Source organism: Ceratotherium simum, chromosome 28 (genome assembly GCF_057802395.1).
Source record: "Ceratotherium simum simum isolate JZ-2026a chromosome 28, ASM5780239v1, whole genome shotgun sequence".
NCBI lineage: Eukaryota > Metazoa > Chordata > Mammalia > Perissodactyla > Rhinocerotidae > Ceratotherium > Ceratotherium simum.
The window spans coordinates 22384489-22528667 of record NC_141927.1 but is presented as its reverse complement, the minus strand read 5'-3'; the positions used below and the strand labels follow the sequence as shown (position 1 = coordinate 22528667).

The window sequence follows — 144179 nt, the reverse complement described above, 5'->3', positions numbered from 1 at the left end:
TTCTTAAAAATGCAGGTTTTTTCCCAGAAATATCTCTTTTTTATTATAAAGTAAATTGACAATAAATGTATTGTGTGTTTCCATTCTTGTATAAAATAGAACTTGATTATTATATTTTAATGAGGGCTGTGGTTTCAATGTGTGAACAAAGTAATTGCTCAGAAACCCTTTTGCAGTCTTATTCAAATCAGATTAAATATCTGAATACTATACCAGAAAAATAAGAGGACAATTTTCAACCATTCTTAGTCATTGAATAAATAGAAAGGAAAACGAAATTGCTCATATCACACCTTATAATTATGTCTTTCCTGCTGAGGTATCCCAAAAGGTGCAATTAAAAGATAACTATACAGAAAATAACGGCTTAATTTAATATTGAAATAGAAATACAATGATTTTGAGCATTCAGAAAGTGGATTTGTTTCTTGGTTTTCCCTCATAGTCATCTGCCCAGTAGATAAACTCTTCTTTGAACTAAATTAGCATTAATGAGAGTCACCCTTTAGATGGAATTACATAGTCTCTGGCTGAACCCAAGATTCAGAGAACTTCAAACTTTATGTCTGAGAAATAAGAGGACTCTTACTTTATTCTTTTTTTTTTTTTAGAATGTATGCTTTCTACCTCTAGAAGTATAAAGATGAGACCAAAATAGTAAAATGCATTTAGTTATGCTTGGTATATTAGTTTTCTGTTGCTGCTCTAACAAATTACCACAAATTTAGCGACTTGAAACAACATACCTCTATTGTGTTACAGTTCTTTACATCAGAAGTTTGAAATGGATCTTACTGGGTTAAAACTGAACTGTTGACAGGGCTGCATTTCTTCTGGAGTTTCTAGGAAAGAATCCATTTTCTTCTCTATTCCAACTTCCAGAGGCTTCCTGCATCCCTTGGCTCATATTCCCTTCCTATATCTTCAAAGTGGGCAGCTTTAGATTGAGTCCTTTCCACGTGGCATGTTTCTCAACTTGATGTTTGCTTTTTAATCTTATTTGTGGTATTTTCAATGCACAGATATTTTTATACCAGCATAGTCACATATAGTGACTTTAAAAAATATATTCATTGTTCATATGCCTACAAATTAGTTTGTAATTCCATAAATATTTTCCACTATTTCTTCCAATTTTAAAGGCTATTTTTAAGTTTTAACTAAAATAGATTTTGGTACATTTGTATATATTATAAGGTAATTTAAATAAATTTTTTTCAAATTATTTTATTGATTGATTTATTGAACAATTCAATCCACCCACATTAATTTGTAATTCTTGACTTATCATATACGTATCAAAGTATAAATGCTAGATAATTTTTTTCAAAGTCATGAAGGTAAAATCTGTTGTTACTTGGGAAAATTAATTATACACAATTAAACGTCTTAAGGAAGTGGAAATTCGTCAAATTTTATCAATTTTAGTTAGTAGTCAGAAAAAGAAACAAGAAAGAATTAATAAAATTAATTTCTGCATTCTAATGTTAATTTCGTCTATTTAAATATTTTGAAAAATCAGCATTTTTTAAAATCATTTTAGCAGAAGACCAGTGTACTGTGAAAAAAACCAAGGTCTTTACTCAAGTAACTTCAGAAATGTTGATTTAGTTCATCAAGATTATTTACTATAATTGATATCAGGATCTTTAATATGCTCATATTTTGTGAATCTCCAAGAAAATAAAATGAGGTGATATTTCCTGAATTTGGCTATGAATCCTTCCTCAAAAGTAGCCTTACATCACGACTGAATCACGCTTTGTGAATAATGATACATAACATTCATTATTTATTATTTTGATCAACGATAAGAAAATGTGAAACAGTTTTCAATTATTTGTGCTTTATTTCTTGTCATAATATGAAGCATATATTTCCTAAATTTCTGATATACTGAAAAATTGGAAGAAATTGAGGGCCATCTACAAGGCTGTTGATATAAGAATATGTTGATATCTAGATTGCCTGGTTTCTAATTTCCTCTTAGGTCTGTCATCGTGTTAAGTAAATCACATTGTTTTTTACATGGTCAACTATAGTTTTTTTATTGTGTCTCTCACATTGCCTAACACAGTTCCTCATATGTAATTTGTACACAATAAGTAAAGAAATACATGATGTATCATTGTTGCCAGACATATAGTAGGAATCTAGAAATCACTAACCCTGTTACTTACATGCTATTCCTTTTTTTTTTTTTTTTTGGTGAGGAAGATTAGCCCTGAGCTAACATCCATTGACAATCCTCCTCTTTTTGCTGAGGAAGATTGGCCCTGGGCTAACATCCATGCCCATCCTCCTCTACTTTGTATGTGGGACGCCTGCTACATCATGGCTTGATAAGTGGTGCATAGGTCCGCACCCAGTGTGAACCTGTGAACCACAGCCGCCAAAGTGGAGCACACGATCTTAACCACTATGTCACCAGGCCAGCCTCTTATGTCATCCTATTTTAATTCATTCACTTCTCAAATTTTTATTTACATTATTCCAAACACGATACTAGACTAGCCATTGTGGGGATTAATTCTCTGCATAGTTTCCTCTCAACCTAGTAGGAGAGAGTACAGTTGTATAGAACATACTAACATTATCTGGAACCAGCTATGTTTTGCTGTCATTTCCCTTCATTTTCTAGGTTTAGTGAAAATTCTCAGCCTACTGTGGAATCATTCACTACCAAATATTTTTAGGATTAAACAGCACTTGTCTCTCATCCAATAGATTCTAGGTACTCCATGGGCATTGCTCCCCCTCTGCTGCTCCCTCCAGGTAATGTGGGTCTTTGGGGCATCTCTGCCATTTCACTGGATTTGTAGCACTCTCTAGGTGCAGAGCTGTTATGAAGCTCCATCGCTTCTTCCACTGGGCATTCCACACCCCCTAGGCACCACTGTCTGTGCCCAAGGAACATTGCTGCTGATTCCTGGATGTCTGCCAGGTGCCACCACAGATACACTATGGCTCTCAAGACATCAAAGTTCTAAAACATAATCAGGGAAGAGGCCACTTTTCTCTTTGTGTAACACACTGTGATTAGGATACCAAAACATATCATTTGTTTGTGTTCTAACTTCTTATAGAGCTTTAGTAAAACATTGTCCAGTTTTAGCTTACGACTTTCCCACCACCCCTTTCTCCTAAGCATGCTAGGCACAGACTTCTCCAATGACAAATTCAAGCGAAAGACATCAAAGAATTCTCACCACTTCCCTACAAAATAAAGCTTCATTATGTCTAATACCCTTTTCTCTTAGGAGAGATATTCTCCTTGGAGGCTATCTAGTCTGAACTTTAAGGAGTTGTTGGGCTTAATGGACTCAGTCATTCCCTGGACATATCCACATATACTAAGTGGCACTCTCAGACACAACTTAGCCTCTAACTGGCAATTCCTTCTGTTGATCACAAAAATAATAATAGTGTGAACAGTATCAAAAGGGGCAGGCATATCAAGTCTGAAGTCAGTTTAGAGGAGGGAAAGATTGAATATGTTTGGGGGACTCAGTCAAGGATTCTTGGAAATGTTTTCATTTTGGCTGATCTAGAAGTCTGATTAAGATAATTCAAGGATAGAATATATGCTTTCCAAGGTTGACCCAAATACTGTAATAAATATCAGAGACAAGAAATAATGGTGCGTGTATAGGAAAAAGCAGGTAGCGCTATTTGCCTAGAGAATTGAGATATGTCAGAGATAATGACAGTAATTTGGAAAAGGTAAGTAGTGGCCACAATACAAAGGAGATTTAAGAGGGATTTAACTTTTCTTCAAATGAAGTGTCTCTTCTTGTTAGTCTTTCTTAAAAAAGAGAAAGTTATTACAGTGTGTAACTTTTCTTTGCTATACTTTTAGTTCTGTCTTGATGAGAAAAGCAGATAAAGTAAATATTTAGAGTAATGTTTGCTACCTCCTGATCACTTCCAAATTGGGCCAAATATTTTCTTTTGTTAGTAATAAATCTAAAATACAGACACATGTTTACACCTTGTATTATAGTAAGAAGCAAAGTGTGAATAATTTAGATGTGACCTTTCGTGTTGATTACTTTTTCTCATTGAAATGTTAAGTGTTCCTCACAGGGTGATTGTGAAAATTGAAGGTGATAATACAAAATCACGTCACTTAGTTTGAGCTTTATAGAGAGTAAGTTACCTAGTCCTATCAACAACCATTATTATTTCCATTTTTCAGGTGAGAAAACTGAGGAGCAAAGAGGTTATAATAATTTATTAGCCCCAGGTTTACTTAGCCAGTAAGTGGAGGAAGGTTGTGAGTCTAGGAAACAAGATTTCAGAGTCCAAACTCCTCATCATGGCATTATGCTGCCCCTCAATGAGGGCCAGAGCCCCTGATACATAATAGAAACTCACTAAGGACTCTCAGTTTCCTTAATTGCCCTCTCTTTCTTTTCTTTTGCTTTGCTTTCTTTTCTTTCCTCTACTTTAAGTATTAATTTGGATGGCATTTTGGCTTAACAGGGAGGAGTAGAGAAAAGTTTACTTAAAAAAAGGACTGTTTTCCATTCTTATTCTTTTTAATGAAAAACATTCTCCTCTTTTTATGTCACACAAACAGCTTTAATGTTAAAATACAATCATCTATGCCAAATATTAATCAATATACGTATTTTGCAGAAAGAATTAATAATGACAACTGTTAGGTGTATGACTGAAGTTGGGGATCATTCCCTCTCTACACAGGCTTCCCAAGAGAACTAAGTACAGGAAGAAGCATAGTGACACTGCTGGGGCAAAAAGCAGCCACTAAATTGTTAGCTGGGCTGGTGCCTAACACCTCATCCTGGAAGTGAACACGACATCTTCTGTCCATAAGCCTAAATCCTGATCCTATGAATTTACTTCCTGCTACCTGGCTGCATAATCCAAAGTGATAACCAGTCTGCTTTGGGTGTGTGTACAAGGAAAAGATGCATGACGGGAGGATTAGCTGGCTTACTGATTTCACCTGGAGGCGACAGGAAGCTGGAGCGAGAGGTACACACGCAGGTGTGTGTTTCAGGCTGCCCGTGACTCTGTGCGTTAATAAATATGGGCCAATCAACGCCTTGGAATATGATGAAGGAATGGAAAAAGTGATAGCAGGAAGGAACAGAGAGCATCTCCCCCTACAAAAAGGTCAACGCTTTAAGACAGCTTAAAAGAAAATTCAAGCTCAATTGACAGGAAGGAACTATACTGGCACGGATCATGTTTAAACTCTATGTGAAAAATTTGCAAATAAATTTACTCTTTAGACTTCTGAAAGAAAAATCCCCCAATTATGAGACAGTATTCACTGGAATCATCATATAAACATCACAGCAGATGGGGTTAATGGATAATGAGCTTATGTGGAGTCACTTAAAAAGTAAACATTACATTGGACTTTATGGTAAAGACTTTTTACTTATATTCACTTATCTTACATCTTAAATTTTTTACATGCAATATATTAAAGATATAAATAATGACACACACACAAAGTATTAACCCAGAAAGATTATATGAGAAAAAAAATTATTCCTCACGAATAAATACTATACTTAGCTCCAAGATAAATATAACTATATAAATAAGTAACTAAACAGACTCAGCTTCATTTATATGTTCAAACAGCTCCAGACAATACAATTCATGTCTCTTCAACCACATTCACATTTTTCATATCCCTAATATATTCGGTAATTCTCTGAGTTGAGACTTGGAAATGAGCAAAGGATTTCAGAAGATACTGTCTAGGAAGCTCTCCAGCAATTATTCCATTGTATGTGATGGTGTACAGTTAATTGATTTTCTATTTGTAGGCTACTTTATAATTTTGTGGGTTAGAAAGTAATTTGTACAGAACTATTAGTAATGTAAACAATATTTGTCTATAGAAATACACATGCATTTTGTTCAGTGGAGACGCAAGGAATTTCTGCCATATAGAAAAGATAACCACAAACATCTCATTTTATTGCCCTAAGAAATATTAATCTGTTTAATATTAAATAATATTATTGCAGCATACACACACATGCACACACACAAGTATATACGTTCTTCCAATTCTCTTTGAATTAGTCTTTACATCTTACCAGTTTGCTCATTAATTCCTGAGTTAAATAAAATCTCTGACTTGTGTTTGTTTTGTATTTGCACGTAATTCATAGTTTTAACTTTTGGAAAATTATAAATCACCATGTATACACATATCAATAAATATCACATTAATTCGAATGGATGCATAATAATAATTTGCGTTACTGGGAAGCAGTTCTGAGTGGTCATAATAGTTATCGAGTTTCTTTACGACCAATGCAATAAGAACATTTTTCTCATCTCTACAAAAAAATGTGATAACTTTTTGCCAGATACATTAAAGAGGGGGGCGGCTCTCTACAGCCACAGCCTGTGTATTACACTACTATGGGGGTGCCATTTACATGGATTCTGATGGCAATGCCACCTCCAGGAGTTGTGCAATACTGCAATTCTGTTAAAAGGGAATAACATTTATTGAACACATGCTGCAGGCATTGTTTTAAATGCTCTGCATATATTAATTCATTTACTTTTCTTGTGTGATTTAGAAGAAAGTGATAATAAAGACAGCCTAGTAGTCTGATATAAATTACATAGTGAACCCAAGAAGTACAAGAAATCTAGGATGGTGGTAGAAATGCTCTCTAACGGCAAGCATTTGGACAAACAGGAGAAATATTTGTTCTTCCTAATTACTAAATAGTTTATTTCCATCATTCCAATTGTTTTCTTTTTCCTTGGTTCTTGGTGTCTTTTTTTTTAAAGACCCTACAGGGCAAAATTAACAAAAGAATTACAGAACAATAAATGGGAACTAGAAACAAAGAAGGAAGATCTGCTTCTTTAATACATGCTTTTAAATTGATTAAAGCTTCACAAGAACACAGAGGCCATCTAAAATAATTTTGACAGGTAACTGTACTGTTCATGTCAACATTAATCCCTGCTGAGTGAACATCAAGGTCAACTGTCTAGAACATTTTAAATTAATTTCAGCATTCTTGAAAGAATGAAGAGGTAGGCTTTTTTTTGCACATATTACTATGAAATTTAGGCTAAAGTGCTATATTTAACAACCTTCGAAGCTTTAGAAATAAAGTTACTTGAACATTATTTCATTAAAATAACAGAATTTCAAGATTTGAAGGAACTTAAATATTATGTTATAAATTCACCCTTATGTTTAAATATCGGCCAGATGATATTCTTCAAGTATGCCCAGACTCTGCTCATATATTTCTAGCACTAAAAACAAAACCCTCACTACTTCCTTAGGCAATGTAGGATATTTTTAAAAATATATAATTCTTATCAGCTCTTTCTTTTGTTGAGCAAAATCTATTCCCAGCTACCTCTCAACAATTGGAGGGAGAAGGTTGACTATAAGTCTAATTTGAGTGCCCGAAAGATATCATAGAGGTGGAAAAAAAAAACATCTCCAGAATTGGTAGGAGAAATGAATGCCCAGATTCAGTAATGCCAGCAAATCTCAGTTAGTACAAATAAATCAAATTTATACCTAGGCTCATCGTGTGAAATTGCAGAACATCAAAGATAATAATCTTAAAAGCAACCAGAAAGGAAATAATTTACTTTAAAATAGAGAATGAGACTGAAATCTCACTTGTTACTACAAAATGAAAGCTAGAAAACCATGCAATAATATTTTCAAAGGACTGAGGAAGTAATATCTGTCAATACAGTGTTGTTGCACAGTGAATATATTTAAAGCATGAAAGTGAAAAAAAGATGTTTGCAGATGAAAAAATTGAGAGTTTACTCCCAATATATAACTATATTGACTGGACTGTAGTCAGAAAGTAAAAAAATCATAATTATCATACTATGGATTGGGGCCATGAACATACAACACATTGATCTCCCGCTGTTGGGGTCATAGCTGACTGTCATTCCCCACTGATGCCCTCTGGATGACACTATGTTTGCTTTGAGGCTTTGCTACCCCAGCTTGGTCCCAGCAAAAGACTGAGCATGGTGGGCATCCCAGGACAGCCCATTCCTTTGACTTCGAATGGGCGGGAAGAACTCCGGATAAACCTAGCAGGAACTTTCTCAGAGCTGCACTGCAGTTTGAGACTCTTCCTATCAAATCCTTCTTCCTTCTCCTTCTCTGTAATCCTTCCTATTGTATTAATGTTGCTTTATTAGTATCTTTGTGAAAATCTTATAGTCTATACTTGGTGTGTACCAGGAGAACTACTAATTGGTAATTGCCATGAGGATAGATAGATAGTCTATGAATTGAGCAAGGAGTCTTGGAAGGGATTTCTTAAGGAATTGATATCCTGGGATATGCCTCTTTTTTTGCCATATTTCTTTAACGGGTTCAGAACTGAAATGGAGAAACGGATGGTATTAGTAGAGCCACCTTGAATCTGTAACATCCAGCCAACACTGTGCTTAGTAGATCATCAGAATTGAATTAATATATAAGTTCAAATCTGCCATTCCCATGAAGGTTGGTATTTGTATAAAATTCATTGAACAGTTTTACAAGCTCTAATACTAGAGATTTAATCCACATTAATAGGTATTTATGATTTTCAGGCAGAGGATTATTCCATTATTTTTCTTTTCACCAATCATTCACAGGAAATGGGAGGATTTTGCCATTTGCCATTTTTTGAAATTCTCATTTAGCTAAGCACCTTGGGAAAATGTTACATTCATTTCCTGAAAGTACTTTGACTTTTACAGTAAAATAAAATCTGCAATAAAATCTCTTTTCCTAATGAGGTAATATCTGCTATGAAAAAGGAAGCCATAAAGACATAATATCCTGCACTCTGGAAGAGCTTGCCACTGATAGGCCTGCTGCTGCAAGACTGCTGATCTGAGTATATGTACCCTAAAACACGCTTGTAAGTGTTAAAAAAAAAAATGCATGAAATCTTCCCTCTTTCTGTTCCAGTCTGCACATTTTCTTCAGACCCATTTTTTTTTTTGGTGAGGAAGATGGTCCCTGAGCTAAGAGCTGTGCCAATCTTCCTCTGTTTTGTATGTGGGACAGAGCCACAGCACGGCTTGATGAGCAGTGTGTAGGTCTGGGCCCAGGATCTGAACCCGCAAACCCCGGGCCGCCGCAGCGGAGTGCACGAATTTAACCACCATGCCACCACGCTGGCCCCTTCAGTCCTATTTTTTCATCACATTCTCACCAACATGGGGAGTGTTCTTAAAGCTTCTGTGGATTTGTAGACTATATCCTGCTTTGTAACACACAGCTTTCTTTGTGGGGCTCTGGCTGGTCACTCATGGCACCAGGTCAGCTTGGGTGGTGCACTCTGCCCTTCTCTCTTTCTGTGACCTTTGCATCGGATTGAGTCCTCACTCTCCTTTCTATGCTCCCTTTACATTTCATTCCCTCTTCAAATCTGTTTTTCCCGTTGAAGAGAAAAGCCTCACTTTCAAGTGGAGGTTGAGTGTTTACTACTCAGGTTGATGAGTCTCTCTTGGGAAAATGAATTTTGCTTTCCTTTCAGTTTTCTCCTCTGTTTTCAGTTCAAGACAATCCTCTGTTCACAGTCAAATAAAACATCCTGTCGTCAAATCCCAGGGCAGAATGGTGAAGGTTATTGAGACTTCCAAGGTACTAACATGATCATGTAGAGGAATTTTATAATATAATTGGAATCATTATGCAAAGATATTATTTGTAACATATGGTAAATTAATAGTTTTAAATAAAGAACACAACTTTGATGGAGTTGGGAGATTTGGAGGAGTGACCAGGGATCTCTCGCATAAATGTCTACCTTTGAGGCCATGATGACTCGCATAATCTGAGCTGACTCAGCATACTCTGTCCAGACTCACCATAGTCCGAGCAAATTTAGCATAGTCTGGGCTAATTTAGCATAGTCTGAGCTAATTTAGCATAGTCTGAGCTGACTCAGCATAGTCTATGACCAATGGCCAGTAATCAAACAAAAGCTAAAGTATATCTAGGTAGTGGCTATTTTCAATTTTTAACTAGAGATCTGGTGCTTTAAGAGTTCCACTCCAGTTATAAATCCAAGGTTCGAGAATATTCCTAATTAGAGGCATATATTCCTAGTGACTAAAAGTAAATCATATTAAGATGAAATGTGGAAAAAAATTATAAACATGGTTACATAACTCTCACTGTTTGGGAGCAATAAAGTAAGGCAGAACCTCAATAAATCATCCAAACCAGCTCCATTGCATGATCAGACAACTGAGACTGAAACAGGATAATTACCCAGGAGGCACATGTTTAGAAAGCTGTAACAGACCATGGAATAAGAACCAGGTCTCTTGCTTCTCAGGGCAGGGAATTTTATCATATACTTTTCTGATATTTTACTTTATTATGTAAAATAGGAAAAGAAATAAATTTATGTTAATGGAGCTATGTGTATCTCATTAATTCTTACAAGAATCTTGAAAAGTAGAAAATATTATTCCCATTTCATGAATTAGAGACCTAAGGTTCCAGATTAAATAAACAGACCAAGGTCACACATTTATTAAATGTTCTCACACATTCCACATCCATATGACCTAGCCCTCTCCAGAAAGGAATCAAGGTTATTTTGGGAATAGAAGCATATGGAATCTTAATTTCACCAAAATGCTTTTCTTACTTTACTGTCTTCACCCAAAAGCTGAAACTGGGCTTATTTGCAGTTTGGCCGATGAGCCAGTTGCAAAGAAACTCTTGAGAAGTAAAAGCTATTATGCAACTAAGAAAAGTATATTTTTCTTTTTCTAACTTTAAAAAATGTGAATTCATGAAAAAGTTATTCAACAACATTATTTTAATTAAATGCTTTAAGTATATTGAAAATTAATATATTTGTAGCATTCATCTTAATTTAAGTTTAAATTTTTAATTGTATTTTTCTATCATTGAATAGAATGAGAAAATTTAAAAATCACACATATTCTCACCCCTACTACATATCATTAATATACATAACAGTATATATATATGCACATACCTATATATGTGTATAATCATGTACATATAATTTTGTATCCAGATTTTTAATATTATCAGCAGCATTTTTCTTGCAGTATATGATATTCACAATTGCTATTTTAAATGTCTGCCTGTGCTATCATTACTAACATTTAGGTTTTTTATAGCCTTTTACTATTTTTAAAGTGCTATGACAATCTTTAGATAGATATATACCTTTCTCCATTTAGATTATTTCCCCAGCATGAGTGTCCTGAAGAGGGATGACTTATCCCATGTATTAACATTTTTCTCCTCTTGACTGTATTACCAAATATGTTATTATTTTCCAAAAAAAGTTTCATGCCACCACTATGTTCAGCCCCAACCAGCTTCACTGCACCTTTAACAACAATGGGGAGAGCTCTTAATTTTTTAAATTATTTTAATTATTCTTTAATTATTTTATTGAGGTCAAATTGGTTTATGACTGTGTAATTTCAGACGTAAATTATTATATATCAGTTTCTTATAGACTGCATCTTGGATTAATGAATTTGACCAAAATGTTGCCACATGGCAATCTTCGTTTACAAGTGTTGACATGCGCCCTTGTATCTGCTATCAAGTTCTATTTGTCTTCTATACATTTTTTGTTCATTTATTTCCTTTTTTCATTTATATATTGGTTTCTTACCATGTTTCTCTCTCTGTAGAGAGAGCTCTACAAAGAATATGATACATGCATTTACTCTTGTATTATCTACAAAGGTGTTTCCCAGTCTCTTTTTTTTAATATGTCAAAGTTTTAGTTGATTCTTTCCAGTGTTGTTTCTCATCCCAACCTTCAGAGATTAGATCAGCATTGAAGTTTATTTTCTGATTTTTTTTACTGTTTTGCAAAATTATTTCCTAATTCTATAAAAATATTCTTTCAAATTAAATGTTGTTTTAATTTCAAAAATCTTGCCTTCATGTTTTTTCTTTAGTTTGTAAGTCCAACAGACCAATTTGCAAAAGAATCAGTCTGTGCACACAGACCATATAGTATGTTAAGCCAGCAACGTGGTAGGATACCTCATCAAGATCTGTTTTGCTCTCTCAATATAATTTGAGTGAAGTTCATTCTTTCTGCAATGTGTTTCTTTTTTTCCCAGTAAATAAATGAACAGAAATCAAAGAACTCTTTTCATCTTTGAGGCCCAGATGGAAAATGGTTGAAGTTCAGGTTAAATGTTTCCACCAGCAGTATGCCCAGCAGATGAGATAAGTTCTAAACCAGAGCATGAAAGAGATGGTAGACAAAAAACATAGAAATTACAAAGCTTACAAAAATCAATAGCATGTTATAGTCTGTGTGAGAAGCAGCAGAAACTACTCTTAGGTGGACTATTGGAAAGCTGTGTCCAAGGACAAATTAGCCTTACTTTTAAGAGCTAAATGACTTGGAGGTGTTCATTTAACACTTCTTTATTTAGGTTAGGCCTAAGTTAGCAAAGTTGAGTGGAGAATTAAGGCTTGTCCTACCATACATCCATTATCCACTATGCCTTGTCTGAAATGTCCTTTCCTATGCTTTCAGGCAATCCATTTCTTTCCCTTGGAAAACACAGCTCAATAGGCAAGTATTTCAAGAAGCTTTCACTGTTCAAACTCATTCAACTATAGCGATTTCTTGATTTGATGACACTCTTCACGTACATCAATATGTATATGTTTTATATTTATTAGGCTATTATTATAATTATCTCTGAATATAACAGAAAGAAGATAGTTATTATTGACTAATTACATTGATAAATCAGGCCAAACAATACTTTCTCGCAAAATCCCCTGGTGCCATTTTGGGTTCAATTATTGTGATCATAATTTTAGCTCTCCTGTTTATTTTTTTTTCTACCTTTGCAACTATAGATTTTGTCTTACATAATTTGTTAAGAGAAATACCATTCACTTAAAGCTTACTAAATCTGTATTTTTATTGTAACGTTTATAGCTTGAGAGGATAATTGAAAGCAAAAATAAATCCGAATTTTGAAATTTGGAAATATTTAATGATACATAATTTGATTTTCTTTCTTCTTAGGGAAAAAACATAACCACTGAAATTACATTGCAAATAACCAAAAGAATATTTCTCTAGATATTACCACCCAGAGTTAGCCAAGGGTGAGCTGTTAACTTTTGTACTAATTTCTTTTGGAATATTTAATGCTGTTTTTTACTCAGGAGTAATATGTGATTTAAAAAAGAAACAAAAAACTGTTCCACCATTAGTGTTGTTAAACATGAAATTTATCCTTTCTCCAGATCTTACCAGGTTAACTTTAAGATTTAAGATTCCCATTCATTGAGTCTCAAAAATATTGAATGCCTACTGTACTCTATAGCAGAGGTTGGCAAACTACAGCCTGCCACTAGTGCTTGTAATTTAAATTGTATTGGAACAGAGTCACATCCATTCATTTACTTATTGTCTATGGCTATTTTTACGTTAGAACATCAGAGTTAAGTTGTTATGATAGAGACCTTATGGCCTGCAAAGCCTACAATATTTATCATCCGGCCCTATACAAAAAATGTTTACTGACCTCTGCTCTAAAGAAACGTGGAAATTGATGGTGAACAAGATACACGTAGTTCTTGCCCTTATTAAAGGCAGATATTAAACAAATAACTACAGAAATAAGTATGATTGCAATAAGAGCTATGTAGGAAACTTCAAGTATAAATTCTTATTTATGTAGATTTTCAGACTATAAATTTATGGAAAAATGAAAAATGTATGCATAATACAAAATATGTGAAAGAGTGTTTTGTAAAAGTCATGTAGGATTTTCAGACATATTAATAGATTGAAGAAAAAATAATATCATTTGCTAATTTAAAAGTTCTATCCTGGCTTATATGATAAAGGTAAGGAGAAGGGGTGGATGGCTCTCATAGATTTCCTCCTATTAATAATTATTTTATTTCTATAGTCATTTCCATAAATATTCCACATAAATATTATATGAATGACTTAAATTTCATTTTGTTTTATATCTGTATAGATATATATTCACATAATTACAGCTTTTTTTGTTGTTCAAAGAAGTTATTTATATATTCCAATTCTTTTTTACAATGTTTTCTTAAATGGCTTATAATGAAAGATAAATATAAGTAATAACGCAATAGAAATAGAAAATCAGAACCAAGGAAAATAAGGATACAAATGCCAGCCATGATGTTCAACACAATTTTAAATTTGGCTCTGAGCTTCCTCAAAATTATTACAAAAAGGGAAACTTGATTTGTTATAGAGTTCCCAATTTGGAAGAGAAAAGACAAACCAAATCCTCTGGGAAATATAAAACTTCCCTAGAATAAAATTATGTTAAAAAGTTATTTTCTCCTTGGTGAAAATTAAATAGTTTAAAACTTTAATATATAATTGATGTTCATTATCTTCCTTTAATAAAGAAAAATAAAATATTTTGTGTATAGTTGTGGCAGGACGCTTACAAAAATGTTCTTTCATATATTTCATATTATAAATACACTTCTCTTTCTCTTTGTCTGAAAACTCATATGTTAGAATTTATACTTGAAGTTTCCTATGTAGCGTTTACTGCAATCATATTTATTTCTGTGATTGCTTAATATCTGCCTCTAGTGATGGCAGTATACACACACACATGTATTACATTTTACCATATTATGTCTTCCCACATTGAAGAAAGGAGGTTTGTATCTGTCAGTGATCATAAGATAGAGGAAGATCTCTGAAGTAATGATAAACCATTCTTCAGTGGCTTTGGACAGGTGTGTAGGGTGGTGACATTTTTGTAGATCCAAAGCACAGGTCATGGACTGTCTATTCTTTCAAAGCTTAGATTCTCCAAGATGACAATGCTCAGATTCTCTAAAAAGGTGAATTCTCTGGTGACTGTAGCTTTGGAAAGATCACTTTCCATTGAATCTTTTTTTAGTCCAGAAAAGAATTGCTTCTGGGAATCTGATATGCTGTTTTATTAAAACAAGTATCACGAAATTCTGCCACTGGTTTGTGGTGAATACTTATAGAAGCTTTAGTTGTCATGCTTCAAATAAAATCTGTCAGTGAATCCATCATATTTTCTGATACTTTGCTCTGTTTAACAAAAAAAGGCTCTGGGGCAATCCTTTCAGAGAAGTGGTTTCTTAAAACTTTATAGGCATTCCCTGGTCCATACTGAGAATACTCAATTTGTAAATACTCTTTCTAACTTTACTTTTTAAATTGTCTGTTCTATCTTATAGTGAACCAGGTGCACTAATTATTTCTGCTTAAACCTAAAAGAGCACGATCAATATAGCTTTGCAGGTGAAATTTATAATTATGGGATATTTCTTTTTCATAGCATTGCTTATAGCAATTTAGAAAATTTAGAAAAAAATGTTCAGCAGTTGAATATTGGTTAAATAAATTAAGGAATATCGATATAGTGGAATGTTATGTGCTTATTAACATTAGTTTATGTAAGAATATCTAAAGACATGGTATGAAATGATGAAAAGGAAGAGAAATTTTGTAATTTATGATGTTATGTCATTTCTGTATGTGTGTGTGAAACAAGATGTATTTTTTTTTAAAAAAAAGACCAGAATTAGATTCACCACAATGTTAACAGCAACTATTGCTGGTTGGTGGGATTTTGAATAATAATTACCTCATTATGCTTTTCTGCAGATAATAAATATATATATTTTCTACGTGTAAGAGGATTATTATTTTTTAAATTTAAGGAGCAAATTGACTTTGGAAAATGCTGTTTAGAATACTTGTTGAGCGTGGTTATTACATAAGAGAATAAAACGACTCTGCTTGAGAAAATGAGAGTCATTTGTTTGCTTGGATGAGTGAGGAGTAAGGGTTTAAAAAGAATGACGTGGGGGTGCAGGAATGAATTAACATTCCCAACAGAGGGAATGAGTCAATCTTCTCAGAAGATTGCACAAGCTACAGCATGAACCTCCTTGTAAATTCCCCAAACTTGAAACAAGTTATCAAGTTGGTAAAATTCTTGGTGAGTTTATCCTTGTGTAGAAACTGGTGAAGTGGTTAAGGTTTTTGATTCTAGACTGCCATGGAGTGAAACTGAAGCAGCATATGAGGGTTCAGGAGCCAAGACTAAAGGAGACCCACAAGAACATAAGGATGAAGCAGAATTGTGGGGAGGATTAGAATCTCCCCACATTACAGAATTAGTAATTCAAGGTGCTCTGTTCTGATCTCAAGGTTGGAAGGACCTCAGCCACCACCTACACGTGTTTGAGAGTTCTTTTAGGAAATATAAACTTAAAGTACATGTCCTTGCTTTGTATCAGATGAAATCCCCCCACACCAGCCCAGCAGAAGTGCATTGTCAACACAACTTCAAAACAGTTGGATATATGGGTCTAAGGGAACAGAGAATAGCCCAGCAAGGGTCATTATGGTTCTGGGAATACTATATAAAAATGGAAGATATCAGCGCCAGCCCCGTGGCCTAGTGGTTAACTTCGGCATGCTCTGCTTCAGTGGCCCGGGTTCAGTTCCCGAGCATGGACTTACACCTTTCATCAGCGGCCATACTGTGGTGGCAACCTACATAGGAAATAGAGGAAAATTGACATGGATGTTAGCTCAGGGTGAATCTTCCTCAAGCAAAAAGCGGAAGATTGGCAATAGATGTTAGCTTAGGGTGAATCTTTCTCAGCAAAAAAAAAAAAACAAAAAAACAAAAAGAAAAGAAAGGAAGCTATCTGGTATCAGACTTACAGCTTTTGAGGCAGCTTGTTATAGATAAGGATCAGCATTATACAAGGTTATAAGAGGGACAAAATTCGTGAAATTTTCCTGTGAAGAAACAGGCAGGCAAGCATTGTACATCAAGAGATACACTACTATTTCTTTTAAAAATGAGTTTTCATTGGTGAAGAAAGGAGGTCTATGGCTGATATATGACTCCCAAATGGTTCCTGTCCTGCTTTAAAGACAAGACAGAATCCCCTGGAAAATGCATACCTATCGTGGTTCTGTTTATTCAGCATCTCTTAGGGCATTTCTCTATAAAAAGCCAGAAACATTCGCATGTAGTGCTGTGTCAAAGCTTGGAGAGAAAAATTTTGAGTTGGGAAGAATATGCTACTAAAATATTATGGGATTGTCAGGTTTCAGAGGTGGAGAAGAAAAGATGGTTGGTAGAAGGTTTTCTGGAGTCTATCCTTAAGAGTTATTATGTGGTCACAAATTTAGCAACATATCTAGCTCTTTCTGAGGAGAATGCCTGACCAGGCTCCCACTGGTATCAATGATACAGAGACTCTTAGGGACTCAGATATCTAAGTTCTAACTACACTTTCTCTTACAGGTAGGAGAAAAGATCTCTGCATGTTGTTAAATTAAACTTTTACAACAAGCCACATATAGACTCACTATTAGTGAAGTTACCTCAGGAGGCAGAAGGAAGGGAAACAACATTAACTTCTATCCAGGGAAAGACCCGGAGTAGAGTTAGGACTACAGACGTTATTCAGACTTGGGAGCTGTATGTGATGGGTACATTCAGCCTCTTGAAGTTAAATACACAACAAGCTAGACCCCAGGTAGCGGAAGTAAGGAGGTCTCTACCTTCAGTCAGACAATTCTCTAGAATGAGCCCTGTGATCTGGTCTGAGATTGTGCCCACCAATTTATCTTTCATGTGAAGAATATTGTGAGGAACAGGCTCTTTAGGAACAATGAACACACATATCCTGGCACCCAGCAGGCTATAGTCTTTATGAAACAGATGCAAGGAAAAGCACAACATTACCAGGGGCTTTGGTCACAGAGAGGAGGGACCTCCAGTGGTAAATCTCCATAGTGATCTCTAGATGGCCAGGTTGGAAACAGGAGATGGAGTCAGGGAGAGGTGAGCTTTGCTGGCCCCTTGAGCTGGAGGCTCACAGTCCTGATACACTGTCCTCAGGTGGACACCATCCTCAACTCCCCTGTGGGGCTTGATCACAAGGGGTTTGGGCCTTGCTTTATGAATGGAGATGGTGTGTCAAAAGATTCTGAATGGGAATTTATTGTTTTTCTCTTTTTATTAAATCTAAGGGCCGTCTTGGTTGAAGAACATACATCTGAACAATTCTCAGCCACCCTCGTGGCCCACAAGGCACTTGTGCCATTGCAGACAGGAAAGGAGCTAGTTACTGGGCTTGAATGCAGAGGAGAATTGTCATGGGTAATTAATGTGCAAAGACAAAGTTAGTAAACAACAAGGAAAATTCTGGAAGCAATACTCTTCTGGGACTTCAAAGAAGACCCCTACACAACTCTGGATTAGAAAGAGAGGAGAGAGGCAGGGCCAAGTGAGCGGACCTGTTGTTACTGCACTTCTTTTCTTTTCTACACCTAAGATTCAAGGGGAGAATGTATGAAGTAAATTTGTAAGGAGCTATAACTGTTTTGCTCAAGGGAAAATGTAATTAGGGAGAAAATTGAGTTCTCATAGCTGGTCGGAAAAGCTGACTTAGGGATCAAGCTGCCTTTGTTTGGAAGATGCCTTGATTAGACTACTTGCGTAAATGAGTCTCTGCGGGGCGCGGGCAGGACCTGGTATTAGGGCTTCGGAGGTAGGAGGATCTGGAGGAAGGGCAGTGGGATGAAATGGATAACCTGCTGTGCCCTGTGACCCCCTCCTACCTCTACCCCCCAAATCTGTTGTAAAGTTCTTAAGTTTACAAAACCCTTGGTATTGGGTGCGTATGTGTGTGTGTCCTGATAAACAGGAATAAGCTTTGCGTAAGAGTCAGCACGAGATAAAACAGAACGCATGTATATCAAAAATGAGACAAATTGAAGGAAAGCATAAAATACATAGATTTATAAAGTAGCACAAATTTTTAGGGAGGAAGAGGAGTTTAGAGCTTTGCCATACTGTGAATTTGGGGGTTTGAGACAATCCCCTCTAGATTTAATGAACTGAGAAGACCCCATACTACATCTGGGTTAAATCTAACTATCAAATATATAATCTATTTTAGAAAAATTTCTAGGAAAATGTATTTTTAAAAACTCTGAAGGTACTTACTCTCCAGTTTTCTGGTAAAAGGTTGTTAGTTCATTCATTCATTTATTCCACAACTATTGATTGAGTATCTACTATGTGTCAGCATTGCTCTAGGTGCTAGGGATATAGCTAAGGATGCAGACAATGGAATTTAACACATTCTGAAAGTTATAGATATTTACACTTTAGCAGATGGGAAGTTCAGAGGCCAAATGTCATTGGTTGCCCTGTTTTGTACTTCGGAAATATTAGAGATGGGAAATTTATGACTGTTACATTTTGATACTATTTTCCAACACCTATGGTCTGACATCAACTGGATATCCTACAGCTCAGTTAAATTCTGACATTAACCAGAAATAGTGAAGACCCTACAAATCAAGGGCACAGTCCTTCACACGACTGTCCCTACTTCAGACACCAGCTGCAAGTGGCGTCCCCAGGTGTCCTGGTCTGCTCAGGCTTCCATAACAAAATGTGCAGCTGATTTGGTTGCTGGTGAGAGCTCTCTTCCTGGCTTGTAGATGGCCACCTTCTCACTATGTGCTCACATGGTTGGCAGAGAGAGAGACAGAGAGAGCACACAAGCTCTCTGGTGTCTTTTCTTAATAAGGGCACCAATCCCATCATGAGGGCCCCATCCTAGGGACCTCATCTAAATCTAATTATCTCCCAAAGGCCCCATCTCCAAATACTATCACATTGGGGGTTAGAGTTTCAACATACGAATTTGGGAGAGAAACAGTTTAATCCATAGCATCAGGTTACCTGCCCTTCTTTCCAAACTGACTACAAATTCAGAGGTTCCCAGGATCCTTCTTCAGGTTCAATAATTCACTGGAAGAACTCACAGAACTCACTGAAAGAACAATACTTACGAATATAGTTTTATTATAAGGATTACAACTCAGGAACAGCCAAGTGGAAGAAATGGATGGGGTCTTCCCACAGGGCAGGGTCTGGGGAAAGGGATAGACACAGAGCTTCCATGCCCTCTCTGTGTAGGATCCAGGCATGTCACCCTTCCAGCACATCAATGTGTTTACCAATCTAGAAACTCCACTGAGCCTTGATGTCCACAGTTTTATTTGGGATTTTATTATGTAGGCATGATTTATTAAATTACTACCTATTGGAGATTAAACTCAATATCCGGTTCCTCTCCCCTACCTAGAGATTGGGAGCTGGGGCTGAAACTTGCAACTCTCTAAGCATGTGGTTTGTTTTTCTGGTGACTACCCCCATCCTGAAGCTCTCTAGGGCCCACCATGAGTTGCCTCATCAGCATAAACTCAGGTATGGTTAAAAGGGGCTAGTTAGGAATAACAGAAGACACACTTCTATCACTTAAGAAATTTCAAGGGTTTTTGAAGCTCTGTGCCAGGAACCAGGGACAAAGACCAAATATACTTTTTTATTATGTCACAGATACAATGCTAATATTCATCCCCTCCCTGGCCACAGAGCCCAGCCAGCAGGCGGTGAGCCGATCTAGGCTGAGCTCAGTTGGGCAACTCTGCTGCTGGGGAGATGGGTAGGTGGGAAGGATCTAGTAAGGCTTGTATGCCTTTCCTATAGAGTCACTCCTCCAGACACACACCAGGAGGGAGACTTTCTTGCCTCTCACTCTGCCCCCATCTTTCTTATGAGTACCTTATGGGGTCTATGGAGAAGAGCCTGCAAGCAGGTGTGATTTCTCTGTTCCTGAAGCTGGTCCTCACTTGGTCTCCTTGAAGGTGTCTGTCTTTCCTTAGATTTCAGGCAATTTGGTTGTTCTGCAATCTCAGCTCTCTTATGGTTTCAAGAAAAGCTAGATTTTTATAGTTTATCCATCTATGGCTGATCTTTTCATTTATAGTTTACAAAGCTTATTCATACTTTTTATTTTCATTTGATTCTGACAATGATCATGGAAGACTGGCAGAGTAGGGCTTATTAGCACAGAGTTGTTCTCCTTAATCTAAAGGTAGTGTTCTTTCCAGCATATTATATATTTCTCAAAGATCCTAAATGGATTGTGTAAGTTGCTATACCTCATGTCAGGTTGCTTATGACACAGTGTTCATTAGTAACAGATAAAATAACCTACTCAAAGAATAAAAAAAAAAAGAGAGCCCGGAAAGCACATATAAGATGTTTCTTTACCCTCCACGTAAGGTATCTTACTTTCCTCCGTGTCCAATATTAATAACCATCTTGTAAGTTGGGTATGCTTTACCCTATCCAAGTACTAAGACAGAGATCTTCAAACCTCAGAATACATAAGAAATACCTGAGGAACTATTAAAAATGCAAATTCTAGGAACCATCTCCAGATTTTTTGATTCATTGGTGGGGAGAGGGACCTACAAGTGCATTAAGAAATATATATTTGAGGAAGTGATATTTGAGATGAGTCCTGAAAGAAAACTATGAGTGTTGACTACATGAAGGGAGTAGCATAAGAAAAAACATGCTGGTAGAGAAAATCATGTTCCAGGACCCTATGAAGAAGATGAAGAATGTATGTTTAAGAAACTGACAAAAGCTCATTTTGACTAGAAAGCAATGAGAAGAGGGAAGAGAGGAGCACCAGAAAAGACCAAGCAAAGAATTAGGGTCTGGGCCGGCCCCGTGGCTTAGCGGTTGCGTGCGTGCGCTCCACTGCTGGCGGCCCGGGTTCGGATCCTGGGCGCGCACCGACGCACCGCTTCTCTGGCCATGCTGAGGCCGCATCCCACATACAGCAACTAGAAGGATGTGCATCTATGAAATACAACTATCTACTGGGGCTTTGGGGGAAAAAAATAAATAAATAAAATCTTTAAAAAAAGAAAAGAATTAGGGTCATATTAGGTGTAGTCCTTTGGAAAAGAGAACAGTACGATCTTTAACTAAGAGCCAGAAATATCATTGAAATATTTAAGTAGAGAAGTGACATGATCATAGTCTCATTTTTAAAAGCTCCCTCATCTATACTCCACAATTATAAATATTACAAACACTTCATATTGATAATTTGATAATTTAAATAAAACGAATAAATTCCTTGAAAAATACGTTACCATAGGTGACAAAAGAGGGAGTAGGAAATCTGAATAGTTCTATGTCTATTAAAGAAGTTGAATATATTATTTAAAATGCTTCCCATAAATAAAACTCCAGGTCCAAAAGCCTTTACTGATGAATTCTTCCATACATATGCATAAACTCTTTCAGAGAACAGGAAAAAATAATAAACAATTGCTAATTATTTTATATGAGATCAGTATAACCTTAATTCAAGAATTTAGCAAAGATCTTAACAAAGGCAAATTACTGGCCAGCCTTTCTCATAAAATCCTTAAAAAATGATTAGCCAACTGAATCTAGCAATATTTAAAAGGATAATACATCAGGACTAAGTGGGATTTACTTCAAGTATGCAAGGGCCACTAAATATTAGAAAATTAATCAATCAGTGTAACTAATTTAATTTTTAGACAATAAGGAGAAAAATTGAATATATTGACTAATACAGAAACACATTTGACAAAATTCACCGCCTATTCATGATAAAACTTAACAAACTTGAAATAGAAAAGAATGTCCTTAATTTAATAAAACTATCAAAAAACTCTTCAGTGAGCAATATAATTGATAGTAAAACATTAAAAAATTTCCACTGAGATCAGGAATGAGACAAGAATGCCCACTATCACTGTTCCTATTTAACACTATTGAAATAATAGGTATTAGAATAGGAAAGGAAGAAACACATCTATAACTATTCACAGATAATATGACAGAGTTCTTGAGAAATCCAAAAGAATATACAGACAAGATATTAGAATGAACGAATTTAGCAAAAAATCAATTGTATTTCTATATGCCAGCTACAAAGAGAAAAGAAAACTATAAAATGAAACCATTAATGAGAACATTAAAAAATCAAATATTTCAGCATAAATACAGCAAAAGATATGCAAGAAATTTTTATTTAACACTGCAAAACATTATGGAGAGAAATTAAAGTAGTTGTAAATAAATGAAGAATCATACCATGGTCATGTATTGTAAGATTCAACGTCACTTCTTCAATAGATTCGACACAGTTCCAATTAAAATTCCAGCTTTTTTTCCTAAAGAAATTGATTAACTGATTCTAAAATTTATACAGAAATGCAAAGGACCAAAAATAGTCCTGCAATCTTGAAGAAGAATTAACAACTGGAATGCTTGCAGTACCAAGTATCAAGAATCAGACCTATTATAAAGTATAGTGATTAAGATAGGTCGTATTGGATCAAAGAAGATAAGCTGACTATGGAAAAGAACAGAGCCACACACACGTGGTGCTCCGATTTATGACAAAGGTAACATTTCAATGTAGTGGGTGCAAGTCTGTCTCTTCAATAAACGTTGCTGAATAATTTGATATCCATGTGGAAAACAAATTTATCTTGACCCCTACTTCACACCAAACATGAAAATCAATTCTAGATAATTTGTGGATCTAAATGTAATAAGTAAAACAACAAAGCGTTTAGAGGAAAAAATTGTGATTTTGGAGTAGGTCAATATTTCTTTTAAAGGACACATAAAATATTTATCATAAAAAATATGTTACATTGAACTATATTAAAATTAAGAAATTCTGTTTCTAAAAAGTCACCATTAAGAGACTGAAAAGGCAATGCATAGAATGGGAGCAGATAGTTGCAATACATAGGTCTGACAAAGAATTTGTATTCCTAATTTAGAAAGAACTCCAAATCAACAAGGGAAGCCAGTCAACCCAATAGAAAATGGGAAGGTCACAAAAGAAGATATTCAGATGTCCAATAAATACATGAAAATGTGCTCAACTTCATTAGCTTTCAGGGAAATGTAAATGGAAACCACAATGAGATTCAGTTACAAACGCTTAAGAACGATTTAAAAAAAAAAGACTGATGATATCAAGTGCTGACAAAAATTGAAAAACCCCAACTCTCATTTACATGCTGTTGTTAGTATAAACTGGTACAAAACTTTGGCAAGCTATTTGGAAGCATACAATAAACTGAGTAAGTGCATCATCTAGTTCACTTTTGGGTACATATGCAATAGCAAGGCATACATGGAAAGTTATCAACAGAAATGTTGATGGCAGCGCTATTGTGTGATAGATTTAAATTGGAAACTAACCAAATGCCCACTAAATAAATGGGCATTTATGAGTTGATAAGTATATATTAGTATATTCACACATTCTAAAATATGTAATATTATATAACAGAAAAGTTTTCAAACTTATTTGTATATTCAAGTAACAAACTACACCATAACATGGATTAGTTTTACAATCATAATTCCCAGTGATAAAAGCTAGTCAACAAAGAATACATTCTCTATGAATCCATTTATATAAAGTGCAAAAAACAGACAGGACTAAATATGCTGGTGGATGTTACTGAAGTATTTGCTCTTGGGTGCTGTCTAGTGACTGGAAGAGAGAACAAGGCAAACTTCTGTGTGCCAGCAACACTCTCTTTCTTGACTAGGTAAGGATTACATGGGTGTTTTCAGTTTATGAAAATTGATGTAGTAGCACACATGATATGTGGCCTTTGGTGTATATGTGTTATACTTCAATAAAAAGTTAAAAAAAAAATAAAGCTCACTCCAGTTGTTCATGAAGAGTTTATTTGAGAGGAGCCAGAGTAGAATTGTGAAGATGAGTTAGGAGGCCATAGTCCTGGCAAGAGATGATGGTAGCCGTGTTGGAAGAAATTATAGAAAATTTTCTGATTGTCATAGCAGGGAGCATGAAACTGAGTTAACTAAAGAAATACAGCAAGCAGTTTTGAGAAGCAATAATTGAGCATTTACGGTGGTATCCATTCACCTTGTATAATTTTCTCTAGCTATATTCAGCTACCCGGGTACTAGTAATGAAAATGGATACAGTTGATTTTATACTGTATTGGAGTATGACCAGACCAGGATGAATAAGGGACTAAGTGTCAGAGGACTTTAGAGTATTGGCAAGACAGTACTCATAGTTATCAATAAAGATTTGATTTCCTGGTATTGATAGTGTTATGGTTCCACCAGCAACTCTGTTTTGCTGTTCACCTTCTCTAATCTGGAGGTTTTCTACAAGATGCATGGGTGATCAGTAGTTTTTTTAAGTCTAATATTCCAAATGGCCCCAAACCTTGGAATTATCCTAGACTCTGCATTTTCTCTCCCATTTTTAATCCATTGTCTTGGAGGTTGACATCTTGAAATTCCGCCTACTGGTTCTTCTTAAACAAAAAATATGATTGTAAACTAACTGTGTCTTACAACCCAGGATTTTAACACTAGATAATATTACCTCTTCTCCAAAAACTGAGTCTATGACTTGCATTTTCTGGGCTCAATATGTGGTGATGTTATGTTTTAGATCATAAAGGAAACAGAGAGTATAGCTCTTGAACATTGCAGTGAAGGATGTTTACACTAGATTTCTGCTCTTGGCTTTTAAAACTAATGAAATGGAAATAATTCAAGCTATAATATCCATGGAAAAATTTTATTCAGAAACCACATGATAGAGAGAGAATATTCTTCTCATATGCAAAATAATCTGGATGGCAAATCTGAGATGGTATGAATTTCCATACCCTTGTTCTTGTGTGAAAGCTAGCTTTCTGATTTCTGTTATGCTGAGAATGCCCATTAAATCAAATAACTTTTATGGTGCAATTATTATGCTCAAAGCACTTTGGCAGATATTTGGAAAAATACAATAATCAATCATATACGGTCTCAATTTTCAAGAAGCCTATGTGTTTGAATTATTTATAAAATAGATGCAATAAAGGCTTGGAGATTTTCAAAAATATGTTCTGCTATAATTCCAGGATAGATTCTGTGAAGTTAATTGTAAACTGTGTAATATGCATTTATTAGAAGGGAGAAGGAAGATGAAATGTCCACTTCAGGATAAGATGGACAACTAATAGCTGTCGGTTCCCCACCCTCCCCCGAAACGTGACCCTGCAGGTATCGCAAAAGCAAGAGAATATCTGATTTATCTCAGAATCTAATATTTAAATACAAGAAACTGCTGATCAGTTAGATGGTGATTGGGTCCTAATGTAAGTTCAGGCAATAATCGGCTGAATAGAAAGGAATGGGTGCCAGAGAGACTCTTTGGCACCTCCTCTGATTGTGCCCTGGTTGGGTCATTTATTGTTCCAGCTCTATTTGGAGTCAGAAAAGCATCAGGAGAAGTGAAGTGCTGACTAGTCACTGCAGCAGCATCAGGAACATGCTGGTTAATGAGTGGATTATTGTGTTAATAGGTTGGCCACTATGGATTCTTCCTCATCTATCACATCTAGATGAACAAACCCAAGGTAGTTCTTTGAAAAAAGCAGTGCCTAGAATCGAGATATAAAGAGGTTCCCTAAAAGATGAGATTGGTTGGTGGGAGGGAAAGTGTGAAGGACAAGTGTCAGAATTACACTGAATATCGGAAGCTCTCTGCCCTAAAGCAAATTCCACCACAATTTCAAAATAGGCAGAAAGGGTAGAAGCTAGGAGCTGGGTTTTCACCTCACCCCATCTCCCTCCCTCTCAACAACACATTACCAGATTTTCCCAAGAGAATATGACTTCAAGGGACTAAATATCTGAGAAATATAAGTACCATAAAAGAATACCCCAAACAGAATAATGCATACATAATTTAAAAGCAAATAAATAAATAAATAAATAAATAACACATCTTCACTACTCTGGCCAAGCTGTTGTCTCATTGGGGAGCTCCTGGACTTCCTGACACAGAGATGACACCCAGGACCCTACTCAACTACCATGGCTAATGTTTGTTGTGATTCCTTAAGGTCCACGTAAATATAAGTGGACATTGATATGAAAAGCAAACATAAACAAGAGGCTATGGTAGCTATTTTAATAGCCAGTAAATAGAATTAAGGAGAAAAAGTAAGGAACAAAGAAAAGTATATATAGATAAAAAGGATATTGCATCAAGAAAAAAATTGATCATAAACACTTGTGCAAGATAAATATAGTCTTATGATATAAAAACCAGTACCTGACAGAATTCTAGGGGGAAATAATGAATCAAAATGCATTTTGAGATGTTTAACTTAACACTTTTTAGAAATTGATAGGTCAAACAGTTGAAAAAATTTTCAGAAGATATCTATATGCTGATAGTTATATACTAAGGGTATATATTGTTGAGTGAAAATTCATGGGGAAGAAAAGTGTATAGTATGTGACTTTCATGTTACAATGTGGGGGAAATCAGAACATGTGTATGTATCTTCATATCTGCTTGTATTTGAATAGAAACACTAGAACAGAAAACAAACAATACAAATAGTTAGCCGACAGGGGAAGGTGGTGGGAGTAAGGCTTAGAAATTAGATTTTTGGGGGTATAGTTTTTATATAGTTTTAACTTTGTAGATACCTATTCAAAAATAAATATTTTTTAAAAAGTAAAGAAAGTCTAGGGCCTTCCAAATCAGTCACCTCAGATCCAATGCAGGAATGGATTCTGTGATTTGATGTTCTCCACTACAACAGGATCAGCATAGGAAGACTCTGGGATCCAGGGTTTTGAGTGCCTATTTGTGAGCACTAATGTGGTAGGTGGTGGCTAGTTCAAGATTACAGACATGAAAAGAGGTCTGAGACTTGAATCAGGTTTGAGGACGAGGATAGAGGGAAGATCCACAGCTAGACTAGATCCAGGGCAAGACTCAAAAACTACTTGTCAAAGATTTGCCAAGAATTTGGAACCCATTAAATGTTGGGACTTCAAAGATGAGAGCAGAGGGAAATGAGACATGTGAGTCAAAATTCTGAGAAATTGGTGCATCAGGAAATTTCTAAGACCTATATACAAATTAGGAGCAGCTGAGGATGTTCCAAAGCTGGTTTGGCCAGAGCTTTGATTCGGTTCTATTTAGGACCAAACGAATCCAGCTTGGCTGGTGGGCTCAAGATAAATAAAAGGATCATGAAGAGAAGAGTGCATATATAAATTATGCTTTCAAATGAAAAGTGCTTTCACTTTCATTATGTCATGTGAAGCTCAGAATAACTCTGTTAAATAGCCAGAACTCATATTTCTGTTACCACTTCTTAGATGAGAAAACTGATAGGCAAATAAGTGAAAAGGCATATTCATGTTCACGTAACTATTAAGAGGTTGTGCAAAGAGCGAATACAATTCTTATTCCTGCTCACTGCGTCAGTCATTAATTTATTCATTTATCACTCATTTTGAGTACCTAATAAGTCAGGCACTAATGAACAAGAAGCAGTTTTTCCCCTTGAGCATTTCACAATACTGTGAGGTCCTCTTTCTGCTAATGCCATATGCAAAAGGAATTTTCTTCTCCGTGCCTTTAACTGTGCCACTGGCAAGAAGAAATGCTCAATGAAAGCATTACCTTCAACTCCAGGGGGTTTCAAGACCTCAATGGGAGGCCAGAACGCCCATTTATTCAAGGTCGAATTATCTAGTTTTGTGGTTTGATAAAACTCCCTCACCTACATCACCAACGTGTTCCCTAGGGCCACTTCACTGGATATTAGCAACAGCATCAAGGAGAGAATGGGGAAATGAAAAAATGGAATTCAAGGTCATCAGTTTTTCTCTTTGTTAGTAGCCCATGAATTAGAACAGTGAGGAGGCAGCTGGGATTACTGACAAATTAGGGACTTGGATTATTTGATGATATAAATTATTCAGCCTAACTCCTCCTCTCTCCCTGTTGCCATGGATAAGAAAGCTGGAAGTTTTCTCACAGGCACATGACCGTTTGCCTTGGATCTTATGTTTTTCTATTCTTTTATGTTAAAAATTTTAAAGGCTTTCTCAAATATACTGAATTGTTTCCATGTTAAAATTATTATTTGCTTGTTTGTTTGTTTGCTTTGCTTTAAGTTAATGAGGCAGTGAGTGGTATAGACAAAGTAGAAATTCTGGAAATTATAGACCTACAGTCAATCTGAGGACTGAGGTCTACTAACCCATAGTTTTGTTTAAGATAGGAAAAGAATAGAGAAACTATTATCGGGAGTGAATGAGTAGGGTTGTTTTGTTTTGTTTTGTTTTACCATAAATGAAGGAAGGAATCAAATTAAAACAATTTCAAGTGCACACTGCTTATAACTGGCTTCTAATGGAAGAGTCTGCAAGTTCATTCCAGACCATAACTTCTAAAATGAGTTTGTTGTTAAAATAATTAATTCCCAGGGAGAACTTGCCAGTGTGGAACAAGTTTTTCACAGCATAATTTGATAAAAATGTTTGGAACCTCTGTCACAAAGAATAGAAAATTGAATTTAAAGACATCCACAGAAGCTTTATAAGACATACTTAAGGCAAGCCTTTGTTTGGTCTCTGGGAATTGTCTGGAACCTGCCATCAATGCTTCACTAACAGTGATTCCAATGACAGTTATAGCTATTAGAGCTTCCAGAGCCAGTTGTTAACTATTGGCTTCTTCAAAGAAGAAGGCAGCTGTTTGAAAATGTTGGAAAGAAAACGTGGTTCCCTAAACATGCTTCTAAATAGAAGTTTGTGTTGGCCAGGGAGAAAATTACATCAAGGTGTTTTAGAAGTAATTGCCTCCCCTTGTATAATTCAGATTGCCTATCGAGTGTCTATCTTTTTTCCAGCTGGCTCAGACTTTCCTGCTCTCAACCAAACCTGCTGAAAGACTGAAGAAAGAGAGAACAGTGGAAAGAAAATAGGCATATCACTCCTCTCTCATTTTTTTTCCCCTCTTAAGTACCATTTCAGTTGAGCAAATTGTCATTACACTTTGGTGTAGTGTGCAAACATGATGAGATCCATTATGGGGAGCTTAACTAAGATACCTCATTACCTTCTGTCTGGACTAACAGACAGAAAGTTAAATAGAGATGTGTGCAGCCTGGAAAATCAAGCTCTGTGAAGATGTCACCTTGGTACCTAGACAAATACTGCACAGGGGACAGCAGGTTAGAGAGAGATTAAAAGAAACGATAAAAAGTAAAGCCAATTTAACAAATTAATCCATAAGTAATCATCTGTATTGATAGGTAGAAACAGATTTGTTACATTAATCTGACACAGTAAAGTCCTCAGCCCAAGGTAGTGAAAATAAAAGCTACTGGAATACAAGAGAATTTAAGGATTTACTACATCAACCTAAATAGTTTGCACCTCATCAAATGGATGTTCTACTTTACTTGACGTATTTTTCACTCCTGATCTGAGCCAACACAGGTTTGACATATAAAGTATTTTAAATAGACTTAATTTATAGATGTGCATATATTAGGGTAAAGTATCTTTGCCTTTTTCCTTTCTCCCTCTCTTTTTCATACCCTATTATTTCCATCATCATCACTCTACTTTTGCGAGTAAATTCTTAAAAATAGCTAGCCTAGAATAAATGTCATTAGTTCTTCATGTTGGTTAGAGATACAAGTTGTTGGGATGTTTCTCAAAAGATTTATTTCGGGATCAGATAAATCGATGTTTTATCTTCACCTCTAGGAGACGACACCTGCCTGATTTTTATTTTTGATTCTAACAAAAGTAGATCAATGTTGACAAAAGCTTAACCAATTAGTCCCTTTGACTACAAAATAATTTGGAATGAAATTTCATAGAGTCAATCTTATATTTATTGGCTAGGTGTCACCTACTCTGATATTTCTTATAGGTATTTACTACCTACTTTCTAATTTCTATACTTCGTAAGTGACCATATTTTTATTTTTTATTTTTAATGAGTAGTGACATGTTTATTTTCCTCAAATGGAGATTTATTTTCTAATTATGCAATCTCCCCTTTCCTTCTCTTCCTTCACCTCCCTCCCCCTTCCTTCTCTTACTTCCTCTCTTTCTTTTTTCCTCCCTCCTTTCCTCATTTCTCTCTGTTCTCTTCTTTCTCTCTTTCCCAACCTTCCATTATTTTCTCTTTTTGATTGTCTTATTCTTTCTTTCTGGTGATACAAGCACAGTTCCTGTCCTTGAGGAAATCAAACTAAAATAGTCTTGATATGATAAGGCAACCATAGCACATGTACCAGGTACTGGGGGAAATCTCAGAGAAAGAAAGAGGCAGTTCCCTAGAGGGGAAAAAGAGTTGAATGGAAGAATTGGGGAAGTTTTCAATTCTTAGTTTTCTAGGACTCTATCAGAGACACGAGGAGGACATTTTAAGCAGACGGAAAAATAAACAAGTGTAGAGAGATATAAAAACGCACAGCGTGTTCATAGAACCAGTACAAGCTCATGCCAGAGAGGAAGTGGCAGAATTTGCAGCAGCAGAAGCATTGAGCTTGGGGAAAGATTTTAAAGAGTCTTCCTTTTCATGGCAGGCATTGTGAATTTTATCTTGTAGGCAATGCACTCCTTTAAGGGTTTACGAGATAGTAAACAGAGTGACTTACTCTACTTTAAAAAATCCTTTCTCATATAAGGGGATTACAGACTCTTCAAGGAAATTTACAAGCAAACAAAATTCTCTTATCTATGATCCCTTCCCAAATAATTTTATAAGCAAATAGCCTGAAACTGTGAACCCAGGAGCATCTCCTGCCGGGGGAGTGCTGACTGTTTCAGTGGACCCTCACAAGTCAGGCTACAGCGCCCTGCACTGTTCAAGGAGGAGATGCAGGGTCTATGCAGATTCACTCACAGCTGTTCTGAGCCTCTATTAAGGAATTTCTCAAAGCTCAAGTCCACTCTCTTCAGCATATATTTTGAGTGCATCCAATTTGTGTTATCAAAATCTAAAACAATGGGGGGAGAGGGGATACAAAATAATATCAGAACATGGGAATTCAATCCATGTATTCTTTTCACCCAAAATGCCTAACGGCAGCACATTGCTTCTGAGAAAGATTTCAGTTGTTTTGTCATGATTGTGTTCCACTTTCAAGTGTGTGTGGGAGGAGCTCAAAATATTTGCCATTGAGTTTTAATAATGCCGTGAGAAAATGGTGGAACATCTCACATGCAATTGCGGTCATCTTCTTTGACAGCTTTAGCAGAAAAAGTGGAAAATTGCAGAAAATTGTAAATAAAAAAAAATGCAGTGAAAATGCTTTACACTTACTGACAACCTCTATCTCAAACCCTGCTATTTTATCATTTCTTTAATATAATCTATGATTTTAGCTACTAGCTTAAATTTCACTTTAGATTTTCTTCCTTGCATTAAGACAGCCTGGCCTCTTCCATCTGATGTCTCAGCAGCGAGCATTTACTTGTTCCTGATTATCAGGCACCTGCACAGTTACATATTCAGATCTACAGCTCTAAATGGTGACGCACGCTTATTAAAGACTGTCGTTTTATGCACTTATTTTAAGATTATTCTGTCTTTGATTAAATTGCAAACATTTCAAACTTTTTATTACAGACATTCCAATCTCCCTTTTTAAATAAACACAGATGTTTGGTTTCTAATAATTAATGAGAGCTATTGGTTTCAAAATTTATATAGAAAAAAAATTTTTTTTAGTTATAGAAAGGTTTGCACTATTATTAGAGAGTTTTTTTTGTTTTGTTTTGTTTTTTTGAGGAAGATTTGCCCTAAGCTAACATCTGTTGCCTATCTTCCTCTTTTTGCTTGAGGAAGATTCTCTCTGAGCTGACATCTGTACCAGTCTTCCTCTATTTTATATGTGGGTCACCACCACAGCATGGCTGCTAACGAGTGGTGTAGGTCCACACCCAGGAACCAGACCTGGGCCACCGAAGGGAAACACACCAAACTTAACCACTAGGCCTTGGGGCTGGCCCCTATATTACAGAGTTTTTAAAAAAAATAATGCAATAGGATCAAGGCTGTGATCTTTCTCCTCTTTGGACTTAGAATTGTTGTGGTTGAGTCCACTTATTTGACTCAATCAAGTATGACCTTGTATTACCTCTTATTTTCTTATGCAATTATCTGTGTTGTAGGTTTTCTTACCACAAGTAAACTGTAAGCTCCCAGAAAGCATGAAATGTATGCCATTCTTTTCTAGCTCCCAAAATCCCCAGAAAATCTCACATACTACTTGGCACATTCCAGATTAAAAATGTTCCATCAAGATTAGATATTTTGATGAGCAATTTGCTTTTACTCTTGTAGTACCTTTAATATATAACTCAGGAAAGTAGACTTGCTTATAAACTTACTAGTTTATCTTATTTTCTTTCTTCCTCTTGCAGTTCATAGTCTCATTTGCTAGGAGACTTTCCAACTTTGTGTGATACAGGAGGAGCCAAATTGCTCCCCCAAATAATGAGAAAATAGATTGGGAGATAAACTCTATTTTCCAATACATAAATGGTGATGATCTGCCCCAAAGAAGAGCCTATAACATAGACTTTCAATAGTCACTATAATGCAGTGTAGGAAAATAAGTAGAAACATAAATGAGTGAGAGAAGAGATGAATGCTATTACTAAAATCTGAGCCAAAAAGCCAAGAAAGAGAGAAAGAAAAACAAGAAATTTGGCATCTTGGTAAGAAATTTGAAAGAGTTTAGGATTGAAGTTTATAGGAAAGGGATAAGTTCACAAACAAATGAGAGGAAATTCAAAAGTGAGCCGTGATCATATAGGAACAAGAAAAATGTTCTTTCTAAAGGAGCTGGTCATAGTAAGAAAAAAATTACCTCCTTAACCCTAGAACTAAAAAACTGGAAGTTACAAGTTATAAATAAAACCTTATAAATCAGGCAGGGATACTAGAGAAATAAGAAAACCACACGGGTAAAGCAAAAAATACATATTGAAAAGGAACTGATGTTACTCCTGAAGAAAAATCTAAAAGTATATACATATATAGAGAGAGGGAGACACACACACACTTCTAAATAATTGCAATATTTTTCAATTATAAGAGTAAAGAAAACATGTTTTCCAACATATAGAAGAAGGAAAGTGATTCAATATCATTCAAACTAGCCAGGTAAACTTCAGTTCTTTCAAGAGCCACTTTGGAGAAAAAGATAGTATTCTTAAACTTTATAAAATTTACAGATCATGGTCCACTTCTCCGGACCTCATTCCCAATTAAAATATTAGCATACATAAAGGGAGGGAAAATTAAGTTTTTCCAGAATGAAATAGCGTTTAGGCAAGCAATAGGATTCCAAGATTTAAGAAACTGTCAGCAAAGATACCCAATTCTTATCCACAATTATATGCTCATATAAATTGATATTGTGTTAAAAGTTGAATTCCAGAAGTAATTCACACTCATGTTTTCCATTTAATTGCCAAACATTTATCAAGTCCTTCCCATGTACAAACCAATGCTCTAAGCGGACAAAATGATTTATAAGTTGGCAAGACTGCCTAGAAATCAAATGTTGGACCCCAACACTATTTTTTGCTTTTAGGGAAACAGCCAATATTGTCACTAATTGACTTAGATACAGGAGAGTGCTGCAAGGTGACAGATGCCTTAAGATTTCAATTGAACGTCTGGAGTTTAATATTGTTCTCAAGTACTGAGGAAGTATTGTTTATATTGTCCTTAGAACCTCACATAGAACCTGTTTGGCCCTAGGCTGTCAGGAATAGGGGTTGGAGGGTTGGCTGATATTGATTCTGGTCCTCCCTTAGTACAGACACAAACATAACTGAAGCTTTGATACAGGTGTGTCTCCCAAGGGACTCTTTGGCCAAAAGGGATCTCTGGTTGTCATTGTGGGTTGGTGGATATAAATGGAATGCCTAACATTTCTTCTTCCATAAAATTCATACAGAGTATTCATGGGCCAAATCCATGTAGAACATTCAATCTTTTTTTTTCCATTTTCCTAGTTTATACGGACTCATGTCTTCTTTTATCAATCTAATTTTTTTCGCACTGTCATGAATCCAAGCTAATGTTCCCTTCCATAGTCAATTTGCTTAAGTTCATAAGAACAAAATGTTCCCTAGCCAATGTCAGTGAAGGATATATTTACATACTTTTCCCATTAAAAATCAATGGTCAGGGGCCAGCCCGGTGGCGCAAGCTTGGTTAAGTGCATGCGCTCTGCTGCGGTAGCGCGGGGTTCGTGGTTCGGATCCCGGGCACGCACCAACGCACCGCTTGTTAAGCCATGCTGTGGCGGCGTCCCATATAAAGTAGAGGAAGATGGGCACGGATGTTAGCCCAGGGCCAATCTTCCTCAGCAAAAAAAAAAAAAAAGAAAGAAAGAAAAAGAAAAGAAAAAAATCAATGGTCATATTTTTTTCTACTTTAGTCCAAATCTTACAATATGATGCTAAATTTCCTGATAATCAGGACTGTTAGGAGCATTCTTATCTAATATAGAGGTTGAGAATCAAACAAGCAGGTGATATGTGGAAGATGATTTGAGTCTTAATGGATAAGTGAATAATTCTGTTTTGCACCCATTTTAAACTCCTGCGGAAAATGGGTGGGAAGGAAATGATCTTCCTTGTTCGGATCTCTGGGAAGGTCTTCTAGATTCTTTCAGGCTGTTTCCTCATAATTTTGAATGAGTCTGCATTCTCAAGATGTATTTCTCATAACTGTTTACGTCAATAACTTAGGGTTCTCCATGTTGAAGGTGAAGTATCTGATATTGTGAATACTATTGTAAAATCAGATAAAAATATCAGCAGATGCCAAAACATCTTGAAAATGTTGGTTGCAAACAGGAAGATGTTGAAAACTATCCTAGCAAGAGCAAGGGTGGAATTGAACAAATTAATTGATGAAAGCTAAGTGTAAAAGACATAATTTTGAAATTATATGTATGCTTGGGAATATCTCAACATATGGGAAGAATATTTTGATGGTGCTTACTTTTATAATTGGATTCATTTATATTCAGTTCTCCAGTGGAATAAAATGAGAAACTCTATGATTTTGTAGCATCTAAAGTTCACAAAACATTCAGAAGTACCATAAAGAGAAACATTTTGTCTTGCAAAAATGTTTATTGAAAAGAGGGCAAAAAGCCAGTACCTGCGAAAATATTTTAGCTGAAATATTTGTATATTTTAATACAAAAAAAATGGAATTAACAATATTTTCTACCTCGCAGAATTTGCCCCTGCAGAGAGAATAATTTTTTAATTAAAAATATGATCCACAGGGGTCAGCCCCGTTGTGTAGCGGTTAAGTGAGCGTGCTCTGCCGCTGGCGGGCCTGGGTTCGGATCCTGAGCGCGCACCGATGCACTGCTTGTCAGGCCATGCTGTGGCGGCGTCCCATATAAAGTGGAGGAAGATGGGCACAGATGTTAGCCCAGGGCCAGTCTTCCTCAGCAGAAAGAGGAGGAATGGCATGGATGTTAGCTCAGGGCTGATATTCCTCACACACACAAAAATATGATCCATAGAGAAGAGTCAATCGAAAATGTCAGCAATTTCAAAGTTTTTAACCATAAATTGCCTCTTGGAAGAAAATTGATGACAACATTATGAAAAAACTTATTCTCATCTCCTGAGAAGAGAGGCTCTCCTGATTAAACGCTCGGATGGCAGCCGTTGGAAGTTGCCATGTGTGGCTACTCCTCTGTTCTTTTGTACCTTCTGTTAGATAGAAGTCTTGCATCTCTCCCTGAAAGCTATTGGTTGCACTTTGTCCCCGGGAGCAGCCATCTCTCAGCCATTTAACTAGTATTCCCATTTCCATTCTACCACGCAGAGTCAGCAAAATGTAGAGTCCTCAAGTAATCACTCCTGTGGAGGCCACTCCACATAGCTTTTTTTCCTGAGGCTTGTGAGCACCTGGGAGGCAATGTAAGGGGGTAGCACACGTAAGATGGGGTGTGCAGAAGAGGGTCCTTCTTCACCGGGCTTCACATTTCCACATTATGATAGTATATAACCTAGGCTTTGTACTTTGTCTTTTTTTTCTAAATCTAATGCTGGAACTCAAAAAATGTCCTGTTTTGGTTGATACTTGTCCTAAGTTGGATTTTTAAATCTCCTATTAAATTTTCTGTCAACGAAAGATAATGTTGTGCTGACATTTTCCTAAGCGTGATTATAAAACAAAGACAGAGGCCTTCTACAAGGACATTGCTCCCCCTTATCTTCCAACCAGTTTTTACCTGGACAACAAAAAGGAAAGGGAAAGGGAAGAGGGAAGAAAAGGCTTTTTGATTGCTCTTGGTTGACAAAAGATGTGTCCTTACACCAATTTCAGCTGAGTCCAAGTATTTTTCTGACTTGTAGGCGGATGAAAGATGGCATGAGGATGCCTCGGGAAATATTGGGGTGGAAACGGTCTGAGAGACTGATTTATTTTGGGCGGCCTGATTAAAATTCTATCCATTCATTTGAAGGCAGCTGTGACAGAAGAAATGATTGCTAGAAGCCTGGCTTATCAGTCCGAGGCCAAGTCTGGCCATGCCTGCCTCCAAGTCTCTTGGAGGAATATTCCTACCCATCTTCTCAGTATTCTGAGCCCCACGCTGTGACAAATGGTTCTACCATAATATGAAATATCGTTTTTCCTCTTGTCGCTGTTTCAGCTCTTACCTTATCTGTATCCATTTAATCTTTCTTTCTTTACCATCAACTTAGACTTTTTACAGAGATGAACTTATGCTATATATGTAAGTGAGTGTGTGTGTTTAACATTTTACTTTATAATTTCTACTTGCAAAAATAGATGCTTAAAAGTTTTACAGAACTCCTTAGCTGGAGGTGGAGGCATTATAAATGCTATGTGTAGGAAAAGGGGTTTAGGTGGAGCGGGAGTAAACTTCTGCAGAGCATGAGGGTATTCCCTGTTTTGGACAAATGGAATAGGAAAGAGGTCCTTGGAAAGAGATAGATAGAAAGAACAGAATGCACCCAAGCCAAAATAAGATGATAATGGCGTTTTAACCATGGGTTAGGATAGTGGAGTAGTGACAGGGAAGGCTTATGATTCTACTCAGAGAGCAAGATGTATTGGGAGCAGGGACACCTGTGGGCATCAGAATAATATCATCAGGAGTAGGAGAGGGAGAATGTAATGGAAGAGGAGAGGAGTACATAATGGAACTTCTGCCTCTGTATTTTGGGCCTAGATAACTTAAAGTTGGCTTTAACTGAGTAGTCAGATCACTAATGTGGGTATATCATAATAAATAATTAATAGATACATTAATAAGCTAATTTCTAAAACTTTGTATTATCTTTGCCATAAACTAGTTATGATGGAGCATCACTGCCATTAGAAACTTGTTTACACCATAAATGAGAGCAAGACAATGGGTCTAAACCAGTTAAGAAGTAAGAGAATCAATAGGAAGATACAGATGGTTCAAAGGCCCAGACAAGAAGTTGAGACATGAGACACAGAGTGACAACAAGAAATGAGACCAGGTCAGCTTTTACCATGACCACTCTCCCTGGGGGTGTAGAATCCTGAATGTAGTGAGCTGGCTCTGCAGCAATCCATCCACCCACTGTGTGGACACGGATACAACCAAGTCATGGACTGAGTCAGCGAAGCAATTAGGCTTGCCTGACGCCAATGCTCTCCTTGAAACTTTGGCGTCCAGGCAAATTCTACTATAGATAAGGCAGCTTGAAGTGCCTGGATTCAGAGAGATAGGAATTCTGAGATCTGTTATAGCTGAGCTCAACACAGGCTCTGCATAATATTGCACTTATCTTTAGCTTTGTGGATGTAAAAAATCCTCTACTTTTTGTACTAACAGTGTAAATGGTTGTAAACTTTGTAAAAAGCAGTGTGGTATAACACAGAAAGTACTTAACTTGGAGTCAGTTTAGCTAGGTTCAAGGTTTAGTTCCTCCAATCTCTGTATGACTTAAACAAACAGACCCTCAGTTTTAATATTTTTCTCTATAAATTAGGGATAACATGAGCTCTTACCAAATTGTAGGATTGAAAGTCTCAATTGAAATGTTGCAAAGTATCTGTTACATAGTATTTGTCATGCAAATTTTAAAAACAATTGTGATTTCTCTCAAATATCATGAGAAATAAAATCTCATTCCTGATACAAACAAAAAAACTGCCTTTAGATTAGAAAGGGGAATGATTTCCCTCAAAGGTTATATTAGGTAGTTGTTTCTCCCACCTTCATCCCACCACCAAAACTTTTTTTTATTATCAATTGATATGTTTCTCAAATCTGTAATATATTTGATGTCCAAGAATTGGGTACTTCTTTTAAAAATCTTTTTATTTCCTTTTGTTGGCACTTAGGTCTCATATTTACTCATCTGCTATTACCCAGAATTTTGACTGTGGCTTTCCAATAAGATGCAATGAGTTTTCAGAATTTAGGATCAGAACGTATAGTATTACTTTATTTTTTTCCTGGTAGCTTTGCGAGGGAGATCATCTTGGATTTTCCAGTTTGGGCATTAAATCCGATAAACAAGTGAGACAAAGGGAGATTTGACACAGAAAGAAGAGGGAGGAGGCAATGTGATCACGGAGGCAGAGTCTGGAGTGATGTAGCCACAAGTCAAGGAATGCTGACGACTACCAGAAGCTAAAAGAGTAACAAATCAGCATGAACTTAGTGGCTTAGAACACCACAGTTATTATCTTCCAGTACTGTAGTCAAAAGTCTGACATAGGTCTCACTGGGCTAAAATCAAGGTGTTGACAGGGCTGTTTTCCTTGGAGGCTCTGGAGGAAAATCCAGTTCCTTGCCTTTTCCGGCTTCTAGAGGCTGCCAGCGTTCATTGGTTCAGGGGTGCTTCCTCCATCTTCAAAGTCAGCAATGGCAGGCTGAGTTCTTCTCACATTGCATCCCCCTGACCTCCCCTTCTGCTTCCCTCTTCTACTTGTAGCGATCCTTGTGATTATGTTGGGCCCACATGGATAATCTCTCTATTTTAAGGTCAGCTGATTAGTAACTTTAATTCCATTTGCAACCTTAATGCCCCTTTGCCATGTGACATAACATAGTCACAGCTCATGGGAATAAGAACATGGGCATCTTTGACCATCTTTACTTCTGGCTAAACATTCCAAAATTCCTCCAAATTATTTTTAGCTTCTGAGTTACCTTAGTAGACATGAACACACCCTTCAGGAAGTCTTTCCTACTCCCTAGTTTTGAAAGGTATTCTTCTTATGTCCTTCTATAATAATCTTGGTGCCCTTAATCCCTGCATATATCATACTGGATATAAACCAGCCCTGTGTACTTTTCTACTACCTGGAAAATTCCTCCTTCTAATTCTTCAATATTAAACTCTTTCTGAAAGTCATTCCAGTGTAATTCCATTTGCCTGTTTTTGTTTCAATAGCTCCGATAATTATTTTCTCTCTCCTATTTTCTGCAACACTTAGCTCTTACATAACTATAAATGCATATATATTAGTTTAATATTCCTGACATCTGAGTTCATGTATACCTATTTCTACTCACCTTGACTTACCTATTAGTTTTTAAGCTTCTTTAGGGAATGAGAATTCTAAGTTGTTTCTCCACAACAGTGTATGATATATACTCTTTGCTTCTTAGCCAGCGAATGCAGGGGTGTGGTCAACATTGAAAGAGATCATGTTTTAGGAATGTACTGAGGCCTTTAGTGGACTAAAGAGTTCAGAGAAGACATTAAAATTGGTGCCTGAACATGAACAGGAAAAAATGGTGCCTGTATACTTACTTAAAAGAGTCTTCACATGTACTGATTGGACAGGAAGTAAATATGTAAGTACCTTTTCTCTACCTATTATTCACAATCTTATCAATAAATGACTATACCTCACATTTATTTTAATACATTTTTAACCAAATTGTTTGTATAGATGGATATCCCAGAAAAAACATCCTAGAGATGTCGCTGACTAATTAGGTCTATGTCCTCTTACTTTACACCTGCAATCATAACCAATAACCATGAATCAATGACCATAATCAATATTCATACAACTTTTGCCGATTATAAGGATTTTAATAATTCCTTTCAGTTTTAGGCTCCCACTGTAAATCTAATAGGGTTTGGGGAGATGCTATTAGGGACAGCAATTTATCCTCTCACTCTAGGTGGCCAGTATCTCTTCCTGATCAACCAACAATGTACTGGATTTTGCCCCCTCCTCAGAGAGTATACATAAATATTCATGGTCATAGTGAAAATATAGATGGGCTAGACTGTTGTGACACAGAGGAAAGAGTATAATTTTCACCCTTCTGATCTAGGTCTGCCTGGTATAGATTTAAAGAGCTAACTAGATGAAGTGACACAGTGAGGTTATCTAAAAGTATCCCTTATCTCAAAATCTCACTGTTTTGTTCCAAATTTTATCTGTGTCTCTTCTGGGTGCTTAATTTAAAGTTCATGTTAAATAATAATATATTGTATGGGCATATTAGTTAAGGAAATGCTCACAAGTTGCTGTAACAGATAAACCCCAAAATATTAGTGGCTTAACACAATAAATGTTTAGTTTTCTCCTATATAAGGGTCCCTGATATGTTATTGGTTGGTAGCTCTCCTACCATCGAGTAGGACCCAAGCTGGCAGAGGTTCTCTTCCTATAAAATGGCTTCTAAGGTCATCTTCAATGGTGTCTTCCAGACTGCAAATGGAAGAGGAGGAGCAGGAGGAAGAGGAGGAGAGACACAGGGGAAGATTTTCATGGACAAGGCCTATGAGTGGTGTGTATCACTTCTTCCCACATTCCTTTAGTAAGAACTTGGTACCATGGCCGTGTCTTCTGCTACTGCATTCACAGGAGGAAGGCAAATAAGTTTGATAAATGCTCTTTTTCTGTGCCACAAAAAGGTGAGAGAGATTTGATCTGATATTCACACTTCGGTTCCAAATAACTTGTCATATAAATATTAACAGAGGTAGGGTTAGCAAGTAGAACTGAAGCTGTAAGTTTAGTAGGAGATTTGGGGAAGTGATATGCTACTAAGAAAAATTTTTTCCCCATCCTCCTATGACACGTCTGATGGGGACAACATAAAGGTATTGAATAGCTGGGACAGAGAAAGAGGATGGCAAATTGGAAAAGGAAGAATGGAAATGGGCACTGGAAGTTTTCCTGGAAATATTCTGTTCCTACTTTGCTACGTGCTCTCCCTTCTATAGAGAAGGTGTAAGAAATTCCAAATTGTTGTGAATGTCCATATGATGAAAATCAGTGCTTCCTTATAATGGAGAAGAAGAATCAGATTTAAGACTCTCCACTGATAAGAGCTACCATGAGCACTTAGAATGAGCCAGACACTATGCTAAGTGCTTTGCTTGCATTAGTATTTTTAATTTTCACAACAACCTTATGAGGTAGTTCTAATTAGATGATTTTAACAAAAATGAAAATTGAAATTCAGAATTTAAGTTACAATATCACACAGCAAAAAGTAAGAGCTGGGACTAAGTCCCATGTTAGCTTTACTGCAAAGCCTTGTACTTCTTTTTCTGGTGCTACTGGGAAAATTGAAGCTATAGTACTGCAATGTATTCAATAATATGGAAATACACCTCATTTGGAAAAGAATAGAATGCTATTTATCTTTAGAAAGATATTTACCTTAGGAAAGAAACTTTAAAATGTTAATGTAAAAATCAAATTACAAATAGTTTATTCCACTTTCTAAGAAAATTTCTAAGGAACTAGAAAGATTTGAGTACAATGACAAAACAAGGAAAGTTTTAGAAAAATCCAATGTATTGAAATATCTTCTTCATATAACAAAGAAAACAATGTATACTTAAAATTTACCAAGAGAAAAGTATTAACATTTTTGGAATAAATAATTTTTAGAATAAATTGAAATAAATAATTTTTATCCATTTTTACATTTATATTCTTAAACTACAATATTATGTGATGAAATCTATATCAGATTTGGAGAGATGATTTCCTTAAATGAGTATCTTAACTCTGTTTTTCTGTACCTTAGATTACAAAAAGAGGTTGACAGAAATTGGTAGTTTCATATGAGCTACATTTGAAAAATTAATCCTTATTAACATTTAGCCATGTCTATTTCCCAGAGCAGATTTCAGAATAACTAATGTTTTAAATTACTTGTTTCTGATAATATGATAACATTTCTTGCTTCTTTAATAAAAAGAATGGTGATACAATTGTACAGTGTTTTTCAACAGAGCTTATTGAAAAGTCAAAATTTTGAAGGGTAACAGAATATACCACTCCAAAATATGCCACTTTGGCATGAGGATTATTTTAAACTGAAGGAAATTCAGAAGAAGCAGATATAAGAAAAACTCTCTGCCCTCCCCCTATTTGCCTAAAAGCAGGACAACATTTGTGAAGGTCTCCCTCCTCCCCTCTCTACCAGGAAAGACAGAAGTTAATCATCAGAGACAACTCTAGATTCTTATCAGCCCAGGAATGTCACCAGAAGAGTCTACATAACCAGCTTGACCAACTGGCCCTTATCTTCCACTTGTTGCCCTGTATATTTACCTTTCCACAATTTGTCTCCCTTAGAAACTCCAAGTCCTTTTCCTTCATCTGTCACTTCTCTATAAATGTATTGTTTTTTTGTTAAGATGCTAGATCAGTCCAGGTTCTAAACACCCCTTTGAGTTACTCGTCACTGGGTACTCTCATGTGTATGTGCAATGCGTGTGTTAATAATCTTCTGTTTGCTTTTCTCTTGTCAATCCGTCTAATTTGCAGGGCCCCAGCCAATGAACCTAACACAGGTAGAGGTAAAGATTTTTTTCTTCCCCTTCAATTCAAAGACATAAAATCCAGGCCCAGGTCTTCTGAACCAAATTAATTTCGAGGAGTACTAGCATGCTAATAGACTTTATTACCAGAAATGCGTCAAACAAAGCACGACTAGGTAATTCAGAGAAGGTTGTGAGTGAAGCAATTAGTCTAAAATATAAGATCTTCTCAGAGAAATGGAATCTCATTCAGTTTGTTAATTCTCTGAAAGATGTATAATGTAGGAAAAACAGAAAAATATGATAGGAAAATTGAAAATAAAATTAAGAGTGAGAAACAGAACATAAATGTTTAACTCAGACGGAAAAGCCAGTGGTAGCATCTAAGAACTAGGGCTACCAGGTAAAATACAGAACACTCAGTTGAATTAGAAGTTTATATAAACAACAAATTATGATGTTAATGTAAATATGTCCTAAATATTGCATGGAACATTCTTATACTATAAAAAAAATCATTGTTTATTTGAAAATCATATTTAACTGGTCATTCTGTATTATTATTTGTTAAATCTGGCAACTCTGTTAAGAGCAGATCAAGGAGTGTATCTCATTTTGGTTATTACTATTACATTCTTATTTCCCACCTTTATATTTTAGTATGATGTTCTGGTTTAACCTTCATTTGTGATGATTTATTTCTGACTTCACTTGGTATTCAGAATTTTCCAAACACTGTTGCCACAGGATTAACATTTTTGTAAGCATTTAGTTAAATACTTGAGCTTGGCTGCTTCAAGAAGAGAGCACATAGTTTTACAATGTGTTATGCACAGATAATGCGTTTTTAATTGTGAATGTATTTATTGAAGGCAAAGGAAGTATTAAATGTGTTCTCATGGGTCAGTAATTGCAAATTGAGAAAGGCTTTTCCTAATCCTCACTTCTCATAGTATTTTATTTCTCCTGTTTTTTTCTTGTTTCGTCCTGATTCCTGGACTTATCCCTCTCCAGCTCTGCTTTGCCTCCTATCCCCCCACAGCTGAGCCAACTGTAGGAAACTTGGAGGTAAGTATACTCCACTGTACCCAACCTGTTGACCTTTTTTGGCTGTTTCTCATTTATGTAAAGTTGGCTACAGTCTACGCAATTAAGGTCTCTAAAAATGCAAAATGCATGACTACAAATACTTGCTGTGTTTTGCTGCTTCTCCATAGAGGGACTGATTACTATGTTTGCTGGTTTAAAGTGTGACAGGAGAATACACAGAGAAAAGCATACATGAGAAACCTCTTCATGGTAGGTTTGCTTTTGAACTGTGTCCAGACCATCTTACAACAGAGTCCAGTTGGAGTAAGCATTTCCATAAATGTGGTCTCTACCTCCACAATTTCCAGTCTCTCCCCCACCTCCGTTCCTACCACTCCACTCCCCTGACATCAAGCCAGCAAGAATTTACTATGTCCTTAAATCTAAAGGACAACTTTTACTTTTTATTTTTGAACACTCTGCACCCTTTAACACTATCGTTCCCTTTTTCTGGAAACAGTCACCTTCAAATATCATACCCTTACAATACTCTTTCCTTTAAAATTATTCATGAAATAATTAAAATTGCAAATGTTACAGAACCAGGTCTGTTTTTGCCCATTGCCCAGAAAGCCAAACACCAAGATGACGAGATTGTAGCAGAGAGAGAGTTTAATCACAAGGCATGCAAGTGAGGAAGATGGGAGAACAAGTCTCAAATCTGCCTCCCCGAAAATGGGGACTCAGAGATATTTATGGGAGAGGGGGCAAGGTGGTCTGAAATGTGGAGATAGATGATTGGAGGTGAGGAGAGGTGAGGTAACTGATGATCTGCGCAAGTGTATTCAGACTTCATTCCTCTTCATATGACACATGTTCACAAAATGGCAGCATTAGCATGACCTGAGGGTGGAGTTTTTAGCCTCTTGACGTCAAAAGGTCACTTATCGGACATCTGTGTGGGCCCAGTTGGTGGGTTGGTGGACTCAACCTGCCTGAAGTGGACAAGGGGTTCTAACTCCTGAAAAACACCTCAAACATCCATTACCATAGTGACCCAGGCTCCAGGGAGATGTTGTCTATAGGAACCTAGTGGGAGTCAGATAGCATATTGCCCAAACAGCACAGTTAACAATGGGTGGGTCAACAGCTAAAAGCTATAACCAGTAATTGCAAAAAGGAAAAAAGACTTTAGTTCCTAGCTATTTAATCATCAATGGCCAGCTGTTGGCCAGTTTCACAAAAAAATTTAAATAATAATGTAATGAACACCTATGAGGCCACCACCTTTCTTGAGAGTTAAAACATTACCAACACAGTTGAAACTTCCTATATGTTTCCTGGCTGCAATTCTCTCTCTCACCAAACTGGAAACAAATTCTCAATTTTGGTGAATATTTTCTATCTTTAGTTTTTCAACTTTGATCACATCTGTATATACCCTTAATTTATACTATTGATTTGCATTTATTTAAATTTTATATAAATGGAGCCAAACTATATTTCTCTATAGCAGCTTTTGTTTTATTTTTACTGTTTTTACATCAACACTACGTGAGATTTATTTATATTGGTGAGTAGAGCTACAGATCACGTGTTTTTATAGTATATTCGTTGTCTACAGTATACTCCTGTTGACTGCCCAAAAGACCACCTAAAAACTTGCTAACCAAGTAAAGTTAAGTTTATTAGACTTACTGCAGTAAAGGAGAACACAATATTGATGTCGTTTTCAAAATGTTTCAGAGGGGGAACAAAGGAGGGTATTTATGGAGCTTTAGGAGCTGGAGTGGGTGATTCTAAGGTGGGCCTTGCAAGGCAGGAAACAGTTTGGGATTGGACAGTGTTTATGGCATTAGATCTTCAGAGTGAGGGTCTTGAAGATAATCTGATTCCTGGACTTATCCCTCTCTAGCTCTGCTTTGCCTCCTATCCCCTCACAGCTGAGCCAACTGTAGGAAACTCGGAGGTAAGTATACTCCACTGTACCCAACCTGTTGACCTTTTTTGGCTGTTTCTCATTTATGTAAAGTTGGCTACAGTCTACGCAATTAAGGTCTCTAAAAATGCAAAATGCATGACTACAAATACTTGCTGTGTTTTGCTGCTTCTCCATAGAGGGACTGATTACTATGTTTGCTGGTTTAAAGTGTGACAGGAGAATACACAGAGAAAAGCATACATGAGAAACCTCTTCATGGTAGGTTTGCTTTTGAACTGTGTCCAGACCATCTTACAACGGAGTCCAGTTGGAGTAAGATAGTCTTGAGATGATAGGAGAATTATTAGCTTTGAAAGCAGGCTGCTTTGTATGGTTCACAGGCTTGTCTCCAGGAGCGAGTATTTCCGGGAGCAAGCTAACTTATTTTGCTTATTCTCAATATCATTTAACATAGGGCTGTTGTTAACACAGCTCAGTTTTCTTAACTCTGGGGCAGGAAAGTACTGTTTACAGTGTGAAGGAATTGTGCTTAAATTCTTGACATAATTTTTAAAAATCCATTTCTCTGTCAACTGGTTGTTTCCAATGCTACTATGAAAAATTCTGTAACACTACTTTTTAAGATTAAAACCTGAAAGTGTAATAGATGGTTGTAAGAAATATGTATTTCAAAATTTACTAGATAATGAAAATTTGCTCTGCAAATAAATTGTCATAACTTGAATTCCCACTGGAACCTTTTAAAAATTCTCTTTTCTCCATTCTTGCCAGTACTTGCAGCTGTTAGACTTTTTAAATTTTCCCAAAATTCAAATGATATTTTATTGTGGTTTAGTTTGCTTTTCTTAGTTATTACTTGGTTTGCTGTCAGTTCTGTTCATATTCTTGGTCTACTTTCCTATTGAGTCATTTGTTTTCTTCTATATTGACTTTACGTGCTCTGGAGTTTTATGGAAACTAATTATTTGCTTATTACATGCATTGCAATTTTGGGCTTGTCTTTTCCTTCTCTGTGTTGTATATTTAGATTCCTATATATTTTTTTAATGAAGTAAAGTTAATCAGTCTTTTCATTATAGTTGATATTTTTTTGTTCCATTTGAGAAATATTTCCCTACAAGGAAGTTATAAAGACATCCTCCTGGATTATTTTTTCTTCTAGTTTTACAGGTTGGCTTTAACATTTAGATTCTTAATTGACCAGGGATTGACTTTTGTGTTTGGTATAAGTCAGAAACCAATTTCGTTTTTTTCCACATATGGAAGACTAGTTTTCTCAGCATAATAATTAAGAACATCTTTTCCAACTTTCTATCATACACCAAGCTTCCATATATGTGTTGGTCTACTCCAGGCTCTAAATTCAGTTCCACTGTTCTCTTGGTCTATTCCAGAACCAATACCATCCTCTCTTAATTAGTATACTATTATCATATTTTGACATTTGGAGAAGCAAATTTTCTCATCCAGTTTTTTCTCCTTCAAGTCTGTCTTTTTTTGTTTTCTTTTTTCTCTTCTATATATAGAAGAGAATAAATTATAATTTTGGAGTCAGCCTGTCAAGTTCTACTAAAAAAATAAATAAATTTTAAAATCCTACTGCCATTTTAATTGACATGGTGTTGACTCTGGATCTGTTTGGGAAGAACTGAGATTTTTTAATGAAATCCAATCTCTCTATTCATGAAGATGGGTTCTCTTGCTACTTGTATGTAGCTTTCTTAATGTTGTAGTGACCATGAAAATGAACTTCTCTCATCTCTCACTGTAGAGGGCATAGCTGATCGAGGAAACCTTCAGTTGCTGCCCTTCTGAATCCATCATCGTATTCAGGCAGCTGACGTTGCACTTGCCTCGGGTTGCTCCCGGCTGATTACTGAGCACAGCAGGGTACTAACTCAGGCCTATTTCTACTTAATTCAGCGCTCCTCTGATGGGTAACTTTGACTCAGGGACTCCCCATCAGCCTGGCAGAAACTTTCTTAGAACTGCTTTGTGGTCTGAGACTATTCCTACCCAACCATCCTTCCTTCCCCCTTTCCTTCCACACGTATCAGACTGGCATCACAGTTGAAGGCTCTCCCACTTTCTTGCCCCTTTATCCTTCAGATATTTACCCTAATAAATCTATTGCATTGCTAACTACATCTTGGTGTCTGCCTCTTAGAGCACCCAAACAAACACAATGCCTTTCAAAGAGTTTTATAACTTTCTTCCACAGTTATCAGATTTTTATGAGATTTTTCATAAATATTTAAGATTAAAAACATCATACCTCTTGACTACTATTGGGGTAGAGAGATTGAACATAGGGACCAGCATATATCTTTGAGTGCTTGCTTGATTCATTCTATTTCCTACCCAAAAGGTGTAGAAAAGAAGCAGAGAGAGTGACTGTCATGACCATACTAGCTTAGACTCCCTGTGGCTATATGGGACCACTTACACCACCTCACATGGCTAGGATTTAGGTTGCAGGGAGAGTAAAGGGAAAATAGCAGGATTCCTGACTCCCGCCTGCAGAAAGAGACTAAAGAACAAGTGGTTAGAATCACAGAGGAGCTGACCTCAGGGATGGCATACAAACCTGGTTCTGTAAACCTGGAATTGAAAAACTAGAGTTCTAGTACCAGTCTCTTGGCTTCTCAACATGTCAGCCTCTGTTTTTGGATGTTATTATAGTGAGACAGATCCTATGGATTACATCTCTGAGATTTTGGAGGTGGCACTTCAATAACACCCAGCTGTCTAGACAAGAAACCATTGCAGGGTAACAGGGCCTGTAGGACACTCCTCACAACTGACCCCTAAGTAATGAAGGCCATTTTCCAAGGGCTTGGTGGAGAAATATTGGATGAGTTTCTTCATGAATCTACGAAGGATGTCAAAAATCAGTAATTTCCTCTTCTTGCTGACAAAACAGTGTTTAGTTTGAGTACCAATCTAACCTTGAGGCAGGATGTTCCAAAACAACCTCCAGGCAGAAGAATAGAAAGATCTTGGAATTCAGGAGCTGCTTCTGTGAGGTTGGGCTGGGACACGGCCGCAGCGCCAGCTCCTTGGCTACTGTGGGGTACTTACTGTGCTTCCAGGCCTCCTCACCGCAGAGCTCTGCAGCTCAGCGTGTCTCGAGGCTCAATGCGAGGACCCCAAATTGCTTGCCCCACTTGGGGTGATTAGCTCATCCCACTTGGAGCTGCCCCAACTTGGCAGGCTCCCAGCTGGCCCAGAGTCTTCTGTTTTAGTCCACTGTTAACACCAGTTTGAGTTTCAACATGTCCTACCCTCTTGCTACTCCTCTCCCTGCTTTCCCTTTGGTCTGGAAGCCTCAATCCTATTATTTGTGAGCAAATATGCTGATCACTGGTCTATTCTTCCAAGGACTGAAATCAGACTGCAGTGTACAACATTTAGTGAGGCTTCCAATGAGCTAGAAGATTCCCATGGTTCTTTAAGATAAATATTATTACATTACCAGGAGAGATAAGACCGGTGAGTCTAAGGAAGGTTGAGTAATTTGTGTAAGGTCAAACAACTAGTAAACTCAGAATATGCAGAGTCAAGATTTGAACCCAGATTTCCCAGACTTCAGATTCTGTGTCCCTTCCTTTGGGCCTTTTCACCTATCATGGTATTGCACTTAAATTCCCCATTTCTGTGTTCAGTCTGCATGCTGGGTCATCTCATTGCATCATTTCAGATGCCTGAGTGCAAAGTGTGTGGCTAAACTTTGACAAATCTCTCTCAGCCAGGCCCATCCTATGTCCCATTCTGCCCTGTCTAGAGTGGGGGTGTTATCCTTCACCTTCTGCTGCAACTCTGCTTTATTGACAAATCCTCAGAAATTACAAATGCTGTAAATCAACAGTATTCTCTATTTTACAACATTTCTTTTTATGTCTAGTTCTTTCTATGTATTTCCATTCTATAAAAGCTACTGATTCTGAGATGCCACCATTATTATTTGAGAGAATACTCAGCTACAGAAAAAGTTTCATAACAAAGTTATTATATTTTCTGTCTACTATTTAAGTTGTAAATTGTTTTCCATTAGTTTTAATTTATTAAAATGTGCCATTAGAAGTCAGAAAACGTTTTGAGAACCCGGTTAATATGCCCTGGCACCAATGCTCGGGGAAGGTTATGCCTCCTGAGCTAAGCAGATGCTTAAGTCATTTAAAGGCTTATTTTAAAGTTCAGAAATGAAATTATTATTGCACAAAGACATCAACACAGTACTTAGATAAAGGGTATGATAGGAAAGCAATGAGTGATACTTTATATGAACAAATACCTTTTTATGGTCCATTAACAATTCTATGCTTGAACTAGTAGTTATTCACATTATCTTCTACATGGAGCATTGTTCAGAATCACTGGACTGTAATATTATGTATTATATTACCGGGAGAATAAAGTGATAAAAGAGCTGAACTATTTTCAAATGATAGCTGGAGAGATACTACAGGATCAATGAGTTTGCTGCACAACAGAGACAGGGAGTGGGTAAAGAGAGCTCCATCCCTTCTGAACGCTGAGAAGGATGCATAGAGAGGACTGATATTTCAGTGGGTTCCAAATACTAAGACACAGCACCAGAAATCAGGATGGAGGGGGCTGTAGTTTTCATGGTCCCTCTTCATGCGAGCAGGGATACATTAAGGTTTACTGGACCGGAAGACCAGCTGGACTGAAAGGGAGGTGTTGGCATGGACTAAACGGGACCATAAGAACTCAGCAAGCTGGGCAGTGTCCTGAGAAGCCCTCCAGGCAAGCAGAGAACCCCTGTAATAATCAGGCACTGAGGCAGACATCCAGTAAATTGGGCAGCATATGTAGTACAAGTAATAAGAAGGCACCTTTTTGAGGCACAACGACCCTCAGGAGTCTCAAGAAACAGGATGGATACCAGGATTATGGCTGTGCACATGGTTTGAGATCACACCTACTTGGTGGGGATTGGGTTTCTAACACATGTTCAGTCTTATTTCAAGAACTGGCTAGACTGAGTTATTAAGAAACAGAGCCTATTTATTTGCTAAAGCCTTCTGCAGATTATGAATAATAAACTCAGTACATCTATAACCATGCTGATTCTTCTTGTCCATCTTTTGTTGAACAATTATGTCTTATTCACTTTTGTTTTCCCCATGGTACCTAGATAAATGCTTGCCTATTTTGAGTTCTTAGTAAATGTATGGTGGTGTTCTCTCTTTGAAACTAAGATGGGGAAGAATATTGTTTTAGCAGCTCGTAACGGATCCTGTTAGAGAGAGTGATAACTGTATTAGGCAAAGGTTTGTTGGTAGATTTAGAGGAGGAAAGTAAGACTTCTTCATCAAGGACATAGTGAAAAAAAAATAAAATGAAGATCTGTAATGCACAAGCAATTAATAGACATTGGGTGCCAGGTTAGAGCCTGAGGAAAAAGAGAAAGAGCTGAGGAAAGAGGTAGGTGTCTGTGAAGCAAAGAGGAAGTAAGATCAACCAATGAGACATTCCCAGTGGTGGGGGACTTCAACAAACAGGGATGCTTAATATTTAGTTCTGAGTTGTTGATGTTATTGGGAATCTTGTCTGTTTCTCTGAATCCTCAGGCTTTGTGTTTGTGATGTTTTGGGTATGATGGAATTCGAGTGGCGTCCATAATGAAGCAATGATGGAAAAGCAATGCACTCTTGGGACACTATGATGAACTCAAATGAACTTAACTCAGAAGCAGCAGGAATGGGAATCCCCATTTGAGCAGGTAAAGCATCAGTTCTGATTATTCACTCTAGTAAAATTCCTGGAGAGTCTGGGAGGGACCTAGGTCTCCCTCTGCTTGTGGGGAGGGAAATCGATCTGTTTAATGTCAGTCTGAAGGATTTGTTGATTTTGAAAGACTTCCCAGTTCCAGACCATAAGAGCAAAAAGAAATTCTCTACATATCTTATCTTCCTATTTTGTAATTCAATATGTATCTGACATTAAAATAATATATACCCAGATCTTTAAGAATTTGATCACTATAAAAACACATTTATAATCCTTCAAAATGATGAATTCCTTAAATTAGCATCCTACTGTGTACTTTTAGGTCCTAGAAGTATGTTTTTTAAGACTCTGTGGGTAGGGAGCTAGAATTCAACACTGAAGAATTACAGTGGATATATAGAACTCTGTCCCTTGACCTTCTTACTAAAGCTTTTAATAAAGTCTCCTTCAGTATTGTCTTTCGATATTGAGAAATCCTTCTTTCTAAATGACTCCTTGTATAATACTGACCGTTAAAGCTTAGCATCAATTGTTCTCACACTATTTTTTTGATTTTAACAAGTCTGTAAGTACTTTTATTATATCCATATACACACGAGAAAAGTGATGCTCACGAATTGATATTTATGGAGTTTAAACTCGTATGTGTTGGAACCAGCACCAAACTCACGTCTGACTATAAGACCTAAAAAACAGGAGGTTCTGGTAAATGCGGGAGCCATAGTATTCTGTGCCAAAAATTCTTTCCCTAAAACTTTCTACACAACACTGTGCCTTTTATATGCCAAGGTGGGCCTTGCTTAAGCCTTTTAAGAAAAATATGGAAATAGTAGAGTCTTTATTACTAACGATGCTGGCACCTGACAATGTCATAACATGAATTATACAATAAAACAAGGTAATTACGCCAAAATGATTAATCAGAACTACTAAGAAACATATAATATTATTATCATATATTAAAAATTCACCCTACACACATGTATAATTCTAGACTCAGAAGTATACCAGCCAGACTCACTCCTTGAGTATAAAATAGAAACAAGTTTTCTCTGCATCTCTCTCACTTTCTCTTCCTAGACAGCAATAATAATAATGCTAATTTAAACATTATTAGACTGTGCAGCCTGCACAGATTTTCATATCTGAGTCTAATTTTATTACAACAGCGACACTGTGAAGTAGGGAATAGAGGTGTAAATATCTTATTTTAAAGATGAAAAAGTGTTAGGCATAGAAAGTGTCATTGGCTTGCTTAATTTCACACTACCCATTGGGGCGTCATGAGGCTGCAATCCACATTTTATAATCTGCTTTAAATTGCTGTGGAGCAACAGAGAAGAATATCACTTTCAGCTTAAACAAGCCCATTATCAAGTTAAACGGATGCCTGGTATTGTGTCCCACTGGTCCCTCAAGCCTGCAGTTAACCAGCTTTTCTTCTACCACCATCATCATTGGATAGTACTTCCCCTTCCACGGCTTTACAGTGGTTCCCAGATGCCTCTTAAATCCAATTTAAAACTCCTGAGTTGGAGTTTTTGTTCTTCTACCCATTTGTTTGTTTTCAGCTCCTAGCGTTCTACTCAGATTGTTGAAGTTTTGTTTTTTCATGGCCCTGCTTATAAAAATCTCCTCTTTGCCAAACCACATTCTTCTCCTTGAGATCATAACCACTTCCCAAGAAAGGCCTAAGTTTCTTCCTTTTTCTTGTTTCCTACTTCTCTATGACTTTCCTCAGCCTGGCTGGGATGACCGTGTGCTGTGTTAGATGCTGGCCTAACGAGTGAGTGGTTTGGATTAAGACCTTGGCAGGCATTCTTAGGACTGACCAGTTTTAGTCGAACACCTTTTAAATTAAACCCCAGGCCTTTTCTGGAGTGAGAGGGGAAGGTAAAGAACCAGTGGAGAGAGGAGAGAGCTGATGTCAAGAAAGAAAACTATTCAGTGAGGGGACTGAAACTTTGGAAGGCAGAGGGAAGTAGATTCATCTGGGGAGTGTTTCTGCCAATGCTTCTTGATCTGAGATTTCTGCCAATGCTTCTTGATCTGAGATTTCTGCTATGGCTCCATTTAGGATCAGTCTCCGTGAAAATTCCTCTTTCTCTCTCTTTCTTTCTCTGAACTCCTATGGATGCCTAGAGCTGGCTGTCTACACCGGGCAAGGCAAGTACGCCCAGGCAGCCTTGGAAATGCCCCCCTTATTGTGTTTTATGTTTTCAGTTTACAAGATCATTCCTTCACTAAATTAGACTAAGCTGATTCACACAGCATTTCTCCCTCCCTAAACATCTGAGTAAATTAAAAGTTCTAGATACACAATAAACTTTCTAATTTACTAACACTATCACATTTTTAACCCTAATGAAGCTATGTTGTGTGGGGGTCTCAGAGTCACGTCCAAATGGAAAGGATACAGTCTAGAAAAGAGAGCAACTTCAAAATCATTCAGTTTCTTTACTTGTATTAATACCATCAAATGTGGAAGGGCTAGTAAATATCAGGGGTACTTGAAAATGAATAACTTCTGTCCTGTCTGTAATTCTTGTTGACATCTGGTCCTCACAAGCACCCTGAGTTAGGTAAGGCACATATGATCATTCCCATTTTATGTGCCAGGATTTGAGGATTAGAGGTTAAGTGATTTCTCTAAATAACGTGCAGCCAGCGAGAGGCAGAGCCAGAACAGAAATATGGATCTTCCCCCTCTTGTCCAGTCCACTGAGCACATCATATGACTTCCTACAAAAATTAGCTTTTCATGAAATGACAAAAATGAAATGCCTTGTTTGTGGAGAAAGCACTTGGCAAATAATAATGAATTGTTTAAGTTTTTAATCTCTGCAAGCAGAGCATAATCCACAGAGAATCTTATGCATTTATACTTTATCTTAATGTGATGATTTTTCTCATGTTAATGATTAAAAGATAACATTGTAATTCTATTTTTAAATGAAAAATACAACAAATGGTGTTCTAGCATAGGAAATGTTTCTTCATTGTCTCTATGTAAACGTAAGTCAAGTTTACAGGTGGAGATCTCCCCCAGTTACAATTTGAGCACACAGCCACTGGTAGGAAATTTTTACATGATATATTTGTTCCCTTAAATTTCTTCAGTCTCTTACTACCCGTGTAGAATGAAACTCTGTTTTTAATTAGGAAGTCAATGTTAGAATTTGAATATTAAGATAAAAATAATTATCTAATATTACTATAGTCCAAAGAGCCTTTCTTTCCAATTAATTTGTTATCTCATTCCTTTAGCATAAGATGTTTAAAAGTATCACAAACCGACCTAACTTTTAATTCAAAATTTTCGGCATAAAATGAAGTGATGATTAGCAAATTTGCTATTCCTAGGATCTCTCCCTTCCTTCCTTTCTTGCTTGCTTCCTTCCTTCCCTCCTTTCTTTTTTTTTTATTCTGAGCGCTCTCAGGTCATCGCATTTATCCCCTAACCGTTCTGGCAGCTGACTTGGATATATGACATATTAAGTCTCTTAGTCAGCAGGCCCTAACTTCTCTAATGGGCCCTCATTCAGAATAACAGCTGTGTTTTCACTTTATTCTGCCATTGAACCTTTAGAGTGGGACAATTTTATGTAATTTAACAAAAGAAAATAAATGAGCAATTTATGTCATTAATTTTTCAATCTTTGTAAAGAAATGATATAAGCATAAAGCATCAAAGATTTTTTTTAAAAAATTCAAATGTTTTACAGGTTTGATTGAACTTCTTAAGATGATTAACAAAGGTATTTCAGTCTTTTTTTTCTCCCTAACCTAAAATTACTCTAGGCATGTAAAATCAACCAAATAGATTACAAAGAAGACAAAAATGACAAAAATTGTAATCTTGTGGTGAAGATATTAATTGGAGTCAATGATCGAAATGTCTTTCCATGATCATTGGCTTTTGTAATCCAGAAGTCTTAAACTTCAACATTTTCATTTCAATATATAAGTTATTATGTTAGAAAATTCCATTTAAAAACCTAGAGAAGTTAAAATGGTTCAAATACAGACATATAGTAAGTATTCAATATGTTTATCCAGTGATTTTTAAATATTCCTTTTCCTTGGACAATACTCATTAAACTGATTTTAATGGAGCAAAGTCATAAAAATCATTTTGCAACGATTTCATAAATGTGAATGAAAATATGATATGTTCGTTATACAATGCAAGCCACTCCAGCATCTTCAGCATGTGAACAGACTCTCACACCCCATTGTCTAATTTTACACTGTTCGATAGATGATTCTCTCCCAAAACAAAATACTTCATTCAGCCATATTGGACCAGTACCTGCAAAAATCAGATACGTCTGCATTAGTAAGTATAGTTTAGTGCTTATGTTTGAGTGGGACATAAATTTATTCACTAATTATGAATAATTAGTGAATTTCATTAATGGAAATTAATTCCATTAATTTATTCACTAATTTAACAAAAATGTGTTGATCATTATCTGTATACAAATTCTATGCTCTCCATTAAGATTCAAGAATGAATCCCCTGCCCTAGAAAACCTTATATTCTGTCAATGTGCAAACTACTAAAATACAAAGTAATGAGAGCTATAACGAAGGTACATATACAGTTCTACAAAATCATAGGTTAAAGGATGATGGGTTTTCTCTAAGGATTTAACATATTAGTTTTATTTTTAAACATAAAGAAGGAAATAAGCTCTAATAATAATGGATATACGCAATGACCCAGTGATCTGAGTATCTGCCTGAGGCGTGTCTGGAACGTAAGGTATCCTGGAGTCTTAGCTCCCAGTGTATTTCAGTTTACATGTGGCTGGCTTACCAAATATATTATCTATTTTTAATTAAACTAAGACTAATACAATCAGCAAAGGGCTTACAAACTATCCTGCAAGAAGACTGTGGATTATTAATTGCAAGCACGAGCAAACAACAAGAAAAGGCAGAGCTAATACGTAATGCTCTTCCTCAGACGCACTAGAAGGAAAAACACCAGCTGTCCGGAGTGGGCTACCTATAATTAACTAAATAAACAAGCTTAACTGCCACTTTCAAGATAAGAAGGTTATTTTATCAATGCGTAAGAAAACAACTGCTTTATTTGAACAGAACTCATGGCAAGAAAAGATAACTTTAAAAATGAATGTTTGGAAAAAAGCTTTTCTGATATTCTCTGAAGATTTTCTAACGGTATCACATACAAAAGTTCTCCTGTCTGTTACACTTAAGACATTTGGTAACAGAGCCTTTGAAAACCTTCTAAATGAATGATTTTGTTGGGTTTTGTTAAACATATAATATTGCAAACATCCTAATGAGTTTTCAAGAGCATTTCATGCTATCAAAAAACTGATAATTTAGCAGCTAAATTTTAACAAACACCTTTGCAAAACTAGGGGATGGTAAATAAATATATTAATACTGTATGCATAATCAAAAATGCATTTTTTCCATTTGGATCAAAATGATGTTGTAAAGTTCTCCTTCAGTCACAAGAGCTATATAAAGCATATTTAGAAATAAATTCAAATTAAGAAACAGATATTTGTGTAGCTATAAAACAGTAAAAAAAAAGTTAAATGAAGACTGGTTTTTCTGAGGCATAGATAATGGCACATATAGTGACATTACTCTTACATTTTTCATGTATTTTGTGAGCTCAATAAATAAAAATTGACAATATGTACATGGTTAATAATGTACATAATTTGTATAGTAGTATGTGCATATAATATATGAATAAATTAGCAGATATTGGGGATTTTGTAATCAAAATGTGGGTGACACATGACCTAACCTTAAAAAATGGATAGAGGTTTTCCATCTATAAAAAAAAGTCATTCCAAGGGGCCCACCCAGTGGTGTAGCAGTTAAGTTTGTGCTCTCTGCTTCGGCGGCCCAAGGTTCTCTGGTTCGGATCCCGGGCAGGGACCTACACACTGCTCATCAAGCCATGCTGAGGCAGCGTCCCGAATAGAACAGCTAGAAGGATATATAACTATGACATACAACTATCTACTGGGGTTTTGGGGAGAAAAAAGCAAAAAAGGAGGAAGATTGGCAACAGATGTTAGCTCAGAGCCAATCTTTCTCAAAGAAAAAAAAAATAACATAAATAAAAAAAGTCATTTCATATGGTGGGGGCAGCATGCAAATGCTTGCTGTATTAGAACAGTTAACAGTCTCCTGGCATCTAAAACACAAAGTGTATTAATGAGGGGAAGAGGACTCCTTGGGAAGATTGGATAGAAAGCTGGGGCCATGCTTTATAAATTTTTGAATTTTATATTGTGAGTCACCAAACAAATGATTTCATCAGAACTACATTTTAGAATTGTATGTCTGGCAGAAATGTGGAAGTTGGATTGAAGAAGAAAAAATCTGTAAGCCAAAATGACAGTTAATAGCAGGTCTATATGGACATTATTTTGAAGACTCATATTTTTATTTACTCTTAGAATTAGACAAGAAACTTTGATTTCCACGTATCAAATAAATTGGTAATTCACTTAATTTTTAAATAATGTATGACTTCACTAGAAAAATGCAAGACAAAATTATATTTAGCTTTACATTATCAAGATAATTAGGAACATTGTATTTTGCGTTTCCTATAATAGTAATTAAATCATTAGAATCCTAACAATGTTTCTATTAGAAAGGCAAAGGGTTTCCTGGACTGATCAATTACAAGAGCAGTAACCTGGAGAGCTCAAGTGTTTTTTGAAATGTTTATACAGTATTGGACCTTTTCGACTTGAAATTTTAAGGCAGATAAAAAGGAAAAGATTAGGGAGAATATGATCTCAAAATTGGAAACCTTGCCAGGAACACTTTTTGGTTCCCAAATTGCTCTGACTGGGTATAGCACTCTCCCTTTTGTGTTTGTGAGTGTTTCTATGTGTGAGCATGTTTGCATTATGAGGAGTTCTTTTTAAATATATCAAGTCTATACAAACTTTTTGGAAGCCCCAAAGGGCTACTCAAAAATATAGGCGAGGGGCTGGCCCAGTGGAATAGTGGTTAAGTTCGCGTGCTCCACTTCAGTGGCCCAGAGTTCACCAGTTTGAATCCCGGGCACGGACATACACACTGCTCATGAAGCCATACTCTGGCAGCGTCCCACATACAAAATAGAGGAAGATGGGCACAGATGTCAGCTCAGGGCCAATCTTCTTCACCAAAAAATAAATATATATTTTTATATATATACACACACACACATAGGCAGATAATAATAAACACACAAATAGTAAAACTACTCTCGTGGTAACATGAAAGGGAGCCAAAACAGTGGGACATTTACAAATTGTATTTATTACATTTATGGACATTTATAAATTGTATAAATAAACACAAGTAAAACTTTTGCGGAAAGCTGTGGCTCTGTCATAACTGGGAGTGTAAAGCTCCATGGCCTCTGTAGCCAGGGTGCTGGGATGCAAACACTCTACAATTTGTAGATCTAGTCACTGGATTTAGATCTCAGCAGTGCAGAATTTTTACAATCCAGGGAAAGAGAATGAAGAATGAGAATCCTCCCAATGGCTGCAGCTCTAGTAGGGCCATCCCCACAGGGGCAGCACAAGATAGATATTATTTAGTCAATTAATGTGCTGACATGTGAGCACAAGTGTTTAGAAACCACAGTATAGGAATTCATGAATGTTAGAATACCAAAGCTGTAGCAACCATAATGAATATTTAAGCCCAATCTTTGAAGAATTTACTATGTGGCTGGAAACATTCAAAGTACTTTTGATCTGTTATCTCATTGAATCTTCAAACAATCTTAAAAAGTTAAGTGCTTTTATAATGCCATTTACAGTTGAGGAAAGTGAAAATCAGAAAGAGTAACTTTGCCCAAGGTCACGTAGCGAATGCGGGATGGAGCGGACCTGTCCACCCTTTGTCTGCCTACAGCCAGTGCCTTTAATCAACGATTTACTGCAATCCCCTGCATTATTAGATTCAGCCATACAACAACTCTGTTTTGAGTGCCTACATGAGTGAACAAAATCAGAATCTATTCCCTATTCCCTCTTGGAGTGACCTCATGGTGAGAGCATATGTTTTATGTAAATGGAGTAACTGAGGTCACATATATAATTAGGGACAGACCTGATATTTACGTCTAGAACCCCTAGCTCCTAGTCCAGTGCTTTTCCCACCAAGAACACATGGGTGTAATAAATGTATTGTGCCCTTAAGTCACTCTGGTCTTTTGTTATGTGGAAAAGATTGACACAGTGAATCTGGTAGGTCTTCACATATGATTTTTAAAATTTACTTCTTATAATAACCTGTGAAATAATGGCAATTATCTCCATTTCATAAGTAAATAAATTGAGACTCAGAAAGGATGTATGACTTTCTCAAAATAACAGAGAAGAGAGCCAAGCCACAAAACATGATGACATTTCAAAGTTGGTGCTATTCACTGACTACATAGAAGCCCAATAGAGTTATAAAAATAATTTTCAAAGATTTGTTTTTTATTTTTATATGAATATATTCAGAACTATTGAGCCTAAGGGGAAAATTTATTTAATACTCATTTCCCATCTCCTTCCAAGGACATGTTCCAATGTTTTCTGCATTAAAAATTAATGCAAAGGTAGCATAAAATTCATAAAATTTCATCTTCATGTAAACCTCAAAGATTAAAAAACAAATTTGTTTTTATTTCTGTGGGTAATAACTGTTACTCAAGGATTTTTGGTGTTGCTGCTGTCATTGTTATTTTTTGCCTCTGAACTATTCTTTCTACTAGTGGAAACATGCAAAATTGATGTCTATATTTTAGATATGTTTATTTTCTAATCCTATCAATTTATCATCTTTCTATCTACCTAACCATTTATATACATCTACAATTTCCTTTACAATTTGAGGGCTGTAGGGAGGACAAATTGACCAATTTTGTGTTTCCAAAAGCAGACAATGATAACTGTATTGTCCATGGCTTCTGGAATTTTATGAGCTTGCTTTGTGATGCTTGAGAGTATGCTTGACAGATGATACCATTTCCTCTTAATCTCTCTTAGAAAAAAGGCAGATATTGGGGCCGGCCCCGTGGCTTAGCAGTTAAGTGCTCGTGTTCCGCTACTGGCAGCCTGGGTTCGGATCCGGGCGCGCACCAACATACCGCTTGTCCGGCCATGCTGAGGCGGCGTCCCGCATACAGCAACTAGAAGGATGTGCACCTATGACATACAACTATCTACTGGGGCTTTGGGGAGAAAAAGTGAAAAAAAAGGAGGATTGGCAATAGATGTTAGCTCAAGGCGGGTCTTCCTCAGCAAAAAGAGGAGGATTAGCACCATGTTAGCTCAGGGCTGATCTTCCTCACACACAAACACACAAAAAGACAGATCAATATCTGTCTTTGAGACAGATATTTCTTTGACAATATTTCTTTGAGAGATTTAAGTTTCTTTAATTTGATCTTCAGTAACCCACCACTTTTATGAAAAAAAAGGTAATCATATTTTATACATTAGCCAGATACATAGTAATGTGATGAAATTTGAGACTAGCCGCTGAATGATAAGTGGGTAAGCAAAAATCACTAATAGTTAAAAGTCTCTGAATGAATTTTAATGAAATCCAGTTATGACTGGCTGACATGAATTAGTATCAGTGTTAACACTTCTAGTTGGGAAATGCTTTGTCAACAGCTTCTCCATTGAGAAGAACATTGTTTTGGGGGGATCAGAGTTGAAAATGGAATGGGAATCAGAGTAGAGAATGGGTAAACTTAGACAATAGTTCTGGATTCTAGTTTTGTGGTTCTGGAGAAGCCACTTATTTTCCCTGTTTTATCATATAGGCAGAAGAAAGGGGTGGGACTAAAATAGCTCTAAGATTTCGTTGATACAATTCTAAGACTCTGAAGAAGCAAGCTCTTTAGAAATGAAGTTCTTAAGGAAAAAGAACGTAGGACATCCTGTCTAGTGGAAAGAGATAGGTGAAGGCATGAATCTTGGCCCCTCCCACACAACCACCACAACAGCTATGTAAATTCAGCCAAGTTTTGTGACAGTTCTGTCAGCTTTCATTATTTTCTCTATGAAAATTGGGGCTATATTAATTTTTCACAGGTACCATGAGCACTAAATGAGATCATGTGGTAAGCACTTGATAAACAATATTACCCTATACTTAATATTGTCTTTGTTACCGTAAGTAACAAAACAGATATGTTAAGAACTCTATAGACTCTATATCAGATTCCACAATATCCAACATTTAAACATCTACATTTTAAGACTTTCAGTGTGCAGGGAGCAGTATGTAAGAATTTGAGTTTTGACCCATTGATTTATTTTATTTATCTTTGGGATTATTTTAACTCTCACTCGCTAAAGAATAGTTCAGAGGTGCAGTTATGTTTTTGATCTTCAGTTTATTTTTGTATTTTTAGAACATTGATTATGGAATGTGAAAGGGGTAATGAATAAAGGATGGCCTTTATGTTGAGAATTTTCTTTTGTTTCCGCTTACAGGTTTGGAGCTTCAGCACAAACTCCTGTAAACTTAGAAGAAGATGAGCTAGCTGCTCTGGGTCCAACTCTTACTCCCTGCATCAGCAAACAGGCTCAGATACACCTGGAACAAATTCCCAGAGTACCACCATTGTGCGGCAAAGCTCATCCAAGTTTGGTCTCCCTGTAGGGAGACCATGGGGACAAAAGATTGGAAAGCCTGCACAGGGGGAGAAGTGACTTACTCCCCCTTCCCTGCCCTGAGCAATGACAAGCACCAGTGCTTCCTTAATTTAACCTTTTTGTCTACTCAGGAAAAAGAAAGAACACTCCACTTTATGCAAAAGACGCAACCTAATGAAAGAACGCATTTAAAGGAGCGTGCTTTAAGCTTTATTGCTATAAATCATTTTGCTTGCAGCTGCAAAGCTAATTGTTCTTAAAGCTAACAAGGATTATCTCTGGTAAGCCAGGTTTGCTATTTTAAAACCAGAAGAAAGAAAAGCAGAAGGGGAAACTGTGTCCAGAAAATTGTATGATTTCTTTAGTGGGGGAATTACATAAGGGGGATGAATTTAAACTTTTTTCTTCTTGTTTCAATTTTGGTAATACCATACAATATAGTGTTAATCTGATTATTCTTACTTTCCTAAGAGAATGACAAATAAAACTCTAAGGAATCTTTCTCCTTCTCTCCTCTACCCCTTCACTCATATTTCTAAGTTTCCTTTTCTACCTCTATTCTGCATTCAAAATTGCTTTTTCTTTTCCTCCTGAGTGAAACCATAAATTTAAGGTGGAGGAGTAGAAAAATAAGGAGGAGTTTAAACAGCTTTACATAAAAAGGTTGTTTGCCATGTCTAATCCAAAATCAGCTTACAATGTAAGCTTGTTTCTTAAAATACAATGTACAGTGAAGCAGATCATGAAATTCGTTTCTCAGATTCTTTTTCTTCAGAACAAATAACCTCAGTTCTATTATTTCTCCCAGCTCATTGTGCTGTATTATTTTAAAATTCTCATAGTCATTCTTCAATTGTTTGGGACTGAACTCTACCCAGAGAGCTGAAACAAGGGCTGGGTCTGTCTTGAGTGGAGTGAGGAGACTAGATCTCCCACATAGCACGCTTCTTCAGTCACACGTTTGTGCAACAGAAAATCACAATCAACTTATGACCCTTGGGACATCACTGACATCACTATGCAATATCATTCTGATCTGACTCTTCTACCTTTCAAGGAGGATGGCAAATAAACTTGGAATATACAGTTGGTGGTGTTGTGAACAGTGACCTTTGACACTATCGAGCAATACTATGAGTCACACTTCGGTGTGGGCACTTTCTATACACCAGCTCATTTAAGATTCAAAATAAATCTGCTGGGTTGGTGTTATTATTTTCATTATATTGGAAAGGAAATTAAAACTCTGAGACATAAGTATCAGAGCTAAGGTTTCAACTCGTATCTCAGTTATAAAACTCTTAGTCTTTCCAATTTACTTCAGTAGACACTTGAAAATGTGAAAGGAAAAACAAAATATGGACACACCTTGTTTTATTATAATAAAGCTCTAGTATAAATCTAGACTCACCAACTATCATAAATACACAGCCTCACTAAAAATGGACACTCATCTACGGAAGTAGTCAGTTATCTGAAGAAAACTTGAGAGAAATTGTCTCCACAGGGCCAAATAAATAATTTCACATGAGGCTGAACTCTATTGTTTCATTACTTATTTAAATAGAAAACATTTCCTTGCCAGTATTTCAGATTAATTATTTCCTTCGTTTCTTACCAGTACTTTAGACCAGAAATCCTTAGAGATATAAACAGGAAAGAATAAAAGCTGTGAGGGGAAAGGAATATTTTACTTGTGAGACGAGGCTTTAAAGTTAATGCAATCTTAAGACACAGTCGCCATCTATGTTTGGAACTTCAAGGGAAAAACAGCTTTGAAGTCTATGGCAAGGCTTCATATTCAAAGAAGAAATCTTGTTCGCTTTCCTACCACAAATTGTATTTTTCCAAACCTTACTAGTTTCCCTGAATTAAGGTACAGATACTACTGCTATTGCTCTAAATTTGTTCATCTCTTTGTAATAGATTAAAGGTTTACTTCAAGATATAAGAGATTAATAAACTGTGCTACTGGGTTTGTTTCTTAAAGATACAAAGCTAAATGCAGAGTTGTCAACTCTTTGGATAATCTAAGCTATAAAATAACTCATCTTGATGAAAGGTATTTTAGTATATTTTTCTCTTTTTGGATTGAGCTATTCAGCTAGTCCATGTGAATTAAATTATCCGAACATTGGCAAACTATATTTCATTTTGTCAACAAAGGTGATCCTGAGAATCTAAAGCATCTACATGCTGTTATCTCTGAAACTGAAGAATTTCAGGTAATAATAATAATAATAATAATAATAAGGATTGTATGTCTTCTGTTAGAATGGCAGCTATCCACTTCTCATATAACCTAACGGTCATCCAAAATGTTTTATACAATTATGTATTTAAATATATGGTCTCTCATGCTATGGATCATACTTACTGTAGAAATGGACTCTCTCCCCATACAACATTGTGAAAACTCAGATTGGCAGCTTAGTTTTGCTAAAAGATTGACTGATTCATTTGATTCTCTAGTGACCAAGAGTTGGGGGATTTTTTCTTTCCCCTTTCCTTGGGGAAAAAAAAAATCTAACTTATTGACGTGTAAAACATTTCACTTTAGGAGGTAAATTTTACAGGTGCAAGAATGATTTTAGTCTCGCACTTTTCAACCCGCGGAAAAAGTTCTGAAGTGTAGTAGAGAGGGAACATTTGGAAATTCCAAAGGTCTATTTGGTTGTGGCAAATTATGAATATTATTTCTATTTCCTTTGTTTCTTCTATTCAAACCTTTAAGGCACAAGTTAAAAACTGGTGGCCGGGGCTGAACCTGGGTGCAGAAATTCTCAACATCACCACTATCTTTTCTTGTCTAGCCTCTTCATGAAATTAAATTATCTTTCTGGCCTCTGAAGAGTTTAGAACCTGGACCCCTGCTTAAATTCATGTCTCAAGTCTGAATTCTTTTAGGTAAAGGAATAAACGATGTAATTGTGACCTGTTATTAATAGTATTCAGGTGTTTAGCACAATGCCTGGAATATAGTTATTACTCAATAAATTGTAGCGTAATATCACAATATCTTTTATGAATTTAAGAAGTTATCTTGTTCTAGTCTTTTGATACAATGATTTGACACACCTCCCTATTTAATCATATAGATAAAATAGCAGCATTAACAGTTAATTTTATCTCTATAATTTTGCATACAATTTCTTTGTGCCCATATCTATCCAGAATAACACTTATGAAATCAAGAGGGTCAAATCTCTTTTTTGGTCAACGTCAACTTCAGAGAAACCAATTATTTATTTATCAGATTTGGACAGTAGAATAAGTAAATAGGAAATGCTGACTTTAAAATTCTAGTTTATGTAGATATGGCTACTTCTAAAAAATCTCTTTGTCATTCAGAATTGAAGCCCCTGTATACATTTAATTATACAATAAAACTCTTTATAAGGTGCCAATGTAGAAAAAAATAATGAGACAGTAAAAATGTCACGGGTATGCATTCAAATATTTTGTCTTCTGCAAATTTTCTTCCTAGCTCTTTTAATACATACATAGAACAGGTTACTGAGTCATCCAGGTGAAAATACACATGCAGCAAAAGAATTAGTCAATGTTTTATCAACCTCAAATAGAGGGGAAAGTAACTTTTCTCTTCCCTTCTTTCCTGTCATGCTCCTTAAGGGAGGACAAGTCATAGCAGGAGGTATAGAGAGCCTGTGGAATTGCTTCCTTCTCTTTCGTGGCTCTTCACTGTCTTTTCAGAGTACAGGTGCTCCATCATGGACTAAGCATATACCTCATTTCTGTGGGACATGACTAGGAGGTAAACGAAGAAGGTGGCAGCCTCGTCTCCAGTTCCACAAGAGAGAGAATATGAGCGAGCACATGGAATTGCTCAGATGCCCACAAGACCCAGACAGGGAAACGGAGCTTCCCAGGATGTCACGCCGTGTCTATAATGCACCTTCCCCCACTTCTCTTATTCTGCTCTACCAATCACTCTATTTTCCTCTCTGTTAGTATTCTCCCACTAACCAATTGAGTCTAAACGAAATGCAAACCTTAATGGCGTTGGAGGGCATACGTCATTTGTTTTTAACATCCCTTTCTTTCCATTTCTACTTTCTAGGAAAGGCCATTGAAAAAACCCTACATCGAATTCTTCCTCCTATCCCGTATGTTCCTGTCTCTACTTGATTCTACATATTAGAGAATGCCTACGTTTCATTTTTTAAGAAAGAACATTTTCTTTAAATTACCTTGTCCAAAATAAGCTCCCTTATACACATTTCGAACACTTTGGTATCCCAAACTCCTACAGATGACCTGTCCAACGCGCAGTTCCCAGCGATCGTCACAAATTGTACCCCACTGGCCATCATGAAAAATCTCTACTCGGCCCTCCTGAGGGCCGCTACCACCAACCAGTCGAACTGTGTTAGATGGAGCTGTAACAAAAACAAACAGGGGTTAATTATATATATATAATACATATATATATAGAGAGAGTTTTATAATGCTTTTTAAAAAGCATTTTAGCACATTTTTCCAGTAAGCTCAACTACTAGAATAAATATTAAACTTTCTAGCACCACCTATTGGTAAAGAGTTTAATGGCAAACATTGCATTAGTCAAAGCTAAGGAGTAAAATGTATTCTCTCTGATTTAACATTTATATAAGTTACATATGCCAGCCCTGGCGGTGTAGTGGTTAAGATTTGGCACTCACACCACTGCGGCCTGGGTTCCTTTTCGATCAGGACACCACACTCCCTGTCTGTTGGTTGTCCTACTGTGGTGGCTGTGTGTTGCTGTGATTCTGAAAGCTATGCCACTGGTATTTTAAATAGCAACAGGATCACCCATGGTGGACAGGTTTCAGCAGAGCTTCCAGACTAAGACAGACTAAGAAGAAGGACCTGGCCACCCACTTCTGAAAAGGTGAGAGGATGGCACAAAAAGAAAGGATAGGTTTTCACTCTGCTGTACACAGGGTCACTAGGGGTTGGAATGGACTCCACAGCACTCACAATAAAGTTACATATATGAGAACACTTGAAAGACTATGTTCCAATAACTTTAAAATTCAACAGCTACAAGTTTGCTAATGTTATATAAATTTTTCATACCATTTAGAAAAATGTATAACAAAATGATTCATTATTTTCTTGACAAACTAACACACAAACTGGAACACACAATCCAGTGACTTTCAATGATATAGAAGGTTGAGATGGAGATACGTTATATCATAAACACAAAAATAGATGACTAAACATCCTATCTTTTACCAAGAGAAACAAGATAGCTAGAGTAACAACATTCATTTAGAAATAGCATGGGTATTCCTTGTTATAAGGCCCCTGGATTTTGTCCCAATAATGAGACAAAAATCAGACAATTTTTGTGTATTTTGAGAAATCACTAAAGCAGTAAACTTTGTGGAGAAATATACTATGTTTATAATTATAAAAGTAATTTTTTTCTGCAATGTCTAAGTAATCAAAATTGCCATATACAGGATAAATTTTTATAAAATCTTGATCATATGCAGAGATTTACACAAATATGGAATGGCTCTTTCCTATTTTTAAAAACAAACATACACATGTTGAACCTAGGGACAGATAAATAAGGTGTGTAATTAACATTACAAAAACAATTCACTTGGAATATTAATATTTCTTTAAAGAGACTGTACTAGTATTTGTTTAAAAATCATTTGACTGAAGAACAGAATGAAAGACAGAGACAGAAAATATTTTCTAAAATTTAGTTAGTGCTAAATGAAACAACAATATTCTCTAATAATCATAAAGCCAATGAATAAATACAGTTCTATTTAAATATATCTTTTCCAATATAAGTTTGAGAAACACTGTACTATAAAAAAGCAAGATATAATTATCACAACAAAAATATCTCTCTAATATGAAAATGGAACTTTAGGGAATAGGGTTTCATAGCTCAATTACTTGAAGAAATATTCAGTAACTTTTTTTTTCCTAATTGGAGTAAATTTTGTTGAAACAGTAATCCAATAACATGTAAAGAAAATCAACCATTTTCTATAATAAAACTGACTCAGCCACTCAGAGACATAAAAAGCTAACATGTTAATATGTAGTATTACAATTATAATTATTTTCTTGATTCTTTCGAAATATAATTCAGTGCTAAACACTGAATTAATGTAATCATGCCCAAGTGCATAAGCCATCCCTCACTTAATGAACATGAGTTAAAAACATTTTACGAAGGAAAATAATTTGGTATTACAGTATTCAAACTTTCAATTACCAAATAAAATACCTAGGTGACCCAGTCATTCACTGTAATTGCCTAAGAAAATAGGAAAGGATAATCAAGGAATGGATTGTGTAAAGTCTTAAAATATTAGAGTTATGTAGTATTAACCAGTGTCACTTCCAAATGTTTATTTTTATAGAAGTCAAATATATTCAAGCATAACATATTTATCATGATGTTATAACAAAACAGACACCATATTCAAACATTTGGTTATATGAGCTTGATTGTCTTATTGCCCAAATAAGTGTAGGAAAGTGTTCTCACTGTGCATTCTTCACCTCTTACCCCTCCCAAAATGTCATTCAAGAGCCTTGCTTGTCCTGGAGCAGTGGTTCTCAAACTTTAGTGTGTGTCTTAGTCAGCTTGTGCTGCTATAACAGAATACCATAGACTGAGTGGCTTAAACAACAGACATTTATTTCTCACAGTTCTAGAGGCTGGGAAGTCCAAGATCAAGGTGCCAGCAGATTCAGTGTCTGGTATGGACAGCTTCATGGCTGATAGACAGTTGCCTTCTCCCTGTGTGCTCACACGGCCTTTCCTCAGCATATGCCGGTGGAAAGGGAGAGAGAGAACACGCTCTCTGGTCTCTTCTAATAAGGGTACTACTCCCCTCATGAGGACCCCACCCTCAGGACCTCATCCAAACCTAATTACCTCCCAAAGAGCACACCTCCAAATACCAGCACATTGCTGTTTAGGGCTTGAACATATAAATTTGGGGTGGGGGCACACAATTCGATCCATAGCAGTCTGCACCGAAATCACAGATTGTTGGTTCCACACCCAGAGTTTCTGGTTTAGTAGGTACAAGAATTTGTACCGTTAACAAGTTCCCAGCTGATGCTGATGCTTTCATACAATCCTTTGGCCTCATTTATTCCAAAAAGAATGGCTGCAGATTTCTTCCAAATCCCCTATGTTTGTGGGACTTTGAGGGGGAGTTAGTCCCTCTATTTGAATTCTTTAAGGCCGAAAAGTTTGGGCATGCCTATGCCTGTCACCTAAATATTTTCAATTCTAAATCAGCTATTGACAGGTGACCACACTTTGCTGATCTTTGACCATCTGAACCAATATAGAGGGAAGAGACAGGTGAACAGACTCATTCAAGTGGCGGCATCACGCATTCACTTCCGTTTGGGTGACGGAGAAAAGTTCATTTTGTCGTTTTGAACAGCCTCAATGACAGCATTTTCTCTGTAAGACTGCAGGTCAGAAATTTCTCTAAACTTAGCCAACTCATTATATGGATGTAGATAATGCCCATGGTTTCTTTGGCATCAAGTTAACATGTTTAGTCAGATAGATTTTCATCCATTGCAGAATTTTTGTCTTGTACCTAAAGATCAGAAGAGAGTAATATTTGTATATTTTTTTTTCTGGGTAGCAGTCTTAATTTTCTTCTTAACTTTAATAATGTAGACTTTTTCCAGATTCAAATCAGATAAACACAGATAGATATTAACTATGTGCCCATTGAATGGTTCTCTGTATTAGTTCTTACATTGCCATTGGCTAAAAACAGAAACACAAACCAAAATGGAAATGATAATATATGTTAAGGACCACAGGATTCCCTGTGGAACCCGGGGATAAGATTATATTTAGGCATCTAAAACAGCTGAACCAAGACTCGGATCTGCTCAGAACTCTTCTCTCCAACTTTTATCCAAGAGTCTCTGTAAGTCGCTTCATTCTTCTCTTTTGTTGCGAGCTGGGTATCTTTGTTCCCCAATCGACATGACAGAACACGTCTGTTAACACCTCCTAAGTTTATATTTTACAGTCTCTTTCTCAATGGTAGTTCTAAAATACCTGGGGAATTCCTCCCATGGCCTAGTTTGGGCCAGATGTCCATTTATGGACTAAACAGTTTGGCTCAAAGACAGTGTCTCTTGCAATAACTTAGCATTCCTGGAGGAAGGGTGGGGAGGCATTTCCTTGTTGAAGGTGAGTTTTGAGTAAAGACATTAAGTCCAGTTCATAAAACACATTTTAATAATCTTGGTGCATTTATGAATATTAGTTATATATATGTTCAATCGTGTGTTCTTTTTCATATCTGTGACCATAGAGTGTAACAGAAATTAAAAATCCAGTTGTCAGATAATCCGGATTTTCGTTCTGCCTCTGATACTGTTTATGCGACCTTAATAAACCATTTAACCTCTCTAGAACCAAACTTTCCAACTGTTAAAAAGAGAAAATGATATTTTCTCTCAGTTAAATGCATCTAAACACAACTTCTCTGTGCCAGCATTTTCCTCAGTTACAGGAATTATTTGAATAAAACGCATATCCTGCCTTCAAGAATCATGTATTTTTTTAGGTTATTGTGAAGGTTCAAGAAATAGTTCATTCTTAAAATGGGGTACAAACATGAAGTTTTTATTCTTATAAGTTTTGAAAATTTTGAGGTTTACATTTTGTGATGAAAGCTTTAGAATGAATATATTATCTGTGATATTGATCACCTTGTTCACTAAATTTTTTTTTGCTAATTCCCTATTTAATGCTTATCCTTCTCAAAGAGCAGTTTGTAACCAACCAGGATAAGCTTCTGCAGGTAGACAAAACCTACCCATGGTTTAAGATGTAGGTTTATTTGACCTTTGTTATTTCCAATCATGATATTATGAAGAGACCCTTGTAGACCAGTAATGAGTAAACTGTGGCCTGTGGGCCAGTTCCAGCCAGCTGCCTGTTTTGTAAATAGTTTTAGTGGAATGCACATTAGTTTACATATTGTCTAGGGCTGCTTTAAGGTTACAACAGCGGAGGTGAATAGTGTGACACAGACCTTCTGACAAGCAAACCCAAAATATTTTACTCTCTGGCCCTGTACAAAAAAAGCTTGCCAACACCTGGTATAGTTGAAAACACAGTAGGCTAGAATGATAGAGGATTTCGGTAGGTACCGCTGCCAAGTGACCCCTGGAACAAATAAGGTCACAATTAATCTCTGCTTACCTCTCTAGTCTAACCCTTTTAGAATCTCTCTGCCCCTGCACGCCTTCTCTTTTTACTTCAGTTATATAATTACTCACATTTCCCAAATGATCCTCATTCTCCTTTATTTCTGGGGCTTTGGTCTCTGTCTGGAATGCTTCCTTAATCCCCTGCACCCTCCTGTCCCACACACAGACACTTCCCATTCCTCCACCCTCAATCCCTGCTTTTGGATAGGTTTCCCTCTTCAAGCTCCCATAGCACCACTGACCTACCAAAGCATGTAAACTAGTTTATTTCTCCACTAGACTGAGATGCCTAGAGTCATCTTTTCAGCACTTGACAGAATGCAAGTTTTCACTTAGTAGTCACTTGAAGAGTTATAGTACGAATGAATGAATGAATGAATGAGAATAGTGAGCTCTCCTTGATAAGCGAACTGCATAACCTGAGTGGATTAAATTGGTAAATGCTTAAAAAATCAAACAATAGAAGAAACAGAATTTAGTATTTTACAAGTCTCTAGAGAGAATATAGTTTCTATATGTAGAAGCAGTAAGAGAAATCGTGAAGGAAAGATTGATTTAACTAAGGTAAACGTGAGTCCTATTATGGGAAAAAACTACATGGTTGTCTACCGAGAGCCCTCCAAGGTGGGAGGATCTGGTGGGAGGGGTCTGATGAGGAGCCTTACACATTCCAAAACCTCATTTTGTAGGTTTAGCGAATTTCTTTCTTAGTGGCAGACTAATGTTAAACAGAATCTTGGGACTAAATGTCAATTCAATTTACAACGAGCAATGTAATTGCCTCAAAAGCTGGAATATTTTGTATCTGCTTGACAAGGCCATTTTCTCTCCGTGGGCGATCTGCACAGGAAGTCAAATCACAATCAGTGAATTACTCGTTCAATTAATTTATTAATTTACAATGAGACATGGCAGTGAGATTTTGCCTCTGGGACTGGCCAATGCTCTGTGGTTAACACATTTTTCTTTATATATGCTAATACATTCAATCAGGTTAGGTGATTTGACATATCTCTGCTCTGATTCATTGCAGTTTAACTTTCTAAAGGCAATCTTATTACTTCCTAGGTCTGGAAGGAAGAGTATAGTACTGATAATTTCTATATATTTTTAAAAGTCTGTGTATAAAATAAAAAAAAAAAGTAAAACAATTCTTACACAAATAGCTCATTCATATTTTTATGACCATAAGATACCAAAAGAAAAATAAATAATAGACAGAGCAGATAATGTACAAAAGGTTTTGTAATCTAATCTGAGGAAATAACTCCAAATATAGTAAAAGTTAACAAATTCTGTGGTCATTTTTGTTTTATCTGTTGAAGGCTTATTTTTAAAGGAGGAAGTAAAAGAGAAATACGTTAAATATCTCAGAATAGAAGAATAGCTAAATTATAGTATAATATTAGATGGATAGTTTTAGAGGCATTAAACATAACTGTAAAAGGATCACATAGAAAATGGAAAAAAATGATGATAAAATAATATTAAGTGACTATATTAAGACTCAAATTTTATTTCAATTATGCAAAAAAATTTGATATATAAAAAGACTGGAAGGAAGCATCCAAGCGTATTGACAGTGATTTTGTATATGGGACAGAAATTGGATGTAGAATCTTTTTATTTTCTATAACTATATTATTTTAAAAACTAAGATTAATTTAATTAATACATGGTGGCTGGATATTCACTAATGTCCTTACTGTTGTAAAGGGTCTATGACTCAAAAAAAGCTGAAATTCATAAAATTGAGGGGAAAGAACAAGATCAGAATGAGAGATATAGTATAATACCATTTATATAAAATAACACACAAAACAATACCACCTATTGTTTTTGCATACATACACATGTAGCAAATGTATAAATGGAGAGAAACATATAAACTCCACGATGAAAGTTTACCCTGGAAAAGTGAGGGAGGCAGGCATAAACGAAGCTTCGGCTGTATTAGTTAACATTATATTTCTTAAAAAACAAACACCTGTCATCAGTATGGTAAAATGTCAATGTTTCTAAGAGCCAGGTGATGTGTATGGACTATTTATTAGCTATCTGTCATAAATGTTCTTCCTTCTTTTGTTTATATTTGAAATATATCCTATCTAAAGAAGAAAACATGTTCACAGTGATGTTGCTGGAGCAATACATGAGCCCTAAATAAATTATAGAAGTGCTTCATATACATCTTTCCTTAAAAGTTAGGAAAAGGATAATATGAATCTACTGACCTCTATTAGACAAAATTCTGATCTGAAAAGAGAAGTCAGGAAGCATGTGAACTCTGGGGGCTTCTTTGCATGGGTCCGTCACTGCTACTGTAGTAGAAGTAAATGTTTTCTTTTTTGTATCATTTATTGGAATTAGGATTTAGGGTTAAATTTATTACAGTGGTAATTATTATATTTGAGTTCCAAATGTAAAAAAGAAATTAAAAAAAAAATCTTGTTGCAAGTTGACCTGGAAGTCCTTGCAATATGGCAAAATTCCTTAGAAAGGGAATTGACTTTTTTATTTAAGATAATTAGCTTAATGAGGTATTTAGCTGTCAAAGGCACAATCGGGAGGTATTTAGCTATGAAAGGCATAATTGGATATCAGATGTTTGGAGAAAGAGGTTAAATTTCTCTGGAAAAAACGTGTAACGGATTTTGACTCTTACTCTGGAAGTCAAGGGAGACAAGTATTTTGGAAATCCCGAGACAAGGTAAAGAGGAGAAAACAGAGAGAGAGAGAATTTCAGTGGAGAGGGAGTGTGCGAAAGTATTCTGATGGCAGGAGAGAGATTGAGGAGAATGGCCAGGGAGGAAAATTTGGTGTCTAAGTTAGCTGGGAATTTCAACGCAGTGAAGTCTATGGTTCAACTTTAAGTTGTAAACTCTTCTGCTCACATGTTCCTGTTATGCAGAAATCTTTAGTAAAATTCTCTCAGATCCCCAGGTGGAGCTAGGGCACTTCCTCAAATGAAGGGAGCAATGTAGTGCTCATTGTTGGAATGAGTGAAGTAGAGAGAAAGTACCAGCCAAAGATGCCTCGGTATATTAATTTCCTAGGGGTACTGCAACAAATGATCACAAATTGTGTGGCTTAAAACAACAGAAATTTATTCTATCACAGTTCTAGAGGCCAGAAGTCTGAAATCAATATGTCAGCAGGGCCACGCTTCCTTTGAAGGCTCTAGGGAGAAATCCTTCCTTGCCTTTTCCTAGCTTATAATGACCCCTGGCAATTCTTGGCATTCCTTGGCTCGTAACTGCATCACTCCAGTCTCTGCCTTCGTCTTCACATGGTCATCTTCACTGTGTCTCTCTGTGTCCTCCTCTTCTTATAAAAATGCCAGTCATTAGATTTAGGGCCCACCTGAATCCAATATGACCTCCTCTTCTCTTAATTACACCTGCAAAGACTCTGCTTCCAAATAGGGTCACATTTGAGGTTTTAGATGGACATGAATTTTTAGAAACACTATTAAACCCACTATCACAGAAGTGGCAGGGATTTGAATGAAGAGACATGGAGGAATATAATTTTTCTGTATTTTCATCAAACTATTTTAGATAGGAGACACTGGAATTGCCTTAGAATATGAAGTTGGTGCTCAACCAACTTTAATTCAATGTTAAAGGACAAACTGACCTCCAAGATTTGAGGACTGCAAAATAGCTGAGCAGTAGATATTTTGGTTACACTGAAATTCATTAGCAAAGTCAATCATGATTATACTGAACACCCAGAGTTCAACTGCTGAATAACCAAACATTGAGAATCTGTTGCTTCAAAATAAACTGTACTGGGCTGGCGCCGTGTCTTAGTGGTTAAGTGTGCGCGCTCCGCTACTGGCGGCCCGGGGTTGGGATCAGGGTGTGCACTGACGCACCGCTTCTCCAGCCATGCTGAGGCCGCGTCCCACATACAGCAACTAGAAGCATGTGCAACTATGACATACGACTATCTACTGGGGCTTTGGGAAAAAAAAAAAAAAGGAAGAGGATTGGCATAGATGTTAGCTCAGAGCGGGTCTTCCTCAGCAAAAAGAGGAGGATTAGCATGGATGTTAGCTCAGGGCTGATCTCCCTCACAAAAAAAAAAATAATAATAATAAACTGTACTAAACTCAGATGATGCTGAGTAAATCTAACTTAATTATGAGTAAGAGTAAATTACTTCAATGTATGAAAATCAAAGAGTAGAAGAAGGCTATTATTTCCTATAGTTTGTCAGTTTGGGAATTGAATCATCAGACAGGACTTTAAAATACTCCTGCTAAAAGAAGTGGTAAATATTTAAGATGTAACAAGAACTTGGTGTTTAAAAAATATATCTTCCTAGTTGTACAAATCCCCACAGGGATGTGATGATTAATAAGCTTATGTGGAGAAAAAACAAACAAAAGTGAACAGTTGAGTGAGAGAAGAAAAGCAGAGCATGGTTGTTAGTGTAAGTTCTCTTCAGAGGATCACGAGCTATAATGTTGCTTCTACCACTGGATTATCAAATTGCCAATTAAATAAACATGTCTGCATTTCAAAGAGCATGTTGTTTTCTTCACAGAACCGTGTTCGTATTTTGGGATTTTGTTATCATTTTACATCAATCTTGTTATTATTTAATACTTCATTTCTAAGTGAGTCTTAGTTTCTGTAATGACTTAGGAGGACTTTTAAAAATTTATAAAGGGGAATTTTATTTACCTATTTATAGGGTAGTTAAAATGTAACATTTTGCTCTTTACTTAAAACTCTAGGGCATAAAAATAATCAAGTCATCCTTTAAGATACTGAACAGAGCTAATTTAGAAAACTCACATCATAAAATAGCATAAGTTACGTTATCATTCTTTCTGATTTCTGAAAACATAGGCCTCAGCCAACCTCACAAATGTCCTCATATCGCTCTTTATAAGCTGTTGAGACATTGATAAGTGATCTAATCTCTTTGACCCTTCATTTGCCCATTTTTAAAACAAATACAATAACACGTACCTCTTAGGATTGAGGGTTCAAATATGATAATATGTGAAAAAATATATTTTAAACTATAAACTACTATGTAAGTGGTAGTGACAGAATTATTAATTATATTTCATTCTGAAATTTATTCTAGGAACCTGTGAAATCATAGACTGTAGGGGATTTGAGCTGTGAATCATGGAGAAAAATGTCTCAAATTTGGCCCACTAAATTTTAATCTGTTCAGTTACTGACATGGCTGACAGTTCAGTACAGATTTTCTGACTTTTTACAAAGAGAAAATAATTTTCCAAAATAACTGAGTGTTTGCCCCTTGAATTGGATTGGGAGGTAAATTGGAAGATAACATAGATTCTCCTTGGCATTTTGTGCTATATTTTGTTTATGCTCATAACTGTTTAGAACTCTGCAGGCTGTTATCAAATTGACTTATTGGAATTGGTAGAAGACGATAGTGTGTACTGTCTTCATTACCTCTTCACTCAACAGGAGAGGCCATAATTTGTGCCAACAGCTGAGGCCAGAGACATTTAAGACAGATTACTTGATGCCTTAAAAATCCAACAAAGAAGCTGTTTCCCTCCTGCAAAAACATTGCTTCCATTTGCTTAGCTTAAATCTTGACTATTCTGCTGTAATCAGAGTACATACCCTTGGAAACAAGAAAAAAACATAGGATGGCATATTTTGTTTGGGTAATAACAGAAAGAAAAACAGAAAACAATTGTAAAATATGGTGTATCTCAACATTTGGGTTCTTTGTTAGATGGAGGTACTAAATGCTCTATTTCAAGAGAGAGTCTCAGGGCTTACTCATCAGAGAAGAGGCAGGATCCATATCATGAAACATGATGCTTCTCTAGGCTAGAAGTCAGCAGACCAGGGCTCTAGTCCTGGCTGTGCTACAAACTTGCTTTATGACTTTGGACATACTTTTTTCCTCTTTGTACTTTAATTAGTTCATTTGTTATGGCATCTTTTATAATTATCTTACAGGACTGTTGTGAGAATTACTTTAGTTCATGCATGTACTCTGAAGAGATTTGAGAGGGAAAATCAGGTTAAGGTGCAATATATTGTACCTAAGTGATAGATAAACCAAGATTCAAACTGCAGACCCACCACATATACTGCTATATGATTTTGCACAGGTTACTTAACTGTTCTAAATTCTCATGGGAGAAACAACAGTGTGATAATTTCTTTGTGAGGATTAGGTAAATGAGGTATACAAAGTGCTTTGCAAAGTGCCTGGCACAGAGGGGTCACTCTATGTATTATAGGTATTATTGATATTATTAATATTATTGTTTCTTAAGAGTTCATATTTCTACCTTAATGATTGGGAATTTCTAGCCTAACGATGGAGGCACAAAAGTATCATAGATTAGAGAAGAGTTTCTCAACTACTTTGTGCTTCAGAATCCCAAGGAGAGATTTTGGAAATCACATACATCTGTCCACAACTCAAACCCTTGAAACTGGAATCTCTATATGTCAAGTCTAGCCATCTGTATATGATAAAATCCTTAGAGGTCATTGCAACGCTCACCACAGCCTGAGAACAATTGCTAGAACAATACTAGAACATAGTGTGATTACTTAGAGAGTTCTAACCTTTCACATTATGGAAGAATTGACCTAATACATTGCTGCCCAGTAGCAATTAGCAAGAATATTAATATATATTATTGAACAACACAATTATATTGATCCACTTTTTCAGGGCCCTTTACCCTGCACTCTGAGATTCTGAAGTGGTGGTCCTGCCTAACCCATCACTCAGTATTTACCTCATTTGGTTGGGCAATGAGTGTGCCCCACTCTCTAGACACTACCGTAGTTAGTTAAGGGAAAACTCAGGATCCAAGGAGAGACAACAAGAGTTTTTTGAGGGAAAGATGGTGTCATTCTTTCTCAAACATGGCCATATTTGAAGATAATGTGGCATAGCAAGAGCCTACTTGACAAATGAATATAACAAACATAAAGAAAAAGAGAGAGTCCAAATGACTTAGTTTGAAGTCCTGGATCCTGCCATACCTGAAGCAAACCTGTCTCTTGGAATTCTTAATTATGTGAGCCAATAGATTCTGTTTCTTGATTAAGCAAGTTTCTGTTATTTTCTACTTAAAAAGTTCTTACAAATACATAGATGACGATTATTTGACAAAGAACATTAGAAGTAGTTTCCCGGGTCATTCTGTTTGTCTCAGCATCATTGGTTACTGTCTACTTAAATTGCATTACCCTATCGATTTTCATTATTTCATGAAACATCATAATGTAAAAGAACACCACTGAATGTGAAAACACAATATTGGCAAAAAAATAAAATTGAAATTGCTCTCATAACCATAAAAACATAAAAACATTTCAAATTTATTTATGGTAGAATTTAGGCCCTGCCTTTAAGAACAGACTGACAGAAAAACAGGCAAAGACAACCAAGGAAGGATCTTCCTCCTTCTGAAACAGTTGCAGCCCTGCACTGCCAAGATTTAACATGAGACTGCCCAGAGACACTGAGATCAGTTCTTGATACATTACTCCTACGGATTGAATTGTATCTCCCAAAATTCATATGCTGAAGTCGTAACCCCTCAATGTGTCTATATTTGGATATAGGGCGTCTAAGGAGATAATTAAGGTTAATTGAGGTCACATGGGTGGGACCCTAATCCAGTAGGAGTGGTGTCCTGAGGGTACCTTGATCTTGGACTTCCAGTCTCCAGAACTGTGAGAAAATAAATTTCTATTGTTTAAGCTATCTAGTCTGTGGTATTCTGTTTTGGCAACTCAAGCAGGTTAACATACTTCCCTTTTTTTTCACTTTGTTTTGTGTTTTTGATTATTTTCAAATGAAATGAGAAACAGAGTACCTCAATGAGTATAAACTTGAAAATATAGGCTTTGTTTTTAATTTATAAATGAGAATTAAATAGCCATACCCACTACGTTGTGATCTGAATAGATTAGAAATCTTTCTTTAACAAAATAATCACTTTGTCACTGAAATACCTACTTCAAAGGCTTAGAAGATTCTTATTAAAAAACGATATAAGTATTTAAATAAGGACCTACCCCATGTCTCAATACAGTAATAATAATTATTCACGTGGCTACTCTCTGTGATTAATACACTACATGTTGTTTTGGTGAAGAAATAGTGTTCCTAGGTACAGGTGATACAGTAGGTAACAGGACTAAATGAGAATATAACAAGAGAGAGCTTGGGGTGGAAGATGTTTTGGAATAGAACAAATAATCATTTTATAGGAAACAAATGAACTATGCTATAGGCCATGTAGAGTTTTTGTGAAAATATTGTGCACAGACACTGAATATTTGTATTTGTATTCAGTTAAAAGAATTTACCTATCTTTCAACATTTCTAGGAAATGAAAATTCAGAATTACACAAAACATCACTAGGAAATAGGGTGTTTTTCACTTGGGGGAAGAATTCACATTAGGATTCCTTTAAATAGTTCCCAGTAATGAGCATCTGAAAGGTTGCTGAGATTCAGGTATTTTACTTTGCAGTGGGTCCAGCAGGATGTGAGTAAGAATTCAGGGGAAACAGGAAATGGGAATAACTATAGCCCCCAGGAAAGAGTCAAGAGTGTAGGTCAAGCCACAATGGGAGATATTTCTTGGACACTTCACATGCAAGCAAGTAACTGCAGGGCAGTGCATTTCCAAAGAAGCCGGGTTGAGGAGGGCAAGTAATAGGTTGTGAACCTATACTCTCTCGGAAGGTGCTTTAATTGGAAGAAAACAGACGATCTTGTGTTAGCGTTAAGACTAAATTTACTGCAGAATAGGAAGCCAGGACCTAGCTCTCTGAAGGGGGGCAGGTAAGCCACTTGGTCCTCAGATTGTCGAGGAATAGGAAGTGGCATGTTGGGTCTCTCTCCTCCATCTGCATTCTGGCACATAACTGGATGAATTTCAAATTTTGCTGGTGCAAAAGACTTGGCTGCAGCTGTGCTGATTATTTTTTTCCCCTTCTAATTGGCTCTGGTGAAAGTCAGGCTGTGAGAGTCAGCCGGGATAGGGACCGAACAGGCTAAGTGCTAACCACTGGATCCATTACTGATTTAAATCTCTATTTCAATTTACAAGACATATTAGTTATATACACTATTAAGGAACACATCTATTGTGTTAATGGAACACTATGTGTTTTAGCAACAGTTTGTGGAATTATATAAAGCTTTAAACACCACATAACCGTCAAGCATGAGCAGCATTCCTCTAAGTTACCTGGAGCCGTCACTGCTCAAGTGTCCTCTGCTTTGCTAAATCATAACTGGTACTGCTGGGAAAAGTACAGTGAGAAGCTGAAAACAAGACACAGTAAAAGAAGAGAGACATCAAAGCAGCCAAATTATACTGAAAACTGCTAAAATTGTGCCAGTTACTGAAATAAAGATAGCACATTAACAGGTAGCTCCCTCCCTTGGTGCATGTAAGTACCTTTCATTACTGATAATGGAAGCTTTGTGAGCATTCCTGGGAGACTGTTTTTGAGTCATAGACTTGGGGGAGAGACTGGAGGTAGTAGTTAGAGCAGTAGATGAAGGTGGAAACATTAACAAATAAAGAATAATTGAGAATGATTTTTGGAATTTGACCTAATGGAAGTCATACTGGAAGAATTTTCATCCCCTTAGGGTCTTCAAATTAGTATTTCTATTCTAGAAAACCAAATTTTCATTGCAAATCTCTTTCTCTCTCTTCCTTCTTCCTCTCTCCACACCCTCCATACTACATATTTGTGGTATTTATATATAAAAATACATAAAACTAGTGTGGGAGTGTTGAACGGAGTCATAGTTACAAACGGGCTTTGGAGAGTCATCCACTTGGCTTTGAGTTTCTGTTCTTCCACTTATTAGCAGTAAACTTCAGTTTCTAAATGGGAATAGTAATAGTACTTACCTCAAAGGCGTTTCTGAGGATTAGATGAGATACTGCATGAAAAGCCGCTGGTGCACAGCCAATGTTCTCTAAATGCTCATTATTATAATTATTTAGTGATTGGAGGAGAAGACTTTACTATGAATTCAATGCTTTGAGAAAGATCAGAATTCACTTAAGATTGTATTGAGTCCCCAGTAGAAATCACATGAAAGACAAATTGATACTTCATAACATTTGTATGAGCTTCAAAGTAAGATACTTACTCTAAATTCACATCTTAGTTATAGTTTCATTGGGCGCGAGCAAAGTACAAAATACCAACAAATGAGACATTAGTAACTGGTATGTTTAGGACAGAACCTCACACAAAGTGTTTCATTGTATGGTAGAAATTCTTTTGCTTGACTGAAACACTTACCCTTCCAAGTTAGAGTGAGAACGCAGCAGACAAACTTTATGACTGGCCGTTAGAGCTTGGTGCGGTCTTGATTTCTCTTCTTTATACATTATTAAAGTTGGCATAATTTATGCATTTGAACTGGGCATTCAGCACCTTTTTTTGTCTAAGAGAGAAGAGATGCCTTTCTCCCCTAATTTGGAACGTTCAGGCTAGTATTTCACAGACTTAAGAATCCATTTGTAGAGCCAGTCCTGGTGGTCTAGTGGTTAAGATTCGGCTCTCTCACCACCACAGCCCGGGTTCATTTCCTGGTCGTGTAACTGCACCACCCATCTGTTAGATGTCATACTGTGGCGGTGGCTCACATGGAGAACTAAACTAACAAGTAGGATACACAACCATGCACTGAAGCTTTAAAAAAAAAATCTATTTGTGGTTTAGGGTACCAGCTAACTTATGAACTGAATCTCCTGGAATTGTCTCCCAGGATCTCTGGAATCAGGGCCATTCTGTGGCCAATGTGGACCAAGGCCTGCTGGCAAGAGAAGAGGTCTCCCAGGCTCCACCTGTCCCCCAGCGCAGAGTGGGGTAGGAAGCCACATTCAATTAAACCATGGATGACGAGATCCAACTAATCTCCAGATGTTTGCATTAACTGGCTAGCCAGTGTTGCGAGTTGGCTAATATTTAGAACTATCTGATGACTGGCTAATTCTCCTCCCCTTCACTTCTTTTCCTGGAGACTTTGGTGTCACTCAGGCACAGACCCAGAGGATCACTGATAACTCTAATTTGTTCTAACCCTTCTTGGAACTTTCTCATCAACAGCATCTTGGACTCATGCTTTGTCCTTCAGAGCCTGGACTCTTGTTTTATTAGCCTGACATTTTGTTCTGACCTCCGTTGACAGCTTCTGGCCTGTGGCATACACTCCGTTCAGTGGCTTCTTTTATTTATAACTTACACTCTGCTGCTCAGCTCAGACAAACTCGCTGATTTGTGATCTGGTCACACTTGCCTTGTTCTAGCAAATGTAAAATCTCATCTTATTCTCTAGCATCTCTCTTTTTGTCCATGACATTTATTTGGCTTCTTGCATTTTCATTTTGCTCACTCCTGATTACAGATTTAAAATATTTGCATTATACCAGTGAAGAACAGCAGTTCCAGTTTGGAGAGACCACTGTGAACCATACCTTACATGTTTAAAGCACTTTATGATTTTACAGAGCATCTTCATACACACAGTATCTTATGTGATCCTCACAACAACCCTGTGAGGTAGGTGTCAAGATATCTATCTTACAGGGGAGGGAATGGAAGCAGTGATATACACCTAGACACACTACTTAGAATTCTCCTAGAACCTCAAGGCTGTGAATTCTGGGACTTTGTGCTAAACTTGGAAGCAAAGCAGAGTTGTGAAAATATGATATGTTAATTAATAGAGAGACATTCAAAAATAACATGGAATCCCACATTTTTCCTATTCCTTTTTTTTCTCCTGCCTTTTCCTACCTTTTCTCCTTTCTCATTTTTGACCCTTTCTTCACTCACACAAAATATTTCTAGTTCTACTGAAATATTTCTTTTTCTCCAGGATCTATAGTGGATATCTAAAGCATAAAATACAAAGAGATTTTTAGAATAAAAAATTATCAGCATTATTTTTTCATGATCAAAATATTCTTGCTTGAAATGGTCAGGTAATTCGAGGAAACAAGTTTTGTTTTCTGGTTCAAATGTGTTGAATGTACTGTCCAAGATCCACTTTACTTCATTATAAAATTTGAAAAAAATACGCTGTAATTTGGAGAATAAGAAGAAAAGAAGGTAAACTAAGCAAATCAAAATGATTTTACCTTTTTGATATCCTAAGGAATTCAAAAATCTTGATCTCCTCCAAACACCTATAGAGCCCTGTTTTCCCCAGTATAACTCTGCTGTATTGGATAATTGCCTCTATACATGACTATGTCTTTCAGGGACAATTAACTCTTTAAGGCCAGAGACAATAGCTATTTTATTAGCTGTTATATCCAGCTGCAGGAGGAGCTGTAATGAACATATGCTGAATGAATGAATGAATGAATGAGTGAATGAACAAATGGATTTTCTTTAACGTCATCCCTATCTCTGGTTGAGAATAGTGTTTTTGAATGGAAAGAACTCACGTATAATCAGTATCCATGAGATTTCTCCTGGAAGTCAATGAGTTAAATTGGGTTCAGCAAGACACTAGTGGAACGGGTGGCAGAGGGCTCCTAGCCTGTCTCTGAGGACTGGCAGGAGCAGCCTGCCAGTCAGTACCTGGGAAGCATCCCAGCTAGGAGTGCAAGGGATGGTGATGGTGAGATACTGGAGAGGGCAGAGGTATGAACGTGGGAACAGAGGCCCAAACAGCACCAAGGGCCAGGAGAAGAAGCCATGCGGAAGCCGGGCACCATACGGGAACCAAGGTCGTTGGGAGGAGTCACAAAGGGATCTTGGAGTCAGCTGTGCTGATGACTTGTCCAGAGGTGAAGGGCCTTTTAATAAGATGGTAGCAGAGGGTGTCCTGCCCAACCCACCTGATCTTAAAAGGGCCCTGCCCTAATACGATCAGGGAGTTATACTGGTCCTGACACATATATAAAAGAGGAAATCAATGATTATTTTTATTATATTTAAATTATGCCTTAAAAACATAAAAAAATGTATACTAAAATAATTCAACATAAATTTTCACTAATCAGAATTAATTGAAGATGTGGGGAACCAGGCACTTTGATACAGAATAAATTGGTACAACCTTTTTGGAGCCATTTGTAAGAATCCATCAAATTGTAAAGTGCATATCACCTTTGAATTATTGATTCTACTTTTAGCAAATTTTCTATTAAAAAGTATTCCTACAAGATCATGTATGAGAATGCTGAATGTAGCATTGTTGATTAAAGCCAAATCAAAGAAAACAAAAACCATCAAGTGTTCATGACTAGGGGATTGAATGATATATTATGGTAATTACAGTATTGCTATATAATGGAATAATGTGCAGCCATTGAGGGAAAAGAGGTAGAGACATATGTATTGACATGAGCAGATGACTGGCATATTAACTTAAATAAGGAAAAAGCAGAACATGATGTATAGATGTTTGTGTATATTATTCTCTCTTTGAAACATTATAGAGTTATATACTCTATGGCGGAGTGAGCATAGAGGGGAATCTGGAGGCTATATACACTTATACATGAAAATATCTCTCTTATTGCTTTCTTCAAGTATGTACATAAACGCCAAAACAGCCATAAAAATATCTGTAACTGAAAACATTTTCGAACATATCTGAAAAAAATGTTCAAAGCATTTGATAACCTCAGGTAACAGAAGACAGTGTGAGCGTTCAGTTTACAGACTACAAATAAAGAAGTCCCTTATTTGCCAAGCTTGACCAGAGTCAAGGTTAAGAAGCTCGGAGAAAGTCTCAGGAAAAGGAGAAAAGAAGATAAAGAAGAACCAAGATAAAGATAAAGGTAGAGAGAAAGAGAGAGAAAAACATGAAGACTGGGAAGAGAGAGTTACGCAAGGAGCTCAACTGAAAATCAATGGAAGGATAAGGAGAAAGGGGAAGTGGAATAAAAAGTATACAGCAGACAAAACTGATCACATGAAAGGATAAATGGACACAAAGGAGAAAATATATACTAATGTTTCTATTATCTTAATATAATAATAACACTGATATTCATTGAATAATGCGAAAGCACTTTGAGGAGACACAATACTCTGTGTTGTTCAATTTAGGAGCAAAGATGGATCAACGAGTCAACGATGGTGGAAAGTACCATGTGGTTACACTCTACTTTAATGGATGGCAATCATGATGGTGACCCTAAGTTGTCTAAATGTGGCATCCATCCATACACAGTATTAGGTTAAAATAATTATTTTTGCTAAAGCAGAAAAATTAGTATGTATTTTTTTAAAAAAAATAATTACAATGGAAAACTGCTAGATTTTTGGGACATTAAAGGATTTGCCATAATCTCTCTAAAGCAGACCCCTGATGGGTAACGGTTATGATTCTGTGTGTGCCCGCTATTCCCACAGACACACACACACATCGCATGCGGATCCTATTGGGAATCCAGGGGAGGAACACTTGGATTCTGAGAACTCAAGCATGGATTTCTCAATTCTTTTCATAATCCTTTCACTATAGCTGTGTAGATTGGGCCTAGACACACAACAATTGACTTATAATAAGACGGCATATTGAAGACATCTCATCTAATATTTAGTTTTTAAGGTCCAATTTACAGATTCTCTACATTGCAACATGAGATCAGCTTTCCATCAACAAAGATCCCTGTTGTGAAATCTATTCTGTTGCAGTTTTGAAGGTCTAGGGTATAGAATACCACTTCTCAAATTTTTAGCAAAATAAAACCAAACACAAAAACCCCAGCCGTCAGAGAATTAGCCTGTGAAGGTTCTTAGATTGTCCGAATTCCTATATGTAACATTTCAGTTAGCTCAGTTAGTAGATAAGGAGGCTGTAATTGTTTCTATTCATAAGCTCGATTTTCCTTCAGCAGATAGAAATTCACTTGAAAATTGAACAATTTTCCACGAGGAACTTTTAGAAAATCGTGCTCACCACAAAAACAAAATACAAATGGGTAATGAGATTCAAAGAGTTGTATAATTTAATCTATTTGTTTTAGTCCAATTAGTATGCTCTGTTTGTAGAAAACTGTGACTGACTTCCACAGAATCTCTATGGATTGATGCTGAAGTTCCCAACATTTGCCTCAAACCCGGACCGCTACTATCACAACTGGTTTATTACAAAGGCACACAAAAAAGCAAGAAACTATAAACTTACTTAGCGTGTTTCCACTGCCTTTTTCCCCCTTCTGGCCCTTTTGTCCAGGATTTCCTTGGAAAAAAAAGCAAAAAAAACCACTTTTTAAAATTAGGGCAGTTCACAATGCTTGCTTTAAATGAAGAAAAGGCATCACAAGGTAATCTAGAATATTAACTTATAACAACCTACAGATATTCAAATATAAGAATGTTGATGATGGTAATAATAGTCATAGCTATCATTTTAGAGGCCGTGTTATGAAACTGGCATTGTTCTGGGTAGGTCCTTTACACATTATCTCAAATTTTTTACAAGGGCATTAAATGTTTCATTTTCCTAAAGGCAGGCAAAACTGAGGTGTAAGCAGTTTAGCAGTTTGTTTTGTGCTTATTCATTTTTTTTCCTCAGCCTTTGACTGTGCCTTCCTCCCTCTCCCAGGAAGCCTGGTGTCGTCCATCTCATCCTAAACCTTGCTTTTCTATTCCCATTACAACTTCTCTATCTTGTTTTCCCTTTCTTTAGCGGGGAGCATCCCAAAGACTGGGCTGTGAATGAATTTCTGGGAGTGCCAAGACCCTGATTACCTCAGTCCTGGGGAAAGCTAGGAAGGTCTGAGGGGCATCGAAGCCTCTGGGCTAGTACCTTTTGGCTTTGAGAAACCTCAGCCATTTACATAGGGGTGTGGTACAAATGGTGTCATTTTATGTGTGGATCAGGACTTCAAATACATATGGAAACATTGCTAGGAGCTTAGTCTTTGCCAATGGGTTGCTATTTCACCCACAGTTCCACTTTTAAAGGTATATCCGGAAGATTGTCCTTTGGTATCAAGAGATTTTAATGGTGACAATTTCATCTCATGAGAGTAGTGTTGTTTTTGCTTATCGATTCTTCTTCCAACACTCCTCAGATATCTACTTTGCAAGTAACCACCTTTGTGGCATAAACGTAGGACTGGTCATAGTGCTGTCTGTCTCTAAGTCAAAATCTTTGTTAATGTTCTTGATTCTCCCTGACAAAATCAAGAACTTTCCATCCAGGAGGTCAAAGGACATAGGTTAAAAATCATGGGCTTTGGAATAATAACAGTCATTTACAAATCCCTGTCTTGAATTATTTTGCTCTGCCACTTACTAGGTAAGTGGCTCTGAATAAGTCTTTATAATAAGCTAAAGCTTATTCTTCTGTCAAATGAAAAAATAATACTTTCCATTGCAGAGTTGTCTTGAAAATTAGCAAAAATACTCATGAAGCACCTTGCCCATAATAGACAGTAGCTCTTATTACTGTTCTGTGTTTTATAACATCTCCCAAAGCTTAGCTAGAACCCTCTCTCTGTGATTTTATTCTCAGTGAATGAAAGGACTTTTTCATCTCAGTTCACTTTTTTTTCCCCTGAGGAAAATTCATCCTGAGCTAACATCTGTTACCAGTCTTCCTCTATTTTGTATGTGAGTGACCACCACAGCATGGCCACTGCGTGATGTAGGTCCACACCCGGGTACTGAACCCAGACCGCCTAAGCGGAACACACTGAATTTAACCACTAGGCCACAGGAGCTGGTCCTTCAGCTCACTTTATATGGCACAATTATTTTTAATTTTATTTTAAAGTTTTAATCTTTATTTTGGGTTTTATTTTTTGTTTGTTTCTCTAGTTGACTTCCTCTTCATCTGTGCTTTGTTTTTGAACAGTTGCCCTTATTCACCTCTTAGAGGAGATTTTTTGACCCCTAATTTACCAGATTCAAAAATATAAAATAACCTGTGATGAGTAACATGAGAATTCAGACTTCACACTTAAAAAGTATTAATTTCCAATTAAAGTTCTATTTTGAAGAGTTCATGAAATGCCAACCATTCCTCATCAAAGGATTATAAAAAGAATGCCTCTAATTGCCTTGCATATGTGATTACATTGTACATCATTAAATTCACTTTTTAGTTATGATTCAGTCATTTCAGGTAATGTTAAATTGGCAAAAATCATTGATTTAGCACAGAGTACCCAAAACCTTTTGTATTTTTTTTGATGGTATACTTTTAAGACATATAATCCCAGAGTTTCAGATTTCTCAAAAGGAAAAGTCTAAGATAGTTAAAAAAAAAATTGGGAGAGAGGGGAATTAAAAGAGTATCACTGATCAGTTCTAATTCTTTTCAGAGAAGATAATATAATAAACAAGCTTAATTTTATCATTTCAGCATTATTTTCACAGTTAGGAAAAAGGAGGAGACTGTGTATTATTCTTGAAAATCTTTTCATGCTGCAACTTGTCTTGGGCATTTTAAGAACAGAAATGCTCAAGCCAGAGCATCAAGTCAATGACCCACTTAAGCGTTGATAACACTAGGATTCTATTTTTGTGTGTGTGAGGGGATCAGCCCTGTGCTCACATCTGCCAATCCTCCTCTTTTTTTGCCAAGGCAGACTGGTTCTGGGCTAACATCCGTGCCCATCTTCCCCCACTTTATATGGGACACCGCCACAGCATGGCTTGCCAAGCAGTGCATCCGTGCGTGCCCGGGATCCGAACCGGCGAACCCCGGGCCGCCACAGCCGAGTGCACGCACTTAACCGCTTGTGCCACCATGCTGGCCCCAACACTAGGATTCTCTAATAAAGAAAAAATTAATTTTCTTTTTTGTTTTGCTTTTTTATCTTACATCACCCTTTTATTTAATTACAGGAAAATGAAAATTACCTTCTTCTTATAAGCAAATACAAATTTTATGTAATTTTACATGATTCAGAGATTACCTCACAGATGACACTTGGAAATCTTTTCCCACACTTGAACACATCAAAAACATTCTAGAGAATGAGAGTGTATCCCTCCTTTAGAAAGATACATTTGGCTAAAAAACGAGCCCAAGAGCTTAGTCAAAACCTGGAGTTAACGATCTCCTGTCATATATGTCACTCTTCAATAAAAAATAAAGGACTTATATTTCTGAAAGTCATTGAAAAATAAGAAGTAAATAGTATGTAATATACTGACATTCCAACTTTAAAGTAAATATAATAGGAGGTAATTTCAATAAATCATGATTTCAAGCATTTTCTAGTGCCCCTCTCAAGAGCTGAACACTAGTTTAGCCATTTTCACATACATGCCATAATTAGCTCAGCCACACTCTTTGCAGCTATTTCAATTTCAGAGGTGACCATCTCCCTCCTATGCCTAACACTTCTTCCTGTTTCCCGAGTTCTTCACCTTCAACCTTCTCTTTAACCTTACACTATCTTTCTACCCTTCTTTCCTGTGTCTTCAACCACTCCTCTATTGTATCTTGCCATCAGCATTTAAACAATATTCAAATCTCTCTTTCACAGAAATAAAATGAAAAAACACAACAAACAAAAAACTGATTTCTGTCTCCTGCTCTACAGAGCCAGACTGCTCAAGAGTTGGGTCTACTGGCATCTACAACCCTGATCGCCAGTTCACCTCTAAGAATTCCCCAATCTGGTTTCCACTCCACCCCACCCCACCCCACCCCACAGAAACTGCCCCCAATAAAGGCAACATCCTTATAACAACAAATGCAAAGAGCTTTCTGTACACTTCATCTTACTCGACCACCTTTTGAAACTCCCTCTGCCTTTGGCTTTTCTCACTCCACCTTCCCTGGGTTTTCTCCCTCACTCTGGCTGCTTCACTCCAATCTACTGCTTTGCTGTTTCTGCTCAGCCTGTACTTCTGGAACTACTTAAGGCTTTATCCTAGGCCCCTTCTCTTCGCACCTTCCTTTCACTGTCTATCCATGAAATATTATTAAAATCACTGATTCCAGTGAACATTTATTTGATCATCGCTACAGCTTTGTCTTTCTATCTCTCGCCTCTCCTCTGAACTCCAAACTCAGATATTGAAATATCTATGAATATCTTTGTGAATGGACGGAGAAAGTGTTCAGTAAATGTTTGTCAACTAAATAAATGAATTATTTATGGTCTATAGATTTAGATACTCCTAAGAAAGATCATGACTCACGCTTAGTAGAACCAGACTTTGAATGGACTCTAAGAGTCTAACTGGAGGACAAGCGCATTGTTTACTTGGTGGAAAACCTAGTTCATTTAACAAGGTTATATCCAGAGGCCTCTAGGGGTTTTGAAGATACATAAAGTTACACTTCAGTTAAATCTTCAAAGCTTTCTGAAGCAAATACGTCAGATCTTGTAAATGTTCTACTCCATAGATCTGCTGTGCATGGAGAAAGCATGAAGTCTTCCCTGTCTCTTCTCATATTTGTGTATCTTATCAGTTACAGACTATGTTTTATTCACCTCTCATTTCCTTGTAGCTAGCATTGTACCTTGTATATATAGTGGGTACTTAATACGTGTGGAAGGGGGAGGGGTCAGGAAAAAAAAGGAGAGCAGAAGAGAAAATAGGAGAAAATAAATAGGGGTGCTCTTTCTTGAATTTTTTGCTTTGAAATCTGATAATGCTTTCAATATCACTCAGGTAGTCCAGGCTGTGTCATTAGTTAGACTGTGACAATTATTGGATTTTATTTCTAATTTTACCACCTTCTTTGGGCTCTTGTAGAGGAAGGATTCTGTGTTAGTCCTTGATTTCATCTGAAGTAGAACTAAAGTAGCACGAGGCCCTTCTGGTCACATTTCTACCGAATTTGAGTCTTTTTATAAGGAAGAGATGTCCTAAGGACATCTTTCGTCAAGGGATTTATTACCTCTTCCCTTGATTTTATTTTCACTGTTCCTCCACTCCTTTTCTTTACCTGAAGATGTGGCTCTCAAAGTGTGGTCCCTGCATCCGCATCATCACTAACACCTGGAAACTTGTGAGGAATGAAAATTCTGGAGGAAACCCAACCTCTGACCTATTGAATCAGAAACTCCAGGGGCGGATCCCAGTAAGCTCGTTTAACAGGCCCTACAGGTGATTCTAATGCCTGCTAAAGTTCGAGAACCAGAGACCTAAAGAAATTGTATGTATCTTTTAGGTCAGCACTAACACCATTTCTTCTGTACCATAATGTCTTGCTGTGTGGAATTAACGACTCGACTCTATACTCCCATAGCATTTTGTCCTACTTCACAAATGTTTATTACTTACCACATTGCATTATAGCTAATTGCTTCTGTATTTTACTGTCCCCTGCTCCTTGAGGGCAGTGGCTTTCCTATATTTATCTCCAGCATACAGTGAATCCTCATAAAATTGTGTTGATTGGGTGAATGAATAGTGAATACTCTCCCAAGTACTTTGACTAGTGGGCATTTCCTGATCTCTAGGAGTTTAAGAGTAGGAAGAAACCTAGAGCTTGTACAGGCTGTGCCTAATAACTAACCTGTATATACAGCTTACTGTGTGATAGGAACTGTTTGAAGCACCTTAAGACATCTATTAATTCATTTGACTTTTATAGAAATTCTAAAATGTGAGTCCCCTTATTAGCCCTGTTTTGCAGATAACAAAACCAAGGCACAGAGAGGCTGACTGAGTGGGGAGGTAGGATTCAAATCTAGGATTCAAATATGTGCTAGGCTATCCCTGTATTTTCCAAGATGGCAAAGAAAATAATATGCATGGATTGACTCTGTGCCACCATGAAATTCAAGTTCAAACCACTCTGACAAACGTTTAATCCTCCAAAACAAACAACCTCAGATTAGATACATCACATAAACTTTACAGAATCATCTTTTTGATTATACTTTTGAAGAGAGGTCATTGTGAGGAAATTTCTGGGAGGAAACTTTTCAAGGATGGGGAACTAGCTTGTCTTGTACCCCCAGGTCCAAGCAGATTGTATGAGAGAATGTAGGCACAGAATAAATGAGGTCAGTTATCGCTCATTAAATCAGTTAATTTGTGCTATAGTTTCATGTCTCTTCTGTCATTTATTCCTATCTTCTTCTCTGACCACACAGAGAGAAAGGTTGTGCCTAATAGACAGACAATTGTGAGAAATAGTGAGGCGTTCTTAACATTCCTAAAATTTCTGCTGCTTTTCCTCTTTTCAAATAGACTTTCTAGAAAGACAAATTAGTAACTCTAATTTACTCATAGCTCATAGTGATATGCATTTATAAAGTTAATCCTTATTATTTAATGTAAATAGGAAGTTACAAATAGATCACTCCAGAAAGAGTCCCAAACAAAATCTTACCACGAATTTGCCAGGGATAATAAATGTCTGTCTATTTGAGATAGATATAGACTTAAGACAACATTTTGACTTGAAAACAGAATGCAGATAAAATATGTTTTCTCACTTCTCAGAATTATTTTGAATTATCTTGGAATCTATAAGTAGCTTCACAATTTTGTCAAATTCAAGGTTTTTAAATATATTTACCTATTGAACACAAACTGCTCATCTAGGAAATTCAGCAATTCCTGAGCGATGTAGATAAGGTCAAGCAAATTAACAAACACACACACACTTCTTCCCACATTGCCAAAAAGGCCTGATTAAAGCTAGATAGTTTTAGAGATGGTCAGTACATAAATACATCATTCAGTTCAGGTGATCGGGTCTCTGGGGGAGACTGATGGCAAGTTGCTTGCTTGTGGCTAGCTGATTTTTCTCCGATACTAATTGCCATTGACACAGTCCATAAACACTGATACTATCAAAAATACCTCAACACACTTATTAGAATGGCTAAAATCCAAAACACTGATGACACCAAATGCTGGTGAGGATATTGAGCAATAAGAACTCGCATTCATTGCTGGTGAGAATGCAAAATGTCACAGCCACTTTGGAAGACAGTTTGGCAGTTTCTTACAAAACTAAACATAGGTTTACCATGTGATCCAGCAATCGCACTTCTAGGTAAACTCATGTCCACACAAAAATGTGCACATGGATGCTTATGCAGCTTTATTCATGACTGTCACAACTTGGAAGCAAACAAGATGTCCTTCAACAGGTAAATGGATAAAAAAATTGTGGTACCTCCATACATTAGAATATACTAAGCATTAAAAATAAGTGAGATATAAAGCCGCAAAAAGATATGAAGAACTTTAAATGCATATAGCTAAGCGGAATAAGCCAGTCTGCAAAGATTACATACAGTATGATTCTAAGAATATGACATTCCGGAAAATGCAAAACTCAGGAGATAGCAAAAACATCAGTGGTTGCTAGGGCTTGGGGAGGAAGGGGGTTGTGACGAGTAGATGGGCCACAGGGGATCTGAATCACAGGGCCGTGAACGTATTCTGTATGATGCTCTAGTGGTGGCTACATAGTGTCATTATACCTTTGATAAAACCCATTGCAATACTGAGAGTGAACCCTAATATAAACTGTGGACTTTAGTTAACAATAATGTATCAATATTGTTTCACCAGTTATAACAAATGCACCACACAAATGGAAGATGTTAGTAACAGGGGAAACTATGTGGGTAGGTAGTATATGGGAGCTCTTTGTATTTTCTGTGCAATTTTTCTATAAACCTAAAACTGCTCTAAAAAAATCTATCAAAAATCAGTGATAAGGATTCTACTCTCTTGGTCATACTTTACTTTGAAATTAGGAAACAATAAGCCTGCCCCCTCTAAAATTTCTGTGCAAGGTTCACAGTTCAAGTTTAGGCTACTGGCATAAGGAGTAGAAACGATATCAACATGTATGTAAATTTTAAAGGGCCCAAATACTGTTGATTATTAAGTACTAATATATAATAGCAGGCAGTTTATCTTGCATAGTAGGATTTCGGGCCTATCTCTATTTTGCTTACTGTAATTGAACAAGGTTTGGTCAATACAGCTTAAAGAGATATTTACACTTTGTTTTTCTTTGCCATTCTTTCCACTCTCTTTGTTCTAAGATAGCATTTTTCGTGGTGATTTAAGGTTGCATGGAGTTTATAAATCCTGTTTTTTTTTTTTAACTACTTTCCTTAGGGACATAGAAACTTTCTTCAGGTGGAGAGAAATCAGTTTCAAAATGTTTCTGACCACAAAACAAACCGCACGTGAGTGCTACTATTCATACTATGATGACCACCATTTTGTTACCTAAGAAGTTAAACAAAATATCTATGAACTGGTGTTTATTTTACATATTCTATAAAGAAAATATACGTTAGCATAATACCTGGCCTCCCGCTCTTCCCCGTCGATCCTGGGTATCCTCGACTTCCGGGAAAGCCAATTGCTCCCCGATCACCTTTAGGACCTGGAGGACCTACATGGATAATGAAGAAAAACACAGTGGTAATAATTCATTTTCCACATAGATTTGAGAGTGTAATGCAACAATCTAGCTTCATTAATAAATATGAAACAGGTGAATCTCCAAATAGAGGGAAAATATCTTTCCTAAAATTTCATGTGTGCCATTGATAGATAATACAAACAGTAAGTAGAACATTGGTATATCTAGTACATTGTAGATCTTCAAAAATAATACATTTTTATTACAAATAAAAGCACAAGAGAGGGGCCGGCCCGGTGGTGCAGTGGTTAGGTTCACGCGTTCCGCTTTGGCAGCCTGGGGTTCACCAGTTCGGATCCTGGGCACAGACCTACACACTGCTCATCAAGCCATGCTGAGGTGGCATCCCACATAGAAGAACTAGAAGGACCTACAACTAGGATATACAACTATGTATTGGGGGCTTTGGGGAGAAAAAAGAAAAAAAAGAGGAAGATTGGCAACAGATGTTAGCTCAGGGCCAATCTTCCTCAAAAAAAAAATGAGAAAAAAAATTTTGGAGTTTTAACTAGAAGGCTTATATAGTCTAATCAGAAATCTTTGAATGGCAGGATTTTGCTGTAGCTGAAATGATAACTCTGAAAACGTATAAGCTGAAAATTGAATTCTTAAGATTTGTTCTAGAAAAAGCACAACTCAAGCAATAAGAAGTATCAAAGAGTATTTATTTAAAAAATAGGAGTTCTAGTTCTAGAATATATTATTCCATCTCTTATGGGCTTCTTTTTACATATTCCATTGTAATCCCAAACAATAATGTAACTATATATATATATATATACACATACGTGTGTATCTGTGTGTACAGTATACAAAGATTCATTTATGGGTATATATTATATATGTATGCAAACCCGGGGTTTCACATGCTTAAGTGAAAACAGCCATTTTTTTTTTTTTACCCCAAATCATGTGGTGACTGAAAATTACAAATAAAGCAAATGTTATTTTCCTGTGGAATAAAATATTTCATCCTGGAGTCCAGTGGTTTGAGATAAACTATTGTAAAAATCTCATTTTAGATGTCATTATCGGTTCACAGAGATCCTATTAACCCAATTTTCAGTTAACTCCTTGGAAAGTACATTATGAAAAATTGATTGTACATCTTTTCCCAATGTTAATCTTTTAATATATTGCCATTAATTTACAAGTTCCAGGAGTTGGAGCTTATACATATTTAATTCATTTAGAAAATCTCTTGTTGAGATTCATTCATATAGACACCTAAAATTGGGCTAAGTGTTCTCTAAGAAATGTTCAGTTTAAGAGGTATATTATTCTAAATAGTTAAATATTATTCAACCCAGTGTAAAACTTTGATTTAAACAGAAATTAAACAGATATCTAAACCAATAAAATGATAAGTTATAATTAAAAATATTAGTAAAGTCAGGTCATCTCAATTTAATTACTCGTTACATAATACTTTGTATATATATTGATATATTGTGTATATATATAATATATATACAAATTTACAATATATACATAAGCACAATATATACATATACACAATATTGACATAGGTACAATATATACATATGCTATATATATATACACACACACATAAATGAAGTGGTATATATATATATATATATATATATATATACCACTTTGCAGTATATATATATATATATATATATATACCACTTTGCAGTATATATTGGCTGGACTTCATAGCATACAGCCTAAAAAAGACCTAACATTAGTTCTTGGGACAGGCTGATAGGTTAATATTTATATCTTTCTTCATTATCCAAGCAAGGCAGTCAGACCTCCGCCTGTACAGTTGTTAAGATCTGTCACTCAAACTTACAAATAAAAACATTGACTCTCTTACTTTTTATCTTAGAACATCCTCCACTCTTTATAGAGTGCCACTCACTGGTGTCTCCCATTTTTACCATTTTCTCCATTAATTCCACAAAAATATATTGTGCATGCACATTGTACATCCCTGACCATTCCTGGAGTTACAAAGGTTTTTATCCAAACAGATCATCCGGTGTGGAGAAACAGTAAGGGGAGACAGATGTAAGAAAGTTAGCAAATAAAATAAAAAAGGTAATTTTGGAGAGTATAATTTTAGACAAATGAAGAAATGTAACAGAGAATGGCTTGGGATCTGCTTTAGAGAAGGGGATCAGAAAGAGCTTCTCTAAAGATGGCTCATTGAGGACATTACAGTGACACTCAGAATACAGCTGTTCTACCAGGAATTATGTTACATCTTCAAATAAATTAAATCCATGAATCCATGAAATTCAAATGAATCCATAAATGAAGCACATGTGATACTTTCACTGAAATCAGTCGATCATTAGACCTCATTATGGGAGATATTTAAGCAGACTCTATATGGCCTATAGAGTTATGTGACTTGTTTCTTTAATGATGTTTGCAAATATGACCCCTAAATATAAGCACCACAATTGAATTTTATTCCAAGAGAACAGAGTCTCTGAGCCTTTCAGGTGACAATTAGCTAATTTTCTGCAATTGACTGTGGCAAAGGGAAAAGGTCTGGCACCTGCTTCTAACTTACAGACAACATAAGCATATTTTACCCAGAATCCCAGCTATGGAATGTTAGAGCTTTGAGGGACCTTACAAATCACCCAGTCCAAATCTGTCATTTTGCAGAGGCAGGAACAGGAGACCGGAGAGATCAAACCATTTGTATCAGGCTGGTCTGATAATTATTCACATGTTCTGCGTTCTCAGCTCTCCATTCAAGCCTTCTTTCTGTGGTCCAGCAGACTGGTTAAGAGCATGGACTCTGCAATCATGCCCATCTGGGTTCAAATACTGGCTCTGCCACTTACCAGCTGCTGACTGATCTTAGGCAAGTCATTTAACCTCCCTGTGCATCTGTAAAATGGGCATATTATTTGTCCCTACATCCTAAGTTTGACGTGATGATTAAAAGAGCTAGTAAATGCAAAACACTTAAGTGCCTGCCATATCATAAATGCTTTGTGTTAGCTCTTCTTTTTCTCCTCTTCCTCTTCCCCCACCTTCTTCTCCTCCTCCCCAACCTCTTCTTCTTAGTAATATAATAATTACCATCTTTTGTACATAGTTAGCAGTGAAATTTTTGGATTCATTGGCACAATTTGTTACCCCCCAAAGAAACCCGCTTTCAATACTCAAGCACAGAGCAACAGCCTCCAGCTGGCAACATTCTTTCCTGAAATGTATATTTTAGGGAGCACTGTCCTTGCTGCAGCCTGGAGGAGAGGCCTTTCTGGGCCATAGACTGAGAGGAGTGGTGGAGCAGGGTAAAGACATGCCTGAGTATAAACATTAATAAAATATGGTTCCTGTCCTCCAATCCCCAAAAAGGATGGACTTTATTTTCTCCTCCAGAGGCATGATTCCTACAGTGGAAAATTCAGGTTATATAGGAAAAATAAATAACATTGGTTGATGATGAAAATTTTGCAGCCAGAGGAGCCTTTGGTTGGTTCTCAAGGCATCTTATGTAGGTAGTGCTCCCCATGCCTACAGCTCAGGCTACCCTGTTATTGATCCCACAGGTCAGAAATGGCCCACTAGGTGGCCTACAAAAAGATTCCTTTAGGAATTAAGAAGGCGTCCTTTCTTCAAACCATTGCTGTCATGGGGGAATAACCCTAAAAGTGATCCCCAAAGGATCTCAGATGAGATCAAGAATCCTTTGTCAGGACGTTCATCACCCTTATATAATTACTTATCATATTATAAGTTCTGTGAAGGCAGAGACTCTCTATCTATGCGCGTGGATTCCACAGGGCCTTGGAGAGCACCAGGCGCAGTAAACATTTTTTTGAGTAAAAGGTGATAGGTCATTCTCCTTGGCATGCTTCCAGGGAAATGATACTCTGGAATGGACTTATATTATTTTGAAGTAAAGCATATTTTAACATAACATCCACCCCAGTACTTGAGTAACGATTATAATATATTTAATATATGATTATTTAAAACCACTAGGATAAGTACTTAGGTTTCTCACATTTTCATATCATGGTTATGAGTCTAGGTGACTTTGACTTTGACAAACTAAGTTTAGTGGACTCAGCTGGATATATAAGTGGAGTTTTAATGAACTTGCTCAAATGAGGAAGCAGAATTATCACAGCAGTATTTCATATACTCTTAACTTCCTGAATCCAGTACCCAGCATAGGGCAATTGGGCAATCTGGCAGAGAACAAAACAGAATATGCAGCCACTAAGTGGGGAAGAATCCATTAGGAGAGATCCCTGGTAACTTGAACACTTTTCTCACAGTGCACCAAACCAAATGGCAACCTAATAATCTAAAAGAGTCAATTTATCATCACAACAATGAAATCGAACTCTCTGTTATGAGGGGCTAGATAATGCCTATTTGTATAAATGAGCAGTACCAACAGTAACAGACTAAACTCTCACTACAAGAATCAAAGCAGCTTTGCAATGGTATCTGTTTACGATATTAACCAAAGCTGAAACTTTTAAATCCCTCTTTCTATTTCACACATCCATAGTTCAGAAAGAGCTGCAAAAGATGCTCTCAAGATGAAGCTTTGTACGGCAAGTTATAGCCCAGACTGAACCTTTATGGTTGAGTTATAAAGCTTTGACAATTGCAGTTTACAACGGAGGAGCTGACGGACCTTTGACAATAGCAGCTCTGGCAGCTGATATAATACTGGTTACTTCTACTTATGACATTAACGCACCATTGTTAAGATCTCCTGAGTGCTAGTCAAGTAGAAAGACTTGTGAATTAAGAATCATATCTGGCAATACTTTCAAAGGCACACCAACAACCCATCCTATATATATATATATAAAATGTTTATAAATAGATAGATAAAACAGATTTTTTTTCCTTAAAATAATTTTAAGACCTTTTTTAATGTAAAATTAATATATTGGCTTTTTTTTTTTTTTTTGGTGAGGAAGATTAGCCCTGAGCTAACATCTGTGCCCATCTTCCTCTATTTTATATGTGGGATGCCTGCCACAGCATGGCTAGATGAGTGGCGCATAGGTCCGCGCCCGGGATCCGAACCTGAGAACCCCAGGCCCCTGAAGTGGAGCACGCGAACTTAACTACTACGTACTTGGCCAGCCCCTATATTGACTTTTTAAGCACAGTGTTATAAAGGTCAGGAAAGTGTCAAATTCATGCTCTTTATTTTTAAAAGTTATTTTTCTGATGTAACCTGGGCTAGTCAATACATTGATCACAAAGAAGAACATTTTATACAATCAAAAGACAAAAATAAGATGAAGTACATAGTATTTAGACATTGTTTTGGCAGCACAAAACATGCTATATAATTAGACCATGCAATATACTCCCCACCTTCCAAAAGCATGCAGGGTATTTGATTTCTAGCCAAGAATAACATGACAATCATGTTATTGTTATGGTCTCTTGTTTTTGAGAGCAAAGAAAGTTCATGTTCTTTCTCCTTTTCTGTCTTCTGTTATCTTCTTTCAAAATATTGCTTTCAAGATTACAACATAGACAGAGTAAAATAATTTGAAACAATTTTGCTCTAAGTAAAATCCAGAGAGTGGGTGACAGCAAAAGTAAAAGTCATCTGTAGTCTAGTCATTATTTACATTCAGATTTCATAGGTTTAAGCAGATAAATGCCAGTTAAGGATTATATAAGGAATATAACCCAATTTGCCTTTGGCTGATATTAAAGGTTTTTTTTTGCATCTTAAAAACCAGATAACTTGCAAATATATTCAATATGAAGATGATTTTCATATTCTCCTTCATATGTGACCTAAAGCTAGGTCTGCCATATACTGTTTGCAGTCAATGATATAGATATAAACGTAGTCAATGCTATAGACAGCATTCCCTAGACTTAATAACAACCCCATGCCGTGGATCTGGCTAAAGCATTTAACTTCCTCAAAAATTAAGAGTCAGAACTTACCATTCAGTACATTATAGTGATTAGGCTGCTGGAACACTTAATATCCCCCTCAACACACACACATGCAGACACACACACACACACACTCATCCCACAGGGGATAAATCAAATAGCTCTTTCCCCCTACACACACACAGGGATGTATATTACCCAGATCTGTAGTATATGATTAAGTTGTTATTATCATACCTATTGGACCTGGAACTCCTTGGGGACCACTTTCTCCAATGAGACCTCTATCTCCTTTTTCACCTGGGGGTCCAGGAGGACCTTAAAAAAAAATTACAATTACTGATTGTAGTTTTAAAACATGGGTAAAATGGATTTGTCATTTGTCGAAGTAAATTCAGTCTCTTATTTGTTGGGCAGTAACATAGAATGAATAAGACTTACCGTTCTGAATGGAGGCATACTCTGCTATTGAGTAGTGCAATGCCCTACACTGGTAAGGATGAGATAGCCCTAAATTAGACAACCTTGTTATACATTAAATATTTAAGTGTGCTTAGCACTTTTCTAGGTTCTCAGTACCTGAGGGCAGAGAAAAGACATTGAGTCAACGATGGCACAAACCCACATCAGTATTTTGTACATACCAGGCAGATTTCACTAGATTGAGCTAGATGCTCATAGTATAGATACATTGAGTGGAAAATGTATAAGTAAGGACTTATAAGTCATGTGTGATACCCTCAGGGAGACAAAAATCCATACATAGTAGACAAGGAAAAACCATATTGTTGAAAATGATAGACTCAGATATTTGTTGGGGAGACGCAGAGAGGCATGAGTAGCAATGGTTGAAAAGACTTTATTGAGGGAGAAAGATTTGAAGGGTGCTTTGAAGCATAGGTAGAATGAGAAGAAAGAGAACTCTGGGTAAGTGGGAGAGATGTGGGGAAAGGCAGGAAGGTAAAAATGAGTGAACAACTACTTTTTCAAGCAAAATATTAAGTAGAATCCCTAGGTAAATATAGACACTATAAAATAAGTTGGAGAGGTTGCAGGGAAAAATTTGACTACTTGGCCTCACAATTTCCCAGGTGTCCCCTGAGTACTGAGTTTGATCAACACTGATTTAGTCATTTGAATGTTCTGTGCCCAGCAAAACAGATATCCGGTGATCACCTCTTTAGAATAATGGCACTGAGTATGTGTTTAGAACTTAAAGGTAATCCTACTGGTATTCCCTCTTCTATATGGAGTGCACAGGATGAATATTATTCCCTTCATTTAAAGCAGAATGCTTATCTATTTTCTTTTCAACTCCAAAAGGAAGAATCTAACCTGGATATACCATAGAATAATCAAATAGCAATGTTTTAAAAGAGGCATTTTCAGTTGCTGTGGTTCAGCCACGTACATAGCCCAAGGACAACACACAACTATACTTAGCATCACTGGTCTACAAATTTTGTTTACACGTTTTAATCAGGTGGAGAGATAGAATACTTGAAGAATTCTAAGAGGGGGCCACACAAGTAGATAAAGATTATCTCATGATTAAGTATATTCTGTCCATTTTCTCTGCTGCTTTTGTAGTCTTTCTCCTTGCTTCTCTACATTTCTCTTATTTTTCTTTTTTTCAAGGTCCAACTTGGGTTTTAGAACCTTCCTTCCCTGCTTACTCAATTTTCAAAATATCATTGCTCTTCTCAATGGTACATTGTCCCTTTCTCTTCATACTCAACATTGGGCAGTAATGTTTTACTGCATTTTCATTACAAAAGCAACTCTACTTATTATAGGAAATATAGAAGCCTAGAAAAAATGAGGAAAATGTAATTCATAATCCTATCATCTTAAGAGAATAACCATTAACATTTATTTTCTCTGTGTGTGTGTGTTTGGTTGCATTCTTTTTTTTTTTTTTTTACCTAATCATCATGCAAGCAAATTCTCCTAAGCTATAGCTTAATGTGGGAGACATATATTTAGGTGTTGCACAAGACATGTCATGGTTCTACATCAATGGGAATCTGTGTGCATCTCCTATTCCGTGCAGAATGTAGTTCTTCCCAACAAAGGGGGTTTAACTGGCACAGCCATGAACACAGCTGCAGTTCTTTCGTCGCTACACAGCGACAAAGAGGGGGGTGGCAAGCAGGACAGAAAGACTCAATTTGCAGTCTGAATTTTGCTGAGTAAATTGAAAAGAAGCAAATCCACAGTACCCAAGGATGGTGACTTGAAAAAAAAAAAAAAAGCACAAGGAAAGATTTTGCTTTAGTAATTAGGGTTCTAAAGCAAGACAGACATTCCGGAAAAACTGGAATGTGTGAGACAAGAAACAAGGGACACACAGAGTAGATCTAGGCTCTGAGCTTCCGAGATTAAGAGTTTTCACCATTTCTTTAGAAGGTAAGAAATGGAATTCTTTCCTAATCGCTATCCGGTCAATTATTTTTCCTGTAACCATGTATAGAGACTGTATGCAGCTCTAATGTTGGAGTATTAGTTCAATCATAACAAATATATCTGTGTTATTTTATAAAATTCTGAGTTGAAGATCCTCTCTGTGTATTTTTACGTAAAAATACTGATACCAAGTATTTGAATCTGAGTAAGAAAAGTAGGTAAGGCCTTTCCTTAAAGAGTTCCAACTAGGTGTATTGGATGATATACTTTTATTGTTATTTTATTCTTCGTGTAACATTAATCTCACCTATTATATTATGTTTCATTTTTATACGTTGTTACATCTCCTCTACCGCCTAGAACAAAATGTGGGAAGTATCTCAACAAATGTTTTTAGTGTCTTTCAGATATTGGGGGGGGGATGGAAGTACACAGATCATATACCACTTTTCTCTTAGCTTCTTGAGAACATTGTCAACATAATACTATCATGTTATCTTCCAAGACTGGTCTCTTCTCCATCCCTGCTGTAGCTCACATCCTCCTTATCCTACAGGTGGACTATTCTAGAGTTTTTCATCTGATCTGAGTGTATTTTGTCTATTCCACCCTTGTATTTCCTTGAGTGTCAGCTTTTTAAAAAAAATATAATATGTCTTTGTGGAAGAGGACACCCAGGCATATCATACCATTTAAAATCCTCAAATAACAACATCACACTAATAATATCTGCATAAATTTCCAGAGCTGTGCTTCTCTATGTCCTATTCATTATGATCATAAATTTTCTACTTCATTCTTACTCTTGCCTCATATTTAGATCATGATAAAAATCTGCCAAATCTTCCAGGCTATTGCTACTTAAACCTTTTTTTGATACCAGTTTCATGTTCATTGACTTAATATTTAACCTGGAAGAGTCCTTAAAGATTCCTTAGTCAAACACACTTAGAGAGGGTCGGAGAGAATGAACTGCCCATGGTCTTAAAGCTCGTTGAGTAAAACCAGAACTAGAACACTTCCTTCCTGGCATCCTAGGCTACGCTATTCCAAACTTAGTTGACTTCATTTTTGGCATCTGTTCTTCCATTATTTCTGAGATGAATTTTTCCTTTACATAGTTGTTAAAGACACAATCCATTTTTTTACATCCCAATAATAATTGCACAAATCTCCAAATTCAAATTCTATCAATTGCTTATTCTTCTTCCTTACCATTAAAATTGATATAGGTAGGTAGGTAGGTAGATAGATAGATAGACAGATAGATAGATAGATAGACAGACAGATAGATAGACAGACAGACAGATAGATATTTTTGGTGCTTTTAGATCCTGGAAAGAAAATACGTTTAAAATATTTTCAAATAAATGTGTTATCTTTTCTCACCACTGAGCCAATTATATTTTATTTCTCTTAACTTCTTTCCTTGAATGTTCACCAACTTTGTTTCTTTCAATCATGTTATCCCCCACTCTCCACCAAACTCTACTTCACCATTTCAACAATAAAATTTCATTTAGTCCTTTAGGCTCTAACTACTATAATTACTGAGAAATGTATTAAAGTATCTTTATGTCTTCTATCTCCATGATTATTTAGCAATTGTTAATAGAAAGAGGAGAGACACAAAGTAATGATGCTGATCCTACAACCAACAAATGATAAAGCACCCATTAATTTATACAATATATCTCTATTGGGTTATAGTTTAATAAATATTTGTTAAAATTTTATTTTATGGCTAGATGCTGTAAAGAATATAAAAAATAGTCCCTAATTTTAAGAAACTTATTGTTTCTAAGAAGAGACAACATTGCACTAGAAGACAGTATGGGATAATTCTAGATAAGACAATCATATGAAAAATTTTCTTGTGAAAGGATACTTAATGTTCAATATTAAGCAAGATGTAAGTATCAGCAAGAGTATTATCAAGGTCGAACCAAAGAAGTCTTCACATATTAGATGGACATTTAATGATAGATATATTCAGACACAAATAGAAGAGGAAAGATATTATTTCAAGTGAAGGAAAAGGCATTAGGCAGGATGTAAAAAGTATGAGTATGCTAGAATCACAGTAAAATCAATTGAAATATTTCATATCAAAAAGGGAAAGCGGAGGGAATGAGATATGCAAAAGTAATTGAGACACATTATAGAAGACCTTGAGTGCTACAGAGAGAAATGTTTGTCTAACAAGGAGGCGATAGACAGGCTTTTTGCAATTTAGGGTTTCCCCTTAGGAAGGCTACATTCTATCAAGAGTGTAGAAAGGATTTAGTCTGAAAGACTGAGGCAGGAAATGCTTGGGAGACTATTTCAATCTGCAGAGTAGTGATAAGAATAATTTACACAGGAATATAAAGAAGTGACAAGATGATAAAGAATATAGAACGTAACTAATGGTAGTCTGGGAAGAAAGAATAAAAACAACTAAAATTTCTATCTTGGAAAAGTGGAAGAACGACACTGCCATTACAAAGGGTAACTTAATAAGAAGGAATGCTAGTTTCTCTTATTCTTTCAACACATTTATAATTGCTCACCCACTATATACCAGGGTAACAGGTGCTGGGTATAGAGGGATAGACGAGAGAGACGAGACTCAGCCATACGGAGCTCACATTTTATTAGAGAAGACATATGATAAACAAATAAGCAAATGTATATAGGAAACAATTTCATGTAGTGGTAAGTACTATGAGGAAGTTAAAGCAAATATAGAGAGATAGAGAGAGATGGGGGATAAGATTGGGAATGGAGGAGGGAGAAATTATCTCTAAAAAAGGTGATTTGGAGTGGAGCCAAGAAGCAGTGGCGATCTAAGAGGAGAACATTTAAAGAGAGAGAGGAGGAGTCTGGTGCACATTACGGGCAACAAGAAGTGAAACTAGCACTTCCTTCTTATTGACATGCACTTTTTTAATGGCACCTCCATTCTTCCAGATTTCTAAGTCAGACAGAGGAAATACCAGAAGGAAAATTAGAAAATAAAGGCAGATAAGTAGATGAGTGCTAGACCAAGTAGGAGTTTAGATGTTATTCCAAGTCCGATGGGAAGATATTGGAATGGAATGGAAGGTAAGTAATATCTAAAAGCTAGTGTAAAAATATATATGATGTATATATTAATTTAAAATTCAGTAAGATTTAACTCAACTTGTTTTACTACCAAGAACTGAAGAAGAATTTGACAAATTCATTGCTATTTTGGAGAGTTCAAAGACCTTTCTAATTAATAGTATAATCAAGTAAGAAGTAAGAAAGAATCTGAAAGTTTTGAAGAACAAAATTAACAAGCTTGATTTATGGACAAGTAGAGAACTTTGTGCCTTACAGAAAATTTGTCTTCACACATGTGAGATATTTTGAACAATGACTTATTAGACTTGAAGAGAGATTTCATTTTTATCACTTTCTGTTCAAAGGATATCAGGACACTGTTATCTTACCGTGACTTGACATGATCTCGAGATTCCTTCCTTTGGAGATTTGTAGTAAATGTATGTTCAAAAACTATTTTAAACCTTAGGATTTCGAATACCAAATCTCTGCGTATATCAGTACATTTTAATATATCATTTTCTGGAGGAATGAGAAGATATTTTACCTTGAATTAAAGTGATATTTTTCAATGTCTGAGAATGTTCCCAATCTTTCAGTCTGAGATCATTAGTGATGTTATTCAATACTTTCACTTCTCTTTTTATTTCCTGTTCCAAATGCACGTATTTTTCTTTCACAGACACAATTTCTGCTGATGCATTGTACACACGTTCCTCTAATATACTCATCTCCTGTGAAACATAAGCAAGCATCCGCAATTCCTGTTATACACATAATTATCAAATATGTATATTTAAGAAGCCCTGGAAGCCAAGTTTTTAAAAAACATATATTATAGGAATGTTATGGAATAACAATACAGAAATTAGAGAACTGTTTTAAAATAGTAATTGTTTGATTTTGAAGCATTTCCTCTTTTGACTGAATGGCTGAATTGTCACATCCTCTGTCAAAAAAAATTAGTTGAATATATCTAAGGTGTGCTTCTATTCCCAAATATAGATGTCAAAATACTACAAATAAAATAAAATAACTTATATGGTTTTTAATTTATCTGAAGTGAAATTTCTTTATACTGTCCTTAAAGTAGCAACATATACCAATTCTGTGAATTCTATAATTTGTATATTAAGTTGTTTTATAGCAATAACAAAGTTTAATGTCATAATTCTCAGTGGTAATGAACATTAAGGATAGCTTTTCATATTCAATAAAATCTCATTAGCATGTTAACAATATTTTACTTTCAATTTTTATTACTTCTGTATTTGAGGTTTCGTTATGATTTTGTGTTTTCAAATACATTTGTATTTTGTGTATATTTACATACATACATGCATATATATAGAGTGTGAACAAGAGAGATCATACTACATTCTGGAATATGCTTTTATTTCTCACTCGATAATATATTAAGGATAATAACCTATTTAATACTTAGAGACTGTCTTATTTTCAATAATTTAGTGGAGTTATATCATATTATTTTTCATAATTTAAGATTCCTATTGATAGAATTTTGATCTGAACTTTTTTTACAACTTTAAACAGTGCTGCAATGAACACTATCATATATATTTTTTTTACATATTTATACAAATGCTTCTATATGACAGCTTCCTGGAAGTGGATCTTATCAAAGGGACTAAATATTAAAATTTTTGCTCAATACTGCCACACTGCCCTTCAAATATATGGTAGCATTTTTTTAATCTTACTAATTGTGTATCAGTGCCTACTTTTTGCACCCAAATTCTGGGTACCAGCAACACATTTTAGTTTGCAGAATAAGAGTAGACGCATAATAAATCATTTTTACTTAATTTGCTTTTCAAGTTATGATGAAGTTAAGCATCCAGTCATCAAGTTTTTGACAATATTTTTATATGTTACTTTTTTCCTTTCAAGTCTTTTGCTTGGTTTTCCTTTGGGTGTTGGTCTTTCTCTTTCTGATGTACCAAACCTTCTCATCTACTCTGGAATGTTTTCTGTGTCTCTTCTACTTTTATTGCATCCTCTGTCTTCATGGTATGTTCTACCCTTATCTAAGGACTTCTATGTTTAACTGTTTGATAGAGTCTCATAGAAATAAACCAGCAGTGTATTGTTCCTTAACCCAGGTATGGAGAGAAAATTACACTTTCCTCGACTGGACTGGACAAGTTGAGGTGAGAGGGTCAAGACAGTCAGGGTGTACAACCTCTGAAAAGAAATGAACCTATATCCAGATTTGTCTCTTCAATGGCACTATACTCAAGCAGAGAGACTTATCAGTTTTCACTGCTCTAACTTAGCCTTCCCCGCATTGAAAACTTTGTTCTAGATCAGAATATCTCTACCCTTTACCTCCTCATTCCCTGACTATTTGGCATTTTCTATGCGATATGGTACAAAGGTGGAATAATGAGCACGGATGCTCGTAGAGCACAGCAACATGATAAATATGCTCGACTTACTTTAAGTGGCTACAAATTGCTGCAGATATGTCACGTAGCTCCAGATGTCCCCAGAGCTGAGGTCAGGGGACTAGCTGGTGATTTTGCCACCTAAAACCCAGGAATCGCCCTTGTTTTTCCTACCTAAAGCTGAGGCTGCCTTTTTATTCCCTTCTTTGAAAACTGCATATGGTGCTCATGTTAACCAGATTTCACTTGAATAATTTCTATTGGGAAGAGGGAAAGTGCATTTGATTTTTTACAAAAGTTCTTTAGAGCATCCACACACAGATTCCACACGCTACCATCAGTTGCACTGCTGGAAACAGGCATTTAATTGTGCAGTCTTACAGTCCTTTCTATGCACAATGGAGACGATAAATTCTACCTCTTTTATTTTGTGCCAGTGTTCTTCTTTTTTCTTTCAAATTAATGCTTGGTCTGTCCTTCACAAGTATTTTGCTGTTATCACTTATAAGCCTTTTCCTCAAACAGCATTTACTGATTCAGGCGTTCATTTAATTTACTTACTCCTGAATTGGAATAAAGATTTGAAGATGTATAAAATTGTTTAAGCAACGGGGTGAGAGTCTGAATATTGTTTTCGGTGAGCAAATGTGTACATCCACACACACATAAATACACACACACACATATACACTAGCACTGACCTGGTTTCTAAATCTCTACAAGTGACTATTGCCTTTAAAAAAAAATCAGCTTTGAAAAAAAAAATTAGCTTTGGAAGTTCCTCTATTCCCTTGTACCTCCATTTCTAACACTGGGACCCTTTCAAAACATAAGTGCAATCTATCCAACGCAAACAGCTCACTGAGCACCAGATTTTTATTATTTCCATTAACTATCACTTCAAACATGTTCAGGATTTATTGACTTCCAAATGGTTTCCAATTTGGTTTCAACTCCTTATTTATGTGGATTCATAGATATTCTATAGTCTCTGCTGGATTGGGGCCATTACCAACATCAAGTATATCCTTGTTCTTCCATCATGTCCATCTTCTCTCTCTCCTCAGCCTTCTCACTGCTCCCCCATTCCTGTTTCTACATAAGGTAATACTTCCTCTCTGTTCCTCTCTCCTTCCAACTTCATCACTTTCTACTCCTATAACTGACATTTTATTTTCCTCTGTCTCCTTTATTCCTCAATCCTATGGACAGTTTCTTCTTTGTACATTTTCTCTAACCCCTCCATAGCCCGAGTCCTTGCATATTCCAATAGCATTTGATATGCTTAGATACTGATTAACCATATGGGAAACACTAACGGTCAGATTTTGGAAGATGTGACATGCAATGGAAGCAGAATATTAAGGTTGTTATTGGGATGAGATTCACCAACACAGTCCATATTTAAACAGCAACGCCATGGTCTTCTGACCCTTTAAGATAAGGACCGTGTAAAAATTCAAAAGTTCTGAGTGATAGCACCTTACAAATAATAAATATGTAGAATATTCTTTCTTGACCTGTTTAGTCTCTTCTTTAGTCAATAATTTAGGTGGTTTTCATCTGAAGTTTTATCTTTAGAGGCTTCTCGCTTTCTATTAGTGACATCCATTTTTAAAAATCACTACTGTGTGATATTGTATCTGTACAGAAAACAACATCATTTAATTAAGCATGGGTCTATTCAAGTAAAATCTACTACAAAGATGCCAGCATTGCTTAGCTAATGGGGGAAATTTTGTAGGTTTCACTTTAATTATGACCTTAAGTCTTAGATATTTTGTAATACAAAGATTATTTTTTCACATGAGTTATGAAGTTTTAGTCATATGCTTATTTTTCATGGAAAGGAACAATTATAATTACTCAACAACAAAAAATAATACAATTTTGAAATAAATTACTTGCCTCTTAATTTCTTTCTCATCAATACAAATAATCCAGAGAGTTGGCCACAGAATAGTCTAGAGCAGAGGTGAGAAAATTACGATCCATGGGCCAAAGTCTGTTTGGTTTTTCTTTTTGTTTTTCTTTTGGTGAGGGAGTGGCCCTGAGCTAACATCTGTTGCCTATCTTTTTTTTGCTTGAGGAAGACTGTCCCTGAGCTAACATCTATGTCAATATTCCTCTCCTTTGTATGTGGGGCACCACCACAGCATGGCTTGACGAGTGGTGTGCAGGTCTGCGCCCAGGATCCAGACCCACAAACCCCAGGCTGCCGAAGTGGAGCACACAATACCAACCACTATGCCACCCAGCTGGCTCCCAAAGTCTGTTTTTGTAAATAAGGATTAATTGGATCATAGCTTCACTCATTTGTCTACATATTGTCTACAGCTGCTTTTGTGCTACAATGGCAGAGGTGAGTAGTTGTGACAGAGACCATGTGGTCCCAAAAGCCTAAAATGTTTACATCTGGCCCTTTTCAAATAAATTTTTGCTGACAACTAGTCTAGATTATGTCTTGCTCTCTTGTCTTGTGCATTTGATCCTATGATGATATGTATATGTTATTCAAAATTTGTTGTTTAATAATAGTTATTTTTACAGATAAAAAAGTATGCATATTTCTTGGGAGTAACAAAATAAACTATTTTAAAATTTAGATTTTGTAGGTTACCCATGTAAATTAGGTTTCTATTCCTTTGATGATGAAGAAATTTGAGGTCTGTTGTAAATTTACAAATATAGAGTACCTATGTCACCAGATACACTAACATAATCTAAAAGTTATAATTGGTTTAGAGAGTCTTAAAAGGCACTCTAACAGGATTTATAAAATTAAAATACCTTTAAAAAGTATATATCCAATGGAAAAAAACTCCCCCTTTTCTGGAAATCTGGAGAAAGTACTAGGTAAATCCACTCGAAAACTTCTGGTAAGATTGCCAGGGAATCAGGGTAAGTAGGATGATATTAAAACAGGGTTTGCAACTTTTATTTTCCTGGACTGTCTGAGGAGATAGGATCTAGACGGATTCAATCTCAGCATGAGATCTTCCAATACAAACACTCTTACCTCTTGGTGTTTAAGTGTATCCTCTTGGACTTTGCCTTTCACTGTTTCAATATTGAGCTGCAAATCAAGCAATGTGGTATTCAGACTTATTAATGACTTGGAGATTTCATCGATTGCATTTCCATGTTCCTGGACTGAGGAAACTAAGGTACTTAGCTGGAGAAGAACATCATTAAATCTTTCATCAGTCATCACACTGAAATTTTGGAAATGCTCTGAATCTATGAAATCAGCTTTTGTGTCTGAAATATATTGGATTCTCTTCTCCATGTTGCTCATGTGTTCCATAACAACTTCTTGAAATCGCATTTCATCTTCACTGTCATTTCCTTTTCCAGTGAGACTTTGAAATACAGCATTTGCGTTAGTTGAATCGACTGTGCAATTCTTCATCTCCCACTTCAGGAGCTGAGCTGCGTATTTAAGTAAAAACAAACAGAGTCATGGCCTATGTCCTTAAATGCATACACCATTCCATTTCGTATCATTCCATTCCATACCTTTCAGTCTATTCCATTCTAACATCATGAATGCTTTCCTAAATCAGGTATTTATTTTAAATATGCAGTGTATGAACCACACTAGGCATATTGCTGAGAGGGAAACAAGTCTCCTTTTCTCACTTTACCTTAGAATTTATTCCAGAATTAAGTCAATCTTTCTGAATTGCTACTTAGATGAATCTTCTGGGCCATTGCATTTGGCTTCGACAGTAAGAGTAAATTCTAAACATTATTAAGTGCATTGTATCCTACTCCTCTGGTCTGTTATTAGGATAAAATGAGATAATACTTAACACAATGTCTGAAGTAAGCACGTTGACTATGTTAGTGATTATGAAGATGAATGATGATGATGGCAAAAACAATGTGCAGTAAAAGTAGAAGAATTAATGTTATCTACTGTATCCACTGTATGAATAAATTGTTGGTTCATCTCACTGATCTTATCACTAAGCTACTAGAGGATTGTCATTTTCAGTTTACACAGGACTAATTTGTAGATGGTGAAGCAGAAAATTGAACAAATAATTGTTTTTATTTTAAAAATATTGTTTTTATAAGACTCCTCTTTACTTACTATAAAATATATATTCACAGCAGATAATTTAGAAAAGTAATAATAAGGATAGATAATAAGGAAAAATAATTTGCCATTAATCTCACTGTTCTGAGTTAAATGCTAACATTTTGGCGTATGCATATCAAATCAGCTGTTTCCACTATCATATTATTATTACAAAAGCAAGGTTATATTTTATATAAAATCTGAAAACTACTTTTTAATTACTACTACCTCATAAAGACTTTTGCATATTAATATTGTTTCACAAAAATAATTTAAATTACTACATTGTATTTTATGTATAGATCTACCAGATGTATTTAACAAAATCCATACATTTAGTTTGCCTGTCTCCACTGATATAGTCAATGTTTTGTTGAACAATCTTGTGAGTAATTATTTCCTAAAGAAAAAAATTTTAATAAATGGTGTTTTGGGGACATACAGAGATGCTGATATGTATTTCCAAATGAGCATATGTTCTCTAAACAAGCTAATTATCCTTCAAAAAATCAAAAGCATAAACATTAACTTTGCAGATAAAAATATGTAATTATACACAATGAAGAAAATGTCAAACACTATTTTATCACTAATCTGTGATGGTTAAGATTTCATTGTTTTTTCATCTCTCTCTCTACCCATCTATATTCTTTATAACTTTTATTTACATACATATCAGTCTCTCATTCATATTAGTTTGAATGCATAAGACTTTCCCTATTTGACCATTATCAAGCAATGAGAAGAGTAATTTTATATGATTTAAAAATACATCTATATAGGGCCGGCCCCGTGGCTTGGCGGTTAAGTGCGTGCGCTCCGCTGCCGGCGGCCCGGGTTCGGATCCCGGGTGCGCGCCGAGGCACCACTCCTCCGGCCATGCTGGGGCCGCGTCCCACATGCAGCAACTAGAAGGATGTGCAGCTATGACAGACAACTATGTACTGGGGCTTTGGGGGAAAAATAAATAAATAAAATCTTAAAAATACATCTATATAAACAGCTATCTGATCTGTTAGTTTTCTTCAGACCAATGATATGGCAATAATACCAGCTTTATAGGTTTTCGAGAATTAAAGGAGATAATGCATGAAAAACATTTAGCTCCACCCTGACTGAGCTCAGGGTACCCCTTATATAAATGAGAGCTTGGCGTTTAGACAGGCACCAGCTGCCTGATTCTAGAATCTCGCTCCACTCCTCAATTATTAGCTGGGTTACTCTGGGCAAGTTACTTATCTTCTCGTTTAGCTTTCCTCAAAGATCTAAAAGTAATAACTACCTCAGTAGTAGTGCTGAGCATGAATGAGGTAAGGCATGTAAATCTCAAAGCACGCAGATGGCACATATGAAAACTTTATTCAACTTTAAGTGCCCTATTCATGGAAGATACTATCTTAGTTACAGCGCACACTGTCTTCACCACATTTACTTAAAGAAGCTGTTTGATGATGGTTGCTATTGTAGCTATTATTAGAGTAAGAATAAGAGTTGAATTATATATGCAATGAAATCCCAATTTTATTTTATTTATTTATTTTTTTTGGTGAGGAAGATGGGCCCTGAGCCAACATCTGCCAATCTTCCTCTGTTTTTTTTGCTGAGGAAGACAGGCTCTGGGCTAACATCCGTGCCCATCTTCCTCCACTTTATATGGGATGCTGCCACAGCATGGCCTGACAAGCGGTGCATCAGTGCGCGCCCAGGATCCGAACCGGCGAACCCCGGGCCACCACAGTGGAGAGCGCACACTTAACCGCTTGTGCCACCGGGCCGGCCCCATGAAATCCTAATTTTAAAAAACACATTATATCATATTTCCCTAGTTGCATTCTCTTTACAATTAGCTTATTTGAATTAATAAAATATGTGTGACTATATTTTGATGTGATCCACAACAGAGGCCATATTGAGTATGTATTATCTTATACTTAATTTATCAAGAAAGTGAACAAAAAAGCAAATGTTTTAGTTGAATCTCATCACATTTAATAAATTAAATATGGGGAGCAAGTTTTGGATGGACAGGCTCAATCATGCATTCATTAATTCTATGATTTACTTATTAAGCAACTACTATGTATAAAGCAAACTTTGAGCAACTCTGAGAATATAAAATTGACTGGGAATGGATTTTGATTTTAACAATCAGAAACCCAAACTAACAAGTTTTACAAAATTATTTCAAAGTCCCTTAAAAACTATCCTTTTATGAGGATTACTGCATTTTGGGGTAGCAGTTAAGAATCCATGTTCTAGAGTAGAACTGCCTGGGTTAGTACTTCTTGTTCTTTCCTTTATAAGCTGCTACGTTGGGCAAGTTAATCTGTCAATGCTTCTGTTTCACTATCTGTATAAATGGGATATGTTTAAATAATTAAATGAGCTAATTAATATATGTAGAGTGCTTAAATCATTTCTTGGCACATAAGCATTTGATAACTTTCTTTTTTGTTATTATTAATATTTTGGATTTGATATCTGTGACTTATGCATTTGTATGCCCAATTTTGATAACTAGGGGGAATTAATATTCTATAACATAAAAAATTGGTGGGAAGTTGCATGTTCCGATGAGCACAGCTGTCTCTGTGCTTTATTTTATTAGGCATATTGATCTAATAACTCAACCATATAGTTTCTTTCACCGGACACAATTTGTATTTCACGTGGGTAAAGCAACTCTTTTTCACTGTATGGGAAGAAAAGACCTGATTTGACGAAATTGTTGTGTGACCAAGGGTTTTTATTCGACATCAAGTTCATCATGAGTTGACAATAAAAGCTACATCTTACTTATAGACTTAAAAACACATTGCTTGTTTTCCTAAATCCTGAATGAAAACTAATTTAAACTTATATTCGTTAAAAATGTTTAACTCTTTATGCCAGAGTTCATATTTTCAAATGTTCATTTCTTTCATTATCATCAGAAACATGGTATTTCATGACTTTTCTGTTTCACGTTTGTAAGCACACAAACTTTTATGGCTTGTGCAAAGACCGAGGCAGTGAGTTACATTTGATTTTACAGATCACATTTATTCTTTCATGTTGGAATATCTTCTACTACCAAAAAATTACTATATTTTGAGCTAAAGAATCTTCAGTATTTCAGTAACAATTTATATACATTATTCCTAGATTATATTTTATTGTCCAGAGACAGTTTATGTTGTTATACTATGACAGTGATCTGGTAGCTTCTTCAAGAAAAGGTATCATATGGAGTAGAATTTACTAAGAAATTAAGAGATAAATTAATTAAGAAATATCTTTGAATGTATAAGACACTTAAAATTTAAATAGAGTTTTATACACAACATTTTATTGTATCCACTGATTCTTATTTGCAAAAGCAGAGTAATTTCTTTCATTTTAGGGATATATTTTGTCTATAATTTTTTGTTGTCAAGTAGAGATATGTATTTCATTTAGTTCCTTTTGGAAAATATTCTCATCTACAACTTAATTAAAGTTGTAAATGGATTGTCAATTGTTTATTATTCAAGTATTATAGACACAGTGAGATCTGTTCCAAATTCTGGTGAATTTGGGTACTAATGTGAACTTATAAGATTTGAGCATTTTTAGCTTCTTGTCCAATCTTAATAGGTACCTGTTGTAGTTTTAGGAAACAAAACTACTTCATATCAATCACTGTAAACTCTAGAACAAATGTGTTGACTTAGTAGTATTTTTTAATAGCCTAGAGACTTTGAACTTCGTTGGAACCCTGAATTGTTTTCAGACTTCTGTCTGCATTCTACGCGGGCCTCTTAGAAAGAAGTTGTACTCCCTGGGGTTGGCTCGGCAGGCTACAGTTTGTATAAAAGTAATGAAATTTACCCCAATTCTAACTGGCTTATAGCTAATAATCCCAAACAATGAAGCATCCTTCAGTTATGCATTTCAAACTACAGATAAACGTATACACAAACAACATACAGATAGCCTCAGTTGATCAAGAAGTTAACTGTTTAATGACAGACACATCAGATGGCTGTGGTTGGTTTGGTTGGTTGATTGGTTTAGTTTGTTGTCATTAGTTTTTTTGTTTTTGCTTGTTTTTAGTGGTCAAAATAGGAGTTAATTTTTACCTATGGAAAATATTTTCCTGGCTAAAACTATGACAACTCTTGTTTTGTTTTTTTATTGGCCAACCATATTTTGTTATTAAAACCCAATTACACCGGGAGATAGTAGACCATAGAGGTTAGGAATCAAGAGTCATGGGTGGCAAGTCCAGCTCCACTACTGAGCAGTCTCAGTTTCCTTTTGTGGATAACGAGGATAAGTATATGTCTACTCATGGGTAATTGTAATGACGTCTCACGATAATCTGTGGAAAGTTTATAGCCCAGTGCCTGAACATAGTAAATACTCAAAACTGGTGGCATTGTTACAACTGTTGTTGTTTTATTGTCATTTCTTTCCTAGCAGAATTTTGGCTGTCTTGGAATATTCCTTTAGGTTTCCTCCTAGCAGGGAGGTTTGACGTTGTATTTAGGAGCATTTTCTTGTTAAGCTGATCAGTATGCACATAAAAGTGTATCTTACTCCCAGTCTCTCTCTGGTGAGAGCGTATGTCCAGATATTTTGCCAGTCAGAGAGAAGAGGAGAGCTACAAAGCATATAGATTCAAATGCCAATCAACTCCATCAAAAATGCTATTGAGGACAATGGTATTTATGGATTTGCTTGAGGTACACACAAGCCATCCACTTCTGTGGAAGCCTTCAAATCTATCCCCAATTCGAGCCAGACTCTCCAAAGAAATATGTACCTGGAAAATAGGTTGAGCCCATGTAAAGTGTCCTTTTTAATATTTTTCTTTGAAAGGATGCTATCAGGTTATTTTTAGAAATATTTTAAATAATAGCCTTATGAAATGTGACTGTACAAATTATAAGGATATTACTGAGTTGCAGTCCATTATTTCGCAAGGTCTCCTCTTTTTGAAGACTTACAGGAATATTTCTTTCCATATTTCTTTCAATACTAAGAGTAGAAAAGCTTTTCCTGAACAACTGGCTTGTGTTTATATTTTAGACATTGTTAATGAAAACGGTCATGGTTTTATCTTCACATTGGCAACTAGAATATTTATCATGAAATTTGTGATCCACCACTAGAAGTATAGAGGACTTCAGAGGATAACATATTTTTGAAATGGTCTAATCTTTTCCATCTTACCTTCACATATCTATATTTTTATCTTAATCTTTCATTTTCTATTCTATTTCTTTTTCTTCTATTTTTTTCACATAATAACTTTGCAGAATCTATTTTTTCATTCAATAAATTTGAGGGACACTTTGTGATATGAAGTTTCCCTTATGAATCTCCCACATACAAAAAACTGAATGCTTCTTTTTGCTTCTACAATAACTACTTCACAGGATGAGTGGCAGAGTTTCAGAACTCTAGAATACTGTACCTGCCACCATTCCGATGATAGGTATGAGAACTACAAACACAAGGAGATAGAGGGCAATCAGTGCAGTTTTGAAGGACTTCAGTTTCTCTTGAAGGGCAGGGCCATTTTTAGGATCTAAAAAAAAAACAAAATCCCAACCTACAGTTAGAAAACTTACTCTTCTTATTTTATTAAAATTTTTATAATCTCCAATTATATTGTTATTACCAAGCCTATTGGAATAAAAAAGAAATAAAAAAAATAGGTCCTTGTTTATTCAGTAGGAAGGAAAAGGGATAGTCACAGAAAAAGCTAATACAGGTATCGCTATGGACATTTGATTTACTTATCTAAACTTCATGACAAAGTTACTACCCTCTGCAAGTTGTATTGTCTCATTTTGTGGTATATAGTTGGTAACTTTTAATATCGATACATATGCAAATATAAACTTTATTCTTCTCTTTCATATTGGAATATATTCTGGGCGAAAATAAAATTCCTCAAATAACTATATAATTATGATTTTTTTCAGATTTTAAATCAGATAAAAGAATCATTTATTTTCAATAGTAATTGTGCAAATTTTCTTTTCCAATTCCATCTCAGTAATTTTGCATTTGGATACATCTTATGATTTGAACATGACGTAAAAAAAAGAAAAAATGAAATAAAATTATTCACATTTTGAGTAAACTTTAGAATGGATCAATGAAGCCCATTCCCTGGATATTTCAGAACATATTAATATTGTAGCATTATTCATTTATATTCAACACTGATTCACATAATGGGATGCTAACTGTGGAAAAGATAACTCGATGTAGAGGGGAATCTTAGTAGAAGAGGAAGACATTTCTCTCATTAGATGAATAAAACATCAGTTAAAATCTTCTTTCCTACCACCATTGCTTTTATTGCTCAATAAAGATGTAAATTTTGTTTTCAGGTTTTAAACTCCTAAATTAAACACAAAGGTTTAGACATTGTTTGATAATGGGATTGAAAAGGAGAGGAAATTTTTAAGAAGAAAACAAAAAGAAAATAAAGGAAAGAAAAGATCTAAACAAAACCAAAAAGAACAACCCACAATATAAGCAAGATGGAATATTCCATCCGCCAGGTTGATTAAGCCTGAAACCCACGAGTCATCTTCTCCCTTATCTGCAATTTACAGTAAGTTCTCAGTATTCTGCCTTTTAATTAGTTCTCAAAAGTTTCTGTTGCTTTTCTCTGTCCACAATGCCTCTGTCCTCTCTCCTCAATCTCCACCTTTAACAGCTTTTACCATTATCTTTTTTCCTTCTGTCTCATTGGTGCCATATCATTCCATTCATCGTTTGCAGGGCACACAAGATCCATCATGCCTTGGGACTGTGGTCTGTATTTCAGGTTTGTCTATGTAAGAACTCATATATAATCCTATATCTTTGCATTTTCTGCTTCCTCTGACTGAAAAATCTCTATGGCTCTTCCCCCATCCACCCCATACTTTTGGCAAAATGTTTCAGTCTTTAAAGCTTAGCAGAACTATAAGCAACTCCGTCCTGCTGCCTTAAAGGAGCCTGCCCAGATACGGCTGAGTACTGCTCCTTTCGAGCTCTTATAACCTGTACAAACCTCTGTTTCAGCACTACTGTGGATTGAGTTGTGTCCCCCAGAATATATTGCTGAAATCCTAACCCTTGGTACCTGTGAATGTGACCTTATTTGGAAACAGGGTCTTTGCAGGTGTAATCAAGTTAAGATGAGGTCACAGTGGATTAGGGTGGGCCTTAACCAATGATTTGTGTATTTATAAGAAGAGAAGAGGACACGTAAAGACACAGGGAAGAGGACCACGTGAAGCTGGAGGCAGAGATTAGAATGACGCAGTTACAAGCCAAGGAAAGCTAAGAATTCCCAGGAGCCACTAGAAGCTAGGAAGAGGCAAGGAAGGATTCTTCCCTAGAGCCCTCAGAGGGAGCATGGCCTTGCTGGCGCCTTAACTTCAGACTTCTGGCCTTCAGAACTATGAGAGAATAAATGTCTGTTGTTTTAAGCCACCCAAATTGTGGTAATTTGCTACAGCAGTCCTAAGAAACAAATACAAGTACTGACCACCTGTGATTTTCAAATATTAATTCATGATTCTAGGGTCATAGTCAGCTCTAGGACCTAGTTCAGTGGCTGCGAAACCAGAGGACTCAATCAATATTGTGGACTGATTTAATCTATTACAGTGCTTCTTTACTTTAACTTAAGCTTATTTTCTATTCCATCTCAAGAGAGAAGACCTATTTATCCAATAAGAATTATTTTAACGTTTATACACATTTAAGGTATGTCTCAAGATTATAATTTTACATGGTGTCTATAAGTCTAAGGACAACTTCCACGGGCACCCCACCCTTCTTCTACTTACTCGGAGGGAGCAAAGCTGTCATGGAGCGAGCATCAAACTTCACAGATTCTGAATAGTTATCAGTGTCCTCCTGTTGGTCAGGAAATCTATCCCACTGGTCCATACTTCTATCAAACACATGGAAAAATGTATCAATTACACATGAAATGTCTAGGACCCTTGGCATAATGTTTCAAACTGAATTTTAATTATAAAGAAACAAATATAATTAGCTAAATTTACATATCTGCCATATACACCAAATATTAAACCTTTCCATAAGTTGTAAAATTTTAACATTAAAAGACAGACTTACGTGGAAACTACTCATGTATCTGTCTATGTACAAATGTCTGTCTGTGTTTGTAGATGCGTGTTTTGAAAGTGAGAAGTAGCTTTTCTTTCTTAGCTAAAAAAAATATTTTCCCAAGTAACAGAAAATAACTGTTTAGCTGAAAAGAAAAAAATAATTTCCCTTAGAACCAACAGTTGCGCAAAATTTGAAGCAACTATTTCCTGTGACCTTCTATCAGGGCTTCATGAGCCAGTTTTTCTTCTGCTAAGGCATCTGTTTATCACTTTGGAAAGATAAAATCTAGTCACTAGATTAGGAACCACAGGAAAAATTTAGTTTCTTTTTCTCCTTACCGGATTTATTTATTTTTTCAGGACTTTTCTCATTATACATTGACAGCATCACAAATATGTTCTTGTAATTTTTAAGTTCAATCTATATTCTATGACAAAATCTATGCCTATGTCTCTTTAAGACACATCAGAATCATTTGAAAGGCTTCATTAAAAACAGGTTGATGGGCCTCACCCCCACAGTTTCTGATATTTGGAGTGAAGGTCAAGAATTTGCAACTTCAACAAGTTCTCTAGTAATGCTGCTGCTGCCAGTCTGAGGACCACATTTTAAGAACATTTTCCATGAAAAGAAATTGTATGACTTTTTCTTGGAAACAATTCAATTCATTTGATTGATAAATTTAGCTTAAAGTCAACATCTTCTGATCATTTCTTATTTTCTCTAAAGCCGAATTATGGATTTAACACAGGCGTAGTTGTAACTGAGTACATTGGCAGCTCCAGGACACCAAACTCACATCTTGTCCAGGAAATGAAGAACAATCATTCAAATGCAAACGTTCGTTGTACCTTCGGGAGAGGTATTGACAAGTAACGATGTGACTCAACTACTGTCAATATATTTTTTTAAATATTACCAAGGAGATTCTTTATTTCGCAGTTGTTAATGACGATCTTTGTACACGCATCATTGTGTGGATTGGTCCTAGTTTCTGTAAATCCTATTTGGCCACTGTGGAGGAGGGGAGCGGAGGGCGAAGGTTTAGGACCTACATCTTTTCTTAGGCTGAGGCAAAGTAAAAGAAATAAACAGCTATCTGGAAAAATTGACCATTATAGAAAACCAGATTGGATAATTCGGTGCAGCCTCTCTTGCCATTTCCACCTTTTAAATTCACTCTACTAGTTGATTTGGGTGACGGTTTTACTTTCCAAGCAAAACAAATGAACAAACAAATAATTTTAAAAACTGAGATGACAATAAAGCTTAGCTAAATTCATTTTAAAACTGTAGTTCAAAGCAACTGGGACTACGTGCCAAAGATTTTTATCTTTGAACTCAAGTTTATAAAGGATGGGCTCACAAATTATACATTTAGACACCCTTGCTATGTAACTAGAAATCCTTTCCCTTCAGTCGGCGTACCGGCCCCTACTCTGCGTGTTTGACTTTGGCTTTGATCCTAATATTTGAGACATTATGACTCCATTTTCACTTAAATACAAAAGAAACATCTCTTATATTATTCAGTCTTTTAGATGGGAATATTTTTATTAAAAAAGTGAAACCTTTCGAATATGATAAATCTCTCTAGACTGTGAACTATGTAAGAGAAGGGACCATGTCTGTTTTTGTTCAACATTATATTACCAGAGCCTAAACCAACCTGGAATGATAAATATTTGTTGAATGAATGATCCGTTTTGTTTTTTGTAAGTTATTAGTCTCATATAGTAGTTTTGTTTTTGTTTTTTTAAACAAAATGGATGTTTGGAGATACAGGGACCAGAAAGATGTGCTTCTTCTGATAGAGAACTTTTTGGTATATAGGTTTGGTCCATAATTTAGATTTTATTTTTCTATTCTACATTCTTACTCTTTTGATAGCTTCCCGGAACAGGAACCAAATCTTGCAGCTGGGTGATTATGTTACGTTGTTGAGGACGTACCACTCACTCTAGCCTGTTCCTAACCAGCATTCATCTTCATTTTGTCAGACCAAACTGGCAACTAGTTATGGCCACATTCCATTGTAGTTCTCAAGGGAACATTACTAGCATTTTGGCTGGGACAAGTCCTTTTTGTGAAGGAATATCTTAGTTGTGTAGGATATTTGTCACTCCTGGATGTCAGCCACTAAAGGTCAATTATGTCCCCCACAAAAAATCTAAAAACTTCATTCCCACACATTTCCAAACACCCATCCCTCCTTGAGAACCACTCTTCAACATGCATCCCCAATGAGGATGGAAAGTCAGGAACTTGCTCTCTCTCTCTGTCTCTGAAATATTTGCCTTGAGCAATCTGACCGTTAACATGTCTTTAATGAAGATCTGTTTTCACGAAAAAAATATCTTCGTGAGCTTCAGCAACAATACATATTCCTCAAATTATCTTGGGGCATTTCTCTCAAATCACTCCCTGTGTGTTTAGCCCTTTAAATGTATATATTACAGAACTTTGTTAAAGGCTATATGAATGCTTCTTACAGCAAACATAAACATTTTATTATTTTAAAGAGAAAAGAAAGTAGCAAATCCAGCATGATAATTCACTGATCTAATCTTGGCCTCAATAAAGCAGAATGAATGTTATTTTTGTCCATATATTTTCTCAGAAGCTCCACATGTACCTTCAAATAAATTTGCAATTTAGAACCCACAGGGCCTCCTTGGCTTAAAGGACTCTTCTTGGGAGAAAGAAGGAATCCCCCTTTTTTTTTTAGGTGGCTCTAGAATGCTAGAGGCCACATTATGAAAACAAAAAAGTAGGTGGTAAATATTGCGATGTTTTTAATCAATGACTTTAAGATGGAAATACCTATCACTTTACATAGGCCAGTCCAACCAGTTCCTACTATGAGTCATTATATTAAGCACTGTGCAAGTCACTAGAAGGTCAAGGTCATTTTTTATAGAATATTCTCAACCACCAAATATTCTATGTCCTAATGCGAAAGACTAAAATCTTTATAAATAATCACCTGGCAGTGTGATATATATATATATATATATATATATACATAGAAAGCACAAGAATAGTCCAAAAGAGAGTGATTAAATCTTTTGGGAAAGTGGCTAGTTAAGGTGAGAACACAGAAAAGATGACACTTTTTCAGAGTTTTGAAAAATGAGCAGGAATTTTGAGTAAGAAAAATATTCCAGGGATGGAAAATATTTTAAAGAGCATGAAGGCATGAAGAACATGGGAACTAGAGTGGATCAGCATCATGGAAGAAGGAGCTCTGAGCAGAGGGTCCAGGGGAAGAGGCCAGAGAGGCAAATAGCTGGGGGCATCCTACTCATCAATTACTTCTTTCATTTTTCTGATTACATAAATTAATCCGGCTTTCACAGCCTACTTCAAATATAATATTGAAGATATAACTATACAAATCACTATCTTACACTATACACAAAACTTAAGTCAAAATGGATTAAAGAGTTGAACATAAAACCTGAAACTGTAAAACTCCTAGAAGAAATCATAGGCGACAAGCTCCTTGACATTGGTGTTGGTGATGATTTTTTGAATCTGACACCAAAAACAAAAGCAACAAAAACAAAAATAAACAAATGGGACAATATCAAACTACAAGGCTTCTGCACAGCAAAGGAAACCATCAACAAAATGAAAAGACAACCTACTGAATGGAGGAAAATATTTGCAAATAAGGGGCTGATAAGGGGCTAATACTCAAAATATAAAAAAAATTCATACAACTCAACAACAAAAAACCAAACAATTTGATTGAATAATGGGCAGAAGATCTGAATAGATGTTTTTCCAAAGAAGACATACAGATGGCCAACAGGTACATGAAAATATGCTCAACATCATTAATTATCGGGGAAATGCAAATCAAAACCATAATGAGATATCACCTCTCACCTGTTAGAATGGCTTTTATCAAAAAGACAAGAAGTAACAAGTATTGGCGAAGATGTGGAGAAAAGGGAACCTTTGTGCACTGTTGGCAGGAATGTATATTGGTACAGCCACTATGTAAAACAGTATGGAGTTTCCTCAAAAAGTTAAAAATAGAACTACTATATGACCCAGAAATTTCACTTCTGGGTACCCATCCAAAGCAAACAAAAACACTAATTCAAAAAGATAGATATACGCAGCCCTGTGTTCATTGCAGTATTATTTACTATAGCCAAGATATGGAAGCTATATGGAAGTGTTCATTGATGGATGAATGGATAAAGAAAATGTGATGTATATATACAATGAAATATTACTCACCCATAAAAAGAGAATGAAATCTTGCCATTTGTGACAACACGGATGGACCTTGAAGGCATTATGCTAAGTGAAATGTCAGACAGAGAAAGACAAATAATGTATGTATGTGGGTTCTAAAAAAAAAAAGAAAAAGACCAAGCTCATAGATACGGAGAACAGATTGGTGGTTGCCAGAGGCAGAGGGTAGAGGGTGGGAGAAATGGGTGAAGGAGGTCAAAAGGTAAAAATAAATAAATAAGCACTTAGAACCAGTCACATAGTAAGTACTCAACAAATATTACCTATAATAATTTCATCATAATGAAACAGAGACTGTCCCCTCTGTATCACTTACAGTGCTTCAGGGAAAAATTTGTGTGATTAACCCATTTCTCCTGAGGTTTAGTTTAAGACAAAATTATGTTTGCAGATATGTTTGTATCTTTTCTGTAACCCAAAACAGTGTGATCCAATTTGCTTTCTTCTTTATCTTTTAGTCTGCCAGAAATCTTAGCATCAGCTTCATTTTGCAACTGTAATAGTCTGAACCGGCCAGCTGCCATGAAAACATCTATCCTGATTTCTGTGTTACCTTTATTGTTTTAGGTAACACCGTGATGCAATTTAAACACCATCAAATCCTGATGGAAATAAGAGGGAACGATCTCAAACAACCATATTGCTACATTTCTCACCTAGACACATGATGCACAACTGCCTTAATACCCAAAATGGTTGGGGAATGTGGTCTTTAATTTAAAGGAATTTTCCATTTTTTTTTAAAGGTATACCTATACAAATTAAGTAAAAAATTATTCTTCAATTTGGCAGTAGTGACTTGGTTTATATTACTAGTGATAAAATACATATATATTGTCCATTAAATATTTTTTTGCTTATTTCCTTTTCACCCTGAAATAGAAATTAAGCTCAATTTTGTTTTTCGTTAGGCCTCTAAGCTTTGATCTGTCTTTTATGAGCTTATATAGATGAAAATAAACATTTTGTAGATTACTGTATTTCAAACTATGGTTTCTTTGGGTAGATTTATTAAAATTTTGAAAAAGAAAACTCTCTAATAAATGTCTACAAGTGGATTAGCCTAACTGACCATATCTGGGCTGTATAAAACCCTGAGAGATGTGGAGGGCTGGAAGGGAGATGAACACTATAATCTGTTGAGTGGAGGGCCTGGCCCCATGGCTGGGTGGTTAAAGTTCTGCGTGCTCCACTTTGGCAGCCTGGGTTCCCAGGTTCGGACCCTGAGTAGAGACCTACATCACTTGTCAAGCCATGCTGTGGTGGTGACACACATATAAAATAGAGGAAGACTGGCACAGATGTTAGTTCAGGGCTAATCTTCCTCAGCAAAAAAAGAAAAAAAAATCTGTTGAGTGGAATGATGACTGAAAAATATTCCCGTTGGTGCATTACAGGAAGTTTTGTTGGTTTTCTGAGGCAGTGTATAACAGGGGTTGGTTCATCATGAACTATATGAAATATTGGTACATTTTTTTCCAGAAAAAAAAAGATTAGGTTAATCATAGATGGTGCTGCCACAGGATTGCTGGCATTTTCCCTTGTCACTTTCTTTTATTCTTACTGTCCATACTGGTCGCCATACTGTCTCTGAGAACCTCATCTACTTCCACGGCTTGAACTACTACCTGCATACTGACCAAACCAACATATCCAGCTCAGATCTCATGTCTTGGAGGCGGATTTTTTATAATAACACAACTAGCTACAATGATGTATTTTCCACATCAACCTAACTTTTCTTTTTCCAGGATTTTTACTGTTGGTATATCATGCATTTATATTATCTGTTTATTATTATAATCATTTATTATTATCCTCTATTTAAAGTGTAGTGGGGCATGCATGATACAGCCAGGCATATGACAATACAGAGGTAATATAGAGAGGCTAGAAAAACATGATCACTCAAACCAGAAGCCAAGGCTTGATTCTAGATCCTTCTCACGCACGAGACCCATATCTGATGCTCAGCAACTCCTGACTTCCTCAGAGCCATGCCTTCCCAATTTTTGGATTTCAGCTCATTTTTCTCTACCCCAGACAGGCGTCTTGGATAGTAGCAGTGGAGTAGGCAATTAAGGGGGAGAATCCAAGAGGCATTAAGAAAGAGAAGGAAATTAAAAGAATTGATGAACAAGCATCAAAATGTAGAACTTAAAGAATAGGAGAAAAAAAATCATACAGTAGAAAGTATTTTTCAGGAAAAAAATATGGGGGACATAAACTTGAGAAGAAACATGTTTAGTGGGCAAGGAAAGGAAGAAGACCCAACACTAAAGATAAAGAAGAACCTCTGACACTATGGAAGAACAAGAAGTCAGGGTCATGGAGAAGAGAAAAGAATCTCAAGGCATGCAAGGACATCCATAACTGGCCACGTGGAATTTGAGCTGTTTTATTTATGGTCGAGTCAGAAGCAGATTCTTGAGAGGTCAGGAAGTAGTCATTGTATAAAAATGAAAGGCCTGGAGTGTATACCAGAAATCGGGCCATGTTCACGCTTTTCTGTGGAAAAGAGATTCTGAAGGTTGCATGGCGGTGGTACATTGAAAGGAGTTTTAGTTTTCCCTGCTTCTTAGTCCTCTTCATCTCCCAACCTATTAACACTGGAGTGTGCCAGGTCCCAGTTCTTGTCCTCTTTCCAGCTTTATTCACCCCCTTGGTGATCTCACTACCCTCATTGCTTTAAATACATTCTCTAAAGCTGATGACTCTTCCATTTCTATCTCTTGCCCAGACGTCTCCTCTTAACTCCAGACTTGTATATGCAATGTTGGAGTCTGATATGGCCCAAATCTAGAGGTCTTTGTCCTACACCTTCTCTCATCCCCTACATCCAATCTATCATCAGATCCTGTTGGTTTGGTTTTTCCAACCCTATGCAGAAACTGACTGCTTCTCATCACCTCCCCTACTACCATCCTGGTCCAAATCCCATCAGCTTTCTCACCTGGACTATTTTAATAGCTCCCTAGCTGGCCTGTCAGCTTCACTCTTCCTCCTTCCACCTTATTCTCTACACGGTGTCTTGAATGTTCCTCTTAAAAAGTTAGTCAGATCTTGTCACTCTTCTGCTCAAAACCCATGAACACCTTCCCATCTCACTGAGGTCATGACTAAAACCTCACTCTTTCAGGCAGATCTTTCTGGAGCATCAAATTTAAAATTGCAACCTATCTCTTTCACTTCCTCTTCTCTTTCCTGGCTTGGTGTTTTCCCCCCAAAACCTGTCACCATCTAACATGAAATACTTTTTCCTTATTTATCTTGTCTATTGCCTGTCTCCTTTCACCCAAATTAGACCCATGATTCAGGAATTTTTATTTCTTTAGTTCAATGACCAGAGAGTTCCTGGCACTCAGAACGTGTTCATCACATACATAAGTACATTATAAGAAATCACACAAATAAATGAAAGGCAAAATATTTTGCAGGATGACTGGGTTTCACATCTGGCGTTATGCCTCAAGAAAAGTTCATATTTCACTAATGTAGAAATTTAGGAAGTTCTGTTACATATTGGGAAATAAAAGGTTTTTCTTTGAATTATGTGTTAACAGGAAACTGAAACAAAATATATTATCCCCAATGTTCCCATTTTGCCTGGACGGTATTCCTTAGAGTTACTAGATTACTTCAGTTCTTTACTCTGCTTATTATCATTGTAATTTTTTTAGTAATGTTAGAGAACATACACATGCAATGTTTTGTTAGCAGCCAGTGGACAGTTCACACAATTCAAATGAACCTTTAAATTTCACTCCCAAAGTTAAGAGAAAAAGCAATTTCACGTAAAGTTACAATTCTTACCAAAAGTCAATGCACTGACAAAGCATTGAGAAATCTTTTGAGTTAGGATAATCTATTATAAGCACGTTCTCATGAGAAGTGAAACACATCTCTGCAATATCAGCTTTTTATAAAGTGGGTGAAAAGTTTACAGAAGCTCCAGCAGGAAAACTGTAATGAAAAAATTTCAGGGTAAACTTGCTTGGAAACATAACCTTTATTTTCTCCTGTTTTTATTATAAAAACTTTATAACCATATTACAGATAATTGGGACAAAATTTCTATCATTCTCATCACCCTAATATAAGAACAAATGCCTTCATTTTTCATATGAAATTTGTCTTCCTACATACGTATCCATGTTACATAGCTGATATGATAATGTACATTATCATTTGGTCTTATACATTTCCCTTAAAATCATGTTAATATTTTTACACTTCAAACGATTTTTTCAAATTTGAAAGGATGGGTTACATAATAATTCATCAAATATGTGTATCTTATTTATGTAACCATTTTCCCATAGTGTAATTCTTTTTTTAAAACTTTTCTCCTCTTCTTTAGAGGCAATGTTTTACTAATATAGATGTTGATGTCATATAGTTTCATAATTTAGCTTTCTTCTTATGAAATGTTTCTTTGCAATAATTTACCATTTGTTGAACCACCAAGTGACAGGAAAACTATTTTAAACTTCTTAGTATCTACTGTCTGACCACTTCTTAAAAAGATTGTACAAATTTACAAAGATACCAGTCATAAATGAGTATGGCAGTTTTAAACCAAATTCACCACTATTCAGTAATAATTATTCAGCAGCAATTATTTTAGAGTCATTTAGATTTTGATAAGAGTTAAATGATAACTCAAAGTGGCTTTCTTTTGCATTTTTTATTAGTGTGGAAGAGATATTTCCATGTCATTGTTTATTATTTATTTTTCTTCTTGAGTTTTTTTTTTTATTTATATCAATAGCTTATACATCCCCAGGGGATCTTTCTTTATATAGATATGAAAATTCTTTATATGTAATAAATATTTACCACACATTCTTTCTTCTAAGACTGTTCCCTATTCAGATTTATCATCCAACTCTTAAGGTTAATTTCATCTTTACGATTTGGGGTAAATAATAACTTTGTAACTTTCCTTATTATTTAAAAACAGAGACTTTGATTTTATACGAACAGTTAAAAATACATATGAAATGAAAATAAAATTAACTTATTTGTGAAGCCAATAGCTCTACACTTAAGGAGTATATCCACAGGAGGGATTAAGATACGAAATGGAAACATCCATATGGTGCTTGATGCTACTCATTCTCATCCTGAGTGGAGAAGAAGAAAGAGCATCAGTTTTTTAATCTGAAGTCTGGATTTGAATGTTGACTGTGCTATTTCCTAGCTATGTGATCTTTGGCAAATATTTTACTTTATTTGACTGCAATTTCTTTATATACATAAAATATGATTACAATATCAATTTAAAGAATTATTATGAAGATTAAAAATAATTTTTGTAAATTGCCTGGTACACAGACAACTGTCAATAAATGAATCACCATTATTTTAAAATACCAACTTTTTCGTAAGGACTTTTAAAATTTTATCCTCAAAGCAGCTCCATGAAGTACACAGCAGTATTTTCTCCATTTTACAAGGTTAGGAAACCAAGACCTAAAATGTTTAAGTAACTAGTTAATGTTACACATCTAGGGTCTAGGGGAGCTGGGATTTGAATGTAGGCAGCATACTTCCGGAATATCAGCTCCTAACTACTACATAAGATATTTATAATCTCATTCTATGACTTTTCTGTCACTATTCTTACATGGCCAATGAGAATGCTAACCTCATTATATGCTGTGTAAATCTTACCCATTCTTCAAGATGAACCTAAATTCTAACATCTCCATGAAGATTTTTTTAATAGTCCTTTTTCCCCTTGAAGTAATTTTGGCCTCCCTTCCATTCCCACGGTACTTATCTATAGAACTTTCACACTACTTAAGGTGCTCAAATTATATTATGCCTATTTGTCTTAGATCATGAACTTCCTGAAGACCAAGACTGTATTTTATTTTTTGTGTCCTTTCCCTACATCTAGTTCAGTGAAGTGCATATAGTAAATGCCCAGCTAATATTTGCTATATGAGTAAGTAAAGGTAATAAAAGGTATTAGGTTAAAGCCAAAACTATTATGTGAAAAGTAAGGAAATAGATTGGTTAAAATGTATAATCATATTTTGAATAAAGCCAATAATTTTTTAACAAAATATGCACAATTATATGCCAAAAATTTCTTGCTACTTCAGCCAACAAATTATTTAATATATTTCATATATATTTATGCACACAAGTATATTTTTCACTCACAGAAAACCTTGCAGAAATCTCTATTTTTTATCATCAAAATAACCAAATCAAATTATTAGTGATAGGATAAAAAGTTCTACCAGAAATTATTGATTTTATATATATATTTATATATATCACATACACACACACAGAGACACACAGACATGGAGTAGACGCATATACTCAATGGAAGCGATTTTGGTAAAACATTAAAATGAACTTCTTTTACCGTTTGTCCTGAAGACAGCAGCACTGATTTATCCACTTCCCTCTCTTTACAAATGAAACCTAAAATCTTTATCACATAGTATTTCAGCATCTGGTACATGAAGAAAGGAAATGACACATTTGTGTGTTGAAAATCTTTCTTAACAATGTGTTTCAATAGGACTCTCATCAATGCACAAGTTTGCAAAATCTAAATTTGCCAGATAACTCATTCCTCTTTCCATCTAGGATATCATAAAAGAAAAAGAGAAGTAAAATTAAAAAGAAATGAGGGTTATTGTAACAGCATACATAATATACGGCAGATTAATCTTTCCCTTTTTATAAGATATGCATGCCTCCTTTAACACACTCACAATCTATTATCATCTATTAATCTCATTATCTTCTATTAATTTGCATTATCTCCTCTTTCATCTTATATAACATTGAAGAAAGACTCCATGTCTAAGTGATTTATTTTTCTTCACTCTTTTTCCCATATCTTTTCTCTAGCTTCAAACACAAAACACATGAGGAAAGGATATAGATGCCTACCAAGTAAAATTAATAATCCAATAATGCTTATTTCAGCTCTATGTGTACTGATGTTGCATTATCTCTAGACCTCTTTCGAGCACCTAACAACTTGTTATTTTCCCCGGAATAGAGCGGAGGAAAGGGCTCTCAGGCAGGGGTCAGAGGATAGGAATGCCTTTCACCTTCCACAACCCTGTCAGAGTTTTACACTTTTCATCTCATTCAAGTTCCAGTAGAACACATATAAAAAACACACAACATTACATTAATGAGCTAAGTTTTAGAGCTAATTCTTCAGGGGGAAGGCATTTAGTTTATATTCCATAGGCACTTCTCGGTGCTCTAAAGAGGGAGAGATCGTACTGAAAGATGGCCGCAATGGTCTTGCCATGCCCATGGGCACCACGGAACACTCTCTCTCAGAAGACAGTATGTCTGGTAGAAAGAATGCAGGAACAGTGCACTTTATTTGAGAGACAGAAAGTAACAGTATCACACAGCCATTCTTAAAGGCTAATAGTAAAAGTAACAGAGGAATTGAAGCAAACAGCACAAGTGCTAGCCAGGCAGCTGTAGACAAGAGGGAGGATCCAGGACGGGACAGAAGTGGATCTAGGTTGGACCAGCATGAAAGCTATTAGGCTATTCCTTAACTACACTAGTTGAAATTTATCACCAAATTCTCAGTGAAGAGGAACTGGAGACTAACACCAGAGACTGGAGACTATTTCCTTTATAGTTTGTATATACATCTTATTATAGAATATGGTCCTTTTGTTGTCTTTAAAAACTCCAGAGTTTAAGAACTCCTTTGTACATTGTTAAATTTGGATATTCCTGTTAAGACTACATGATTAGAGAAGTCTGACTCTGGGAATAATAAGCTAAGACACCAACTTGCCAAAATTGTATCTTAATGAGGTTTATTCCTGTCAGGGCTATATTTCTAGGATATCTTTGTAATATTGTTATGTATATACCTTTACTTCCACAATGCTAACCACTTCTCTATTTGATTACTTCCACATTCTTCAGCCAATCTAAACATTCATGGAAAAAAAAAATCTCTCTAGGGGCCGGCCCAGTGGTGTAGCGGTTAAGTGCACACGCTCTGCTGCGGCAGCCCAGGGATCGCAGGTTCGGATCCTGGGTGCGGAACAATGCACCGCTTGTCAAGCCATACTGTGGCGGCATCCCATATAAAGTAGAGGAAGATGAGCGTGGATGTTAGCCCAGGGCCAGTCTTCCTCAGCAAAAAGAAGAGGATTGGCAACAGACGTTAGCTCAGGGCTAATCTTCCTCACCAAAAAAAAAAAAAAAAAACCACCTCTCTATGTGTATGTGTGTGTGTGTGTGTATATATATATACACACACATATACATATACATATATATTATATTATATTACATGAGATTATCTGTTAGGTATGATTGTAAGATGCCTTTCCAGGGAATCAAGTAGAAAATATTCAGGTCAAGCTAATGATTATTTGAAAGAACAGAGGGAATGTCTAAAAAGTTGGGACTTCATTGTTTCATTTCATTTTACAGCAGCTTTGTCAGGTCATTTTCCTGATTAAGAAATTGAGCCTTAGAGATATGAAGAAAACGTGTCAGGATTGTAGACCTATGAGTCATCAGAACTGGTATTCAAACCCAATTAAGTCTGATTTCAAAACTTGGCAAAATATACTTTGTTTCAATCTGAGATCAGTCGTATGTATTATCAGGGGTCTTTATCACAAATGTTATATTGAAAGCACACCACAAAAAAGGGCACATTCCAGATCATCTGAACGAATAGTGGCTTTACTATCAGTTACTGCCACGGGATTCTGACGACTTGGTTTCTGTTGCTTATGGATAGATGTGTCCAGAGTGGTGATTCTATAACAGTATGCCCAGTGTTCAAATAAAGTTTCACAATCGAATAGAGAAATGGGTTGGAAAAAGTGACTTCAGTCTCATAGGGCGCATTGTGGTAGAGGCATGCCTGCTGAACTCAAAGGAAGATATATTTTACACTCATTAAGAGATACTTATGCATGTCTAAATGAACAGGTCGTTAGTTATACGGTATATAACACAACATATTTATGTGATAAATTTGCAAAGATAACATTTTTTCATATTCTGAACTCAAAGCATTAATTAGATAGTGATTTAAATGCCAGTTTTAATAATGTAATGGGCACATCTCTCCATGTGAACATAATGCATTTATAAGACTAGCAAAGCATACCTCACCAAAATTGATATTGAAAATTGCATTCTAGCAGAGCTTTTGTTTGATGGTCATAAATAGAAAAAAAGAAAAACCTTGATGTTATCAGTGACATTTTTTTGTAACCTTATATGAACAGAAGGTTCTTATATGAGTATTATTCAAGTTAAAATACAGAAACAAAGCGGAGAATCAGAGCTAACCAGTATCTTCCTTTATTAAACCTATTAAAAATTTTTTGGTTCAGCCACACAATCTTAAATTGATAATATTGATTAAAATTTTAGTATTTTTGTAGGATTTTTGAATTTAATTTATAAATGCATTATATTTCAAAAGTTGGTTAAGAACTATAGACCTATAGAATTTAAGTCTAAATTTATGTTTCTATGTTTTAACATAAAATAATATAGTATCAACACTCAGTGGGGTGGAGGGGCCAATATGTTTATTTTCCTTTGAGAAACAATGCACTTTACCATACTGTCAGTTGTTAAAAGAAAATGCATAGAATACTTTTAGTTCTAGCCCCGACATCTAAAGAGCTTGTAAATCGTCACTCGTGTCCCTATAACAAGAAAAAAGCTGAACAAACTGAAAGTCAATGACTTTTCTTAGAGCCATCAGAGAATTGAGATCTCAGGGTAAACTGCTACCCCAATTTGAGAGAGGTGAATACAGACTCACAGCTGAGATCAGCTTACCTGGAGCAGAAGCCACTGGAGCCTTAAACTGGTGAGAAGACTTAAATGGCAATTTTGATGAATTGCCGGAAGCTGAGTGAGGACTAATGTGAGAAAGAGAGACTCCTGGGGGCTGCAGTTTTTGGGGGACCCCAAACTTTCCTGGGCTTTACCTCCAGGAATCCTACCAGGTTCTTACAGTGAAGAGCCAAGAGAAATCACCAGATGCCTCTGGCAGAGGGAGGGGAAAATAGCAATTTTTAAAGACACTCAGAGCATTCTCCATAATAAAGGCTTACTCTCCAGTGAAAAGACTTCACCAAGCCTTATCTCACCTAGGCAGCTGAAAGGCAATTTCCAACTCCAGCTTTCTCCCTGTCCGATTTAAGGAGGGGAGAGGGGAGCTGAGAAACATTTGAGAAGGTCATAGTCCAGGGACATGGGCTCACTAAAAAACTAGGATTTAATCATAAGATTCCAGAACTCTTCCCCTCCCCTGCACCTTACCACCCCATCAACAGGCCCCCAGTATGACAACAGTGGATTACAGCTGAAAGAGCTGCAAGGGTCTTTTTTAAGGGATGTTTGTAGGGAAACCCAGACAACTGAGGAGACAAAAACAAGGACACTAGAGGAAAGTTTAGCCTCTGACAGCTACAGCAAACATCAAACGCAGCCAGGTTATCATAAAACCTCACACTGCAGGCCTATTTACCTCAGTTCTCATTACCTGATATGTCATCTCTAGCTTTCAACCCAAAATTACAAGGCATGCTGAAAGGCAAGAAAGTGTATCTCAGGCCCTAAAAGTCACTTTCCTTGGAGAGTTAGGGAAGTGGAGGGGTAGAGTATGGATGTAATACCAGTGACTCATTTCCTTGCAAGTTCAGCTGTCTCCCCAAAGGAACACTAACGATTCCCCCTTTCCTCGTGACTCATGTCTTCATAAAAAGGCACAAAAATGCCAGTTAAGAGAAAAAGTGAATGTGAGCTCATTTTTAAGTGATATTTTAAAAACGTGAATGCACATTGTACTGAGTTTAGGGAAGTGAGACTTCAGAATTAAAGCGGCAGACCCATGTAGTTTAAATAGGCTTAAAAATGGTAAAAGTGTTAATTAATTTAAGCCTGAGCAAAATTCATTAAGTAAATTCTTACCCAGAAGTCTCCTGGAATAATCATGGGATGTCAGGCTAGGGGCTCAAAAAGAGAACAGGACTAAGACCATAGCCAAGGATATTGTAGTGAGGTGGATAAAATTTACTTTATGGCAATTTCACACGCTCCATATCCTTTTCTTCTCATAGCAAAACCTCTTCATTTTAAAATGAGAGAACTTAAAGACTCTTCCAAAAAATTATCTAGGGTCACCTGGCCAGTGACAGAGCATGAACTAGAATCTATACTCCATGATGTTCTCTCCACTAGGCCGCATGGATCCTCAGATTTTGTGAACATACGTAATTGCTTATTCTGTATATCCCCATTTTCCCCCATAATACCTTCAGAAGCTACTGCTGAATTTCCAGGAGCTCATTGAAAGCTCAAATCTCTCTTGCTGTTTGAACTGCCTGCAATGGCTTTCAGAGAATCAAGGGTGCATTCTCTTTTACCTTCCACTTGAGAGGACCAGTCATTTGCAAACACCGACCAGGAACCTTGTGGGGAAGGTGATTCTGAGCAGTGTATTTGCTGGCATCTCCTCTAGGGCACAGAAAAGACAGTAAAAACAGAGTGGTGGTGATGTGTAGTGAGGCAAAAAGCAATACTGCATGCCTACTTAGTCTGGGAACTCTGTAAAGGATGCTTACTATCTGAAGAAGCAGCGGAAGTTGAATTGCTGAAAAGAGAGAGAGAACATCTGGGTGGAGAAAATAGTGCATTCAAACGCCTGAAGAAGACAAGAACTTGAAGAGCATCAGGCAAAAGGTAGCAAGCAAGGCTCCAGACAAGGCTGAGAGTTAGGTAGGAGGCCAATGGACTGAGGAGTTTTTCTTTATCTTAAGAGCAGTGGAAAGACATTAATGATTCTTTTCTTTTTGTAATAATGGTGTTACAAGCAGTTTTTTTTTCTTTCTTTGAGGAAGATTGGCCCTGAGCTAACATCTGTTGCCAATCTTCCTCCTTTGTTCCGTCTTTTTCCTCCCCCAAGCCCCAGTAGATAGCTGTATGTCATAGTTGTACATCATTCTAGTTGCTGTATGTGGGACGCCACCTCGGCATGGCTTCAGGAGCAGTGTGCAGGTCCACACCCAGGATCTGAACTGGTGAACCCCGGGCCGCCAAAGTGGAGAGTGCAAACTTAACTGCTATGCCACCAGACCAGCCCCCATTAATGATTCTTAAGTGGGATGAATGAAACACAGTTGGATTTTGAACGTAGAACCTGTTTGCAATGTGGAGAATAAATAAATGTGGGAAGTTAGATTGAGTGGAGGTAGACTAGTTAGGAAGTTGCTGCAATAGTGCAGGGGAAAGCCGATGGCAGCTTGGACTTGGGTGGTGTCAGTGGTAATGAGGAGAAGTGGACAGAGATGTTAAAAGGCAAGTTTAATGGGGCTTGATCATTGATTCCATGGTGAGAGATGGTGGGCTTGAATTTTTCTCATTTACTACTCCAGATCCATTTTCCTCCTTTTACCACCCATCTATTTTCCCCAAGAGGCTGACCTTTTTAGACTGAAACAAATGGCTCCCTTACCTCTGGCTTCTGATTAGGTTTAGCAAATGGGCAGCCCAACAGGAGATTTGTAAAAGGAAACAGAGTTAGGTCTTCATATTAATTGTCTAGGAAGGAAATAAGTATTTATTGTCTAGCAATGTTGGGTGTCCTCTTAAGGAGCTACTTGATCTATATAAGCTGAAAATTTCTGAATCTGGAAGGCAGAAACCTAATTCTCATTATTATGGGAATTTCAATATCTTACCCAGTTCCAGAGCTGTGACAGTTAAAAAAAATCCACTACTTTTTGGGTGATGGGCCCTTTGAGGAACAACTCAGGAAGCTCATGCCGGGTTTGTGGTATGCAGAATAATGCACTCCCTCAGAAAAATATCCACATCCTAATTCCCAGAACAATTTATGTTACAGGGCAAAGGGGAATTAAGGTTGCACATGGAATTAAAGTTGCTAATCAGCTGACATTAAAATAGGGAGATTATTCTGGATTATCTGAGTGGGTTCAATGCAATAACCAGGATCCTTAAAGGTAGAAGAAGGAGGTAGAAGAGAGTGAGAGAAAGTGATGTGATGATGGAAGAATGGCCAGAGAAATACAAGGTTGCTGGCTTTGACAGTGGAGGAAGAAGACCACAGGATAAAGACTGTGGATGCCCTCTAGGAGCTGGAAAAGGCAAGGACCTAGATTTCCCCCTCCAGCATCCAGAAAGTAAGGCAGCCCTGCCAACCACTTGATTTTAGCCCAGCGAGATCCATTTTGGACATCTAATCTATAGTACTATATGAAAATAAACTTTTTTGTGTCGTAGTGGATAGGTGCGCATGCTCTGTTTCAGCAGCCTGAGGGTCGAAGGTTCAGATCCCAGACGCGGACCTACGTTCCACTTGTCAAACCATGATGTGGCAGGTATCCCACATAAAATAGAGGAAGATGGGCACAGATGTTAGCTCAGGGCCAATCTTCCTCAGCAAAAAAATTAAATAAATAAATAAATAAATAAATAAATAAATAAATAAATAAATAAAATAAACTTGTGTTCTTTTAAGCCACTAAGTTTGTGTTAATTTATTACTGCAGCAGTAGAAAACTAATATAGGGCTGTATTAATTTGCTAGGGCTGCCATAACAAAATACCACACTGGGTGGCTTAAACAATAGAAATTTATTTCTCACCGTTCTGGAGATGGAAGTCCAAGGTCGAGGTGTCAGTGGGTTTGATTTCTCCTGAGGCCTCTCTCCGTGGCTCGCAGATGGCTGCCTTTTTGCTTCTTCTTCTTATGGTCATCCCTCGGTGCTCACACTTCCCTCGTGTCTCTTTATGCATTCAAATTTCCTCTTCTTAATAAGGACACCAGTCAGATTGGATTAAGGCCTCATTTTAACTTAACCACTTCTTTCAAGGCCCCATCTTCAAATATAGTCACATTCTCAGGTACTAGGAGTTAGGGCTTCAACATATGAATTTTGGGAGAACAGAATCCAGTTGATAGTAAGAACTATATCATCAACCTTCCTTGATACCCTCCAGAGGGTCCTGAGGCAATATATCAAGTTGACTTACTGGGGCTTGTTAAATAGAGGTTTAAAACTCATGCCATTTTGGGTGTTTATGAACTGTCTTGGCCCAAGTCCATCTCATAATGAATCCTATGGAATTACAGACTCATCCTGTGGTTATTTCCCCAGACACAAAATGTGTTGAGAATAGATGTATTTAATGATTGTCAGAATCCAAATCGGTTACTTGATATGTGGAGCAAAGACTCTTATGGTAGAAAGGATCAAATAGAAGCCACTGAAACTTCCCCTTCCCATCCAGGATAGTAATCCAAAAGCAATACTGCATTTCTGGAAGAACTAGCGAGATCAGGGCACAATCAAATATTAATGTTGCAAAGCTGTGATTCTGGGAAAAGATATGTGAATAAAACCTTCAGAATGGGCAAGTGTGAAAACACTCACTGCCCACGTAAATGTCCACTAGAGGGCATCCACCATGGAGACCCAATAACCTGGTTGACAAGATGACTTCTCTAGTAAAAGCCAGTCAGTGTCTTCCACCAGCCACAAAATATACAAAGTAATCTTGCAACAGATACTCCTGAACTGAATGACATGGGCTTCCTCTCAACAAGGATGATCTGGATATTGCTGCGAATGAGTTTCCAATATGTCGACAGCAGAGACAAACACTGAAACCTCCTGATATGACCCAGCCAGTCATCTGACACATTGGTTACACTTGATCTCTTCCAGGGAGGAATGTTTAATCCTCACTGGAATAGACACTTGCTTAGGATTTGGCGTTGCCTTTCCTGTTTTTAATGCTTCTCCCAGCACCACAGTCAATGGATACATTGAATCTCTTATTCTGCATTGATGCATACCACACAATATTGTTTCTGGCCAAGGAGCGTATTTTATAAATGGTTCCAGTTTAAGGGCTTCAGAAATGAGCTTTGACTGGTAAAGTTTGGTTAGGGGCCCATCACTAGATCAATCACCTTCCTCCAGAGGTGGGATTTTGTAAGAATGTCAACACTGTCAAGAAAACGTGGATGGTTAGATCGGGAGAAGAAATATGTCTCAGAAGAGGAGTGGTGGTAGGGAGAATACTCCAGCATTAATTTTCTGTTCTCTTAAATTCCATATTTATCATAGCGTTGTTTGACTTTTCACCTATTTGTCGTCTTTTTCAAACAGAATGATAAATAAGAGCAGGCATTTTCTCAATATATTTTTTAATTAAAATATTGATAATAATATCTCACAATAATACATTCTTTAGGGCATAAAATCTTACTATTACCTTTTGTGTGTGTGTGTGTGTGTGTGTGTCACTCATAGCAGGCCCTGAATACTTTTTTTGAAAAGAAAGAAATCTTACGTAGATTATCTCATTTCATGCCTTACAATGACCTTATATTCTAGACAGAATAATATTATTCCAGTTTAAAACTGGAAAAACAAAGGATTGGAGAAGATAATTTCCTTAGCCAAGATCATGAGGATGGCAAGGGATTGAGTTTGAATTAGAATCCAACTTGCGGGTTAACTGATCATTCTTTGCAACATTGTATTATCTGTGAATATCATAATGACTCAAGTGGTCTTTTGACTAAATAGCATTAGAGATCCTTTCCATTTCTGGTAAATCCCCCATTGTGTGTCACTTTTTGGGAGGCAGAGTCCATGAGGCTGCAAGCTCCAGGAGCTCTGTCTTCCTGCCTCTTGATAACTGAAGTGCAGGCTGTGACTTAGGCCAGGCCAATGACTTAATCCTGCCTGGGTTTGAGTCTTGAGAAAATAAGACGATGATCTTAGGATAGTTAAGAAATGATTCATAGCAATGGTAGGAATGAGAGTCCAGAGGAAGATGTATAATCAAGAACTCTGTGTTGGTGGTGCACACCATCCTCAACTGAAAGAGGCTTTGGGTCTGTGTGCTTAGCCTTCTTTACTTCCTGCCCTTTTCTCAAACTGGTTCTCCATCCTTCACCCTGATTCTGTGAGGGACCAAATAGTCTTTCACTGAATTTCTTTGCTGCTTTCATTAGCCAGTGTTCTTACTACTACAATGATGATGATACTTGATGTAACCAAATAGAAGCTGATGTAGAGAAACCAGATGGTCCCAAGAACACTGATTACTCTTCTCTGGCTAATCACCATTGTCCAGGATTTTTTTCTTTCTTTCTTTTTATTTTCCAATTCAGTTGTTAAGAGTTCAAAGTTTAACAGTTTACACTATTCCAGTTGTAACTTTATAAATGGCACGCTATCTCTACTGAATCATGGGCAGTATGAATAAGTGGATTCTTACATGAAAACTGGTCATATTCTGTTTCTCTTTATTTAATATGTAATATGGATATGAGATATGCTTTGTGATCTTTAGTAATAATCCATTTTAAAATATTCACTCAATCCTTAGTGACTTAGAGATAAACATCTTAATTTACCAAATCTAAGATAAAAAGAATAGTTAAAACTTCATTACTTAGGCTCAGGTGACTGAACAGATCTGATGGGGTCGTGCAGCTCTCTGCAGGACAAGGATGTCATCCAAAAAGCACCCAACTAAGGAGAACAGTGAACATGAGAATAAGGATGAAAGGAAATGGAAACTTTTTAGCATCAGTCAAAGTGAAGGATGCCCCACAAAGAACAAAAAGCAACACCATCTTTTGAAGAATAGCTCAAAGAGGAGAATGATTCAGAAAAATGAAGAAAGGGAACTAATATAAAGTGCTCAAGACTGCATTTTTCTTTGTAACATAAATGGCAATTTCAATGCTTAATCTTGAGCCTGCTATTATTTAGATATGAATACAAATTATCTTAAGAAAATTCTTTTGCAAGGCAAAGTTTTTTGAAATTTAAATGAACTCTTTCCCATCTGTCATAATGCTTACGACAAATTTACACAGACTTCGCATGGCATTGATCTTAATCAAACAGAATAGGCTTCCCTGGCTGTTTTTACATAGTATAGAAGAGATTGTATTTGTTTATGTGTTGATTTTATTTTGTTTTACTGGGGTAGACACTGGCATATCAAATATTCCAGCCCGTCTTTAAAACCTATACCCCAAACACTGTATTTCTTACATTGTAAAATTTATTTTAATTTTTTCCCCCCAAAGCCCCAGTAGATAGTTGTATGTCATAGCTGCACATCCTTCTAGTTGCTGTATGTGGGACTCGGCCTCAGGATGGACGGAGAAGTGGTGCCTCTATGCGCACCCGGGATCCGAACCCGGGCCACCAGCATTGCAGTGCGCGCACTTAACCACCAAGCCACAGGGCCGGCCCTGTATTTGTTTATGTGTTGATTTTATTTTGTTTTACTGGGGTAGACACTGGCATATCAAATATTCCAGCCCGTCTTTAAAACCTATACCCCAAACACTGTATTTCTTACATTGTAAAATATCAACTACCTAAGCCACATTAAGGAGAATTGCTAGAAAATTGGCTATGGACATTATTATATTTATGTCTTGAAATAAACTCTTTGCATCTAAATCACTTGCTACATTTATATAAGACAGGAAAAAGTGTGCAAGGTGAGACCTCTAATGATAGAGTATAAATCAGGTAGTAAAAACCTAGCCAATAAAGAAACATGGTGTTATTTATTTAAGAAACACATTACAGAATCCTCAATGTTTTCCAGGAACTAAACATTTTTATTTTCTTATGATAATTTACTCATGATTATACACAAGATTCTTATTTAAATAGCATGAAAGATAAAGTATGAATGCTAATACAAGCTGCTGAGACTGAATCCTGCCTCTGGAACTTACTAACTGTGACATTAGGCAAATTATTTAACCTCAGTTTTTCATCAATAAAATGAAGATTTAAGAAAGAACCAATTAGAATTGAATAAATTCATATTTGTAAAGCCTGTATAATAGTGCTTGGCATCTAGTACATCCTCTATAAGTGTATTGTTAAATTGTAAGCAGTAAATCATAAAATTTGAAAACGTAAAACCAACACCAAATCTTCATTAATATTATAATTCTTTTTCCTAAAAGAGCAATCTCTTAGGAAATATTAACCGGTTAGCAAGATTCTTTTGTCTTCAGTAACTGATTTTTAATATTGGCATGCTATTTTACCCAGTAAACTCAATTGAGGAGTTCGCTATGATGTAAATGAGATGGGCTGTTATATTTTCTATTCTCTTATTTACTCTCTCCTGATAGAATTCTTTTTGTTCTTAATAATTAAGGAATTTAAATTAATGATTTAAATCTTACCATGGTTGGAAAGATTCTTGATATGTATATCATCAAAAAAATG

General features: G+C 36.3%; 1 protein-coding gene across 2 annotated transcripts; it reads right to left on the bottom strand.

The window, feature by feature from the left end:
* Positions 1 to 56437: 56437 nt before the first annotated feature.
* MSR1 (macrophage scavenger receptor 1) lies at positions 56438 to 135852 on the bottom strand. 2 transcript variants are annotated; one of them, XM_014786305.2, is made up of 11 exons: positions 135703 to 135852; positions 132257 to 132479; positions 121311 to 121417; positions 118928 to 119041; positions 112420 to 112832; positions 107540 to 107726; positions 101755 to 101835; positions 95512 to 95601; positions 87436 to 87489; positions 67227 to 67415; positions 56438 to 56657 (listed from the first exon to the last, which is right to left on the bottom strand). In XM_014786305.2, the coding sequence occupies exons 3-11, from the start codon at positions 121411 to 121413 to the stop codon at positions 56524 to 56526; spliced, it is 1365 nt and encodes a 454-aa protein (XP_014641791.1). In that variant the 5' UTR covers positions 121414 to 121417; positions 132257 to 132479; positions 135703 to 135852; the 3' UTR covers positions 56438 to 56523. The 2 variants fall into 2 exon arrangements, with proteins under 2 accessions (XP_014641791.1, XP_087274578.1); XM_087418452.1 differs by lacking the exons at positions 132257 to 132479; positions 135703 to 135852 and adding an exon at positions 121606 to 121668.
* Between the last annotated feature and the right edge of the window lie 8327 nt (positions 135853 to 144179).

Coding starts and splice junctions, on each gene's coding strand:
- MSR1 (XM_014786305.2), bottom strand. CDS start 121,413: ATGGACCAGTGGGATAGATTTCCTGACCAACAGGAGGACACTGATAAC. Junction 107,727..112,419: donor ATACACTTAAACACCAAGAG/GTAAGAGTGTTT, acceptor TATGTTTCACAG/GAGATGAGTATATTAGAGGA. Junction 101,836..107,539: donor AAATATCACTTTAATTCAAG/GTAAAATATCTT, acceptor TTTTTTTTTAAG/GTCCTCCTGGACCCCCAGGT.